At 37.8% G+C, this 140,583-nt stretch overlaps 7 protein-coding genes and 2 long non-coding RNA genes across 45 annotated transcripts; 2 read left to right on the top strand and 7 right to left on the bottom strand.

Annotated features, from left to right (window-relative positions):
• The first annotated feature begins 26,513 nt into the window (after positions 1 to 26,513).
• On the top strand, positions 26,514 to 33,330 carry LOC148919953 (uncharacterized). Of its 34 annotated transcripts, none has more exons than XR_016124582.1 (14): positions 27,469 to 27,548; positions 28,440 to 28,625; positions 28,834 to 28,986; positions 29,415 to 29,435; positions 29,634 to 29,689; positions 29,772 to 29,888; positions 30,049 to 30,118; positions 30,609 to 30,779; positions 30,876 to 30,935; positions 31,021 to 31,094; positions 31,182 to 31,258; positions 31,887 to 31,946; positions 32,111 to 32,275; positions 32,964 to 33,330. XR_016124582.1 is itself a non-coding variant. In XM_089047117.1 (10 exons), the coding sequence occupies exons 2-9, from the start codon at positions 29,424 to 29,426 to the stop codon at positions 31,925 to 31,927; spliced, it is 576 nt and encodes a 191-aa protein (XP_088903243.1). In that variant the 5' UTR covers positions 28,693 to 28,986; positions 29,415 to 29,423; the 3' UTR covers positions 31,928 to 31,946; positions 32,964 to 33,330. The 34 variants fall into 34 exon arrangements, 2 of the variants coding, with proteins under 2 accessions (XP_088903244.1, XP_088903243.1); XR_016124580.1 differs by having other exon boundaries at positions 27,472 to 27,548; positions 28,440 to 28,635; XR_016124583.1 differs by lacking the exons at positions 27,469 to 27,548; positions 28,440 to 28,625 and adding an exon at positions 26,514 to 26,634.
• Positions 33,331 to 33,662: 332 nt separating this feature from the next.
• Positions 33,663 to 38,317, top strand: LOC103342778 (uncharacterized). 4 transcript variants are annotated; one of them, XR_016124020.1, is made up of 8 exons: positions 33,663 to 33,894; positions 33,986 to 34,109; positions 34,658 to 34,709; positions 34,822 to 34,915; positions 35,054 to 35,114; positions 37,111 to 37,172; positions 37,565 to 37,644; positions 37,896 to 38,317. It is a non-coding gene; the product is annotated as an uncharacterized LOC103342778 (long non-coding RNA). The 4 variants fall into 4 exon arrangements; XR_016124019.1 differs by lacking the exon at positions 37,565 to 37,644 and having other exon boundaries at positions 33,663 to 33,847; XR_016124021.1 differs by lacking the exon at positions 37,565 to 37,644 and having other exon boundaries at positions 34,860 to 34,915.
• Positions 38,318 to 39,062: 745 nt separating this feature from the next.
• Positions 39,063 to 41,337, bottom strand: LOC148919952 (protein SIEVE ELEMENT OCCLUSION B-like). Its single transcript, XM_089044496.1, is given in 7 exon segments — positions 39,063 to 39,708; positions 39,818 to 40,075; positions 40,157 to 40,285; positions 40,387 to 40,520; positions 40,612 to 40,706; positions 40,872 to 41,144; positions 41,146 to 41,337. Coding segments are annotated over 7 exon segments (1,704 nt in total). The 5' UTR covers position 41,337; the 3' UTR covers positions 39,063 to 39,084.
• Positions 41,338 to 68,222: 26,885 nt separating this feature from the next.
• Positions 68,223 to 71,828, bottom strand: LOC103323836 (protein SIEVE ELEMENT OCCLUSION B-like). Its single transcript, XM_008225857.2, has 6 exons — positions 71,521 to 71,828; positions 70,709 to 71,160; positions 70,513 to 70,619; positions 70,248 to 70,393; positions 69,681 to 70,127; positions 68,223 to 69,399 (listed from the first exon to the last, which is right to left on the bottom strand). The coding sequence occupies exons 1-6, from the start codon at positions 71,779 to 71,781 to the stop codon at positions 68,791 to 68,793; spliced, it is 2,022 nt and encodes a 673-aa protein (XP_008224079.2). The 5' UTR covers positions 71,782 to 71,828; the 3' UTR covers positions 68,223 to 68,790.
• A 4,294-nt stretch (positions 71,829 to 76,122) lies between these two features.
• LOC103323835 (protein SIEVE ELEMENT OCCLUSION B-like) lies at positions 76,123 to 80,178 on the bottom strand. Its single transcript, XM_008225856.2, has 7 exons — positions 79,855 to 80,178; positions 78,717 to 78,809; positions 78,165 to 78,610; positions 77,868 to 77,962; positions 77,633 to 77,763; positions 77,079 to 77,537; positions 76,123 to 76,964 (listed from the first exon to the last, which is right to left on the bottom strand). The coding sequence occupies exons 1-7, from the start codon at positions 80,083 to 80,085 to the stop codon at positions 76,374 to 76,376; spliced, it is 2,046 nt and encodes a 681-aa protein (XP_008224078.1). The 5' UTR covers positions 80,086 to 80,178; the 3' UTR covers positions 76,123 to 76,373.
• Positions 80,179 to 91,885: 11,707 nt separating this feature from the next.
• Positions 91,886 to 94,957, bottom strand: LOC103323834 (protein SIEVE ELEMENT OCCLUSION B-like). The gene is made up of 7 exons (XM_008225855.3): positions 94,671 to 94,957; positions 94,465 to 94,557; positions 93,896 to 94,341; positions 93,708 to 93,802; positions 93,475 to 93,605; positions 92,861 to 93,325; positions 91,886 to 92,753 (listed from the first exon to the last, which is right to left on the bottom strand). Exons 1-7 carry the CDS (start codon positions 94,887 to 94,889, stop codon positions 92,166 to 92,168), a joined length of 2,037 nt encoding a protein of 678 aa, XP_008224077.2. The 5' UTR covers positions 94,890 to 94,957; the 3' UTR covers positions 91,886 to 92,165.
• An 8,572-nt stretch (positions 94,958 to 103,529) lies between these two features.
• LOC103323832 (protein SIEVE ELEMENT OCCLUSION B-like) lies at positions 103,530 to 106,702 on the bottom strand. The gene is made up of 7 exons (XM_008225854.2): positions 106,363 to 106,702; positions 106,136 to 106,228; positions 105,564 to 106,009; positions 105,362 to 105,456; positions 105,131 to 105,261; positions 104,574 to 105,038; positions 103,530 to 104,332 (listed from the first exon to the last, which is right to left on the bottom strand). Exons 1-7 carry the CDS (start codon positions 106,600 to 106,602, stop codon positions 103,745 to 103,747), a joined length of 2,058 nt encoding a protein of 685 aa, XP_008224076.2. The 5' UTR covers positions 106,603 to 106,702; the 3' UTR covers positions 103,530 to 103,744.
• Positions 106,703 to 109,261: 2,559 nt separating this feature from the next.
• Positions 109,262 to 110,399, bottom strand: LOC148919951 (uncharacterized). The gene is made up of 2 exons (XR_016124450.1): positions 109,926 to 110,399; positions 109,262 to 109,828 (listed from the first exon to the last, which is right to left on the bottom strand). It is a non-coding gene; the product is annotated as an uncharacterized LOC148919951 (long non-coding RNA).
• A 12,651-nt stretch (positions 110,400 to 123,050) lies between these two features.
• Positions 123,051 to 126,148, bottom strand: LOC103324189 (uncharacterized). The gene is made up of 2 exons (XM_089044677.1): positions 125,921 to 126,148; positions 123,051 to 125,494 (listed from the first exon to the last, which is right to left on the bottom strand). The coding sequence occupies exon 2, from the start codon at positions 125,485 to 125,487 to the stop codon at positions 123,109 to 123,111; it is 2,379 nt and encodes a 792-aa protein (XP_088900803.1). The 5' UTR covers positions 125,488 to 125,494; positions 125,921 to 126,148; the 3' UTR covers positions 123,051 to 123,108.
• Positions 126,149 to 140,583: the final 14,435 nt, after the last annotated feature.

Below are 140,583 nucleotides of genomic sequence, written 5' to 3'. Positions count from 1 at the left end.
GCGCTTGGAAGTATGGGCGAGCCTTGGTGAGACAACAAGGGCTAGCGCTTCATTGTTCCAAGCGGATACCAAAACTCCGCTCTGAAGGGCCTTGCCGACATAAAGATTGGTAGCTCCTCCTTCTCGGCTTCGTATCAATCCGAGCTAACGACAATGCTTGATACCGAAAGGTAGAGGAGGAGAACTTCTCCGGGAAGCGGTTTTGACAACAGTGGTGCCTTGCCCATGTAGTTCTTCAAGTCTTGAAATGCCTGGTCGCATTCGGGAGTCCATGCGATATGATGTTTGCCCCCTTTCAAGGCTTTGAAGAACGGTACACACTTATCGGTTGCTTTGAAGATGAAGCGCGTCAAGGCAGCGACACGTCCTGTAAGACTTTGAATGTCCTTCTGCGTCTTCGGCGTCTCCATGTCGATTATGGCTTTGATTTTCTTGGGATTGGCCTCGATTCCTCTTTGGCTGATCATGAATCCGAGAAATTTCCCCGAAGATACACCGAAGGCACATTTCGTTGGGTTCAACCTCATTCGATATTCCTTGAGTATACTGAACATGAGGGCCAAGTTTTCCAGATGCCCCCCTGCCGTTCGGCTTTTCACCAACATGTCGTCAACACACACCTTCATAATGCCGCCGATATGGTCAGCAAAAATCCGGTTGACCCGCATTCTTCAAGCGGAAAGGCATGACATTGTAACAGTACAACCTACGGTCGGTGATGAATGTCATATGCTCGCTATCGGCGGGTCCATGAAAATCTGGTTGTACCCGAATAGGCGTCCATGAAGTGGAGCGGCTCGTGTCGGCGATCGCGTCAGCGAGCTAGTCGATCCTCGGGGAAGTTGTCCTTGAGCGGTGTCTTATTCAGGTCGGTATAGTCTTGACACATTCGCCATCCTCCCTTGGCCTTAGAAACATGGCCGAGTTGGCAAGCGGGCGCAGTGCGTAGCTTCACTGATAAAGCGATGGCTTTGAGCTTGTCAACCGGTCCGCATAGCCTCGTGCCGTTCGGCATCATACGAGCGGCGCTTCTATCGATAGGTTTATAGGCGGGGAGATCTTGAGCTTGTGGTGATGATATCGGATGATATGCGGACATATCATCGTAAGACCAGCGAAGACCTCCGCCTATTGCCGCAAGAAGTCAATGAATTGTGCTCGCAGGTCGAGATCGAGGTGGTGCCGATCTTTACCCACCGATCGGGAATTCCTCATTCGGGATTACCGTTTGAGTTCTTGGCAGGTGGGCCACCGGCGTTAGCGTTTTCTCCTTGGATCGTCTATAGGCCCGCTACCATTCGGTAGTCTCTGCACGAACATGGCCTCCATTGGGGCTTACAAGCTATCGATTTAAGAGTAGTCGCATAGCACGTCCGTCTGGCTGGTCTCCTCGGATTGCGCCAGATGTCGTTCGGGTAGGGAACTTCATCGGCAACATGTGGGGATAAGTGGGCTTTGACTCGGTGAGTGTCGTCCGTCCCACGATGACGTTGTATGAGTAGAGGCATTATCTACGGATTGACCATGTTGTCGGTGATTCCCAGTCCTTTGAAGGCATCGGCAAAAATCACATTGACCGAACCCCCGGTGTCGATCAGCACCGACCTACATCGTAGTCGGCGTTCCCGGCCCAATTGATCATCGAGTCATCGTGGGGGTAAATGATCCCTTCTTCCTCTTCCTCGCAAAATGTGATGGGCTTCCAACCCACTTTTGGGACCTTGCGGTGCCGATCGGTTTCGATGCCGAAGACTTGAGGATGGTGAGCGGCTCGCACACATTGCTTCATTGATCGGTTGGAGGGTCCCGCCAGGGTGAGAACTCCGTTGTTGGTGCTGATCATGTTGATCTGCCGATTCGCGTTTGAGTGGTGCTGCGTGTGCAGCGATGTATTGGTCGCTTTCCCTCCCAAATCAGCCGTTCAACGATCTTCCTCGGACTAATGCGTCTTGGTGTTGTGGCTGTTCGCTGGTGGTACCGGAATTTACGATATCCCGATTGTCCTGCCGATTGGGCTTTGGTTGTTTGGTTACGGGATTTTTCATGCTCGTTCATCGACGGCCTCATATGTGGTATTCAGCAGGTGAAGACTTCTGAATCGCGGTCATGACTCGGCGATGGCGCTCGGTGGTCGTTGCGATCGTATTTCCCACGCCCCTTCTTTGAGCTACCGTGCGATGATCACGGTCGTCCTTTCGCTTGTGGCCTCCCAGAGTCGTCGATCCGCTCGGGATAGCTCTTTGGTGCGATTCCTCTTGCCGAGGGCTTGAGTTGAAATATTCGGCCTTGGCGTGGACTGCCGCTTGCTTCATCGATTCGTCATCGTGCGCCTTGCTCACGTACGAGATACCGAAGTGAGAGGACCGAAGGCTACTCTTGAAGGCGCCGTGAGCTGCCCTATCATCTGCTTTCGGACACCTCGAATACTCATGACTAAAGCGCGCAACGCGTACTCCGTAGGGTTCGTCTTCTCTTTGCCGAACCGTGTACGGATCGTCGGCAGAGTACAGACGGTCCGTCTGGATCATGAAGTGATTGAGAAAATCTGCTTCAGCCGTCGAACGAGTCTACCGTTCCTGGTTCAAGACGATAGAACCAGGTTCAAAGGCGACTCGGTAAGGGAGGATGGGAACAACGGGCATTGCCCTCATCGCCGAGACCCTTACATCCGACCGCCGATTGGAAGGAGTGAAGGTGCGTCATGGGGTCTTCCATGCGCTGTAAAACGGTATACGCAATGGCTACACCTCCATGTCCGGTCCGGACCTTTTGATGCGTTGGTAAAGGGTCTGGCTGAAGTTTTCCCAGTTCCCCGGGACCGGATTGATCGTCTTCCATCTTACGAATCCTCCGGAAGAGCAGGCGAATAAGCGGGGTCTCGGCTTGGGACCTCCTCGAATCTGTAGTCTTGGAAGTTCTCCTCGAACTTGGTGGCCTTGCCTAGGAATACTCCGTGGGAGTTTCCGAACGGTAGTGTGATTCGGTGCCCTTGGAGGGGGCATACTCATCGTCCGATTCTACCTCCGACTTCAACCCTCGGACCTTTTTAAGGGGTGACTTGTCTCCAAGGACCCTCATTCGTGAGTCCCGCAGCGAGCATTGATCCTGATGGGTGACCTCTGCCGTTCGGCCTCCTTGTCGTTTATCCGATGGCGGCGGTGTAGACCTTCTTCGATGCGTGAGGCTGGTCCGTAGGACCGAGATTACCAATCGCTTTAGAAGGCGCAGCGCGTTGCCTTTGCCCCCTTCTTCCCTTTCTTCGCCGGGAAGTCTGCGGACTGCAGAACGTTCGTAGATTGAATATTCTGCATTTCCTGGCGATTAAGCGACCGGGTTTCGTCTACTTTGGACGAGAGAAGGTTGTTATGTTCTTGGAGCTTGGCCATTTCCTTCCGAAGGAAAATCATTTGAGCGAAGCTCCGCTTCGACCGTAGTCCGAAGCACCGAAGGATTACCGAAGGGAGTGCTAGGTGCAGCGGGGCTTGCTCGCTTAGCATACCGTGGTAGTCCATCCTTCGATAAAAACATTGGTCCCGAAGTGGTTCCCATGTGTTTTTAAGGAATTATAGGTTGATTCTTATCGTTTCCCACAGACGGCGCCCAATCTGTTGACGCAAAAAAATGGTTCAGCACTTTCCCACGCAACTTAGTGATGTTGGGCCTTCGGTATGCTTTGGGCCTCGAAAGGGCGTTCAATCTGTAAGATGACAACCGCTCGGTAAGACCTAGGGCACCGGTATGGTACCGGCCGAAGGCTCTCCGATGCTTAAGTAAGTACGGATTTAGTAAGATTGAACTACAGATCAAGAGGCAGTATGCCGTAGGTTCTGATTGATTACCTCCAAGCTGGGATGGTTGTCCTATTTTATAGGCCTTGGGAGGTGTGCAATTTGTTTAGAGTTTCGATGTGGGGCTGTGGACTTCAATTGTGGGACTACCACGTGTCCCTAGGGGTGAAGTTGCCCTAATCGGGCGATCGGTAGGAACGATACTGAAGCTAGGTGCCGAGGGCTTCTATAGCTCTAGTTTGGTCCACGTGTCCGATGCTCATTGGCTGTTCATTTTGGTTAAACAATTGAGAATCTTGATGAGCACCTTTAAGCTATGCATAATTCAGCATGACCATATAGTGTCCTCAAAGATTAACAACATAGTCACAAAACATCTATGATGCCTCAGGTCTAAGGATTAGTTTGCACCATTGCAATTTATGAGTTCTAGCTTGACAGGTGAGTAAAGACTTCCATGCTGTAACTCATGTGTTGGATCGCGTTCAATGTACTTGTTCTTCTACAAGCACCTACACACATATTGATGTGTCTCCACACTTTATGACTTCAGACCTTGTCATTCCCTACATATAGAGACAATATTGTGTATACTGATCTTTGTGGAATATTGACGCCCAATCAATATTCCTATGACTATGAACATATTCAGGATTTAGGAATGATGAGAAGTCTCCATGTATGCAATCTCATTACATAGCTCTCATATCTACTTATGTATTCCTTAGACTATGGTTGTTCTACATATTGAAAGATAATATAGGATGATTTAATGTATAAAACAACCTTTCTTGGCCATTGATAACATAATATGTCTTTTATCAAAGATGTCCTTAACTCTAACTATTACATAATTAGTTGGTTTTAAAGGCATATTTCTAACATGTTTTATCATTCTATGTCTTTTACTTTATATATATATACGTATATTTTATTATGTGTTCTAGAGTCCTCGTACCATCACATTCTCACTTTTGGTATGGATACTGGATGAAAAAAAAAACGTATATATAATATATGTTATGTATATGCTAATGATATGTCATATAAACTACGGTTAGTGTGGGAATGCTTAACAAGAAAATAATAATAAGTTGAGGCGGACACAAACGGGTGCAGGATTTTTATTGTATTAATCTATATTCAAGAATCAAAACACGAGGCATTATTATTCTGAATATTATCAGTCAAAAGCGCTTTAATTTTTTTAAACAAGAAAAGCATTAATGTATATAATATATATCAGGTGCATAAGAAGAAGTTGGATCCAATCGGAAACATAGCATCTGGTAATTGGCAGTATAATAATGAGATGGATCCTGGTTATACGGTACTGTCCTAATTAAGGTGTCCCAAGAGTTGTTCTGTGTTCTGCCTTAAACCCAAGACAAGAGTTTCCAACCAACCAAACCATCATAGAGGCCGCTGATTTATATTATATATTTAACCCCATTCTTAGTATATTTTGGTTAATATTTTGGAAGAATTTTGATACTTTGAATTATATTTCCAATATAGGGTTTTCGACTTCCTCCGAAGCAAAACATAATCAAATGGACGAATTTTGGAGTAATTCCAGTTGGAGGACGTTCGTGAGTCACTTAACTTGATCGTATCAGAATTTCAGACTTTTCCACCAAGCGATGATTTCCTGACGAATAAATAAAGGAGCAGTGCGCTGTGCTGGAATAGTGACGTTTTGGGCTTTTATTGCGATTTTAGAGCCCAAGATGACCTCGGATGGGTTTGTGGCCTTCTGGAGAAGTGTTCGGAATATTTTTATCTTTAAAACGAGCTATCTTGGGCCAGATTTGGAGAAGATTTGAGGCCAAAACGTGGCTGGGCAGATTTGGGCTGATTCTCCTAATCTAATTTGGACTTTATTTCCTAGTCTTATTTTATTTTAACTTAGTTTCCTTGTGGGGATTGGGTAGCTAGGTTTTAGGAGGTATTTAAGCTTCTTTTCACAGCAATTTAGGGATCTCCTTTTAGAACTTTTTTTTGGCTTTTGGAGCAATTGCTAGGGTTTTGGATTTTCGCTACTTTCAGGTGTTTTCATTCTTATTCATTCGAATGATATTTTATTGGATTTCAATTATGATTATGTGTAACTAATTCTCTTTGCTAGGGCGAGGCCGTAAGCCTTAGCATGAATATGTAGTTTTATTAATTTGCTTATGATTGGATGCATGTTTGCTTTGAATTATTAATCACTGTGTTTAAAACTATCTATCTATTTTAATGACTGATCACCATTAGGATATGTAGACAAGTAATTTGATGCAATTTCTGTTGGAACATCACCCTGAAATTGAGGAGGGCTTCTTGTGATTAGTAATTGTAAGTTCACTTAAGGCGAACATCACGCTCTTAAGGGTTGCATGGTTTTTCAAAGGGTTTTCACAAAGCTTAATGAGTCTTGCATGTTTATATTTGATCTGAACATCACAGACGGATTGCATGTTAGATATACGTTTTCGCTTGAACATCACAAGGAAAATATGCATTAGGAAAACCTAACCTTCAAAGCATATATGTGGAAATTCATAAGTAATTGATAGAATTGCATAGGATTGCAATGGTGTTGGCTAAACCCTAGTTTTCTCTAAATTGTTAGTGTTTAAAAAGAAATCGTTTTTCTCCTTTGCTGTTATTATTTCCCAACTTTCAAATTTCTTTTACTGTTAGTTTAATCTTTTCAAATTCATAAACTTCAAATCTTTGATAAAATCTATTTTAGTTATTAATTAAGAGTTAGTTTAATTACAGATTAGTCAAACAATCTTTGGGGACAACGACCTTGCATGAGCATTTATACTACAATTACCTTGTATTCTTGCAAGTATTTTCAGTGATTTTAACCCTGTTTGCGCAGGTACTAAAAATCCTATCAGCCGCTAAGAAGAGCCTATTTGCCATGACTGACACCGACACTTCGGAAGGAATAGGTGGGGGGGTTACTTGTTGACGATTCACAAGGAAAACGTATATGTTGGCTCTTGCAATGCAATGAAATGCTGACAATTTCTTTTCTTGTTTCTGTCTCTCTTATTCCTTATTTAACACAGAGAAGTTACAGACCTACACGATGCTGAAGCAGCTCTTTCAAAGTCGTACCAAAATTGTGGAGGTTATCAAAACCCTGATTTTTTCCAAGGATGATGTGGAGAAGACCATATTTGATGGTTCTACTGAGAAACTGGTTTGCTCTCTCTCGTAAATGTTTAAACAATAGGTTACTCTGTAATTTGATTTTTGGCATGAACCTTAATTACTGTGTTCCTAATTATTTAAACAGGTTGAAGTTGACATCCTAACGAAGATGAATGTGTTATTGCTCCTTTCGGACCTAGACATCTCTGATAAGTGTTGGTGTATAAGTGTGTCTGCTGAAATGTAATTAGAATAGGAAGGTTCTATTCTTTAAAAGGCTGCGTTGGATCATAGTCCAAGTGTACAGCAGAGAATGTTTTAGCTCATGCCACTTGTCATTATCTCATAGGGTAGTGCATGAATGGCTAAGATTGAGTGATGTAATGAGGAATATTCTATTCCTAACGGTTTTGTCAGAATCACAATATATGCATGTTTTGGAGCTGAGCTAATTAAGATAGCCAGCTTCTTCTCCAAGCTCTCACTCTCTCTCAGAAATTCACTATTCTTTTTATCTGGAAATCTCTCTGCATTTTCTTTGAATCTTATTACATTTCTGATTGAATTAATATGCAAGATTATGGTCTGCATATACTAACATGGCCTCAGAGCCAGGTTTGATCAAGTAATACTGGGCGTTTTAGTGGTAAGCTATCGAAGCTGCAGCTGAGCTTGAGTTTTGCAGATCTAAGTCTAACATGGCTGGGTCAAGTGGTGGTGAATTGAGAGCACCAATTTTCAATGGTGAGAACTACGATTTATGGAGCATAAGGATGAAGACCATCTTCAAATCTCATGGACTGTGGGATTTGGTGATAAAGGGATTTGATAGTACAGATCTGAAGAAGTCAGATGAATCTGATACTAAGAAAAAGGAGAAAGAAGAATCAAGTGGTAGTGGGAAAGACATGGTTGCTGAGGTACTCATGAAGGATGCTAAGGCTCTTGGACTGATTCAAGGAGCAGTTTCAGATGAGATATTCCCACGAATCTCTCATGAGGAGACATCAAAAGGTGCCTGGAACATTCTGCAGCAAGAATTCCATGGAGATAAGCAGGTAAGAAGTGTTAAATTACAAAGTCTTAGAAGAGAATTTGAATATACAAGAATGAAAGATGATGAATCCTTAACTGCTTATGTTACTAAACTATTTGATTTGGTAAACCAAATGAGGAGTTATGGGGAGGAATTACCTAGGGAAAGGGTTGTTCAAAAATTGCTCATTAGTCTGCCATCTGCCTATGATTCTATCTGCTCTGTTATTGAGCATTCAAGAGATCTGAATGTCATTGAAGTACAGGAGGTAGTAGCCTCATTGAAGAGCTTTGAATTAAGGCTGGACAGACATTCTGAAAACAAAACTGAGAAGGCATTTGCTAGTCTCAGTGTGGATGCCAAATCAGTTAAAACTGGTGATCAATCTTCTAAGCAAAACAAGAGTTGGAAATCAAAAGGTAAGAAGTGGGAGAACAAAACAAATGATGGTGCTAAAAATCCTTGCAAGCACTGTGGCAAATTACACTTTGGAGAGTGCCGATTCAAAGGAAAACCAAAGTGTTTCAATTGTGACAAACTTGGTCACATAGCCAAGGATTGTTACAGTAAGAAACCAACACAGCAAGTCAACTATGCCAACCAAGTAGATGCTACTCCAACTATGTTTTATGCTAGCAATGCAACTAATGCTAGTATAAAAGGAGGTGATGAGGTATGGTACTTAGACAGCGGATGTAGCAATCATATGACAGGAAGGGAGGATCTACTTGTTGACATTGACAGAAATGTGACTTGCAAAAGTTGAAATGGGAACTGGACAGCTTGTAGAAGTCACTGGTAAGGGCAGTCTTGTGGTTGAAACCAAAATGGGGAAGAAGTACATCAAAGAAGTCATGCTAGTACCTGGTTTGAAAGAAAACTTACTTAGTGTGGGACAGATGATAGAACATGGTTATTACTTGGTGTTTGGAGATCACAAGGTGGAGATTTACAATGACAGTTCCTATTCCAACTTGATTGCGAGGATACAAATGAGAGGCAATCGAAGTTTCCCAATGAAATTGCAGGCTGAAATGCATCTTGCATACAAGGCTAGTGCTTGCCACTCTTCAGCAATGTGGCATAGAAGATTGGGGCATCTAAATATGAGCAGTCTGAAATTACTGCAAGAGCAAGAAATGGTTGTGGGATTGCCAGAGATTACAATGTTACAGAAGTTTGTGAAGGTTGTATTCTAGGCAAGCAGTGCAGAGAGTCATTTCCAAAGGAGGCCTATACTAGAGCATCAACCTCTCTAGAGCTTGTACACAGTGATATCTGTGGTCCAATGCAAACAACTACAAAAGCTGGAAATCGATATTTTCTCACTTTCATATATGACAGCACAAGAATGTGTTGGGTTTATTTCCTAAGACAAAAGTCTGAAACACTGAGTGTGTTCAAGATATTCAAAGCTACTGTGGAGTTGCAAAGTGGCAATAAATTAAAGAAGCTTAGAAGTGATCGAGGAGGAGAATACACCTCAGTGGAATTTGACAGGTTCTGTGCAGATATAGGCATAGAAAGGCAGCTAACAACTCCATATACACCACAGCAAAATGGTGTAGCAGAGAGGAAAAACAGAACTATTGTAGAAATGGCAAAGTGTTTGTTGCTAGAGAAGAAGATTCCTCTTGAATTTTGGGCTGAAGCGGTTAATACATCGGTTTACATCTTGAACAGGTGTCCAACCAAAGCTTTGAATAAGAAGACACCATTTGAAGCTTATAGTGGAAGGAAGCCTGGAGTTAAGCATCTGAAAGTGTTTGGATCATTGTGCTATGCTCATGTTCCAAGTCAACAAAGGCAGAAGCTGGATTTGACAAGCAAAAGGTGCATTTTCTTAGGCTATGGAAGCTGTGAAAAGGGGTACAGACTTTATAGTCTTGAAACTGGAAAGATAATTGTGTCTAGAGATGTTGTGTTCAATGAAAATGCAAGCTGGGATTGGGATACACAGAAGGAAAGAAGCGTGATGATTCCAATTGCTGAACCAACTTCAAGTAAGCAAGGCCAAGAAGGAAGCAGCAGTAACTCTGAAGTACAAGGTGAAGAAGGTGAAACATTTGACACTAGTACTGCTGAATCTAGTGATCAAGAAAGAATGCCAAGCTCCCAAGACTTTGATCACACACCTCGCAAGTACAAGAGTATTGCAGAAATCTATGAGAAATGCAATATATGCATTATAGAACCAGAGAGTTTTGAAGAGGCAGCAAAGGATGAGTCCTGGAAGAAAGCTATGGAAGATGAAATTCTGATGATAAACAAAAATAACACTTGGGAACTTGTGAATAGACCATCTGAAAAACCAATTATTGGTGTTAAATGGGTCTATAAGACAAAACTGAACTTGGATGGATCTGTGCAGAAGAACAAGGCACGGCTAGTGGCAAAGGGATATTCTCAGAAGCCTGGAATAGACTTCAATGAGACCTTTGCACCTGTGGCAAGATTGGATACTTGTGAGAACCTTGGTGGCTGTAGAAACTGAAACTGTTTCAGTTGGATGTAAAGTCGGCATTTCTTAATGGAGTGCTAAATGAAGAAGTGTATGTGGATCAACCATCTGGTTTTGTGAAACAAGGAAGTGAAGATAAGGTGTATAGGCTGAAAAAGGCTTTATATGGCTTGAAACAAGCTCCAAGAGCTTGGTATGAAGAGATAAATTCCTACTTCATCAAAACTGGTTTTTATAGGAGTCCAAGTGAAGCTACATTGTACACTAAGATGTCTACAAGTGGTATTCTCATTGTATCTCTATATGTGGATGATATCATCTACACAGGAAGTTCAAAAGAAATGATGGCTGAATTCAAGAATGATATGATGAGACAATATGAGATGACTGACCTAGGATTGCTTCATCACTTCCTTGGTCTTGGAGTCCTACAAACTAATACTTGCATCTTCTTACACCAGAAGAAGTATGCAAAGACCTTGCTTGACAAGTTTGGACTCAAAGATTGCAAGTCTGTTGCAACACCATTGGCTGTGAATGAAAAATTGTCAAAGGTGGATGGAAGTGAACTAGCAGATGAGACCTTGTATAGGCAAATGGTGGGGAGTTTGCTCTACCTGACTGCAACCAGACCAGATATCATGTTTGCAGCAAGCCTCTTGGCTAGATTCATGCATAATCCAACCAAGAAGCACATGGGAACAGCAAAGAGAGTGCTGAGATATATTCAAGGCACTATGAATTATGGAATTGCTTATGAGAAGGGAAAAGGGGCAGTGCTAATAGGTTACTGTGACAGTGATTGGAGTGGAAATGAAGATGACATGAGGAGCACATCCGGCTATGCATTTAACTTAGGGTCAGGTGTGTTTTCTTGGGCTTCAATCAAGCAAAGCAGTGTTGCTCTTTCAACAGCAGAGGCTGAGTACATGAGTGCAGCAGAAGCTACTGCACAAGCTATGTGGCTGAGGTTTGTCCTGTCAGACTTTGGGGAAGAGCAAGTAGAACCAACTAAATTGCTATGTGATAACACTTCAGCTATTGCTATATCAAAGAATCTAGTTCATCATCACAAGACCAGACATATTAATCGAAGGTTTCATTTCATTCGAGATGCACTTCAAGATGGTGAGATTGATCTACTATATTGCAAAACTGAAGAGCAGCTTGCTGATATTTTCACCAAGCCTTTGGCAAGAGATCGGTTTGAGTATTTGAGGAAAGCTCTAGGAGTCATTTCAGCACAACACTTAGAAGGGAGTGTTGGTGTATAAGTGTGTCTGCTGAAATGTAATTAGAATAGGAAGGTTCTATTCTTTAAAAGGCTGCGTTGGATCATAGTCCAAGTGTACAGCAGAGAATGTTTTAGCTCATGCCACTTGTCATTATCTCATAGGGTAGTGCATGAATGGCTAAGATTGAGTGATGTAATGAGGAATATTCTATTCCTAACGGTTTTGTCAGAATCACAATATATGCATGTTTTGGAGCTGAGCTAATTAAGATAGCCAGCTTCTTCTCCAAGCTCTCACTCTCTCTCAGAAATTCACTATTCTTTTTATCTGGAAATCTCTCTGCATTTTCTTTGAATCTTATTACATTTCTGATTGAATTAATATGCAAGATTATGGTCTGCATATACTAACAATAAGTACATTTCTCTTCTCACATCTATTTATGACTTTACAAAGAAAAAGGATGATTATAAGATTGTGTGGATCCCTATTGTGGAAGAGTGGACTTTGGAGCTGCAAGAGAAGTTTGAGACCCGGAGGGGTAAGATGTCGTGGTATATGGTAGCCAAGACTAGTGCGCTGACAGTAAGCATCAAGTACGTCAAGGAGGATTGGGAATTCGATGGGAAACCTATGCTGGTGGTGTTGAACTCACAAAGCCAGCTCCAACCTTCCCACGCTCTCCACGAGGCTTTAATGGGGCGGAACCATGAAAACTCGTCAACTTTCACACCGAAAAAAGAAGAAAAAAACTTACTTTCTCTCGGAGATACATGGTTTGCCTCCATAGTGAGCGACATTCATCCATCTGTATCCAAATGGGTAAACTCTTTTTAAAAGATCGTATCAACATGCAAATATAGAAATCTACATAGAATTCGTGGATATACATCGTCCATTCTACATTGATTTATAATTAATTGCATGCATGCCATTAACTAAAACCTATGATGCGCATATATTTTTAATGAATAGAAATTTTCCGTGCTTATATTTATCTTGGGGTCAAATATATATAACAAAGGAAGAAAGGTGTTTGGGTGTGTGGTTTATGGCCGTTGGGTTATTTCGACGGTTTGGGGTATTTCGACGGTTTATTCAATAGTAGGTGTATTGTACAATTTTTCATATGGAATGGGGTCCTTCAGATAGGGTAAAACAAATTTCTGAGGTTTTATTATTGCATCTTGTTTCATAATTAGATCAAAGAGGAGAAGTACATTTTCTTCTACGGAGGAGATTTAATGTGGGTGAATCACTTCAAGAAGGAAGCAACGGACGTAAAGATCGCAAAGAGTTCAATTGAGTTATATCACGTGAAGCAGAACGCTAGTAATGATGGAGAGGATGACATCTTTAGCAGCTTCTGGTCGGCCATAGAAACCATGTCACATATCAAGGTTATCAGTAAGCAGATTGGTCATGATGAGCTTGTGGTAAAACAAGTTAAAAAACTTATGTCCTTCAAAAATAGTAATATTGGATGGACTGTGCTTATCCAAGGTCGTAGGGTGATCATCATTGCTGATGGTTGGACAATGCCTCGCGTCCTGGGGACCTATAACTGGTGGAGAACTCGGCTGCTAAGGGCATCATCAGAATCCTCCGGAAACTGTATTGACAGGGATTTTGGTGATGACATGGTGGATTTAATGAGAGGTAAGGTTACTGGTGGACGATTCACAGATACCATAGATTTTTTAGTGTCACCATGTCGTAATGATTGATATAAAGAGGTGTAGACAGGTAACATAATTTGAAAATCGGAATCCCACAGGACAATGTTGCACTTGCCAAAGATCTGTCATATTTACTATTTTGAATTGTTTTTCTTGCGACAGCTAAAGCTCTCCAAAATTTGAGCTTTGTGGCTGACGCAAAGTCGAGCTTTGTCACGATATCTGAATCTTCGGCGAAGTTGGCACACTTCATTTTCAGAAGTTTTGATGTGCCGGTTGGATGGATCATTGACGCCTACACTCCCAATCCGGCTAGCATGTTACTAAAGTTTTGCATTGCTATTCTTATATTACTGATAAAGACTGGTTCCATTACTGTGCTTTTTTGTTTTGTTTTGTCCAAATAGAAATATCCCACGAATTTCGATACACTGAGCGGCAGTAAACTATTCTTGTTCATTTCGAGATTGGATATTTCTGAAGCTCATATTAAACTTATCAAGCACGTTAACGAGCGGATAGAAGAGGAGAAGGTGGATGTTTATAAGACTGTGTGGATCCCCATTGCTGGGGAAAAGAAGTGGAAGGCACACGAGGAGGAAGACAAGTACTTATTGCACATTGCGGAAAGACTTTCATGCTACACAGCTAGACCCAACCCAGAATGCATCAGAAACATCAAGGACATGTTCGAATTACACAAGAAGAAGAATTATTTGGCGCTGCTGGAGATGGACCAAAGGGGCCATGTGGAAGAATACAATCCTGCCAAGACAATTGTGAAGGAAAGAATGGCGCGGTTTGGTTTCAAACACTGACGGAAAGGTGGCAATTTAATTTTCTTTAAAAGTTAAGGGGAGTAATCATCCAAAAAAAAAAAAAAGAGAGGGTTAAGGGGAGTAATAAAAGGGTCTTCTGCTACAGTTCACAATCACCGCTGGAAACATTTCTAGATAAATTTGTGACAGCACATGAACCTTTGCAAGAATTACTGTCCAGAATAATGAAGATGAAAAGTTACTGTGCCTTTCCCGTCCAATTAGTCAATTTTTTTCATGCAAAAGATACATATTGACAGAATATTATAGTACAGTGAAGTAATAAAAAGGCCTTTTGCTACAGTTTATAACAAAGATAAATTATGGCGTTTATTTTCTCTTGTATGGAATATTAAAAGCATATTTCATCTTTTCAGAAATTTTAAAAAAAAAAGCATGTTTCATAAGGTGTGAGTCAAACAAGTAAAGGATGTTTTTTTAATACGAGCGAGAGGAGGGGGAATTTTCTAACACACATTGTCAAGGAGTCAGTTGTTTGGCAATACAAGGCATTCCGCCCAACATTATTCTAGGGTGTGTATGCCATGTGTCACGAGTTAATTTTTTGTTATTTTTTATTTTCAACTTCCATTTTCCAAAGTAAATTCTAGACAATGTATACCACTTGTGATAATAAATATTGAATTTACATTTTCACATATATAATTGAATAAATGTATAGCTTGAGTGTTTTCTGTTATTGAGTGATATAGTATTACAGATCACAAGTTTCTATATTTAGAGTTCACGTATTTATCTGCATTTCACTTTATTTTGACCTTTAAAATAATCTAAGGACTTAAAATATAACACATCAAAATTAACATAAAATTTATTTTTATTTTTATTTTCTAAACTGACGTATCTCAGTTATCTCACTATCTCTCTTCTCTCTCCTCCCTCCCTTCGACTCTCCCAATTATTTCCACTTCCCAGGATCTCACTATTCAAGCTAGTTCAAAGCCCAAATCAAAATTCCAAAATTCATATTATATCTAAACTTGGAAGAGTATTTCAATAACTCACTTACTAAGTTGGGCATTGGTGACATATATGCACCAACTTAATAAGGAGTATTAATGTGAGTCTTCTAATTAATCAAGGAGATTTATTTTCTTGATTAATTGAGGGATTTTATTTTCTTGATTAATTGAGGGATTTACTTTCTTATTTTATATAGTTGACAAATCATTGTATAATTAGGACATACTATCCTAATTGATTACTGTATATATTTCTTTGTAAAGCACTCATGTAAACTTCTATATATACCTCCTTATAGAAAAGAATAAAACTTAACCTAAAGTATTCAAACCATATTCATATTTTAGCATAGTATCAGAGCAATCGATCCTAGATTATCTCTAAACCTTCATATCAAATTTCTCACATTCAAATCCAAAACCCTAAATCAAATTCCTCATATTTAAATTCCTCAAAACCAAATCCCTAAACACATACCCTCAAATCTTATATACATACCTCTCAAATCAAATTCCTTATAGTCTCATATCACATCTTACTTCCACTGCAATGTCAGGACCCCCTAAGATTCTCTCCCTTATTGCAGACTCACAGAAGCATGCAGTCAATCTTGCTGACCCGACTACCCAAACTCGTTCTATTGCCACCACCAAATGTTCTGTTTTTCATACATCCTCTCAAAAATCCGTATGGATTATCGACTTGGGTGCTACGGATCACATGACATTTGATCCTAGCCAACTTATTAGTCGCAAATCATCCACTCCGTCAACGGTGTCTAATGCTAATGGTACCCCTTCCTTATGGTTGGGGAGGGCTCTCTATCTGTCACATCCCAACCCTCGGATTTACAAAACCTTGGGTTAAGACGTGATTCACACCTTAATTATAGAATTTAATAAAAACTATAACTAAAATGTGAAGAAAACATTTAAATAAATAAAATAAATATTTCACATAAAATATTCAGCAGAAACATGAAAACGATGACATCTGAAACCGTAAAAATTTTACATTATTTTACTAGTTAGAACTACTCAAGAGTTCACTAAAAAAGTAGCTCATTATTCATTCACAAGCTATAATACACTCTATAAACATGCCAAAAATCATCACAAGCTCTAGATTTCAGGTTCGATACCTGCAAAATCTATTAGGGGGTGAGCGAAATCACAGCTCAGTAAGGACATAAACCTTTTCATGATAAATTGATATAATTAAATTAAGTGATAAATAATCAAGCAGCCAAATTTCACATTATTAGTAACAATGCATGAATGCTCTTCATCTAATCCCGTTAATTCATATAACTGGACAAGCAGACCTACACGTCCCATACCATGCTTATACCACTTGATCCCGAATGTCCATTTATATGAACTAACACTCATTTTATAATCATCCCATAATTCCCCCTTTTGTTAGTCATCTTGTCTAACTCCCTTTCGCTAGTCTTGAATCACCCAATAAAAATCATGTGCACTGTGGGATCTTTGAGACCTGGTACCTGCCAAGAGTTAGGCCGAACTACACAAAAGACCATTCCCATTACCCTCTTTTCCACCATTATTTTCTCAACCCAAGAACTCCAAATAATTTCCATGACATTATATAGTTCTTCTGTTCACATACCTTATAAAAACAATGTATTTATTTAAATATCACAAATGTACATATAATCATGCCCACATTATTCAAGTAGTTAAGAGTATGTAAACACCTAATACAAGGAAGGTAAATCAAACAATACCATGCATAATATAATGCTCACGAAATTTAATTAGATCAATCCCCTTAAAGGCCCCCAGGAAACCCCTACCTTGATTCCAAAGCTTTTGCTAGAAATGTAATGTGTTTCCCAATTTTCTACTACCTTCACAAACTCAGTCTTCCACTCTATCTTCTTTTCTCTCTCACTTTCTCCTTTTTCGATTTCTTTTTCTCTTCTCATGCACAACTATGCATGACAACTAGTAATGAAGGGTCCTATTTATACTAAGAAGAGGCGACAACTATCCTATACTTTCATTGGCTGCATGTTGATTTGCTTCAAGTATGGATAACTATTTCTACAATTATAACAGCTCATGGTAATATTGCTTAGTCACAATGACACATGTGAGCCTTAGTGTGCTGCAAGTAAGTGTAAATATCTTCCACGTTGTTTATCTAGTATGCAAGGAAATGTAAATTTGCCAACCATAATAATTAAAGTCAAGAGGTGTTGCATGCAAGAGATGAAGTGATTAAGTTTCCTAGTGCCCAACTCTAACAAGACCATGAATAGTGAAAATTGCACATATATATATTTATATATATAATGAATATAACAATAGATATGATATATAAATTAAATGGCGAAATATTAAATCTTCAAATTATATAATTTTATAAATACGAGGTTTCACACTATCTCTTTCTACTTCCCTACATCTAGATTCTGTATTGCTTATTCCATCATTGGACCATAACTTGTTGTCTATTGCATAACTTACTACTACTCTGGGGTGTACTATAACATTTTGGCCGAATCATTGTGTTTTTCAGGACATCCTCATAGGAAAGACAATTGGTTGTGGTACTCGACGGGGCAAACTCTACTACTTGGACTGGGTACCAGATAATGAGACCAAGTTTGGTCAAGCTTTCACAACCAATGGAACTCGTTCTGAGGGGGAGAGAGACAAAGTTTGGTTATGGAATAAATGTCTTGGACATGCCTTGTTCGGTTATCTTATGAAGTTGTTTTCATCATTATTTTTCAGTCTTGATGTTTCCAGATTCCAGTGTGATACGTGTGAATTGGCTAAAAGTCATCGTGTCCCATTCCCATTAAGTTCAAATAAGAGTTTGGTTTCGTTTTTTCTTGTTCATTCTGATGTTTGGGGACTTGCTAAAATTGCCACTTCGGTAAGAGCTCGATAGTTTGTCAAGTTTATAGATTAATCCCTTCTCTAAATTAAAGGGGAAGTCAGTTCCAAGTTTCAATAGTTCCATCAAATGGTGGATACTCAGTTTCATGCCAGAATTCAGGTCCTTCGTTCTGACAATGATGGAAAATTTCTCAACCATGATCTTAACAAGTTCTTACACGATCATTGCATCATATATCAACGCTCATTCCCCTACACTCCCCAACAAAATAGAGTGGTTGAAAGAAAGAACAGACATGTATTGGAAGTAGTTCGTGCCTCTCTCTTTAGTGCCAATATGCCTCGATCTTTTTGGGGAGAAGCCATAATCTCTGCAGCATACCTCATAAATCGGATTCCTTCTAGTATCCTAAATTTCCAAATATCACTTCAAACACTTCACCACCATATCCAAATGCCTCCCACCGCAAACCTAGAACCCCGAATTTTCAGCAGTGTTGTATTTGTCCATGTACATGATTACCAACAAAGCAAATTGGATCCCCGAGCCGAAAAGTGTGTTTTCATTGGTTATGCACCTCATCAGAAAGGATATCGGTGTTATCATCTTCCTAGTCAGAAGGTCTATACCTCCATGGATCTTGTGTTCTAGGAACACGACTTATATTTTTCAGCATCACAAGAGGAGAATCGAGAATCCACCACTCCTCAAATTCTCAATTTTTTCCCCAAGATGTCACTCTGCTTCAAAACGACCAATCGCTTGCCCTTAGTTCTTCGAACATAGAGAATGTGCTTCAAAACGAACGGTCGCCAAAGGAAAACGATCAGTTGTCTCCTCGCTGTCAAACTCAGGAAGAGGAAATTGAACCGTTTTATGAGATTTTGCCCACTCTAGAGAATTCTTCAACTCCAGTACCACACTAATCACTTGCTAAGGAAGTCATTCAGGTACCATCTTTCCTAAAACTGATAACACTAATGAAATATCCCATGATGATTTGATTTCAAAAGTTACAGAACCTACATATCAACTTCTAGAATGGAAGAACCGTGTCAAACCTCGAGTACAATATGAAGTAGATCTGAAAGCCAAAAGGAAATACCTCATCAATAATTATATATCTCTCAGCAGAAACGTGTGCACTTTGTGAAATAGTTGGCTGACATATCTATCCCCAACAATGTGACTGAAGCCTTAGAAGTCCCAAAATAGGAAGAAGCCATGAATGAAGAAATGCGAGCCCTTCCAAAAGAATGTCACATAGAAACTCGTGCCCTTACCTCATGGAAAGAAGACATCAGGATGCAAGTGGATTTATACTATGAAACTGAAAGAAAATGGATCCATTGAAAGATATAAAGCTAGATTAGTGGCGAAGGGGTACACACAGAGATATGGGATGGACTACCAAGAGACCTTTGCCACAATAGTCAAGATTAATACTATCAGAGTCCTATTGTCTCTAGCAGCAAATCTCGATTGGCCATTACATCAGTTTGATGTCAAAAATGCATTCTTACATGGAGACTTGGAAGAAGAAGTATATATGGACCTACCACCGGGATGTAATGAAGCTTGTGACAAGAAAAATCTTGTTTGCAAGCTCATAAAGTCATTATATAGATTATAGCAATCTCTTAGAGCATGGTTTGGTAGATTTACTAAATATGTGAAGAATTTTGGAGCGTGATGAAAGAAGACTTACTGTACTGATTGTTTATGTATATGATATAGTCATAACTGGAAACGACACTAGAGAGCAACTGAAGCTGCAAAACTATTTGTCTTAGGAATTTGAGATGAAGGATTTAGGTGATCTGAAGTACTTTCTCGAAATTGAGGTAGCAAGGTCAAAAACTGGTATCTCAAAGGAAGTATGTAATGGATCTACTCATTGAAACAGGAATGTTTGGGTGTAAGCCGGCTGACACACCCATTGAGATGAATCACAAGTTGTGTGAAGACATGGACCAAGAACCAACCAATAAAGAACAGTATCAATGCCTTATTGGAAGGATGATATACCTGGCACACACAAGACCAGATATTGCATATGATGTGAGTGTGGTTAGTTAGTTTATGCATTCACCTAGTGTTTCTCATAGGAATGCAGTTGATTGGATCTTAAGATACTTAAAGTCAGCCTATGGAAAAAGATTAATGTTCTCAAAAAATGGAGATCTTGAAGTTGTTGGATATACATATGCTGATTGGGCTGGTTCCATTACAGAGAGATGCTCTGCTTCTGGTTACTTTACATTAGTGGGAGGTAACCTAGTCACTTGGCGGAGTAAAAAATAAAATGTGGTTTCTCGATCTAGTGCAGAAGCAGAGTATCAAGGAATGGCTCATGGAGTTTGTGAATTATTGTAGATCAAAATACTCTTAACAGAATTGGGCTTCAAGCCAAAAAAGTCAATGCAGTTGCATTGTGACAATAAGTCAACTATCGATATTGCAAACGACTGACCCAATTTACACTTTGGAAAGCGGGTGAAACACATTTAAAATTGACACAGTAGCGTGGGTCGTAAAGACCCAAAATGCCCTGAAAAACAATAACACAACTCTAGGGGCCTAACTCGTGGCTGCGCCGATAATCGTAGGCTGCCTCATTACCCTTCGAGGATCAAGCCACACGTAGTTCTCTCCTCGATTCCTGACACATCGGTTTGTTTATTTTGTAACTGGTTTACTTATCCGTAGAACATACTCTAGGGCTGACATTTCTGGAGTATCCGGGACTCCGTTTTACGATCCGTCAAATACTACACGATCCTGGAAATACCTAGATTAACATACTTGGAATTAACTATGATCCAATGGTTCAAACGTGTTGAACCCGGAAATCGCATACTAGGCGAGATCCGTTCAGGGTTCAAACGATATCCGAATTAAGTTCCGCGAAATCCTACGTGCTCGTGAGGACTAGGAGATCATTCTAGGACTGACTGTGGTCCCCACCTTATTGCCCACGCGCTGGCAGCGCGTGGTGCCTAAAGCGATAACGCATCGCCGGAAAATCTCAACATCTCGGCTCAAGACTCCTAGCCTAGGTAAAACACCCTATTTGGAACCACTTTTGTTCTTGGACATACCCCAAAAAGTGGCCGGAAGTGGCTGAAACCGTGATCTCAAAACCGGCCGAACCCTAGGTTCGAAATTAACCCTTTCACGCTAGAAATTCCTCAAATCCTACTCAACCATCAGCTAGAGCATGATAAATAGCTAGAAATCCATACCTTACTCGACTGGTTTGGTGGTCGGAGGAGGGAGAACGGAGGCTCGAAAATTCTGCTAAAACTGACTTTTCTGGGCTAATTCAGCGGTTCCGTCGGTTTCGACGGTGATGGGTTCGACCGGAAAAGGAAGGGGAAGCTGCCGGTCCGTTTGGGTCGGTCCCATGGCTGCCGTGGCTGTGGTGGCGACGGTGGCTCTTGGAAGCCACCGGAGGGAAAATCTCGCGGGGGACTCGGGTGCTACAGAGAGAGAGAAGATGAAGGTTTTAAAAAAAACTGACCTTCCAAAATTACTATTTTGCCCTCCAACTTATTTTGACTGTCTCTTCTTCAATACAACTCGGATTTGAGCCCACTACGTGTCTACGAATTCATCTCGCTGCGCTTTACGCAACGGTATAACTGAAATTCTCAAATTCCTTCTTGGTCAAAAAGTCAACCTTTGACCTAATAAAAATTCTAAGGGCATTTTAGTCTTTTCCTCCAATAAATTAATAATTAAATATTAATTTTAGGTTTGGGTTGTTACATTGCTCATAATCCAATTCAACATGATCGAACCAAACATGTTGAGGTGGATAGACATTTCATCAAAGAAACAATTGAGAATAAGATCATCTGTCTACCATTTGTAAAATCAGAAGATCAACTAATAGATTGTAACGACCCGGTCCTAAACAAATAGGTAAATATTAATTTATTCAGATAAAAGACCATTTTGCCCAAAGAATATTTTATTAGGTTTAAAGTTGACTTTTTTACCGGGAAGGAATTTGGGAATTTCAACTGTGCCATTGCGTAGAGCACGGCGAGATGAGTCCGTAGACACGTGAGTGGGCTCGAATCGGAGTTATAACGAAGAAGTTACGAGCAAAACATCATCAGTGGCATAATCGTAATTTTTGCAAAAAGGGTTTGATAAAAATTTGATTTCTCTCTCTCTCTCTCTCTCTCTCTCTCTCTCTCTCTCTCTCTCTCTCTCCCTCTCTCGCGCACACACACACACACACACACTCTCTCTCTCCCCGATAATGTCCCGCTCTCTCTCTTGATTCACTACCGTCCGGCCACGGCGGACGTGAGACCGATCACGTTCGAACCGGCTCAACGTCCATCACGTCGCACCCAAAATCCCGCCGAAACCCTGAATTTCGGCCACGATTTCAATGGTTTGAACCGGGTTTTTCCCGTCGTTGCTCCACCGCCTCCGCCACCCAATCTCGGTGAAACAGGTATGGTTCCTCACTTATTTTCCGAGTTCTAGCTGCCTGTTAGGTAGGATTGGATTGATTTTTCGTCTAGGATCCCGATTTTGCAACCTACGTTTTGGCCGGATTTCAAGGTGAAATTCCGACCGGTTGCCATCCAAATTGGACCTCCTCGTAGTTAAATAAAATGCTCTACTCTTCGGGTAAGGCCTAGAGCCGGGAGGGTGGCCTGTGATTTTGAAATTTTCTAGCGATGCGTAATCGCGTTGGACACCCACGCACCGCCGGCGTGCTGGCATCAGTAGAAAAGGGGCATTGTGCCCGATGTGATCCCTAGGTTCTCACGAGCGTGTAGGGGTGCTCGGATTTCAATTTGGATACCATTCGAACCCCGAACGGATTTCGCCTATTGGGTGTTATCCGGGTTCAATAGGTTTGAACTGTTGGATCATCTTGAATTTAATATATTTTGATCTAGGAATTTTTAGGATCATGTAGGATTTGACGGATCGTGAAACGGAGTTCCAGATACTCCGAAAATGCCAACCCTAGTGCTAAGTTTACAATAACAATTCAATCGCGTGATTGTGAGCAATCTGACCATCCGATCCGGACCAAACCTGTAAGACATGTATCTTAAACCTTGTAGAGCCTATAGAAACTTTCGAATTGAAATTTGGAGGTCGTGGGCCCCGTGGGCCCGTTTGACCAAAGTTGGGTAGTTTGACCCTTGGTTGACCGTGAGTCTTCTGAGGTAGTTTTACCTTCCTAGGAGGATTATAATGACCCTAGTGATAGGTCTTGAGCGTCGTTGAGTTATGTTGATTTTGTAGGATTAGGATATTAATTTATTGTTTTAAATTGGGGGATTATTGGATGCTATATTGTGGTTGAGGTTTATGCTATTTTGGAAATTAATATATATATATATATTATAAAGATATAAAGATGTTTGATTTCACTGTAAGTACCATTCTGTGATTGTGAGGTCTCACGTGGCGTAGGATTTTACGACGTTGAGATAGACCCATACGTGGCATTAGATTTTTCGGTGTATGGGGAGATATTATGATTGTTAAGTCACTGTGGCGTAGGATTTTCCGGTGTGTTGACAGACCCCATACGTGGCGTTGGATTTTTCGGCATATAGGGAGATTATGTGATTGTTAGGTCCCACGTGACGTAGGATTTTCCAGCGTGAGGACATACCCCATACGTGGCGTTGGATTTTCCAGCGTATGGGGAGATATTTTGATGGTTAGGTCGCACGTGGCATAGGATTTTTCAGCGTGTTGACAGACTCCATACGTGGTGTTGGATTTTCCGGCGTATGGGGAGATTATGTGACTAATAGGTATCACGTGGCGTAGGATTTTTCGACGTTGAGACAGACCCCATACATGGCGTTGGATTTTCCGGCGTATGGGGAGATATTATGATTGTTAGGTCACACGTGATGTAGGATTTTCCGGCATGTTGACAGACCCTATACGTGGCGTGGATGTTCCGGCATATGGGGAGATTATGTGATTGTTAAGTCCCACGTGGCGTAAGATTTTCCGGCGTTGAGATAGACCCCATCGTGGTGTTGGATTTTCCAGCGTATGGGGAGATATTATGATTGTTAGGTCACACGTGGCTAAGGATTTTCCAGTGTGTTGACAGACCCCATACGTGGCGTTGGATTTTTCGGCATATGAGGAGATTATGTGATTGTTAGATCTCATATGGCGTAGGATTTTCCGGCGTGTTGACAGACCCCATACGTGGCGTTGGATTTTCCGACGTATGGGGAGATTATGTGATTATTAGGGAGATGAATAAAGGATTGTTATGTTATACTAAGTTGAGAAAGAAAGATGTTTGAAAAAGATTGTGTTTGGTGAGTTGTGAATTTAAAGAAAAGGGAATGGGATAAATTCTAAAGTCTATCATTTCGTATTACTGTAATTGATTGGATGTTATTGGGACTAGGATGTTTGTAGGAAGAACCACGTGTGGCTTGATCCCTTAGTAAGGCTACGTAGGTAGCTTGGGGTCCCACCCAGGTGCAGCTGCGGGCTAAACTTTACTCATGTTGTTTTATTGAGATTGGTTTGGACCTTGTTGTTGGTCCTGAAATTTGGGTGAAAATGAGATGCAGTCGTGTTAGGAGGTTAAAACTCCGTATGTTGGATATTTGGGAAGTTAGATGATGGAATTGCATTTGGCATTGATAAGTGTGTTTGAGTTTAGATTTGCCTTGTTTAAGGTACTAGTTGGCTTAAGGACCTTGTTGGTAGTTGGTTACAGATTATTTGAAAGTCAGAGGCCAAGTTTGTGAATTGCATGAAATTATCTTGTGCATGCTGTCAATTGGTGACATTAAATGTGTTTAATGCAGGTTGAAATTTTTGGGAAATGTTCAATTTATAGGGGAGACTCTGTCGAAACTTCGGTAGAAAGTCTCGTGCCCTTATTCCTGTTTGGAAAAAATAGAATATAGTTTCAGAAGTGGGCCTGACTCAAGGTGACGTCGGGAATTCCACAAGATTCGTCTCGGGTTCCGAGGAATTCGGGGCGGGTCCTGTCATAGATATATTAACAAAAGCTGTTTGTGAAAGAGTATTTCAGGATTCACTCACCAAGTTGGGCATTGGTGACATATATGCACCAACTTGAGGAGGAGTGTTGACGTGAGTCTCCTAATTAATCAAGGAGACTTATTTCCTTGATTAATTGAGAGATTTACTTTCTTATTTTATATAATTGACAAATCATTGTATAATTTGGAGATACTATCCTAATTGATTACTGTATATATTTCCTCGTAAAGTACTCATGTAAACTCCTATATATACCACCTTATGGAGAAGAATAAAACTTAACCTAAAGTATTCAAACCATATTCATATTTTAGCAATAGGTACCTCTTTCAATTGAAATTTGATTCAACATTTTCATCATTAAATTTATGGCATAATTACTGATGAATACAAGAACCCATTGAGTTTCTGACCAAAAAAAAAAAAAAAACCCCCATTAAGTGAACCAAGAACTCAACGGGCCCAAGCTAGAGTCTCAAGTAAGGTCCCATGTTGTAGCTTAGGCTTGGACGCATCATGAGTAAGAGAAAAGCTCCAACACTTTTACTGTGAATCGTTGAAGCTCTGCAAGAAAAATAGGAAATTCAATTGAGGGTGTGGGTGTTGTTTATGCCTTAGCAGAGCAATAGTGGGTTTTCTAAAATTTCATTGATGTTTATGCAAGGCAAACGTCAGTTCAAACTAAATTATATATATACTAAAACTGAGTTCACTAAAACTGAGTTCACGAATTCACTGTTCCTAGACTGTAGCTTAGGAATAGTGAATTGTCGATTTTGCCCTTTATTAAATTTTCCCTACGTTCCCTTTTTGCCCCTTCTCATTCGCGTCTCTTTCGATTGAACGCGTTCGTTTGCTCTCGCTTTCGATCCGTTTGAACCGGTTGGTTGGGCTGGTTGGGGGCAGCCATGGAAGATCGAGTTCAGCTCGCATGCGTGGGGCCGTCGATTTTCGTTTGGGGAGGCGCGCTGCAAATCCAGCCGCCCTTTTGGTCTTTATCTTATCGGTTCTCCTCTCAGATGTTGTGTTCGTGTGTTGCTTTGTTCCAGATGCGCTTCATCCTTCTTCTCATCGCACGGGTTTAGCTCAAAGGATTTCTGGTTTTCTAGGTTGGTTTATTCATTTGTCATGTCGAAAAATTGAGAAGTAAATCAGAAATTGTGTTTGGTTTGTTTTTACAGGGAAGAAGATCTAAGGAAAAAGAACTGGAGTAATCAATCGAGAACCCGATCGACTCATCAATCTGTAATTGATGTCTGCGTGGTGATATTCTGCTTTGCGTGTGGTTATAGACTCCTTTTTTAAAAAAATATTTTTTATTTTTATGACTCCAGATCAGAATTATAATTCTAATAGATGTTATAGATTTTCTGTTTGCGTGTGGTTATAGATTTTCTGTGTGGCTGATTTTTTTATTTTTTATTTCTTTCTGTTTGTACTTATCTTGATTGTTTTCCGATGAATTGTTTCAGCAAAGATCAGTTCAACAGACTCTGATATGTATATTTTGATGTTCAACTACGAGTTTGTCATACATATGTGTGTTTAATGTCATGAAGAGGTCTTTGCAAGTAAGACTTTGTACTTATTTGTTGAATGTTATGTTTCTTTTCTCGCTTGGCCTCTCCGATATCACTCTTTCCTCCATCACATCATTTCCTTTAGTTGTTAAATTTTCTGCTTTTAGTGAATTTGAGGGGTATAAAAGGAAGTGGAGGGAATTGGGTTCGGTTGTGTGAGTGAAATTATGCATCTTTGTGTGTTATTTCAGTCCAAGTTTGTACCTTTGTATATATGAGTGTGTTGTTCTGTTTTGATAAATGGGAAGGCAGCTGTGATTGGGTTTCTATTGTTAGATTTTGAAATTTTGACTGGTAAAGGCATTCTCAAGGGAACTGACTTTTTGGACTATATTTGCTCTGTTTCAAATGCTTTGCAGTAAATCTTTCTCTGAAATGAACCAAAAATTCTATACACTACTTAACCCAAGCAAACAAAAGTGGGTGTTTTCATGAGTCATAATATATATATATATAATTAATTAATTTGATGTTAAAGCTCCTTCAATTTGTCATTTTGGATATCTATATAAGTGCATATGTTTGTAAATCTTTTGAGAAGTAGATCATTTTAGATCCTTCTTAGGTTTTGCACTTCCTCTGTCTAAAGCACCTGTAATTTATAATACAATTTACATCAGAGCATATGCTTTGTAATTGAATCATGAGAGCATTGTTGAATGAGGGGATCCGTACAGAGTGGTTTCTTTCCGTACAGATTTTGCTGTAGCTAATTTTTTTCGTTTAATGAAAAGATTGTGCATGTATAAAATACTCAAACTAATTTCATCTCCGATTTTTCTGTTTTTTTCTTCCTTTTTCTTCTTTTTTTTTAAACCATGTTTTCTTTTGATATTTTGCGGGTGGTCTTTTGTTGCTTTGGATAGAGCAGCTTGGTTGGTGTTTTCAATTCTGTTAAGCAAGGGGTGAGTTTCTAGGCTGAAATTCCAATTAATTGTTTTAAGGTTTGTGAATAGAGCATAGGAATTAGCTAATGGCATCAATTGACAATTGGTTGGTGTTAATTTGTTGTTGTAATGATGGGTTTAGATGATTACAGTATCTGAACATGTTGGTAAATCCTTTGAGTGTTTTGGCAATTGGGTACTTGAGAACTCCCAACATGAGGAGAGAGTGACAATGCGTAATTGATTGGAGGGAAAAACATGGTGTCTCTCTTTGTGTGTAGGTGGCTCAGTGGGGAATCAATCACTGGCCCTGTATTCTGAAGCAGCGTTTATGCGACGCTCTCATTTTTTTGCTTGCAAATTGCAATTTGTTGGTATTTAAAGTAGTGGAAAATTTTCAAAACATTTCAAAGTGGTCCTAACTCTGATTTTCTGTTGTTTTTTGGTTTTTGAATTTGTTTGTTTCTTTTGTTTTTGTGGAATTTTTTATTCAATACTCTCTCTCTCTCTCTCTCTCTCTCTCTCTCTCTCTCAAGGAAAGCAAAACTTGAAAAAGCTTTTCTGATCAGTAGAGTGAAAATAATACTTAGAAGTGAAGAATCACTTTATCTCTTAATTACTAGGACAACAAAACTTGAAAACGCTCTTTTAATCCAATAATATACTTACAAAGGTTAGAACCAAAGAATCACTTTATAATACTTCAATTGATCTGCTACATTTATTGGATTCCTGAGTATTTCTTTTTTCTTTTTTTTATCAACTTTCATATCATATTAGTACATCCACCAAACAGACACATCTTTCATGCTCTATTTTTCGTTTGTCTTGCTTCTAAAAAGTTAATTATTAATTTTCCTTGAACATGGTTTTCTTTTGTTTGTTGTAAAAAAAAAAAAAAAAAAACAGAACAAGAAAAAAAAAAGGAGAGAAAACTCTATGATGAGAAAAGTCCAACCAGCTGGTTTTGCCTTTTGTTGGAATTGTTGGGGGATGGGAGATATTTTTTTATTGGCTCTTTCTCCCATGAGAGCTTCACTGTTGAAGCTTGATCTGGCTTTCTTGCGGCCGTTGATTTCGTTTGTGGCTGCTATGGTGCGAATTGGTTCGTCCATTTGGTCCTCTTCTTCATCAGATAATCTTCTTTTTATTTGTTCGCCTTTTTGTCTCATATCGTCTTCTTCCTCTTTCTTTCGTTTGTGCCTGTGCTGTTATTTGTTGAGTTTTCTTCTTCAATTTTTCAGATATGTCTTTCTTTTTCTCTTCTTCTTTTTTAAGCACGTCTTCTTTTGATGTTTTGTAGGTAGTCTTTCGACTGACGGTTCGAATGCCTCACCCGTTGTATCTCCCGATCGCTCCTCCTCGAGATTCAACGACAGCCATCCGACGATGACATGATCAATCGTCTGGGACCTGCGGTCTTTCCGAGGATCTCAATCAAAATATTATTAAGCAGGCAAGATCTCTCTCTCTCTACTTGAGCATGTGGATAATGAACCCTAGGAGCTTAATATCTGTTTGCATCTAAAAGGAAATATGATTTAACACTGTATAAAATATGTAGAAACCTACTTATCCTCTGTTTGCTAAGAAAATGCAAGAAAAAAACAGAAAATTTCGTCTTTTTAAACATTTTACTGTTGTTTTGTGGGTAGGAGTTCAATAATTATGCTTATAAGAGCGTTTGAGGTCACCCACTTAATAACATTATACTTTTTATTGAAACGACTTGGGTTTCTATGGAAACTCAAGGACATAAGGGCAAAAGTTTGAGTCTTTGTTCTATAATTATCTTGAATTGAAAATTTGGTGCTTTTCTTCTTTCTTGCATTTGCTTGGAATTACAATGAAAATTTCCTTTCATTGTTTTTTTGGTTGTTGAAGGGTTTGAGCATGAGGAAAAAGGTGATTTTGCAACCTCACCAAAGCATTTCAGGTAAGAACCATATCCTTGAATTGCCCTTTTGGACCAAAAGTAAGCCTTTTGTGTCACGGTTTATCATATGATTGGGTTCTATGTTTGAGCTTATGGATTGGTTCATGGTGGATTTGAATTGGCACGCAGAGTTGCTTGGGTGAAGCTGATGACTTTGTGCATTGCAGGACTACAACAAAATGGTGCAACTACATCTATTCGTGGACTTTGAAATAGAAACAAGGTTGGCATCTTTTAATCACCTCCACTGTATTTCAATTTCTTTCCCTTTTATTAATTTTGATTGTATTTCTCCCTTGTGATAGGATTGAACATGCTTTTGAACTGGTAATGGCAGGTGACTGTTTGTGCGTGAATAAAGGCTTGCCATTGCCCTTGGTGCTGATGTGGGACAGAGCCAGTGTATATGTACAGAAGTTGCGGTATACAATGTTCTCTCTCCCTCTCTTTAATTTCAGCTTTTTTTTTCTTTTAATAGAATTTTGTCAAATATTTTGGTTCTGGATTTTTTGTGTTGAAGAAATTTACAATAAAGGTATTTTATGACGTTCTGTGTTTGTAAATATCTTTTGTAGAACACAGAATGTTGACCGAATTTGAAGGTGTTACAAGAAAAAACGAAGTAGGGTTCTGCGTTTGGACTAGCAAAGAGGTTTGTCAATTGTCCTCTCATCCTCAATTTTTTTTTTCAATTAGTCGATTACATCTCAGCCTTAAATTCACTGTTTTTTTTTTATTTCTGTTTAATTTAATGAGATAATTTCTGTTACAGAATTCTAAATTATGCACTTCTTTTTCCATGTTAGGGTACTGGGATGCTAGGGGTTTCTTTTTATTCTCTTTTCCACTGCATATTATAACTTAGATGGGTATGCTTCAAGAAGGTTAGTTTTATTCTTGAAGAATACCCATTTGGTTTTAGACGTAGTTTATTTAGTTAAATATATGGCTACTGGTGAAATGGATTAGCCAAATATTGCATATGTAATATGCAAACAAATTCTTAGTATTGTTGCAAACAGTCAGTTTAAGTGAAGGATTGTTGTATGAAATTTGGTAAACAAATATCTAGAAATTATCTTCACAGTTTCTTAGGTTCCATTTAATTTGGTATTTGTTTTTGTGTGATATATTTCTCTTAGGGCGTGTCAAATGGTAAAGCTGCAATTAACGGCGCCTTTTTTGTGTTGCAGTTCCACCAGTACCAGGTTGTTGGGAGGAAGCTCCCTACGGCATCTATTGAGCACCCTAAGATTTACCGAATGAAGCTCTGGGCCACCAATGAGGTTCGCGCCAAGTCCAAATTCTGGTATAATCCTTAAGCCTAGCTCAGCTTTTGTGATCCCAAATGTTCATTGGTGAATTTGGTTAAACTTAATATAGTTGATTGATTTGTTTGGATTGGGTATTTCCTTAGGAAGCTGAAGAAGGTCAAGAAGAGAAATGGCCAAGTGCTTGCCATTAATGAGGTTTGTTCTCTCTGCCGTTTATACTCTATTTTTTCTTATTAATAAATTTATACCCATTTTGATTATTTGTCAGTGTCTGATGTAGTCAATGTTGTTTTGTGGTGGGGAAGTGGTTCCTCCTCAACTCTCCTCCTGGCTTAATCCAATTTGTTGCCAAAGGTCTCCGCCTTTGACCCACTCTTTTATCACATTTATTTCGCTTTTTTCTAATTTTGCTTCGATCATTTGAATCGTATTTTGTATTTGATGTTTGGCTTTGGTGGCAAATGTGAAGGAGGCTGCGTCAGAGGCATCCCCTTGAAATGACCAGTTGATTTGGAGACGTATGTTTTCTTTTCTTTTTTTCCTTCATAATTGAAGCCTCCACTTTGCTGAATAAAGGCTCCTCTTGGCTTTAGTGTTTCGTTTCAATGAATTTTGGGCTCTCACATGTCTGCGAAATTGCTAACCTCTTTTTCTATAGAGATGTTCAAAGTTTGAACACTACGTCCATTATTTGAGTTATAATACTGAATTTTAATTCTTTTCTCTTTTTAAGAACACTACCTCTATTATTTGGAATTGATTAAGATTATTTTTTGCGCCTGTATTTTGGCTAATTTTTTCTTTGGGAGTATTATGAAAACCTATCAGCATATCCACACCTTCTTCTACACCCTATTTCTCTGCACATTCCTCTCGAAAACTTAAATGCTTTATGCTCCACTGTAGCCTTTTGTAGTTTTCTCTGCTTTCACTTGGTTCCATTTTAAGTTTTTATTTTTATTTTTTTATTTTTATTTTTTAAAATCTTTATTGTAGATTTGTTATTTTAAATCCTTAATTTTAGGATTAGTTATGGTTTATTTTTATACCTTATAATGAATTGAGATGTGGACAACGAATGTGTTTCTTCCTTCATAGTTGTGCTTAAAATAATATTTCTCTTGATATCTTTTCTTTCGTATATAGGTGACATGAAGAAGAAACAGGGAAGGAAATCTCATATGTAATGGGTATTTTATGTTGGAGGTTAGGTTTATTTTATGATTTTTATGTTAGATTTCATACTGAATCAATTGGAAAGGTTCCCCTGAAGACTATATGAATTTCTTTTAAGTTTTTATGGTTATAAGTTATAACACATTAAATTTATTTTTCTTATCAGTTCTTTCAACTTTATTTTGCTAATTCAGTGAGAGTAGTTGTCAAAGATGGCATCAAAGCTTAGCAAATCTATGCTTGATGGGGTGAACTTACGATTTGATCAGTGATAGGACTTTTGGTTAAATCCCAAGCAGGAAATGCATTCTTTGCCATAGTTCCCGGACAGGTCCTCTTGGCTTCCCTTGATGCTATCAGTAAGTTAATTAGGGTTCTATAACCTATAGGTGTTTATAGGTTATTTCTGCTTTTATAGCTTACTTCTCTATTAGATCAACATAGCCTATAAATGGCAATACATGTATCAGTTTTGACCTTAGGTGTCTATAGATCATCTATTCTTTTGTACAACAAACTTGCACATGGTTTGATTTTGTTATGGGTATTTGGTTTGATTCTATTAAAGTCTGGGTCTTTTGGTTTCATTGTGGCAATGACAGGTTATACTTTTGTCTACCACATTTGTAGAATGCTTGGCGTATTTAAATTGTGGTTTGTGCAGTCGATTTTTTGGCCTTAATTCTGTAATAATAGCCATTGTCTTCACTAAATTTTCCCATTTGTCTACACCAACACCTCTACCAGTTTCCAAATTTGTAGCAACAGATTAAACACCCATTGATATTAAAGCTCGAGTGTTTTGGCTTAATTCTCTCATACCTATTTAATAAATTGTCACAATTATTCTAAGTTTGTTATCAATTGATTAAATAGACTGCAGTTATACTTTTGTCCATCATATTAATAGAATGGTTGATGTACCTAAACTGTTGTTTGTCCTGTTGGATTTTGTAACTTAATTTTGTGATATGGTAGTTGGTCTTCGCTTAAATTTTTCAATTTATCTACACTAACACCTGCCATTTTCCAAATTTGTACCAACAGAGTTAAAACCCCTGCAAAGGACAAGAAAGAACAGAAGCCACCTCTATAGCAAAGCCATCAAGAGAAAGATCCCCTTCCAACATACATCAAGGCAGAAAATCCCCTTCCACCACCCAGTAGCATATATATGTAAAGACCTGTCCAAACTCTTTTGAACAATGAACATCTTAAAACTGCTGATATTTTGATGCTATTTTGATGTTTTAATTGCTGCTTGGTTTATTAAAATATGGTCAATATTTTAACATGACAAGCTGCATATAAAACGTGTTATTAGTCTATTTTTTGTAACATAAACTTGCCAAATAAAGCATGATGCCACTATTTAGATCTCCATGTCTATATAAATATTTCCATCTTTCATATATATTTTCACGATTTTGTATACATTTCACACGGTTTTAAATCCCGCAGCATCGCGCAGGTACCTTTGCTAGTATATACTAAAACTGAGTTCAGAATTCACTGTTAATAGACTGTAGCTCGGGAATAGTGAAGTGACGGTTTTGCCCCACTTAAGTGATGGTTTGCTTCCTTGAGCTGACTTATGAACAGTGGATTGGCCGTTATGCCCTCCAGCCCTGTTTTCTTTTCTTCGTTGGAGTCACTGAGTGAGAGAAGGAAAACCTCCTCTCCTTCATCGCAGCCCTGTTCTTTTCTCTTCGTGGAACCGAAGTTCCCGGTCGATTCTTTCGACTTCGTTGGCGTAGCGAGGGAAGGAAAACTCTATGATGAGAGAAGTCCAACCATCTGGTTTTGCCTTTCGTTGGAATTGTTGGGGGATGGGAGATATTTTTTGATTGGCTCTTTCTCCCATGAGAGCTTCACTGTTGAAGCTTGATCTGGCTTTCTTGCGGCCGTTTATTTCGTTTGTGGCTGCTATGGTGCGAATATCGTCTTCTTCCTCTTTCCTTCGTTTGTGCCTGTGCTGGTATTTGTTGGGTTTCCTTGTTCAATTTTCAGATATGTCTTTCTTTTACTCTTCTTCTTTTTTAATCACGTCTTCTTTTGATGTTTTGTAGGTAGTCTTTCGACCGACGGTTCTGATGCCTCACCCGTTGATTCAATGACAGCCATCCGACGATGACATGATCAATCGTCTGGGACCAGCGGTCTCTCCGAGGATTTCAAACAAAAAATTATTAAGTAGGCAACATCTCTCTCTCTCTCTCTCTCTCTCTCTCTCTACTTGAGCATGTGGATAATGAACCCTAGGAGCTTAATATCTGTATGCATCTAAAAGGAAATATGATTGGGAGTTGATATTCTGAACAAATCGACCAGTCTCTCAGCTGGAAGGTAAAGATGGTTGGTTCACTATAAGATCATTCAAACAAAAAATCTGATTTAACACTCTATAAAATATGTAGAAACCTACTTACCCTCTATTTGTTTGCTAAGAAAATGCAAGAAAAAAATAGAAAATTTCATCTTTTTAAACATTTCACTGTTGTTTTGTGGGTAGGAGTTCAATAATTATGCTTATAAGAGCGTTTGAGGTCACCCACTTAATAACATTAGTACTTTTTATTGAAATCACTTGGGTTTCTGTGGAAACTCAAGGACATAAAGACAAAAGTTTGAGTCTTTGTTCTATAATTATGTCGGATTGAAAATTTGGTGCCTTTTTTCTTTCTTGCATGTGCTTGGAATTACAATGAAAATTTCCTTTCATTGTTTTTTGGTTGTTGAAGGGTTTGAGCATGAGGAAAAAGGTGATTTTGCAACCTCACCAAAGCATTTCAGGTAAGAACCATTTGGACCAAAATTAAGCCTTTTGTTTTGTGGTTTATCATATGATTGGGTTCTATGTTTGAGCTTATGGATTGGTTCATGGTGGATTTGAATTGGCACGCAGAGTTGCTTGGGTGAAGCTGATGACTGTGTGCATTGCAGGACTATAACAAAATGGTACAACTACATCTATTCGTGGACTTTGAAATAGAAACAAGGTTTGCATCTTTTAATCGCCTCCGCTGTATTTCAATTTCTTTCCCTTTTATTAATTTTGATTGTATTTCTCCCCTGTGGTGGAATTGATCATGCTTTTGAATTGGTAATGGCTGGGGACTGTTTGTGCATGAATAAAGGCTTGCCATTGCCCTCGCTGATGTTGTGGGACTGAGCCAGTGTATGTGTACAGAAGTTACGGTATACAATGTTCTCTCTCCCTCTCTTTAATTTCAGTTTTTTTTTTCTTTTAATAGAATTTCGTCAAATATTTTGGTTTAGGGTGACTTTTGATTGCTTACGCAGGTTTATAAATAAATAAAAAATAAAAAAAAAGATTAAAATTGATGAATATTTCAATTGTTGGTTGTATTTATTATTTGGTTTCTCTTTTGATCTTCCTTTTTAATCGTTTTTGTTGATTGATAGTGATTGTTTTTTTTTTTTTTATAATAATTGTTTTGGGTTTTGTTTGATTTATGCTCAAAAGAATTGCCCCCAGTAGAGAGATAAATTAGACAAATTTGGGGGAGAGAGAGATTTGATGAACCAAGATAAAGATATTCTGTATAACTATGAACGGCATGTAAGATATAATTTAAGACCTGCATTTAGTGTAGGGCATTATCAGACAAACATTTCAAATATTAAGATTTCAAGAAGATTAAGAAGAAAAAAGAGAGTAAAGATGATGATCCTTTATAGTTTTTATAATCTACTGAAGCATTGGAGTCACCTTCTTGCTTAATGTCAGTGCAGTTTTCTGACTGGTGGCTTTTCCCTAGCCTGTATTTCTGCACAAGAAAACAAAACAGTTTTACAGTTATGCTTTTCCATAATAGTCTGAAAAAAGACTGGATGTGATTAACCAAGAAAGGGAGAAAAATGCCTGTAAGTGGTTCTTTAGGTGGTACAGAGTGAGTCCATGAATTCCCATCACCCTCATCAAACTCTTTGGTGTGGCCTCTGCCCATATGTGAAACAAAGACATTAGAACTTTGTATAGAAATAGAAAGAAACTAAAAAGGGATTTGAAGAAGAATATCAATCACGCTTATATACTCAACTGTCTGCCCCACCAAGCTGATTGACTGCTTCAACAAATCTTTGATGAAGTTCTGCAGTCCATTTTAGCCCGGGCTTTGCATCAGTGGACAAAACCAAATTCATATTCTGATTTTGCATATTCTGCAGCAGACCCATTTTTGTATTGTGGATGAGAGAGAGAAGAAAGGCAACATAAATGTTGGTTAGGAGCCTTAAAAGCTTTGATCCAATCTGTGGCAGCTATAGAGCTCTCTTTATAATTTGGAGTAGTTGGCCTGTCCTGTGTTCTCACTCCATATCTGGAAACATAAGTGGGGTTATGTTGGGGGAATATATGCCATGAGCTGTAGTTCCTCCTTTCCTTCCATCTCTCATTTCATACCATTTTTTTTTTTTTGTAAATTTTTTTTATTCTCTCACTTCTTTGACTTGAAAGAGGTGGAGAGAATCTCTGATGCAGCAAAAACAGATAAAGCAACACAGTTCAATTTGAGTCTTAAAAGGAGAGAAAAGAGGAAAAGTGTATGGGATTTTGTTGTTTTCCCACTCTCTCTCTCTCTCTCTGTCCAGAAATCCAAATTCAAAAGGGCATTCTGGGATTTTGTTGCTTGCAGAGTTTATTTTCTATGTTTTCCGTTTTGATTCATTGCAACTGAGGTATTCTAGCTATCTCAGCCTTTGATTGAACTGGTTGATGATTTTACTTTAGATTTGGATTGTTTGGAGTCTTTTTGTCATATTTTGTTTTAAATATAAAACTTTTGTTCTCCAAGCAAGGAATTGATTTTTAATACATGAGGTTGATCAACAAAACCTGAGGGTACATCTCTCTCTCTCTCTCTCTCTCTCTCTCTCTCTCTGTAAAAGACTTATTTACAATCTTTTCTCTCTCTCTAACCCAAAAGAGTACAGCTGGACCCATGGGCAGCCCCAACTGCTGATTCTGTACTCTAATTTCTAATTATTAAGTTCTGTGTGTATAGAGTATAGATTGAAAAATTAAAAATTAAATGTAGAAGTGGATTTGATTCTCTTTCTCCAACCTTTAACATAGTTTAATGCACACTTTTAAATGTGTATTTGTGGGATTTTAATTTCAGCGCATACTAGAGGACAAGAACCTTTAATGTCTGCTTTTGATGTTTTGTAGGTGGTGTTCTGCTGCTTTAGATGAGCTGTTTGGTGGTTGTTTTTTGTTCTGTTAATTAAGAGGTACGTTTCTATGTTGAAATTCCCATGTATTGTTTCGGTTTTGCTTTTCATATTTGATTTTCAAGTCTATTGGTGTGTCAAAATAGTTAGGTTTAATGTATGCTAGGAATATCTCATCAGTTAAGTATCAATAAAAAATTTATTTTTGTTCTCAGTTACTGTTTATACCATGCTTGAATCCGAAGTATAAGATGTGATGATAATTGAAATGCCTAGAGACCAATCTTGCTTATGATATTTTATTTTCAACTGATTTGCTTAGGAAAAATAGAGAACGAGTTTTATTTTTTGCAATCTCTGTTGATAAATGAGTAATTGTTGATGACCCTTCTTTTCTTTTTCTTTCTTTTGGCCTTTTTGGGTTGTTTCTATGTTTTGTCTGTTTGGGACAGTGTCTTACTACCGGACAAGAAGTCTTATAAGGGATGGAGTAGCACGTGCTAGCTCGCAGCTTATATATATGCCCCAATATGTCAGAATTCAGTCATGTGTTTGCTTTGCATTATTTCTCTTTATTTTACTTCAGAATATTGAATTGTAAATGTGTTCCTGTTGTTATCTATATAGTAGCTCCTTTTTTTATTCATTTCCTTTTGAAAATCATTGTTTATTGTAAATCATGTGCTTTTAGATCATTACCACAAACAGAATCTATGTGTTTTTATTTTTCGCTCTTTTGATTATTGCTTTATTTCATTTTTTGGTTTTTGCATTTTTCTATAGGTGCTGTGTAACTGCTTTTTGGACTGCTTGATAGCTCTTCTCATTGTTGCTAGGCAACAGGTCAGTTTTCTATTCATCTTTTGAAGAGGTGCTACAAGAAAAAACAAAGTAGGGTTCTGCATTTGGACTAGCAAAGAGGTTTGGAAAATCTCCTTCCATCACCCAGTAGCATATATATATAAAGACCGGTCCAAACTCTTTTGAACAATGAACATTCTAAAACTGCTGATATTTTGATGCTATTTCGATGTTTTGATTGCTGCTTGATTTATTAAAATATAGTCAATATTTTAACATGACAAGCAGCATATAAAACATGTCATTAGTCTATTTTTTGTAACATAAACTTGCCAAATAAAGCGTGATGCCACTATTTAGATCTCCATGTCTATAAATAGTACCATCTTTCATATTTTTTTTCACGATTTTGTATACAATTCACATGGTTTTAAAACCCGCAGCATCGCGCGGGCACATTTGCTAGTTTTATTCTATAGCTATGTCATGTATCAAAACGTTGGATTGTTATAACAGCCTAGAGGAAGCGAAATGTGAAAAATGCGTGACTCTAAATGTAGAGGCTCGGGATCCTTGGAAAAGAAACAAAAAGACCCAACAACCTAGCTAGTCCTCCTACCCAGCACTACCCGCCACAAACATACTACAAACTATCAGCACTTTCACTTCCTCTTTCTACTGCGTCACACGCATACTGCAAACTATCAGCACTTTCACTTCCTCTTTCTATTGCTAATTCTTGAGGAGATGAGATTAAGATTGGGTTCTTTTTCCACATATAATTGATTGATCGATAAGGTTTAACTCTAAAATTAATTGGCAATAAGTAAGTGATAAGCTTGTTTATAGTCCCTTAACTTTTCATTGTGATTTATAGATTAAAAAAAGAACATGAGTGAGCGACCATGAAAAATTTGCGGTGAAATATGTTTAAACATAACTTTATTAAAAAGATTAACATAATAGGATTGCAATTTTCCAACATGCAGTACTTGAAACAAAAACAAGCATTGTGGGCATCACAATCACATTACGAACGTAATGGATGCCCATTATTTTATCAAATAAAGACACGAACTCAAATGAAAACAACATGCATTCTTAACCCTTGCTGATCTCTCGGTGATCCTTTTGTTTCATGTTTCGTAGCGCGCAAGTAATTACCAAGTGATCAAAGGGTCTGCTTCTTGACATGGCAGCACTTATAGCTAAAGAATGTCTCCATGGGATTGCCACACTCGTAGCAGATCATGGCCGCTAGGGTGCTTCCTGTTGCACTTGGGATGCTAAAGCAGCTGCAGACGTGACCAATTTTTACAACCTCCTTATGCTGTTGCTCAAAAACTTGTCCGAAGTTTTCTATTGTTATTGTTACTTGCTGATTCCACGTGTAGTATTTCTCCAGGACCGTATAGATTGTCGAACCGGCAACAATGGTCACGATCCTACGGCCTTGGATGAGCACAGCCCATCCACTCTTGTCATCTTTGCAGGAAAGCAGCTTTTGAACTTGTCTTACCACGTCGTCAATCTGCTTGCTGCTAACCTTGATATGGAACATGGTTTCTATGGCGGACCAGAAGGTGTTAAAGTTGTCATCCCCTGCATCATTATTTGCATTCTTCTCCACATGATATAACTCAAGAGAAATCTTTGATCTCTTTAGGATGTCATCATTTTTAAGAGCAGTTGCTTTCTCCTTGAACTGATTCGTCCAAACTGAATCCCCTCCGTAGAAGAAATCTCCTGCTTGATCTATTGGTAACAAAAATGTAAATGTAGAGTCAGTCGATGTTTACATTTAAGAAATGTGCGACCTTCACCGCACGATTCAATGACCATAATACTAATTTATTAAAGTTCTCCTTTAAAGATATCCATATTTCAGAAAAGAATTAACATACCCATTCGGTTACAGATGTGTGAATCCCATCTATTACCGCGGTAAACCATGTATCTCGGAGAGAAAGTAAGAGTTCTTCTTCTTTTTTCTGGTCGAAAGGGAAGGCTTCTTTTCCCCATATCGAAATCATGCGCAGAGCGTTCGAATGTTGGAGCTCACTTTTTGAGTTCAAGACCACCAGCATAGGCTTGCCATTGAAGTTCCAATCTTCCTTGATGTACTTGATGCCTGCTATGTGGGCACCAGCCTGGCCAACTGTCTACCATGGCATCTTAACCCTCAGGGTCTCAAACTTGACTTGCAGCTCTGTAGTCCATTTCTCCACAACAGGAACCCAAACAATCTTATACTCGTTACTTTTCTTTGTAAAATCATAGATGGGTTTGAGAAGAGAAATATAATCTTCTGATATATCTAGGCTCGAAATGAACATTAACACATTTGTCGTCCTTAGGATGTCGATGTGAACCTGTTTAGATAATATTAATGAATTCAGGATCTTGATACATTCTATATATGGTTATTCATTCAAATTCAAAAGAAATATGTGCTATGATCGAGAAAGCAAACCGGTTTCTTAGTAGAACCATCCAAAATGGTCGTGTTGACATTATCCTTGAAAAAGATCAGGGTCTTCATAACCTCCATAATCTCAGTAGGAATTTGAAAGAGTTGCTTCAGCTTCATGTAGGTCTGTAGCTTCTCTGTATTAAATAAGACAAAAAGGGAATGTCAGCATTGCATTACAAGAGCAACATATAACCTTTCCTCGTGAGTTCTCATCAAGCAACCTACCTATTTCCTCTTTGCAGATCTTAAGATGTAGTTTGAGTTTATTGAGGATGATTATGATCTTATGAGCATACTGGACAAGTTCGGGTGTGTTCCCCCTGACATGAAGGAAGTAAAACAGTTATACTATGTACAAATCAGTTGCTTCATACGTATGCTGTTTTGGATGACGTACATGTTATATTGTTCAATTCGACTGTCAATCTAAACAATTGAGTAAGCGTACATGATGTATAAGCATGGAGAAGATGGATGAAACTTACTCATCACTAGTAAGGAGGCTGATATTAGTGGCGCAAGCTACAGTTGTAATGATACACCAGTAGACATTCACTGAGATATCTTTCCTTGCACTTGCCAAGATTTCTCTCAACTCCTTTACCTCATTATAAGTAATGGACAGCTTCTCCAACTCAAAGATGCAATCAATCACTTGCAAGGTGGACATTATCACATTGTTGAGCTGAGCAACTGCTTGGCCTCTTTGCTTGAGGTTTTCAGGCTTCAGAAGGACTGGTACTCCCTTGAGGAATGCCAGACTTGGCAAGTTGGTCAGATTGTTGATGCTGGGCAGTGAGCCAGAACTCACCATATTCCAAAGAAAAAGCAGCCAGGGCCAGCACAGCCTTCGCTTCCCATGAATACTTTGACACCTTGTTAAGTATTTTCAGCGTAGCATCGTGGGCATTCTCTTCACCTGGAGCCTTACATGGCACCTGAAATGTCATATTTAATTACTATGATTATTAGTTAAATATGTATTAATATGTAGATTTAGGGCTTGGTTTAGTGGTATTTATTTTCTCGTTGTTAGAAAGTAATTAAAGAATCAAAACCAATAAGGAAATTATAATGCCATGAAATTACCTCGCGAATTATGGACTTTAGAAGGCACAATGGCGTGCTGAAGCTGGATGCAATAGTTATTCCATCCCTAGTGTCAGCATGCACTTGGGTGGCCTGCAAAAGAAGTCACAAGCAATAAATTACAACCCCTTCTACTTGTTGAACTTTGAATCCTAGTCCGATTGGTATACGATCCTAGATGAAAGGAAACCCTAACCCACTACTTCCGGAATCTTCACACCCCACCCACTGAAGTTATTTTTGGGAAAGCATGGTCCTCGTTCACGTTCACAGAACCGGAAATTCTTGGTTCTTCTATTTGATTACGGATTTGATCCATGGAAAATGTAGCATAATTGGTTCTTTTTCTTTTGTTGCATTTGAATTGTTTGATGAAATTTTATTGTGTTTGTAGATGCATTCGATTGATAAAATGAAAGGGTATGTTATGTTGGAAAAGAAAGTACCATTGGTCTGAGGTGGAGCAGTAAATAATCAAATACTCCAATGGGTTCCGTGACATTTATAGTCTATACACATTAAATCAAATGAAAGATGTACACATTGTAACGTGCAAATTGTAGAATATATATGTTCCTTAATGTGCCAAAAAAACAACTAAGAGCCATGCCAAACCACAACCAATATCAAAATCATGATACCAGCGTTGGTAATTTACACCGTGAGTAATTATAATTTTTATTTGTACGTACCCTGTGGTCAATATTATCGATGATCTGCTTTGAACACTTAATGATGCTCTGAGTGATGGAGAAAAGAGAATGGACGTCAAAGGAATCATGCACATGACTAACTACATGAGTGGCATAAATGCCTTCCAAAATTTCTGTGTCACTCATGGCAAACAGGCGCTTCTTCTTAGCAACCTCCATTGCTTCATCACTTGTAGTAGTACTACTCACTACTTGAGAGACCGAGATCGAGACGGAGACCATGGTGATGGCTTGGTTGGAATGGAAACTCTAGGTATTGGGGTTTAAGGCGCAGAACACAAAATAACTAGGATGGCTTGTCTTTGCAGTGAGTTCAGTGCTTGCCTACAGCCCTATTTATAGTCTTCTAAGCTGATTCCCGTCGGACACCTTAATTAGGTCAGCAGCGTATAACAAGGATCCACCGCGTTATTTTATTATGCTCCTGATTTGCCATATGATATGTTTCACATTGGATCTAACTTCTTATATATATATGTTAGCCTACAACCCAAACCACCAGATTGTAACTCATGATTCAATACCTTCTGTCACGTGTCTGTTAGTTTGGGATGAGCTGGCTGTTAGTTTCTGTTAACTTAATTTGCTATTTAGTTAGCTAAAATATATAAAAGCCTTGACCTGTAAGTTCTGTAATCATCTAATGAGAAAATCAGTTTCACAATATTTCTCTTTTTCTCTCTTTCTGTTTCTTTCTCTCGATACCTCTATTTCTCAAAGCTTGCTTGAGCTCGTCAATGGCTTCCATGAAGAAAGCTTTCAATATATACATATACATATATATATTAATGTGCTTTCTTGGTTCAAAAATTAAAGGGCTCTTGACAGATAATCAATCGGAAATAATTGACATATAAACTTAGTTTGGATCAAAGAAACAATAATTATATTGCTCGCATTCCAATATAATTATATCACTCGAAGAAACAATAAAATGAAATAAAAAAGACATACAAATCTCGTGTTTTGAGTATTGAAAAAAGAATACAGTATATCATGATCAAGTGCCAGTTTGTGTTTGCAACAAAATGTTATTATTATTTTCTCCGGTTGAGCATTCCCACTGCCTAACCATCCATGGCTGAGAAAGTATTTAATGGTTGTGTTCCTCTTATTTGAAAATAAGAACATGCTTGCATGATTGAATATAAGACACTTCATCAGCGTACCAAAACAATTTACTCTTTTTTTCTGTGCAGATCCGAAGATCGCGATATATATATTTGCACTTGTCGTCCATCGTCATCGATGTCGTTCCTGCTTTACGTCACCACTAATTTTTTGTTAAAATATCCATGCGAGTGTTCGTACTTACGTGTTAATTGGTGGCTTCTCAGAAGTAGAAATTACGATGCAACAAATGAAATAATAAAATAGCATTTGTCAACAATGGCGGGATCATGAATTTTTCAACGCGTGGGCTAGTTAAAGTTGTTAACTTAAAATCTAATGATCAAATTTTTTTTTTCACTTACCGTTTCTATAGTATTTTTATAAATAAAAGTATATATTAAATTATATAAATCACATTAGTTCATAACTTCATTAATTAATTTTCAATAAATTTTAACATAAAATAAATACATATTAAATGCGACCAAAAACACTTCAACAACATAATTAAATGTGTACCTATTTAAGTTTTGTCATGCAATCTTTGAGAGAATTGAATTTTTTTGTTATTGCATTTGAATCAATAAACAATTTTTTTAATTGTAGACAATCATATAGTCCACTAGAAACTCATTCTCCATTTTGTTGCTAAGAGTTGTTTTAACGAGTTGAAGAGTTAAGGCTAAGACTCTACCCTTTAGTCGAAGTCGAAGTCGAAGTGTTTTTGTTGGGATTTAGAAAACAAAAAGTCGTGGTCTCTGTAAGGGGGTGAGGGTTGTCAAATTGATAAGTTATTTTAAAACAAAAAGCCCTACAACTAAATTGATAAAGAATTGGTTTGAATTTTAATAGTTTAATAAATACGGGCTATACTTAAAGAATAATGCTACTTTTACCACATTTGTATACCACATCTTCATACCATCTTATGTGGCAGTTGAGGTGGACAGCCACATCAATTAAAATTATTTAATATTTTATTTTCTTTTATGATTTATTCAAATATTTGTTTTTCTAATTGTCTTAATTAAATTATACTTAATTAATTTAATTGATGTGGCATATAATATGGACATGTCACATTATGTGGTATAGAAATGTGGGATAAAAATGTCGTAAGTGTAGCATTACTCATATTTAAAACAACTTGTTTATAGGATTTTTTTTTTTCCCCCAAAAGCTTCACTATGCTACAGCCCACCTAAGCCATTGGAGTAGTTATGCCGGTGTTTGTGAATGCAGGGTCATAAGAACTGGTGGGCAGTTTGGCATGCACTTAAGCTCCATTTATCATGAGTGCTGGTATTTTCACCATCTGTCCTATTTTCTCATTAATTTTATCTTCTCATTCATCATGTAAAATTGAAAAAACACGGTCTTATCTTTCCACTCACCATTATTCCTCCATTTTATTATTAATTCAAATAAAACCCAAAAAGCAAGTTAAAAAATTTATAAAAAAACCCAAACAAACACATCAATCTCTTCCTATTCTTCTTATTCAATCACAGTTCCAAAAAAATCCCCAAAAGACACCCCTTTTTCCCAAGCCCCTACTGCATGCTCCTTGCTTTCATTGAAAGCATGCTTCAAGCCTTCAACCCCAGCCAATCCAAAATCCAATAACCCTTTGAGTTATTCAACCTAAAATCATACCAAATAACACAGGAAAAAAAGAAGAATCAATTAAAAGAATCAATTCATTCATAGGGGGTGGCTGTCGAGAGGAGGGAGGAGAGAAATAGGGAGAAAAAAGGAGGAGGGAGAGGGTGGATGGGTGCGTGGGGAAGGTGAGACAGATGGTTAGGTGGGCCCTGGCTATTAAAGAGAGAGGCGGGAAGAGAGGAGGTGGGGTCCGAATGTGTGGCTGGGTGGTAGGGCTGTTGGGGTTTCGTCGAGATGAGGGAGAAGGGAGTCTTAGAAGTCATTTTACAAAGGGTAAATTTATCTTTAAAATTTTGAAAATAAGGTGAGTGAAAAAATAGAACAAAAAGATGAAAATAGCAACACTCGATAATTTCTCCATGCTACATGTTCCTAGAAAGAACACAGACAACACATATATTTATTGATCCATAACTAACCATTGCTATGGCTATAATAAATGGATACAGGTTGAATTTACTTAGGATTCCAATGAATTTCAAAAGAGTTATAAACACTTGTGAACAATCATCATATATATTGTAAAACAGAAAAAGAAAGCTATCAAAGTGTATGTGAAGTGAGATTAATTTACAAGGTCCCATATACCCATTAAAAAGGATTGTTATATAGTCTATTAATATAACTGTTTGCCCGTTCTTGGTTTACTCCTATGATGGAAGGGCAAAGTTCCCCACTGCCTTGAGAACCATAAACTGGTCAACAAGTCAGCTTTCTTTGGTGTGCGAGCGTGCCACTGCTAGCAAAATTTCTAGCAGACTTGGTTTGGAATGGATAACTTGCGTCCCAAGTTACTGATTTCTGCAAACAAACGATTGTGAATTTGGGTGAGAAATATCTCCCAAGTAAGTTCTTTTCCTGCCTCAGACTGGTGAGGACTTTAACAATTTATCTCAGTATAAAGAGGTTGCCTTGGCCAGAATTGTTTGATGGGATTTAAATTGTTCTTTAGGCTGCCTTTTACAAAAATATAACAGTGAATGCTTATACTAGAGGAAGATGAAGGGACAGTAGGGACTTTATTTACATCGAGATAGAAGGTTACAGTGCAGGTGGGTGGAGATGCAGGGCTAGGCTGGGGCGCTTAAGGTGGACCGTTGACAACCTTGGCTGCTAGGCTTCAACTTGTAAATCGATACCAAAGGCTGATTCTGGCAGAGCTTTGATGTACCTCATGCTTTTGTGAAGCTTTTGAGTGGGCGAGCGCAATTTTCTCAATCTGCACGGCGGGAGTATTTTTGAGGGCTTGAGGCTGCTGTGAATTTTGTTGAGGTTTTCCATACTTGGAGGAGACTTGAACCCTGCCTGTTTTGATTTGCTGAACCAAATTTGTAACGAGAGAAATCTCGTTTTGAATGACTTGTTTCTTAAATCTGGATTTTTGTGGATTCTGATCTGGAGCTGGTTTCACTTGAAATTCAAGTGGGCTTGTTGGTTGATTTTGAACTTGTCCTTTGATGGTTTTCTTGTGTAGGATCTTTGTTTGATTGGGTGATGAGTTTTTTGTGTGTTTTTACCCTGTTCACTCCTTCTTGTATTTATAGTAAACTGTTTTTTTCTGGAGTAGGGTGATTGTGTTTATTTATTGGGCGGCAAAGATATCTCCCCCTTTTTCTTTTTTAATGGAAAGAAAGAAAATAGGATTTCTTCAGTTTTGGCAGATAGGCTCTCAAATAGGCAATCACTTCCCTGATTTTCTTGAAAAGGAACCTAATCTCTTTCCCAATTTCAACTGCCCCTTGTGAGATTTTACCCGTGATGGTTAGTTTGACTTCTTTTCTGGACAGCTCCCTGCTTTCCTGCTTATCCTTCTCTGAGATTGTAACTTGCTTATCTCCTTGGGAGAATTACCTTCTCTGTAAAGACAGAAGAAAAATCTCTGAATATACATATATATATGTAAGAGGGATTTGATCTTCAGTTTTTTCAGAATCAACTTGATGTCATGAACCCTTCAATCACTTCTTCTATGACAGTTGCCATTGCTGACTTTTCTTTATCCCAGAGATGTCACGTGGGATTGTTCCTATTTCTGGGCTCCTTCTTCCTATTATATTGGGCCTGTGAGGCCCAGATTAGCCTTGTTTGCTCTGATGAGCTTTGGGCTGGTCTCTTACAGTTTTGGGCTTCCATCTTTCTTTGATTTTTTGCAGCTTTATTACGGCCTAATTTTCCACAAATGGGCTAGGTGTGTCAATTTTTGGCCCAAACAATGCTATAAGTCTGAATCGTTTTGGAACGCAGTTTGAGACTTAAATGATTATGGCCATTAAATTGGCGCGTGGTAAATTCCCCCGTTACCTCACGTCTGCCACTCTTCCCACTAAGCTAGTGCCCGTGTGAAGCAGTTTTCAGTTACTAGCTCTTTATTAGCTAGTCAATATCAGGTGACGCCTTGTCTTCTCCACGTCGATGTCTTCTCTTTCCCACGTTTTCTGGCTTCTTTAAAAGAAATTTAAAAACCCCCCGTTTCTGTTCACCTGAAAAACCTAGTTCTTTCAAACTTGATTCCTCTTGAGCTTTCTTTCTTTCGATAACTTCCTTTCGCTCGATCCTGCCTTGCCCTTCCTGTGAACCTCCCTTTTAGAAAAAATAACTCCAAGAAATGTCTTCCCCGAAATCCCGTGCTCAGTCTTCCTCTGTTCCGGTTCTTCCAGACTACATTACTGGGGCTGGGATTGATAAGCATGCGATAGAGGTTAGGAGCAAGCTCCATCCTTTTGCCCAGAAAAACCTAGATGAAAATGTCCTCCATTTGTTCGAAAACACCTTGGTGCTGGGGCCTCACTGGTTTGGCCCGTTCCTCCCGAGATGGCAGAGTGATGAAGAAGGATCTTTGAGGCCCTCTATGTTTGAGAGCTCTTACGCTCTGGCTTCTCATTCTTGGGTTAGCAAGAATTTGAGTCGTTCGTTCCTATCCAGGTGAAGTGAGAAATAGTCCAGTCAAGTGGGCTGATTGGATTGACAGACTTCTTCCTCGATTTGGGGCTCACTGAAGCGGGCTGGAATTTATGACGCCATACTCCTATCCAGGCAATCTATCAACAGGGATGAGAACACGCTTGCTGCTGCTCTGTGTTTACGGAATTCGCGATAACACCTTCGATTTCGTATAGGCCCCATAGCTCCAACTCTGCTGGATATGGCTCAGATTTTTGGCTTTAGGCCTCATGGAAGACCTGTTGATGCTGTTGGTGATTATCACGGGAAGAAGGACCAGTGAAGCTAGCCAAGCCATTCACTATTTCCCGATACGATCAGCGTAATTGCTCCTTCTCCAATTATCTCGAAAATTTAGTGCTTTGAGAAGGACAAAGATCGGCGAGCAAAGATATGTTGTTCCTCTGTATTGGCTGAGCAGGTTTGTTACCTTGTCGCTCTTCTGATTCTGCTTGAGTATAGACATCTGCGAAGCTCGCATAATCATGCGATGTTGGACTCGGGCCTACAATTCGGCCCATCTATTCAAGAACACGCATACCGCCACCTGGAGTATCCGCTAAATCATGCTCTCTGGTGCCTTCAGATGATTCAAATCTGCTGCATGTCTATTTTCTGAGTTAAGGTTTCGGATATAGTTACGGTGAGGATCAGTTACGGCTCAACCATTGTTGTCGGAAGTCCCCAGCGATCAATCGATGAGTACGATGATCTTGGGCATTGTACCAAGAGGTCTGCGTAGCGATGGCAAGTGGTGATCGGGAGGACCTATCCGTGGTTTCAACCTGGACATCGTCTGTTTGAGAAGGAGCCGGAAGAAGAATCGCCAGAATGATTTTAGGAAGAAGTTCCTGAGTGTGACCTTACCCAGAGATCTGCCTCATGGAGGAGGAAAGCCTCCAAATTATCATTTAGGGGCGGAAGTCTACCATCCCAACTTCTGTGCAAGGCAACTTGGCTGCCCTCAGCTCATACCCCTCAAGTCATCAGAAGCTGTAATCGGGGTCTTCTTGGAGGGACGCGGATGACTTGGAGGTCCACAAAGATGCCAGGTGTGCGGTGAATAAGATCAACAATAGTGCAGATGCCCTTTATCCTTCATGGGAATTGAACTCCTGCAGTTCTGCGGAGTTTGATGCTTGGTGGAAAGCCAGATTCCGTGATCTGCTTCCGACCGCACTTCAGTCCTTTTTAAGGGCTGGGACAATTGGAATGTCCATTCAGACGAAGAGACTCACAAATTCATGGTGCAGACCATCAAAGACATCAACATGCAAGTTATAGAAGGTAATCTCTCAGTTCTGTCTGTTGTTGCCCATTCTGTTTTTAGTGATGATGCTAATCTTTTCTGTCTGTACTCAGATCCCTCTTTGACAAAGAATATAGGGAGCCAACCAGCCCAAAGTGGAGAGGTGTTTGGTAAGTTTGTGATGTTTATTCAGTTTCTCCTACTACTCTTCTACTGGATTGACCTTTGACTTTTGTCATCTGCATAGTTAATTCATTATTGCTGCTGGGATCTGGAGCTGCCCTCCGGGAATGGAGAAGAGGAAGAAGAAGAAGAAGAAGAAGATCAGGTAGAACAGACTCTGTTGAGGCCACTTCTCCGTTAAAAAAAGAGAAAAGAAACTGCCCGATCTATGACTCGGTATTCTTTGATTTCCTTTTGAATTCTTCATAATCTTGTTCAGTCAAACTTATTTTTTGTCTGTTGCAGTTGGAAGTCCTTCTCCTCCTCTTACTAAGTCAAAAAGACTTAGAAAGAAGATTGTAGAAGAATATGTGGCCCCGGAGGGAACTAGGGCAGTTCCTACCACCACTACAGCACGGATGATGATCGAGAGAGGCTTTGGTGTGGAGCAAGAAAGGGAGCTGGAAGAGCTGGAAGAGGTAGGAGAGGAGCCTCAAGAGAAGGCCAAAACAGTGGAAGAAGATGTGAGTTTTATATACTTGGCAGTATTTGTTTCTGCTGCACTCTTATTTCCCTGTTCGACTGCATCCATAGGAGGAAATTCTGCTGAGGTGATAGCGGAGAGCATTGCCTTGGCTCGGAAGGCGAGGAAGATATAGGGCAGGGCTAACCAACTCAGAGGTGGCCCTTTTTGATGATCGAGGCGAACATTCCACTTTGCGCTCCAGCGGTGAGGATCGGCGAGCAAATCGGATCGAGCACGGGAACAATCGAACAAGTGGTTCCTGCTCCTGAAACCATAGTAGAAGTGGCTGCTGCCGTTCCTGGCTTCATGGTGAGTTCTGTCCTTACTCTGTCTTTTCCTGTCTTATGTGGTTCTGTCCTGTTCCTCTATCTCTCTTTGACCCTCAAATCTTTATAGGCGAAACATCGAAAATTGCTGGGATCTTGGCAGTGAGGACCATCCTCGCAGACCTCCGATTGTTCTTTGTGAGTGCTTTTGTACTTTTTGTTTTCTTCTTTTCTGTTTCTGCCTTGTTTTGACTTATGCTTCCTTCTACAGATGCCTATACATTCCCTTGCAGGTTCATCGCCACGGCCTCTTTGCTGATCTAGAGTGGCGGAATTTGAAGCTATGGACCTAGATGCCCAGGATAAGTTGGAAAAGCTCGGCTCTCTGTTGGTAAGATAAAGTCGAGGCGTGGAAAAGCAATGGAGCGAAGATCTGGCGCATCTGAATTGGAGCTAGATGAGGACAGAGAGGCCTTTGATCAGCTGATGAAGGATCTGGATCTGCTGCATAGACAGAACATGGCCCCAAAACCCATACTTGAGATGAGCCTTGGCTTGGCAAGGGATGTGCTTAACCTTCACGACCGTTATGAAGATCTGAGGCCCACCTTCAAAACCTCTGAGTTACGCAAGACCACTCATGAAGCCAACTTGGCTGATTTACGCAAAGCGAGCTGGACGGATGGTTGCGGGTACAAAGAAGCCAAAGCTGCTGCAGATAATTTGGAGAAACAGTTGCGGATCTTCAAAGGCAGCTAGCGGAACGCCGGGAAGTACAACACAGGACTCGGGGCTGGATTGAGTTCTAAGACCAAAGCCACCTTCCTTGTACAGAGCATGGTTGCGCTTCTAGGCCAGGGAGATTGCAGAGGCTTCAATTCATCAGGGTGTGCTGCTCCAAAAGGAACTTTCTATCAAGAAGACTAACCTGCAAGAGACTCTTAGAAAATTAGGATTTTGATTTCGTTATATTTTGCTTTTTTCTGAACAGCTTGCCGTGGGGAAGGCCCCACGGCTTATTTATTTTTAAATAAAGTTTATTTTTGTTGTAACTTCTAGTTTTTTTTATTTCTATTGATGGAACGAACGGAAAACAGAAGTAGAAGTACAACAAAGGGACAAACTCAAAATAAATCTAAAACAAGGGTAATTTTGAAAGGAATCAAAAGATTTTTAGTGTAATCTTGTGTCTATCCCAGGGTCTGTTTGTACAGCCTGCGAATCCCACATGGTTGGATAAAACTTTTTTAACCATTTGCCATTGATTGGGGCCGTATGAATTTCTCCATCCCTATCCTGCAACCTGTATGCCCCCATTCCGAGGATCTGATTGATTATGAAAGGGCCTTCCCATGTAGGCGACCATTTTCATAACCAGCCACATGGGTTCAGGGCGAAGCTTTCGGACTATCTCCCCTTCTTCAAAACTCTTGTTCTTGACTCTCTTGTTATAGGCCCTTGATACAGCTGTTTTCCTGCCAGGAGTTTGTTGAGAGTGTCAGTGCTTGCATCAATCCTTCCAGTTCCAGCATGGCACGGGAGTAGTTTTCTCCTACTAAGTCATGTTGGTGAGCAATTCGAGGGACTGAACAGCTATCTCCATAGGCAGAATTGCATCATGACCGTAGGTTAACGCATAGGAGTCATGCGATCGCTTCTCTTTTTGAAGTTCTATATGCCTGAGTTTCTGACAGCTTCTCATGCCATTGTTTCGGATTCTTCTCAAGCATTTTCCTGATAATGTTGATGATCACTTTGTTGCTTGATTCCGCCTGTCCATTGGCTTGGGCATAATAAGGAGTGGGTGGAGCGATCGATTTTGAATGCCTCTGCCATGTCCAGGCATTTCTCCGGATATTAAGGAGGATCCTCTATCAGTTGTGATTGATTCTGGGATGCCAAATCTTTGTATAATCTGCTCTTCTATGAAAATGATGATCTCTTGAGATGTAGTAGATTTAACAGCCTTGGCTTCTACCCACTTAGTGAAATAGTGCTGTGGCAACAATGATAAAGCGATCTTTGCTGGCTGGATAGATCTTACCAATGAGATCCATTGCCCATCCTCTAAAGGGCCATGGTTTTACCACTGGATTCATGGGAACTGATGGAGCCTGCTGGACTGGGCCGTGTCTTTGACAAGATTCACACCCCTTGAAATAGTTAATGCAATCTTTCATCATGGTTGGTCAAAAGTAGCCATATCTCCTAATTAACCAGCACATTTTTCTCCCACCTTGATGCGCTCCACAGATTCCTTCATGGGTTTCCCCCATAACTTTCATGTATTCTTTCTTTTCGAGGCACCTTAAAAGCACCTCATCCTTACTCTTTCGGACCAAATCTTCATTCCACATAAGGTAGTTTAAAGCCATGATTCTGACTCTCTTCTCAGAGGGCAAAGTTGGATATCGTAGATAGGTCATGATAGGATTTCTCCAATCATCTTCAGATGGTGTGGCGAGTTGACATCTATCTCCATCCCCTGGCGGAGCGGATGGTAGGCTTTTCTTTCCTATCCTGATGATTCTTTGTACACAGTCTTCGGGCATTTGTACGTCCTGTTGCCACCTAGGCCAATTCATTGGCTGCAAAATTTTCTTCCCTTGGGATATGTTCCCAAGTGGCTTCTCTGAATTCTGTTAGATTCCTAGCTGCCACCAAGTAGACAGCCAAAGAAGGGCTTAGGCACTTGTATTCCCCAGCAATTTGTTTTAAAACCAGCATGGAATCTCCCAGAATTTTCACAGATTGGATTCCTAGTTCTACCAGTATTTCTAAGCCAATGATTAAGGCCTCATATTCTGCCCTGTTGTTGGTGCATTGGAAATCCAATTGGAAAGAGTAGCGGTGTCGATTCCAAGTGGTTCTTCCAAGACAATTCCTGCCCCTGAAGTTATATCAGTTTTTGATCCATCAAAGTATAACTTCCAAAGGTGCAAGATGAACTAAGTAGATAGGATTGTTGAGGCAGGTGTGAGCTCTGGTTAATAGATCTGCATTTGCTATGTCTAAAGAGTCCATATTTTCAATCTCCTCTCCGGGATGATCTGCTAGGAAGTCTGCACAGCTTGTCCTTTGACGGCTTTCGAGGAACATATCTGAAGGCAAATTCTGTCAAGGCCAAGGTCCATTTTCCAATTCTGCCTCTTAGCATTGGTCTTGTTAGCATGTATTTGATCAGATCTGTTTTGGCAATGATATAGATGGTGTAAGGCAGCATGTAATGTCTGAACTTTACAGCATGAAGTACAAGGCTAGGCAAAGTCTTTCAATTGCAGAATATTTTCTTTCCATACATTCTGTTAGAGTTCTGCTTAGGTAATAAACCATTGTTCCTTTCCTTCCTTGTTATCCTGAACCAATAAACTTCCAATGGATACTTGATGCGATATATAGAGCTTGAGTGGTCCGCCTCTCTTTGGTGGGACAGAGGTGGATTTGAGAGGTAATGCTTGATTTCCTCAAAAGCTTGTTGGTCTTTTCTTCCCACTTAAATGTTTGTTCTTGTTTCAATCTTAACAAAGAAGAGAAAGGTGGATCTTTTCTGCAGAATTGGATATAAATCTCCTTAAAAATTAATTTTTCCTAAGAGACTTTGCAATTCCTTCTTGTTCCTAGGTGGCAAAGCTTCTATGATGGATCTTGCTTTGTTTTTGTCGATCTCTATGCCTCTTTGGTGGACCAAGAATCCTAGGAATTTCTCGCTTGAACTCCAAAACGCACTTCTTTGGGTTCATTTTGTTTATGTTGCCTCATTCTTAGGAATGCTTTTTTAGATTTGTCATGTGGTTTCCCTCCTCTGGTGATTTAATCACAACATCATCAATATAAACTTCCAGGGAATGTCCAATCATATCGTGGAAAATGAATTCATTGCCCTTTGATAGGTAGCCTGCATTTCTCAAGCCAAAAGGCATTACAGTGTATTCAAAAGCACCTATATGCCCTGGACACATGAAGGCTGTCTTGTGGATGTCTTCTTCGCCATCATGATCTGATTGTAACCTGCGTTGCCATCCATAAAAGATAGCATCTGGTTGTGGGCAGCTCCATCTACTAGCATGTCTGCCATTGGCATAGGGTACTCATCCTTGGGAGAGGCTTCATTCAGGTTTCGTAATCCACGCAGATTCTGATTTTCCTTTTTAGAACTGGTACAATATTAGCTAGCCAATCAGCATAGATGGCAGGCCTGATGAATCCTGCCTTGAGCAGCCTTTCTATTTCTTCTTTGACTTTTAGTTCTGTGTCCATGGACATCCTTCTTCTGGCCTGTTTGACCGGAAGGTATCCCTCTTTGATTGGCAGCTTGTGTTCTACCAATTCCCTGTCTAATCCTGGCATCTCATGATAATGCCAAGCAAAACAATCTTTGAACTCTTGTAGAAGTGCAACGAGTTCATTCTTAAGTGGTTCTTTCAATAGTGCGCTGATAAAGGTAGGCCTTGGATCCTCCCCTGTTCCTAAGTTTATTTCCTGCAAAGGATCTTCTACCTCTGGCAGAGAGTCATCCAGTGCGGCTGGTGCAAAATCTAGCACTTCCTCCTGTAGTTCCTCTTCCTCCTGGCTTTCCGTGCTTTCATGAGTGAATTCTGCCATATTGATGGCTGGATTCTGCGCAAAAAACTTTCTTTCCTCCCAGTATATCAACAATCTTTTTGTAATGGACCGGATTGTTGCAGCTCGATCCTTTTCTTGTTGATTGGGACTAGACATTAGTGCTATGGAAATTTAGAACAAAAGGTCTGTTCCAATCCTCCAAGGAATTGGTTAGACCTTCTTCAATGAGCCTCTGGGCCGTGACACCATGGGGGCGGCCGTTCTGGTTGACTCCAAAGAAGGTGAAAGGACCAAGGTCATCATGATAATACCTTGCCTCACAACACATGGCAGAAGGTAGAAATGGCCGTGGATCGGCCTCTATTATCTCCATGTAGCCTTCTTCATTCCATAAAGCTAACTGTTAATGAAGAGTGGAAGGAACACATAGACTACAGTGAATCCAGTCTCTGCCAAGCAATGCATTGTAAGTGGTAGAGGTAGTATCTACCACAAAGAATGCAACCTTCAGACTTCTTGCTTCCTACTAAAACATCCACATCTAGGATCCCAAGGGTTTTGGTGATGCCTCCTGCGAAATTGGTGACGGTCGGTGGGTTGGAATTAAATCCTTTTACATTACGCCCATTTTGCTCGACGTGCAGTGAGAAGGTTGATGGCTGCACCTCCATCTACCATAGTTTTGGGAATAGAAACACCCCAAAGTTTGCTGTTATAAACAAAGGGTGCGAGGTGGTTTGCCATTTCTTTGGTTGGTTTGGAGAAGCAAAGCTGATCTGTAGCCAACTTGTGGGTTGTTCATACATCTGGGACTGCATTTCTTTGATACGGCATTTCTTCCGCTACGCCAACTTTGCATTCAAAACTTTCTTGGGAAAATCGTCTCAGTCAGTGCTCTTACGTCCCTCTACCGCCTTGAACTTTTCTGGCATAATGAACACCATATTGATGCCTAGGTTAGCACGTAACAAGTCCTCCAATTCTGCATCGAGTGCCTCGGTTTCCGCATCAATTCTCCCTCATAATCCATCTGTTCTCCATCATACTCCTCCGTCCATTCTCCTAGTTCTTACATTCAGAAGAGCGCATTACTCGTCATCTGTAGATGGTCCATAATCCATTGCTCCTCTTCATATTCCTCAACCCAGTCTCCTTGCCCTTCTCCTGGAATAGGATCGGTTTTTTCCTCTGGTCGGGAGTTTTAAGTAGATTTTCGAGGCGGAGGTAGGATGGATAGAAGGTTTCTTTGAGGATTACTCGCTTTTTCAACAGTGGTTGAGAGATTGCTTGTTCATGCAGGGAAGTATTTACGCTCTTTCCCTTTTTGGCGAGATTGGCCTCTGAAGCACACATGCGTTTTCGTTATTGAGGAATGTGCGATCTTGTCTCGAACCCTCCTCCTTTGGATTCTTATCGGCTCCATTGTTGGTGCCACTTTTCCCGACAGAATACCACACCTTCAATGATGGCCAAAGGTTTATCACTACAGGCACTTTTATTGATTTTTCTTCCTTGGGCTGCTTAGTCATTCTTCTTTGGATTGGACAGGCCTAGGGTAGTTTCTCTGTCTGGCCTTATCTGGGCGTGGTTCCAATCCGGTCAAAAACACTTGGAATGGGCAAATCCTGTTTTCGGGATTACCTCCACTCACCTCACACTTGCACCTGCTGCAGAGCACTATTCCAGCTGAAATGGTTGCTTTTGGTCTTTCCATAGTCTCCTTTGAAACTATTGCTTCTCTTGAGTCACCTCTATAGCTTCATCATTCTTTCGTTACGCCAATTTAGGTTGACCATATTAACTTGTGGCGGGAAAGGATCTGTGGTGACGGATGAAGGTTTTACTGCTAGCTTCACCTTCTGCTATTATCCTTCTGTATAACATCTCTGAAAACAACACAACTATTGGTAGAATGATTCCAAGAATTGTGCCATCTGCAATCTGTATGCCCTTGAGTTCTTCTGGTTTGGGCATTCTGTGAGGCGTCTCTATTGCTTTACTGTAGCAACATTTCATCAAACAAAGCATCTACTTTGGTCAGATCGAAGGAATATACTTTGTTCTGCATGGGTTTGTTTGGAACGAACCCTCCTGTGAATGGTGGCGGCTTTTGATCCCTTGGAGGCTTTGTAAGGGTTTTACAACTGATGGGATGCTTTAATTTTGCCATTTCCGCAACTGCAACCTCTCTCTCCTCCGATTCCTCTGCATCTTCTTCTGACTCCACTTCAATCATATGTATTGAGGAAGAAGGGGATTTGTAATACGTGCCTTTGGAAGAGTTTCTCTTCTTGTTCCTCTCTGAGCAATTCCTCGTACTTGGCGCTTTATCGCGATTCTGCGGATCTCCAAACAACATCCCATCAAATCTTTTCCTCAGAGAAATTTTGAGGGCAGCTTGAGGCATTTGGATGAAGTGTCTTTCTTCAATGGGGATTCGGCACTTCATTTTGAGCTTCCTGAACCTGTTTATAAAGTCTTGGGCAGGTTCATCTTCACTCTGTTTGAGAGCGGCAAGGTCACCGATGGTGACTTCTGGCTGAATCTGTAATAGTAATCATGGAAGACGCTCTCCATTTGCTCCCAAGTCTGAATAGAATTTGCTGGCAGGTTAGTGTACCAAGTGAAAGCTTGTCCAGAGAGAGAGTTCCCAAAAAGTCTTAGCTTTAACAGTGGGTTATTCTCTATGGCTATGCATTGGGTGGAAAATCTACCTACGTGCTCAACTGATGAAGCATGAGGATCCTCTCCGTTGAATAAAGTGAAGTTTGGTACTTTAAAACCTGGGGACAAGGGTATCTGATTAATGTAAGGTGGATATGGCTTCCTATAGGTGGGCTTTTCCCCCTCTTGGCCTCAGGCTCCATCATTTCCCTGATCATCCTCTGCAATGCCCCCACGTCATTTAGAGCATTAGGGAGGGGTTTTGTCCTGCAGGTGAGCAAATCGTGGTTACGCCTATATGGTCTAAGCGAACTTCTTCCTGTGCTCCTCGGCTCTTCAGTCTGGGTGGTTCCTCCATTTGCCCCATGCCTGTTTCATGCGTTATTAGCATAAGGATAGTTTCCCCCTCTGCCTCTCCTTCCTCTTGCGGTGGAGGAATGGATTGTCCATCCTTCTAGGCACTGTAGGGTAATATTGCTGTTGGGCAGAATTTCCATAGGGAGATCTTGTGGGGCCGCTTGCTGCGGAATAAGTGAGGCTCTGGCTGGTCTGCGGGACTTGTCTGGCGTAGGAGCCCGACCGTATTGGGGCGGACGTTCTTGGGCGGGAAAAACCACTTCCTGTGCCCACCTGGATTTCTCCCGTTACAGTATCCGGCTACCGTACGAGAGGATTCTCTTGATATGGCCACGCCAATCTGGTGGGGACCATAGGGAAGGTCTAGTTCTTTGGACCACCTCATCGGGATTAGAATTGCCATGGCGACCTCTCGATCCTTCCTGAATTGCTGTTGACTGCCATTGCATCATGGCTGTCATATTATTTAGGTATCTTGGCTCCTTTGTGTTGTGACCTCTTGTCGTAACACGATTCCTATGTCGAGTTCATCCTTCGGAGCCGGTCTGGACCTCCCGCTCCTGTCTGCCATGTCTTGAATGCCGGGCATCACTTCTTCGATTCAGTCCTTCCCGAGGGCCACTTGGTTTATTTCCATGTCGTGGTGTGGGTTCTGGCTAGAGCTTCCAGTATTCATGGACTGGCAAAGAACTCAATGAGAAAATGTATACTGAGAAGTCCCACTGGGCGTGCCAAATTGTTTGCCCGTTCTTGGTTTACTCCTATGATGGAAGGGCAAAGTTCCCCACTGCCTTGAGAACCATAAACTGGTCAACAAGTCAGCTTTCTTTGGTGTGCGAGCGTGCCACTGCTAGCAAAATTTCTAGAAGACTTGGTTTGGAATGGATAACTTGCGTCCCAAGTTACTGATTTCTGCAAACAAACGATTGTGAATTTGGGTGAGGAATATCTCCCAAGTAAGTTCTTTTCCTGCCTCAGACTGGTGAGGACTTTAACAATTTATCTCAGTATAAAGAGGTTGCCTTGGCCAGAATGGTTTGATGGGATTTAAATTGTTCTTTAGGCGGAACTGCCTTTTACAAAAATATAACAGTGAATGCTTATACTAGAGGAAGATGAAGGGACAGCCGGGACTTTATTTCATCGAGATAGAAGGTTACAGTCCGCAGGATTTGGAGATGCCCGGCCGGATCGGGACGCTGGGCTGGATGGACCGTTGACAACCTTGGCTGCTAGGCTTCAACTTGTAAATCGATACCAAAGGCTGATTCTGGCAGAGCTTTGATGTACCTCATGCTTTTGTGAAGCTTTTGAGTGGCGAATCGCAATTTTCTCAATCTGCAGGCGGAGTGTTTTTGAGGGCTTGATGGGCTAGAGACTGCACTGTGAATTTTGTTGAGGTTTTCCATACTTGGAGGAGACTCGAACCCTGCCTGTTTTGATTTGCTGAACCAAATTTGTAACGAGAGAAATCTCGTTTTGAATGACTTGTTTCTTAAATCTGGATTTTGTGGATTCTGATCTGGAGCTGGTTTCACTTGAAATTCAAGTGGGCTTGTTGGTTGATTTTGAACTTGTCCTTTGACGGTTTTCTTGTGTAGGATCTTTGTTTGATTGGGTGATGAGTTTTTGTGTGTTTTTACCCTGTTCACTCCTTCTTGTATTTATAGTAAACTGTTTTTTTCTGGAGTAGGGTGATTGTGTTTATTTATTGGGCGGCAAAGATATCTCCCCCTTTTTCTTTTTTAATGGAAAGAAAGAAAATAGGATTTCTTCAGTTTTGGCAGATAGGCTCTCAAATAGGCAATCACTTCCCTGATTTTCTTGAAAAGGAACCTAATCTCTTTCCCAATTTCAACTGCCCCTTGTGAGATTTTACCCGTGATGGTTAGTTTGACTTCTTTTCTGGACAGCTCCCTGCTTTCCTGCTTATCCTTCTCTGAGATTGTAACTTGCTTATCTCCTTGGGAGAATTACCTTCTCTGTAAAGACAGAAGAAAAATCTCTGAATATACATATATATATGTAAGAGGGATTTGATCTTCAGTTTTTTCATAATCAACTTGATGTCATGAACCCTTCAATCACTTCTTCTATGACAGTTGCCATTGCTGACTTTTCTTTATCCCAGAGATGTCACGTGGGATTGTTCCTATTCTGGGCTCCTCTTCCTATTATATTGGGCTGTGAGGCCCAGATTAGCCTTGTTTGCTCTGATGAGCTTTGGGCTGGTCTCTTACAGTTTTTGGGCTTCCATCTTTCTTTGATTTTTTGCAGCTTTATTAGGGCCTAATTTTATTTGGGCTGGGTGTGTCAATTTTTTGGCCCAAACAATAACATATAGTAATAAAGAAATTTTGTTTAGATCAAATAAAAGAAGTATTAATTAGTTAAGCATATAAAGAAGTATTTGATGTATATATGTGTGCTTATTTATGAATATGCCCCATGTGCTTTCAAAATAATCTCAGATTACCACATGTTCTTTGAAATGTCTCAATATACCACTTATACTTTCATAATTAAATGTGTTGGTGCAGCATCCTTGCACTATGCCCGCCCTATTTATAGCCATATTCAGTTTAGTCTAAAACTTGTCCCAAATAAAATATTAATCCCCATGTTATCTCCATGTGAAGCTACTCAAACTGAAAGAGAAAATAGTAGACAAAAGGCCATCACAAATATCACAGTGGACACGTATGTAAATGTACCTCAATATAATTATAAAAAGAGAAGATAGATTTTCAGACTATGATTTGTTTGTAAGGAATCAAGTATATATTTTCCTATTAAAATTCCAAATAGTAAGAACAAATATAGTGTTCGGATAAGGAGTTAAGTATTTTACTATCTGAACTCCGGAACAAGTATAGAACTTGAGTTTTAATTGTGTTAAAGAGTTTCAATTTCATTTTGAAGGTTAAAAACAGAACTCACATAATTACTTCACCACAAAGACAATATAATGATATGTCATCGGAAGGGCAACTACACTGATTGGGTGTTTTAAAGTATGATGCAAGAATGATGACAAGTATGATCCAATAACAAGGATCCACCTCATTTCACATTGGATCCAACTTCTTTTATATGTTAATCATTTCTTGTTTAAAAAAATTAAATGGCTTTGGACAGATAATCAATCAGAAATGATTGACATGGTCTAAAAGCGAAAAGCCCTACAATTCTACCAAATTTTAAACTACAGAAACAAATAGGTCAGTTTCGGGTGATAATTTAAAAAATCTGCGACGGACTGCTTATTTTTTTGAGAAAACAAAAAATAAAAGACATACAAATCTCGTGTTTTGCTACAAATTATTATTATTATTTTCTCCAGTTAAGCATTCCCACTAAACTAACCATATGGCTGACAAAGTGTGAATGTTTATGTTCCTCCTCGTATTTGAAAATTGAACATGCATGATTAAATATAAAACAATTTACTCTCTTTTTCTGTGCAGATCAGAAGATCATGAAATATATTTGTTCACGTCTTATTTATGTACACAACTCCACCACGTTTGTGCATATGTGGCGAGTCGTCCGACGTCATCCATTTCGTTGCTGCCTTACGTCATTTGTCTTGTTATCAATTTTTTATGTCACCGTTCATACTTACGTGTTAATTAGTGGCTTCCTTGAAAACAGAACAATAAAATATAGGATATGAATTGCGTGCATCAAATCATCCAACCGCAAAACCGAAATTAGGATGTGATAAGACTGTTAGAGTTAACAGTTTTATTATTCAGATTTTTTAGTTAATCAGTCTGTTAATAAGTCCTATCCTTTAGGGACTAGTTGTTTGTGTTTTTAACAAATTCCTATTCGTCTGTTACCACGTTTTAGGGTGTTGCAAACGTGGGCTGTTATTTTGATTTTATCTCTTTGTAAAAGGCTTTATAAGCCTGCAGTTTGTTATCAATGAATATAAGAACTTTTCATTCAAGGTTGTGTGCTATAGTTTCTTCTGAGTGTTCTCAACAATTGGTATCAGAGCCCCATCATAGGGGGCCTGATTGTGAGTGTGTGTGGAAAGAAACCGCAGTTTTCTTTCAGAGTAAGGGAGTCAAGCAGAATGGCGGAGAGCAATAGCAGTGGTTTTGTGCAGCCGGCCATTCCCAAATTTGACGGACATTACGATCATTGGGCGATGTTGATGGAGAACTTTCTTCGTTCCAAGGAATATTGGGATCTCGTAGAGAATGGGATTTCGGTGGTGGTGACACAATCTGTCTCTTCGGGGTGGAAACAGAGCAGAAGCACAACGCAAATTGGTCGAGGGGCAGAAGTTGAAGGACTTAAAGGTAAAGAATTACCTTTTTCAAGCTATAGATCGGAATATCATGGAGACTATACTCGACAGAGACACATCAAAGAGTATTTGGGACTCCATGAAACAGAAATACCAAGGCTCTACCAAGGTGAAGAGGGTCCAGTTGCAAGCACTTCGGAGGGACTTTGAGACTCTCCACATGAAGGAGGGAGAGACTGTTGATAATTTCTTTGCTCGTACTCTCACTATAGCCAACAAAATGAAGTCTCATGGTGAGACAATGAGCCAAACCATCATCAATGAGAAAGTTTTGAGGTCCATGACTTCAAAATTTGATTATGTGGTTTGCTCCATTGAAGAGTCCAATGATTTGAACACACTGACCATTGACGAGCTGCAGAGCAGTCTGCTAGTCCATGAACAAAGAATGAATGGCCATCGAGGAGAGGAGCAGGCTCTCAAGGTCACTCATGAAGACAACACTAGCAGAGGAAGAGGTCAAGGGACGTTCAGAGGAAGAGGAAGAGGAAGAGGTCGTGGCAGACAACCGTTCAACAAGGCCACTATCGAGTGCTTTAAGTGTCACAAATTAGGACACTTTCAGTACGAGTGTCCCAGTTGGGAGAAGGGAGCCAACTATGCAGAACTAGATGAAGGAGAAGAGCTGTTATTAATGTCCTATGTAGAGCTTAACCATGCTAAGAGAGAAGAGATCTGGTTCCTCGATTCAGGATGCAGTAATCATATGAGTGGGAATAAAGAATGGTTCTCGGATTTGGATGTTCAATTCAGGCAAACTGTGAAACTAGGCAACAACTCAAGGATGGCGGTTTTGGGAAAAGGAAATGTTCGAATGCAAGTGAATGGAATCACTCAGGTAATTTCTGAGGTCTATTACATTCCTGAGTTGAAAAATAACCTGTTAAGTATGGGGCAGCTTCAAGAAAAAGGTGTGGCAATTCTGATTCAACATGGGGAGTGCAAAGTGTTTCATCCTAGTAAGGGTCTAATCATTCAGTCCGAGATGAGCGCGAACAGGATGTTTGTTGTGCTCGCAGTGATGATGCCTAAAGCTACTACCTGTTTTCAAGCTGTGATAGAAGATGAGAGTTATTTATGGCATTGCAGATTCGGACACTTAAGCTTCAAAGGGTTGAGAACTCTTCAATACAAACAGATGGTCAGTGGTTTGCCTTCTCTTATAACTCCTGCAAAGTTATGCACAGCGTGTTTGGTTGGAAAGCAGCACAGGGAATCCATTCCAAAAAGAAGTCTATGGAGGGCGTCACAAAAGCTGGAGCTGGTACATGCCGATATATGTGGCCCTATAAAGCCTGTATCAAACAGCAACAAGAGGTATTTCTTAAGTTTTATCGATGACTTTAGTCGTAAAACTTGGATTTATTTTTTGCATGAAAAATCAGAGGCTTTTACCATGTTTAAAAGTTATAAGGCTTGTGTTGAAAAGGAATCAGGTGCCTACCTTAAATGTTTGAGGACTGACAGAGGTGGTGAGTTCACCTCAAATGAGTTTGGGGAATTTTGTAAGGCAAATGGCATAACCAGGCAATTAACCACAGCCTATACTCCTCAGCAAAACGGAGTTGCTGAGAGAAAGAATAGGCTGTGATGAATTTGGTGCGTTGTATGCTCACCGAGAAGCAGGTTCCAAAGGCTTCGGCCGTGTGAGATGGTGTGTGCATGTCCTCAACAGGTGCCCTACTTTAGCTGTGCAAAATAGAACTCCAGAGGAAACATGGAGTGGTATGAAGCCTACAGTAGAGTATTTCAGAGTTTTTGGGTGCTTGGCTCATGTGCACGTACCAGACCAGAAAAGAATCAAGTTGGATGACAAAAGCATTCAGTGTGTTTTATTGGGAGTTAGCGATGAGTCGAAAGCTTATAGGTTGTTTGATCCGGTCTCTAAGAAGATAATTGTTAGTAGGGACGTTGTTTTTGAGGAGAACAAGGGCTGGAATTGGGACATGAGCAGGGAAGAAATGGCTTTGGATATGTTAGAGTGGGGTGATAGTGAAAAAGAAAATGATGAAGCTGAGAATGAAGGGGAACTTGGAGCAGAAGTTAATGAGAATGAAGAAGCTGGCTCAAATGGCACAAATGGAGTTGGTTCAAGTGGTTCAAGTGGCACCAGCTCACCTTCCAGCACCAGCTCACCTTCTAGTGAGTCACATGATGGGAATTCCTCGGGTCCAGTTGAAGGGAGGGCAAGACGAGTTCCATTTTGGATGCAAGATTATGAAACTGGAAAGGGTTTGTCAGAAGAAGAAGATGTGAGTGCCATGATGATTCTCACAGAAGCTGATCCCATTACTTTCGAGGAAGCCGTGAAGAGCAAGAAATGGAGAAACGCCATGAATGCAGAGATTGAGGCTATTGAACGTAATAAAACATGGGATCTGACTATCCTACCTGCAGGAGTAAAGACCATTGGAGTTAAATGGGTTTTTAAAACAAAACTCAATGAAAGTGGTGAGATAGACAAGTGCAAGGCTAGACTTGTGGCAAAGGGATATGCACAACAATATGGGATTGATTACACAGAAGTTTATGCTCCAGTTGCAAGACTAGATACCATACGTTTGGTAATTGCCCTAGCAGCTCAACAAGGTTGGAGTATTTTTCAGCTTGATGTGAAGAGCGCATTTCTGCATGGTGAGCTTAGTGAGGAAGTGTTTGTCCAACAGCCTCAGGGATATGAGAAGAAGGGCGAGGAACACATGGTTTATAAGCTGAATAAGGCACTATATGGCCTCAAACAAGCTCCACGAGCTTGGTACAGCAAAATTGAGGCCTATTTTGCTAAAGAAGGCTTTGAAAAATGTTATTGTGAACACACGCTATTCACAAAGTCGAAGGAAGGAGGTAAGCTCTTAATTGTCAGTCTTTATGTTGATGATTTAATCTTTACTGGGAATGACATGAGCATGTGTGAAGAGTTTAAGAAGTCGATGATGTTAGAATTTGACATGTCTGACCTGGGAAAGATGAGATATTTTCTGGGGGTTGAAGTACTACAAAATTCTGATGGGATTTATGTGAGTCAAAGAAAGTATGCTTATGAAGTTTTAGAAAGATTTGGCATGAACAACAGCAACTTAGTGAAAAACCCCATAGTTCCAGGTTGCAAATTGTCAAAGGACGAGAAGGGAGCTAAGGTTGATGCATGTGTGTTTAAACAGGTGGTTGGCAGTCTTATGTACTTAACTGCAACTAGACCTGATTTGATGTATGGTGTGAGTCTTATCAGCAGGTTCATGTCGTGTCCTACAGAGCAACACTGGTTGGCAGCGAAAAGATTGCTTAGATATTTGAAGGGAACGACTGGTCTGGGGATTTTCTACAAGAAAGGAGACTGTAAGCAACTCACAGCCTATTCAGATAGTGATTTTGCTGGAGATGTAGATGATCGCAAGAGCACTTCGGGGAGTGTGTTCATGTTTAGTTCTGGAGCAGTGTCATGGTCATCCAAAAAACAGCCTGTGGTTAGCTTATCCACCACTGAAGCAGAGTACATCGCTGCTGCCTCATGCGCTTGTCAGTGTGTTTGGTTAAGAAGAGTTTTAGAGAAGCTTGGTTATGTACAGAAGAAATGCACTACAATTTTGTGTGATAACAGTTCAACTATAAAACTCTCCAAGAATCCTATTCTTCACGGCAGAAGCAAGCACATTGACATCAGGTTTCATTTCCTTCGTGACCTGGTAAAAGATGGTGTGATTGATTTGAGTCATTGTAATACTCAAGACCAGGTAGCTGACATTATGACGAAGCCGCTCAGGTTGGAGGTGTTTTTGAAGCTTCGTAGTTTGCTGGGCGTGTGTGAAGTTCCTAATATAAACTGAATGCATTCTGCATACGGTTTAAGGGAAGGAATGATAAGACTGTTAGAGTTAACAGTTTTATTATTCAGATTTTTTAGTTAATCAGTCTGTTAATAAGTCCTATCCTTTAGGGACTAGTTGTTTGTGTTTTTAACAAATTCCTATTAGTCTGTTACCACGTTTTAGGGTGTTGCAAACGTGGGCTGTTATTTTGATTTTATCTCTTTGTAAAAGGCTTTATAAGCCTGCAGTTTGTTATCAATGAATATAAGAACTTTTCATTCAAGGTTGTGTGCTATAGTTTCTTCTGAGTGTTCTCAACAGGATGCAACAAAATGAAACAATATATTAGGGCAATGTGAAAATAAAGAATTATATCTCTTTTTATTGCATTATAATTTTTTATATTAAATACATCTAAATTTCTATTGACTTGTAGAAAGTTCCGATTGACTACATATATGAACTTTTAAAAAACTTCATTAAAATCCCAAAAAATCGGGTATTGATTCTTCAACATAGAATACAATACATACCCACATTTTTTGGGAAGGTCTATGCCCAAGAACCCCAACAAATTATAAAGATTAATCTACAGTATTTTAAATGTCCAGATGTGTTGTGCATTCTCGTTGGCCACTAATTGTTATTATTATCTCCATTTAAGCATTCCCACTAACTAAACCATAATTTTCGTTTATGTCTTCATATTCACATGGTTTGGCTTGATTATGTTTCTCGTTTTGAAAATTGAACATGCTTAAATAATAAATATATGACGTATCAGTAATTAGCATACGTGGCGAAAATATATTGCTGCCGCAGAACATATCCCGACTCTTTCTGGGTAGATCCGAGCAAAAGATCGTGAAATATATATATCGTACATTTGTATTTTCTTTCATTCATCAATGTCCATGCCACTGTTGCAAGCAACATGTGAATATCATGGACATCGGCACTTGTTAAAGATAAGCTTAATTACCAGACCAAAAAGAAAAAAGATAAGATTAATTAGTGGAGTAGTAAGATTATTTGTTATACTTTCACACTGGTTATCAGTTTACCACAAACAATGTTATGAAATTTGTATGATGTCATGCCTTAATAGGGTTGAACTATAAATTTTTCAATGAGTGAGTGAGTTAAAGTTATTAACTTAAAATCTAATGATAATTTTCTTTTGGTACTTACATTTTCGATAGTTTTTCTAGAAATAAAAGTATACATTAATCATATAAATTATGCTAATTACAAACACAAGAAGAAAAAAAATGAAATTAGGGCCATATAATTCACAAAAAAGTGAATTTCATTTAGAAAAATGCTTCTCTTTTGGAGACAAATTAATGAAAAAAGATTAAAATTGATGTTGGGACAAATTTTGACACCAAATACAAATGTGAAAGACCTCTAACTATGCCTATCGGTGTCGGCACAGTATAAAATTGTATATATATATATATATATATATTGGTTTAAATATTAGGCTATATATATGTTTAAAATATTTTTTTTTCCCAAACCTTTCCTATGCTACAGTCAAGAGTAGCCCTTGCACTGGTTCTGCCCATTAATATGTAGCTAAGGGAAGATAATAATCAAATGAGTAATTGGTTGACTTAAAGAATATTCTTTTTTCACGTGTTATCTTTTTATTGGTCGTCAAAATATGTGTTCCCACAAACATCTAGGACCGAATCAATTGGGTTGTTATGCCACGTGCTATTAGTTTTAACTTTTACCACTTTTAACAGTTAGAGCTGAATCAGTTGGGTTGTTAGAATATCATTAGAGAGAATTAGCTGCTAAGTAATTCTATTAATAATACAAATATTTTTATATTTTTATTATGGGGTCTTTAGATCCAAGCCCAAATCGTTCAGTTTTCTTATTATGTTTAATCCATGGTTTTGTTTTTTTTTTTATGTCGTTGATTAGATCTAGTGGCATTTATATCTTATTTTTGGGATTTTTGTAGAAATATCAATTGCAAGGGTATTTTAGTCTTTCTATTTTTAGGGGAAAAAAAGAGAAAAATGAATTATTTTAAGGGTATTTTAGGCTTTTTATTCCTAATTATTTTTTTCATTTTTAATTGCTTAAAAGATATACAATTTTTTAATAATGTTTTTTTTTCATTTTAAAATACCTTGGAAAGTTATTTTTTTATTTTTAATTAAGTGACAAATTCAAACCAAGATATAAGTCCATGTGACATTTCTACAAAAATCCCGATATGCATTTTGCCCTTTGAAATTCATATAGTAAGAAACTTAAAATCCTGATTAAATGAATCTTTTACTACTAATTCAAATTTTTTAATTATGAAAACTTGGTAATTTTGGTCATATAATCCACCCTACAGAGTCTATAATAAGAAAACTAATACGGGCCTGACCATTTGTTTGGGTTTACTTACGAATTTGGGGCTGAATATTTTAGAGGAAAATCTTTTTGTTTTTTTGTTTTTTTGTTTTTTTGTTTTTTTTTGTTTTTGAAAATCCGTTGTACTTGAGAGGTAATTGTAAACTCAATAAATAATTTTGATAAGATTTAGTTGTAATTGTAAACTCAATAATTTTGATATGATATGATTTGGCTGACCTGACGAACCCAACTCGGATTTTATAATCTTCTGGAGGCGTAGAAATTTGAAAGACATTGCGAGGGAGGATGAAAAAGTTGTATCTGTGTGTAGCGAAACACGACATGTATGCACTGATATTCAAAACATGAACATAACTACTTGATCTTGTAGTTCTGGAAATCAAACCGACGAACATATACATCGGTGATTATCACATTCACAATCATATTATTAAAACGAGGACATTCGAAAATCCTCATATTATTAAGTACCAACGTTCACTGAAAAATTAAACACATGCAAATATGAACTACGAACTCTGAACCCTGGATGGAGTTGGTACCCTCCCTCGGTCGCATCTAGTACCAATTGCATGGTGACAATTAGTAGGGAGTGAGATTGCACATGCGACAGCACTTATAGCTGACCAATGTTGCCTCGATGGGAGTCTTACAGACTGGGCAACACTCCATGTTTCTAGCATTGCCAAAGCTGCAGCCGGCAAAGTGGGCACCAGAGGTTGTAGTCTGAGCTATAACCTTCTCGTGGTAAACTTGGAAACACGTTCCGAAGCTCCTTTCATGTGAAATCTGTTGCTTCCACTGGTCAAATTCATCCAAGACCTTGGCAATTGCCCAGCCATGACCACTGGTGACGACACTAGACCCTTTGCTAAGCACACACCATCCACTTTCATCGTTTTTGTAGGAAAGTAGCTTGTGGACTTGTTTTCTCAAGGCCGTGTGCTCCCCATGCAGCTTATAATCAGATAACGTAGACAACAAGCTTTGTATGCTTGACCAGAACCGCCCAGCATTTGACTCATCTGAAAAGCTTCTTCCTTTTTCCATTTTCCCCACACAAAATAACTTGATATGGATTTTTAATTCCTCCAGGATGGAAACCTTTGCGGAGTTTGCTTTCATTCTAAACTGCTCCATCGAGTAGTCATCTGTGCCTCCATAGAAGAAAATGTATTCTCCCTCTTTCATCTGTCGGCCGAACAATAAGTTATAAACACTAATTAGGGATTTGCGGATAAAACTCATACACATTTTATCTTTGTGAAACATTAGCTAATTTGGACATCATTTTAAGGCAACAAACTATCATCAAATAAATAGATGAACACTGTGTTTTTATGAACATTAAAATTTCATGATGATAATTAAATGGTTTCTGATTAGGATGATTTTTTGTTTTGTTTAAAGGTGATCTTCAAAAAAGACTTAAAAAATAGACGGTTGGTGTCGAACAACTATTACATACTTACCCAGGTATCTAATGCCGGGGTCATAAGTTCTTGCATTACGGACGCAATCCATGTCTTGACATTAATATTTCGGAAAGCAAAGAAATTGATTCCATGTATCCGAATCCAGTTGAGTGCATTCAGATTTTCAACGTCTCCATGTGGGTTCATCAGCACCGACAAAGGTTTATTCTGAAAGTACCACTCCTCCTTGATGTACTTGATTGTTGCAGGCGATAAATACTGCACTGCGTACCACGGCATCTTAGACCTCCATTCCATAAACTGCTCCTCTCTTCCATATTCAGTCCAGTCCTCCACAATAGGAATCCACACAATCTTACACTTGTTGTTTTCAGTTCCCTCATAAACTTCTTTAAGACTTACAATATCTTTTTGAGAAACATTGTCTAGTGTCGAAATGTAAAATGTTATGTACTTTCCGTCCAGCACGTCGATGTCAAAAACCTGTGTGGAAAAAAGAAAAAAGAAAGAGGAAACAAAAAAAAAACAATTGAATTGGTGAAGTGTCAAAATTAGTAACAGCATACTAAATATTACAAAAAGCAATGTGCTATGAGAGCAAACCTCCTTGTTGGTGTAACCGACACTAAGGGTTGCTGGCTTCGCATAAGCATTATCCTTGAAAAGAATCAGAGTATTGAAGACATGCGTAATTTTACGAGGAGCATGGGCTACATGTTTCAGGAGCTTGCAATAGATCTTTGGCTCATCTGTGTCAAATAAATTAGAAAGGAAAAAAAAAAAACAAAAGAAACAAAATATTCAGTGGTGCATGCACTGGATTAAATGTCAAGTTCAATGTCATATAATTCATCCACAAGCATCCCACCTATTTCTTTTTGACAGATTGTAAGCTGTCTCTTAAGCTTGGCTAGGATGTCGTTGATTCTTTTAGTAACAAAGTGGGATAGAATTGAAACAGCTTGTGGCTTCTCTCTGAAATGGAGGAAATCATGGTCTCAATGAGTTAATTATGTCTATATGGTTACGACATGAATAAAAGAAAGCATGCCCGAACTACTTACTCATCTCTAGTAAGATAGAAGACCTCCGTGGCGCAAGATACGATGGTTAAGATTGACCAATATGTATTTATTGGGACATCCTTTTTTGCACTCTTCAATGATGCATGGTTTGGATCAATATGTGCAGAAAGTTCGTCTAGCTTAAGGATGCACTTAATCACTTGCAGCGTCGCATTGATTGTTTTGTTGAGCTCAACCACTGTTCCCTGCTGTTTCTTAAAATTTGCAGTGGAATTGAGAAGGAGTGGAACGCGATTAAGGATTGCGAGTGCAGTGGTAAGCTGGTCAGACTGGGGGTAAAGCTGGGAAAGGAGCCAGGAATTTCCATATTCCATAGCAAAGGCTGCTAGGGCCAGCACTGCTTTCGCTTCCCATGAATACTTGGTTAGCTTTCCAAATATTCCTAGGGTTGTGGTTTGGGCACTATTTTCACGTACAGCCTTACATGACATCTGAAATTTCAAGAGCAAACAAAGACTTAGATGTGTAAGAAAGTAAATAATCATCAGGCATGTGCATATATCATTTTGGTCATGCAATTGAATTAAAAGAAAACAGAAAGGGAGTTTCATTAAAACACTCAAAATGGGGGTTGAAATTATAAAAAAACCCAAGCACTATTTAAACATATAAACACACCCAAAACCCATCATTACACACACTCAAAACCCATTTATAAACACACCTAAAAAGTTGACTTTGGGGTTTATTTTGGGTGTGTTTCTATGTTTAAATAGTGCTTGGGTTTTTTTATAAATACATGTCTAAGATTGGGTTTATTTATAAATTTGTAAAAAAGAAATTGGTATGACCTCGCATCCAATGGACTTGAGAGCGCACAGTGGGGAGATGAAGTTATCGAAGTTTTGGGGCTTGATCTCATCACTTTTCGATACGATTGAGGCATGTGTCGAATGCTTGATGATGTTTTCAGTGATGAAGAAAAGAGAACGGACATCAAACTTGGGATGGTTTTCAGGAGCATGGTTTTCACAAATGATCTCCAAGATTTCTTCTGGCTCGGTTAAGGTAAACCCATTATGGCTGTACTCATTTAGCTGGATGCTGTTCATGATTAAGAACTAGGGATGGGGTTTAAGCAGAGGCAGAAACAGCAAGAACTAGGGACGGCTTCTAAGTGTTGCAAGTGAGCTGAATGTGCCTTGTCCACTATGAAACTGTACCTTTTTATAGCCTTTGCTTCTTCATCTGACGGATGGACGGTAACATGTAAACTACGCAAAAAGCGGATCCTCCTCTAATTTACTATTTTGAAATGGCCAGTCTACCGTTTCACACATGGATCGCGACTTGATTTTTTATTTATATATGCAGCTCATGAATGTAAAGTCAGTGCTCTCTTCCTCGGCCTCAACTGTATGTTCAGTTTATCATTTGATTCTCCAATATTATTATTTTGAGTAACTCGATCATATTTAACGTTTGGGGCCCATTTGGTTGAACGCATTACACACAAAAATACATTAAATACTTCTTTTTCCTTTCACATTGCGATTGAACACATTGCACCTACCATACCAACTATTGGGATTTCTCTACGCATTTTCCTAGCTCAAAAATTGCGCAAAACAATTCAGAAAGCAATTGATCACACAACATACAAGATTTACAATGTTCGCTTGAAATTGAGTTTACACACAATATTTACAAGATTTACAAGGTTTGATCACACAGCCAAGATTACAATTTTACAACACCTAGGAAATAGCTTCTTTCAGCCCTCACTGTCTCATAAATCTCTCTCTCAATTCATCTCAATCAAAATTTCTTATACACCTTAAAAATCATACAGATAACATCACACATGGACCAACGTGCTCTATTATAATGAAGAAGTTGACGTTTCAATCTCAATACAATTTGCAATGAGAATTGCTTAACATTCAACTACTCTTCACATCTGTGCACCAATGTACATAATAACCGCATTCAAGTACACCCCCAGTTAGGCACTAATAAGATTATATGTTTCATTAAGTTGAGGATTGCCACCCCGCCATGGAAAGCCACAGGTAAGTTTTTGAGTTCTAATAAGGTATCATGAAATATGCTTTCTATGTGCCTATCGAAATTATTGAAACCCAATTGCCGGCTTCAATCCCAACAAGTTAATCTTTTCTGCCGTGCTGATCGGATCCGGAATCACAAAATATACTTTGTATGTGCACACAAGTCCACGGCAGTTCACAAGTGACAAAGTCATCCACCGTTAATGCCGACCTCATAGTAGTCTACGTCTTTATTTTGGGTCAGTGTCTACGTCACTTTATTTATTTATTTATTTTCTTCCTGTTTCAGAGAAGTATCTACCTCAGTATTATATAATTCATACAATTGTTTACTAAACACATTTTAAGTGGGGGTACAGGCGTGTTGGACAGGTTAGAGGTCGCAACTATGTTACGTTTGTGCAAGTTTTCACATCTACTTCTTTTTGACAAACATGAAAAACATGTATTATAGAATCAAGATATGAATAACTCTAATCTAAAACCAAAAATAGTTCAAAATAATACATATATGTACAAGAGTGTTCAAGCACTAAGCGCTAGGCACTTGTTTGAGCCTACTCCACAATGTAATTTTTATCGTTATTTAGTTTAGGTTCCTTTAAAAAATAAAGAGTAATGAAAGGAATTAGAAGGGAGGATAGAGGAGAAAAAAAGAAGAAGAAGAGTAGCAGATGAAGAGCAGTGTGTGTACACGAGAGAAAAGAGAAAACTGAAATGAGGGGAAAAGGAGGGAATGGATACTTAGAGCTTGTTGATAGGGATGATTAGAATAGACTAGACTAGAATCAAGACATATTATGAACATTGTTATCTAACTTGGAGCATTGGCGGAGCCAGTGCATGCCCAGGGTGGGCACTGGCCCCCTCTCAACTATTGTTCTACATACAATTTTATGTTAGTATAGTGTACAAATATTATAAAATTCCTCACAAATTCCTAAATGGCCTCTATTTTCTTTGTTTCTCTTTCATTTTTATGTCTAAATTTCTTTTGGATTGCATGTATTTTGTTATCATAAAAGAGTGATAGGTTATTCATACAAAAAGTAAAGAAAAAAAAAATAGAGAAAAGTGATAAAATTAGGGATTTCTTAAAAACTAGGTTGATTTGTCATACAACAAAGTGTTTGAATTTTTAAAGGTGCCCCCTCTTACTTAAATTTCTGGCTCCACCACTGACTTGGAGGATGAAGAAGGACTATTCAAAAGAGGTTGATGACTGAAATTTATCCCTCATGATCCCCTATTTTCAAGGAGATTAGATGGGATAAGTTTTAGCCATCAACCTCTTATAGTCCCCATTTATCCATCAAGTTAGACAACAATGTCCATATTATACTATAAATGCACATGAAATATAGGCATTTTCCAATCTAATCTAGTGCTCCTTATAAATAAATAAAAAAGTGTTAATGCTGCAGTGGGTATACGGGAAAAGCAAAATGTTTAAAAAGAGATAGAGTTTGAGTTCTCGGTGAATAGCAAACCACAACACGGCTAAACATATAAATTTGAGATATCAAACCAAATTTATTGAACCAAAAGTTTTGGGGTTTGCACCCTTTTGGGATTTCAATCAAATTTGTTGGACCAAAAGTTCAGTTTAAGTTGTTTTAGGGAGATTTACTATTATACCCAATACAATGGCCTTTTTTATATTAAAAAAATTAAAATTAAAATTAAAATCCCACATGAAATGGACTTTAAAAATACATCCAAAACTCATTTACAACATAACAAAGAGGCTTCGAACTCCCTATAAATTACAAAATTACCATCGATTTCTTAAAACAAACTCAACCTTAAAACCTCATAAAAAATAAAAAATAAACAAAACACTTAATAGGGCATTAAAGTAATTTAATAATTAAAATTAAATTCAATAGGTCCATCTGTCATTTTTTGGAATGGTGTAGGGCAATGATGGAGCCACAATGAGGTCGCACGACCTCTTGGAACCCATGAAAATAGGCTTGGAGGTCCCTTGGAGCTGCTGATGTGACCTCTTGGAGCTGCACACCAAGGCTATGAGGGATTGAGAGAGAGGGTGCAGCACCTTATAGGGTTTTAGAAATAGGGTATCTTACACACACAATATCAATGTGTCATAGAGGTTTGAACCTGAGATCATTGGTTTGCAAGTCAATGCCCTTTTCCACTGAGCTAGAACTCATTGAAGTTCAGTTTAAGTTTCCTCATTCCTTGTGAAACAGTCAATTTGGGAAACACTAAACCACATGTACCTCCCTCAGTTTAGATGAGAAGTGTTGAGTAAACTGTTGCCACAGTTTCACCTCCATAGGCTGGCTACCTTGCGATCAAGGGCGTTGGAATTAGGAGTTCCTGTGCAAAATAAAAGGTTGAGGCCCCCTTTATGTACTAATAAAAAGTTGAACTAAAACCAATAAAACTACTACCAACATCAATAATGTCCCAAATGTAACCGTCTGCACAGTTGGATATTTGTGTAGTGTTATACAAAAAGTCTTGATGTTATTAATCGTGATATCATTCATTATCTGTACTTATTTTATCAAATATTTGGTGTGGGACTTCACATAACTCAACAAAATAGACCTATCTTTTCACAAAATTTAAGGAGTCTCCTTGTAATAGAAAAGAGGTAGAAAGCCCAAACTATCAACCAAATACTTGCGAAAAGGCCATTTTTGTTCTCTTATTTACTGGGCTTACTCATCTCTAAGAGCCCTTCTATGTTTGGACGCTATGTGAGTGCAGAGACCGCATGGGAGCTTCAATAATAAGAGGCTATGTTGAGGGTTTACAATGAGGGGTTCAATCCAACAGTCCAATAATAACTTTGCACTAAATCGAACAATTATTAAGGGCCCTCTCATTATAACCCCTCACAATAACAACTCATTCTAGCATCCATGCAAACCGCACAGGCTTTGGGCCAGACTTGCTTGTGATATTGATGTCATGAAACTCCTATTTAATACTAGCCATGACATACTGAAGTGATTGTTGGATGACTTCAACTTTGTTAATATTTTGTTGAGTATGAGAGCATAACTTGACGGGTCCATAGGATGTAACATTATTCATCCTAATCTGTTTCTGTGATTTACTGTGTTTACAGTTTTTCTAGGTAGTTGTCTAGTCGTAGCAGCTACTCATCTAGTGGTCTTTTTTGAACAATTGTTGTAACAGTCATTTGGTTTTAGTCTTAGTGGTCTTGTCACCTACTACCAATTTTTTTCCTATTGGCATCATATAAATCATAGTCTCAAGAGAAACAACCATTTCGAATGGCTTCTGATGCTAAAATATTCATTTCTCCATGCCTAGAGCACATATAAGAAGCAACAACAAATCTTGAAGCGGCTACTAATTCGAGGAAAATACATATGATAGCGATGATGAAAAAGTTGTGGCCGATCACATAACATGACAATATCCAACAACAAAGATGAACATTACATTTGCAATACTGGACGCACACACAACACTCAGACTCAGACTCATACTCACATTGGTGGACGTCACATTACCAAAGTAATGAAATGCCCATGATTATTGTAGAAACCAAAACAAGAAAGCATAATACTTATTCCAATATTACTACTATGGCATCTGATGCCCTCATAAACTCAGCAGAAACAAGAGCTTTAGTGATGTGCGTTAATGGGACCATCAGTGTGGCAACACTTGTAGCTCACATATGTCTCCATGGTGCGAGGACACTCGGGGCATTTCATGGTCTCAGGCACCTTCCCAGCAACAGTTGGGATATCCAGGCGGCTGCAGTGCTTCATAGTCTGAATAACCTTCTCATAGTGTGCTTTGAACGCAAGTTCAAATCCCTTTTCCTTTATGAAGGTCTTCCATGTGTCGAAGTCATCAAGCACTTTCAAGATTGTGAAGCCATGACCGCTCACCACCACGGTAGACCCTTTGCTAAGCACGGCCCATCCACTCTCGTTTTTGTAGGAAAGCAGCTTTTGGATTTCTTTGGTCACAGTGTCAGTTTGCTTGTTGACATTGGTGAAGAACAAGCTCTCTATGCCGTTCCAAAAGCGCCCAAGAACGCCAAGGTCTTCCCCTCCTTTGGGGCTCTTCCCAACACAGAACAGCTCAATGTTGATCTTTAAGTCCTTTATTAAGGGATCATTTGCAATGATGGTTGCTTTCTTTGTGAACTGCTGGATCCAGTCATTGTCTTTGCCTCCATAGAAGAAAATGAACTTCTCCTCTTTGATCTGTCAATGGATCAAATCAAATATGTTACAAGTTAAATCGAACCATGAATTTATTTGTGCACATTGTAAAACTTGAGTTAAAATGCATGCAGTTGTGAAAATTAATTTAATTACCCAGGTCTGTATGCTTGGGTGAATATCATTCACAATGGGGGTGATCCATTCTCTGTCATTTGTGATTTTATCTTCTATCCCTTTGTGGAAAGGAAAGGCCTTCATTCCATGAACCCGAATCAAGTGGAGGGCATTGGTGTTTTCCACCTTGCCCTGTGGGTTCATCACCACCACTGCAGGCTTACCCTTGAAGTGCCACTCCTCCTTGATGAACCTGATGCCGGCTACAGGTGCAAAATACTGCACCGTGTACCACGGCATCTTGGCCCGCAAGAGCTCGAACTTCTTTCGTAGCTCATCAGTCCATTGCTCCACAATGGGGATCCACACAATCTTATATTTATCCTCTTTCTTTGTTCCCTCATAAACCGGTTTGAGTATCGAAATGTCATCATCAGAAATGTCCAGGGTGGAGATGAACAACAGCACATACTTCCTCCTCAGCACATCAATGTTAACCTGTTTGAACAGTTAGGAAGAACGGCAAATTAAGTGCCAAACTGCAAAGAGCAATGGTTAAATTAATTTATAAGAAATGTGCTATGAGAGCAAACCGTTTTGTTAGTAGAACCATCAATGATTGGCTGCACAGTATCCTTGGTGAAAATCAGGGCCTTGAAAACCTCCATAACTTCGGCAGGGGTCTGAAAAAGTTTCCTCAACTTTCGATAGGTCTCTGCCTCCTCTGTTTCAAATAGAAAACAGAGAACAGACTTTAGCATTCAACAACGCCGCATATATAGTGCAACATATACAAGTAGTGAGTGATATGAATAAACTAGTACCCACCAATTTGTTTTTTGCAGATCAACAATTGTATCTTAAGCTTGTTAAGGATGTAGTGGATTTTTTGAGCAAATTGGGATAGGTCATAGTGTTTCTCCCTGCATCAAAGTAAACCAAAGTCATATACATAAAGTAGTACCAATAAATTCTCTTGCATATTGTTCAAAGAACTCATCTTGCACTTCTCCAAGGGCAATTTCTTTCTTGTGTTTTAAAAAGGCGGAGTGCAGGATGATCTTTTTGGAGTACCCATATGAGTTCCTTAAACAAAGACTATAACTTGTATAGACATGAACTTACTCATCACTAGTGAGAAGGGTGATCTTAGTGGCACAAGCTACAATAGTTATGATAGACCAATAGACATCCACAGGGATATGATCCATTGCAACTGCCAGTGCTGGCACATCCTTCGGATCATAAGTAGAAAGCTTCTCCAGCTGAAAGATACACTCAATCACTTGCAATGTGGTCTTGATCAGAACGTTGAGCTCCATAACCGCTTGCCTGCGCTTCTGGAGATCCGCAGGCTTCAGAAGCACCGGCACTCGCTTAAGGATTGCCAGAGACTTGGCAAGGAGGTCCGATTGATGAATCTTGGCAAGCAGCCAGAACTCTCCATATTCCAAAGCAAAGGCTGCAAGGGCCAGCACTGCCTTGGATTCCCATGAATAGTTTGAAACCTTGTTAAGTATTGCTAGTGTTGATTTGTGGGAAATCTCTTCACCTGGAGGCTTGCATGACATCTGAATTAACAAATATAGCAGATTAGTTAAAGGAATTATGCGGAAGAGTTAAAAAAAAAAAAAGAGAATTAAGAATTAATTACTAGGCTATGTGATATTTAATGACCTCGCAGCCAATGGACTTAAGAGTGCACAATGGGGAGCTGAAGCTGGCTTTGGGGGGCTTCTCATCTATGGTGTCAACGTGAACTTGGGTGCCCTGCAACAAATTCACAAGTAATCAACAATGGCAGTGTTCTAATAATCAAAAAGCTCAACAAAGTGATAGTCCAGATTACTTCTAATTCTTCTAATCAGGTTACTTTCAAAATTAAATTGACACTAATGGAGACTGGAGAGGCTGATCATATTATCCACAAATTATTCAGGTAAATCATATCTAATTTTTTTTTACTACAAGTGATGGTCTAAACTTCAAGCAATAGTCAAACCAAGTTGTCCAGCTCAGTAATATCTACATTAAGGCACTAAAACTGAACTCATTTTGTTTTGGAAATAAGTTTATATATAGATATGAGATAGAGCATTTACAAATGGTTCTGTCTAACACAGTTTTTATTTTGAAGTCCCAAAATAAAATTTTAACAATATTCTCCATATCCCACTTGAGAGAGAAAAAAAAAATCTTGAAGAAAAAGTTAGAGACATTTCTGTCAAAATAGTTTCCCAAAACAGTATAAAATATTCTGACCTCAGAGAAAAGAAAAAAGAAAATTTATCTTTGCTTTTTTTTTTTCTTTTTTTTTTTTCGGTTTTGTTTCCTGGCTTTGCAAAAATGTAGACCCCATTCCCCTCATCTTGAAGACCAAAAAGCTGTTAGTTTAGAAAACCAAATTACATCGATGGACCATGCAATAATGCAGCATGATATGATTAGGGTGACTTTGGGTTAAATTTGGTGCGATAACTCAACTTTTAGAAACAATTACGAAAAAAGCTGTCATGTTGGGGACAGGGGCCCCTATGAGATTGGTGCCTCAAACGACTTAATTGTCCCATTTACTTGTCCTGTATTTAAAGAAATTGTCCTATCCTCATTTCTTCTCGTGCCATTAAAGTAGGACAACGCCAACTTATAACTCAACCATATGAAGAATCAAAGTACTTGTAAGAAATAAAAATAAATCAACATCACCACTAAGACAAATGCAAGATATGGCCTTAGATATCAACACGCGTCTTAATGTCTGTAGCTAGCATTTCTCTTATAATAAAAATACAAGACAAGACGAGTAGCAGCATACCTGCACAATGCTATCAACGTTCTGAGTTGAACGCTTGATGATGTTTTCAGTGACCAAGAAAAGAGAGTCAACATCAAACGAGTCATCCTCATGAACATGGGTTGCATAAATGAGCTCCAAAATTTTGTTGTCAGACATGGTAAAGAGGCTCAGCTCACCCTCAATGTGGTGAGCAGTGTTGGTGATTGCTGAAGTCACCTTGCTCCCCGCATTTTGTGCTATGCCTAGCATGGTGAATGGAAATGGCTTACAGGTTTAACAACTCTTGGAAAAACGCTTAATGGTAAAAGAAAACAGAAAGATGGTATGAACCTATGGCTATGCAGTTTAGTGCTTCCCAGTGCCGCTATTTATAGCCATGTTTACTTTGGACTGTAGCATATAAGTGTGGTCCAGCTCAATAAAATATTTCCACGTGTAGAATTTGGATTGAGATATTTCCCGATGAGGACCTGTAGAAGCATCTAGAGAGATGATATGCAATATTATCTTCCATACTTTTTTATGAATATTAAAATGAAGAAATAAATTATCAGCTAGGTTTATGTCTTGTTAAGAGAGGGCAATTCCACTTTCTTGAAAACAAATTAAACAATAACCTCTTTTTTTTTCTTTTTTTTTTTTTGGTTTTGCAGAAAGGATACTTGGATCTTTCCTGTTTGAAAGTTGGCTAAACACGCTTATAATTTCATCATATTCTGAATGACAAAATACCCTTTTTTTGGCCTCCTTCAGAAAGTCCCTTTGTATGATATTGAAGAGCATCCTTGTTTGCAATTAAGAAGTAAATTCTTCAAGTTTCTCAAAGAAAAAAAAAAGGTGCCCCTCTCTTGGTCTCTGTTGAGGAAGGAACTGCAGCCCTCCAATGAGGTCATGAACATGTTACATGCTGACCTTCTTCCCTTTAATTCTTTTAGTTGTTTTGCTTCTATTTTAAGTCTGTGTTGGATATGTGAAAAGCATGTAGGTGTGTGGATCCCTCTCTTGGATGCAAATATCTCGACATTTGTCTACTTTCAGTTAGATAAAGAAAAACGGGAACGCGTAGTAATGATAATCTTATTTAGTGATTCACATGTGATGTTTACATAGTTTGATTTACCAAGTGTCACAAATACCACAAATGTCTCTATGTGAATGGGACCATCTTCTACCAAACCTGCTAAGTATCATAATATGAAAAGTACTAAGAATATCACATTTATAAACCACATTGTGTATCAATTCTTTAATAAATGCCGAATCGATTATATTGGTGGACTCCACCATATTTTAAAAAATTAGTAAAGTGGTATATATCATAATAAGCATTGCCTAGGCTAAAAGTAGATTCCAAAGGATAATGCTCTTGAAGATAAGGAAAAGAGAAACTAATTTCGAACATGACAGGAAGCAAAGCAGGGCAATAATTTGATGAGTGAAAACCAAAGAGATGATGTAAAACTTAGAAGCACATGGAATGATTTTCTTCAACAAAATGTGGCGCAGATTAAGTGTCTTCTTTTTTCTTTTTTTTTTTGTTGTTGTAACATAGACTCGTATTTTTTTTCTTTTGTTGGGTATAGCTCAGTCGGTTGAGCTCTTCCATCTTCACCCATGTGAGGTAGAAATTCGAAACTCCTAAACACCCAATGAATCTCCTCCTCCCCTCCAAAAAACATTCTTCACCTCAAAACTCAACTCATCATTTTATTTTTGTTTATTCCAATTAATTTTTTGTTGATTATAAATAATCTAATACAAAAATTATGTTTTATATAAGATCATCCACAATGGGCTCCCTAAATTGCCTTTTTGAACAAATTTTAAGGAAGAATTGGAAAAATACAACTACAATCATGCTCTCTATACACCTCATAAAATATGAGGAGTGAGAAAGAACTCATAGTGTCTCTCTATAATTTAATGTTGCTTTGTTTAAGGCATATTTTAAACTTTTAATTAATATTAAATATTTTTTTTATAGAGATTGACCAATTATATTAAATTAAAAAATAATTAAGTATTTAGGACTCCCTAAACTAGGGAGTATGATCGGAGTTCAAATTTTTTAGAAAATTCCAAAAATAATTTTTATATGTTTTTGGCTAAATTTTAGTTAAAAAATAAGAAACATAATTGTAAATCCTCTAGTATTTCATATACATAATAAAAAGGGGCATCCAAAATCAATTGGGTGAGACAAATAATAACTTTTTAACATTCCTTCTCTCAACATAATAAATTTGTTTGGAAATCACAAATTAGAAATTTTAAAAATTTTAAAAAGAAAAAAGAAAAAAGAGAGAGATCTCTCTCTAGAGAGGGAGAGGACCTTTTGCTTTTAAAAAGGAGACATGGAGTGGAATAGTCTAAAGAAAAGCAATTATGGTAAATTCAATTTCATCCACATGTGCAAAGAAAAGAAGATCAACCCTCGTGTTGCGCATGCCTCTCTAAAAAAGTTTTTTTTTTTTTTTTCTTTTTATCGGAATGAGGACCAAACAGAAAACATCTGCTTCACAGATTTTGAAGTTTGCTCTCAAAGCCATGAACCCATAGCTGCTTAATTAAAAGATTAATTAACATGGAGAATGCATAATGTTCAGACAAAGAAAAAAAATCATGATTTACAGATAACAAGAAGTAAGAAATTTCTCACATATTTTGTATTATATTTTGACGACCTAAATTGTCTGTTTTTTAGATATTTTCTAAAAAATTATGCGTGTAAAAAAAAACACTGCAAATTTTTTATTTATCTCTACACCTGCCACCAGAATTCGTTTTGGTTTCCCAACCACCACCTTATATGCAAGCCACAATAATTTTCTTGATTTATTTGTTGTCATGGGAGGAGGGGGTTTCTCACACACACATTACCAAAGTATCATGAGAATTCGAACATGATACTATTCATTTACATAGTTCGCTGACTCATACGGTTGATGGTACTAAGATCGTGGTGGCGATTTTTCTCTCGTGAGCTTGAATCAATTGTGACCAGTATCGAGTTCAATATAAGGAGAGTTAGAAGTCATCCTGTAACAGAAGTTGAGTTACGAAGAAGTCGGTAAACATTATCTAGATTAATGTTTCTAAGATACGTGTATGAGTACTTCTTGTAATCATCATTCTATAGTGAATTTGTTTTGAACTGAGGAGTCTCGTGGATTTTCTTTAGAGGTGGGATTCTACTATGTAAAATAACTCTTTGTGTGTTCCGTTATTTTATGCTCTGCAAGTTTCATGATTGATAAACTATATCAATCCTGCTATCAAAGTTTATTTTTATTTATTAATTATAATTTTAAATTACCCTATTCATTAATTATAACGGTTCCATGAAAAGATATGCATAAAACATAGAGACCCTACCACTACTATCTAGCGACATCATAACAATTTCTAGACTCGATAGTCGAAGCCCTACCTAACTATATGGTACCAGCTAGGCCTGTAGATAAATTTAAAAAAACTTCAACCATAAAAAGGATGAATGGAAATGAAATCAAATTAATGAAAAAAATTTAACAAAAAATATGAAATAAGATGTATGTTGAAAGTTGGATGATCAATGCCACTGTTCAATTACTGTTCAACTGACCACGTGCTGCAAAACCAAGAAGAGATATTTAGGTCATGGCGTGACACCGGACAAAGACACTCTCATAAACAAAATCACAACCACAAAAATCTCACTAGCTTTCTATCCAGAATTTCGGTTCACTATAAAGGAATTCATGAAAAACCAGTTTTCATGTCTTTTCTAATTAGATGAGAAATTAATGTAGTATTGTTTTCAATGAAACCACATAGATTGGATTAGACTTTGGGGATCCAATTTATGAACGTAGATAAACACCTATCGAACGACAAGAAACTTATTATAGCTCCAATAATTAAGAGCATTCTCCTAAATATTTTTTATAAAAGAAAACATGCATATGAAAAAGATTAAGAACACAAAATTATATATAAAGAAAACAAAAATGTCTGGTTATAATTAAACCGCGTAGCAGATAGGATAAGACTTTGTTGATCCAATCCAAGTCCCTGCACAACTGATATGCCAACGAACTCGTAAGATTTTTTTTTTTTCAGTTGACTGGAAGATAAAAGTTGCTATTGCCATGGGAGCCCCTCTCGACGACAACTGAACACGTAGCAATTTTCACACAGAGAGCATGGTTTTCGTTTTTCGGTCTACAAATAATAAGCAAGTACGTGGAACAAAACAAGTGAGTAATTTGAGAAAAGAAAAAGGTTACAACTTTTGGACGTACCTATGGAAGGGATTCTCATGGTGCGTGCTTAATATTAGTATTGAAACTCGAGGGGCTTAAATAAAATCCAAGGAAAATATATATATATATAGGCGATGACGAAAAAGTTTAGCGCATAGCATACCATAAGTTTTGTTTATTTATTATACATTCATTATTTTTTATTTATATGAACGCAAAGATACACACATTGGTGGGCATCACATTCGTATTTCTCCATGGTGCGTGGACAGAAGGGGCATTTCAGAGTCTCATGGACCTCTCCACTCCAGCAGCACTTGGAATGTGCATGTGGCTGGAAGGCATCACAGATGGAATCACCTTCTCGAAGTGAGCTTTGAATTCGAGTTCGAATTCCTTTTCCTCAAGTTTTTCCATGTGTTGAAGTTGTTGAGTAACTTCAACATTGTGGATCCGTGGCCACTCACCACCATAGTGGACCTACTTATTGGTGGATGCATGAATTTTTTAGCGGATATGCAATTTTGAAAGACTAAAAGCTCTATATATAAAAAATATTGACAATCAAAATATCCTTATAATTTGAACAATACCAATATCATTCATAAGTCATAGAAAAAAAAATAGAATATACAAATTGTAGCTCTTTTGGACATTCTCCCTTCTCTTAATGACATGTGTCATTTTCTCTACACTTAAAACATTGACATTAATGCATTAGACAATATATCTCTTATTCCCAAATTTACCCTTATTAAATGTATTAACTTTATATTTCCTTCAATTTACAACTTATTTCCAAAAATAAGTTTTTTGATAAAACTGTTAAAATTTATGGAATTAAAAAAAACAGATATGTATTTTTTTTAAAAATTAATGAACATTCTAATTGATTGAAAAAGTTAAAAGATAAAAAGAAACTATAAAAATATATAAAATATATATAAAAAAACCCAAACCCATTACACCATCTCTCTCTCTCTCTAACCCAAAACCCAGTCCCCTCCCTTGGCCAAAACAACGCCCCCAACCTTACCCAATCATCATCAGTTCTCTCCAATCCAAAACTCCACCGTGCATTGTGCTTCTCACTCTCTCTCCTCTTTCGATTCCATACCTAAAAACCCATCTCCCCTTCACTCACCAAAAACAAGAGCTGACAGAATTTTTTTATTTAAAAAAAAAACTAAAGTTAATTTTGTGGAAGATGTTAAAATTCTCTTAATTTTTTAACAAAGTGGATATAAAAGCTAGTTTGTCCAATGCATTTAATAAGGGTAAATTTGGGAAACAAAAGATGATTTGTCAAATGTATTAATGACATTGTTCTAAATGTAAATAAAGTAACACATGTCATGAAGAGAAGAGAGAATGTTCAAAAGAGAAGGTTAGAGAGAAGGTTGCTAGTTATAAAATAAAAAGAAAGTCTTGTTGTTAAAAGCCCTAGAGTTAAAAGTCTTTTGTCCTTTCATACGTAGGCCCTAAATATAAATAGGTTAAAGCCCATGAAATGGCAGCCTAGGTTCCCCTTTTTTTTTTTTTTTTTTTTTAATTTATTTAAATCCTGGTTGGCCAGGATTTTTTTATTTAAAAAATATATATAAAAAAAATATATATAAAAATACAAAAATATAAAAAAGGTTCGCTGCTGCGCGCAACAGCGCAGTGCAACACATACTTCATTTAGGCTTCTCGTCAAACATCTAAAATGCATCTTCTAGACTGAATAGAGATGCAATATGCAGTACATATAATGATTTTTTAATTTTTTTTAAAATAATAATAATATCCTAGTTTAATGAAAATTGTACTTTCTTTAGTTGTCAATTTATTTGGATCATTATAATTAATTACTGTACTTTAGATATTTTTGGTTTTCTATAAAGTTGTTCCACTTACAGTGTTTTCTTATCCATGTTATTTTCTACTCGGGGGCTGTGTATGTTTTGTTCTCATTAATTCATTTGTCGTCCATGTTCAACTTTTTAGGTTACATGTCTTTTTCTACTTTTACTTTGATTATTTGATTAATTTGAACCAAGAGTGCTGTTATTTTCACCACTTTTTTATTTTCTCCATTCATTTTGTCTTACCACCCATTAAGTAAATTTGAAATAACACAATTTATTTTTTTCGCACACTATTATCCTTAAATTACCCTTTAATTATTAATTCACGAAAATTCTCTTTGCTAACTATTAGTAGTTGAGATATAGAGAGGATTAAGTTATTTATGAATGGGTAAATTTGTCTTAAATTTTTGAAAATAAGGTGGGTGAGAATATATGACAGGAAGTGAAAATAGCAACACTTCGTACAAATTAGATACCATTACCGATCTTTAATCACAATGAATAAAATGTTGGGTTTTACTTTCCAAATCATAGAGACTAGAGAGATTTGTTTTTCAAACACAAGTTCATAGGATCAGAACTTAAGATAATTTAAAATATTATGGGTAATATGATGGCGCAAATTACGTAACACATAAAGTAGACTGTATGATGGGGTCAAGGGTGGTGATGTGAATAGAATCTGGACAATTTTCCCTTTGATCCTGGAGATTAGATGAGCAAGTGCTTTTTTTCAACAATCTTGAGTGGAGTTGGATCTGCAAAGTTGGGCCAACAGGCCACCTCCATCTTTACTGCGTGTCTAGGTTTCTCACGGCCTACTTTCCCCACCAAGTTAACGTATGGCTTTTGTCCGTTATAGAACCTGATTCTAGCCTCGCCTTTGAGGTCTAGTGGTTCTGTATCGGTTATTATGGTCTTATTGTTTCTCTTTATGACTGTACTGTGTCTTTCTACACCTATTTTGGGGCTCCTAATGAAATCAGTTTGTGTCCAAAAAGTAGACTCTAGATTTTGACAGTCTTTAGTGAGTCACGCATTTGATGTTTTGGCTGTCATCTTCTACCAAAGCTGCTAAATCGTAGTAGGCATTGCCAAAAAGCAGTATAGATTCCCGAGAGCACAGCCTAAATCGTACATGACAAAGCTCTTTGTTTTTTGGCAGTAGATAAAGGACAAAGCTCTTGAAGATAAGAAAGGATCGGAGAAGCGTTACTTTGGACACACATGACAGAAGACATCAATAATGGAAGGGAATGCCAAAGAGATCGATAATGAAATGAAAGGGAACTGGTGTTCATTGTGTTTGTTTTCATTTCGGTTGGTTTTTGGTTGTATATTCTGTGCTTCTTAGCGCGAATTTCTGAGTTGTGGGATGGGATGAAGTTTTTTTTTAACGATCCATAAAAGAAAATATTGCACGTTACAATAAATATTTGCATTTAGCATCTGTGCATTAATACGCTTTTAAAAAGCTTTATAATTAGTATTTGAAGCTAAACCAGTTCAAGTCATAATTTGTTGGGAATACACTAATTTAAAAATGGAAAATAAAATAAAATAAAGGAAAGGGGAAAACAGAGAGAAATCTAGAGAGAGACTTTGCGTTGAAAAAGGAGACAGAGATTAGAAAAGGGTAACTATAAAATGATGTGGTTGTTCGATTTTGCTCCCTCGTGCTGCACATGCCTGTAACGGGAAAGACTAATTGCACTGGACCATTGACCAAAAAAATATTTTTAGTGTGGTCCAAAAATGAAAATATCAGCTTTGCATTTTTGCCCTAATCATGAACCCGTAACAGCATTTATTATTATTAGGTGGCATGGTCACATGGCTTTAAAAAAATCCAGCAGTAGATTGAGTTGTTAAAGAGGTAAATTTAACGTTACCTGGTTTAGGGTTTGATTTTGTTTTTTTAAGTTTCTGTTTTTTTACGTTTGAAGCAAATTATTGTTTAGTTATGTGTGAACTCTCAAGCCCCTTGGATAAAAATAATTTAGGCACCATCTTTTCTCTCTCCTATTTGAATGCAATCAAGTAAAGTTGGGAGATACTCAATAAATAACTCATCATCATGCATGGAGATGGAGAGGAGTGCTGGAGACATCTTCCCCTACCTGTGCCAGCAGAGTAGCAAGCAATCCATTTGTCTTCTTCTCTTTTGGAAGATGAATACGCTAAAAGAAGTTGGATTTTCTTTATCCATAAAAAGAGGAAAAAGGGTAAACCTACAGAAGCATACCAAGTGATGTATATTGACTCTTGCACTCTCGTGAAGACAGTAGATGGTCCTACTGAACGAGACCAGAAGAAATTTGAGAACAAATAAAGCCATCTTCACTTTAATTGTTGATAGATGGGATTCGGGCTCACGTGCTACACATTTAGAAAACTCTTTTTTTTTTTTTTTGGGAGAAATTCTGAAATTGTATTAATAATTCAGTCAAAAAAGTCATCAATCAAAAAAGGCCAATATAAACTAGCCACAAAGGGCCATTACAATAATTGAGGGATATAACATCAAAATTAAGACAATTTAGGGCTCTTCTACTAACGATCACGCATGATCAAAAAGTTCTGGAATAGGTATTCCAACTAAGAGAGTAAAACCAAGCCAGAACAATACAAATAAAACTCTTATAAAGGATAAGTGAAAATCTCTCATAGAAGATAACTAAAAAACTCTCACAAAAAGAGATGTGAAAACAACACAGAAATTCTAAAGAGTCTAGGGTTTATAATTGACTTGATTCCGTTCCATCTTTATTCCCATTCTTATTTCCATTTCAACAATCAAACATATATTTAAGAATGATGGCCTGTCAGTTTTAAAAAATAAAATATAAGAATGGTTTATAATTTTATATATTATAATTCCATTGTGAGACATGGAGGCAATGACCCGAGTGGGAAGACTTTCCTTGCAACTTTGTTCACAATGGGTGTGATTAGAGAATGTATTTTTGCAGATTACTATTTCTAAATTCCATCGTACGACTGACTGGAGCAGGAGCACGACTATCAGTTTCAAATATATGTCTCTATTTCTTCACCTTCATGCTTTTACCGCTCTTGAAAAATTAAAAAGAAAAACAATCGAAAACGTGTCCTCAATATTGTGAATGAGGACTGATGTATATTCCACAAATCTATCACCTCTCTTGTGCTTGTGCCACATGGCTCTGGCCTCTGCCAAAACTGGACCGACCTCACGTCAACGTGATTAAAGTTTTGTTTTTTTGAGCCCTATATGACAAAAAAATAAAATCAATCAATCACTTTAATGGCGTGCTGTACGTAAAACTGAAATGAAAATTCATCATGATCATTCACACCACTCACCTAAAAGCTTGGAATGAGGATATAGGATAAGGTTTCGATAATAATATATGAAGTTTGGAAATGAGAGGTTGCTTATACCACACATTTGTTGGGAGGTTTTTTTTTTTTTTTTTTTGGGGGGGGTGGGGAAATTGATGGGAGTTTATGCAAAATAAAAAACAACATTAAATTGTTATGCCAAGTTTTCAATTTTCAACATGAGATAAGTACTCTCAACAAATTTGTTATAAAAACATATAAGGATGACAATTTACTATTTTTCAACTTCAACTCATCAACAAATTTGAAGAGCAAGTCATCGTATTTCTTCAAGATAAACTTAATTTTCATATCTTCACTATCATCATCTTCATTTGATTCATCTAATCTAACTGTGGTTATGAGTGCAACCGTCTTTTCATCATTCTCGAATTCCGATTCACTATCATTCCAAGTTGTATTCGATGCTTTGTTCTTCCCATCATTTTGCTTCTTCAAAGTGTTAGCACATTCAGAAGATATGTGACCATAATCTCCACATTTGAAGCATTTGACTTTTCCTTTTGAATTTTTCTTGTCATTTGACCTGCAAGATTTAGAAACAATGTCAATATTATAAATATTTCTAATTTTCTCAAAATTTATACCTGAGTTATTTTGCGAGTCTTGATCCTTAGAGTTTTGATTCTTAAGAAAACTCTTGAATTGTCTCAACGTAGCACAATCCATCCCACAATATTCTGGATCTCGCTAAGTGTGTCTAGTGATCGGCTCTGAGGCTAATTGAAAATACCTGTAGGATGGCTTAAAACACTAAAAGAGTAAAGTCTATGTTTTGAGTAGTCAAGAGTAATACGGTAATACAAATAAAACATGCCTAATGGATTGATACGATGTATCAATCCTCTATAGTGCAGAACGTAAAAACAGAAAGTACACAGAAAATATTTTACGTGGTAAAACCCCACCTCTGTGGAGAATCCACTAGACCTGATAGTCTAAGGCAAATCCACTATAGAATAATGATTACAAGAAGTACTCATACACTTATCTTATACACATTCTAGATAATGTTTACGTCGTAACTCAACTTTTATCACGAGATGATCTTCAACACTCCTTATGTTGAACGCAATACTGGTCACGATTACTTCAAGCTCGCCAGAGTTCTTCCAACTCTCTTTATGTTGAATCTGATACTGGTCACGATTGATTCAAGCTCACCAGAGAAAAACCGCCACAACAGTCTTGGTGCCCTCAACCACACGAGTCACCGTACATGCAAATGAATGCAATATGAATGATAAAAGTGTGTGATAAATCACCAAGTAAACATGGAACACTTGATGATTTATCTCAAATAAAAACGCAACTTTCTTAAACGTTTAAGCACACAAAATTATTATTCGAAAGCTATCTAAAAGAAAACCCAAAACCTTGTTTTTATAGAAGTTTTCTTCACAGGAAGGAACTTATATTTTAAACCAAATCTCTACTTTTCAAGGCTTGGCAAAAATCACAATAGAATATTTCCTATTCTAAATGCAAATCATGTGTAAACCAAGCACTCAGGAAAGATGCTTAACAAAGAAGATTTTGACCAATCACAATATCAAATGAATCCTTCTATATTTAGGTAAACTATTAATAGCATCTTGTCTTCTTGATATTATGATATAATTAATGAGTAGATTTCTAAGCAACCAAAACAAGTTAGAAAATCAAGGGAATGTTAAAACATGAAAGTAGGAAAATCAAATTGATTTGGGTCAAAACTTTCCCTAAAAGAAAAACTCCTAAATGAATTCTAATTGATCTAGAATCAAGGATGATCATGAATTAAAATCATATCAGACATTAAAAAAAACGTTCATAGCATGAATGCATGAAAAATGACATGTCTTACCCTTCAGATCAAATGGCCCATACGTGTTAAGTCACAATTCTGGAATTCAGGGATTGCTGAGCTGTTTCAATTCTGTAGTTTTTGGAAATCAAATACAGCAATTTTGCTTCAACCGTACAACTAATTGACACTTCCAATCTAATACTAAGTTCTAGGAAATACCAACACAACATTAAAATGTTATGCCAAGTTTTCAATTTTCAACACGGGATAAATACTCTCAACAAATTTGCTATAAAAACTAAAAGGATGAAAATTTGCTTCTCATGTTTTCTTAGCTTTGTTGAGTTAATATTACAACAGATTCTGTTTTTTCATATGAGAGCGCTTAACTCTCTTACAAAACAGTAGTTAGGAGAATCTTTATTTCTAACAAACTATTTAAGTTTCTACTTCAACGATTCAAACCATATGTATTTCAAGTCTTCATTCAAATATCATTCTTACAAAAAAGTTGGACAAATTAGAAATCATTAAAGCATCTCGTTTTGAGGGACTACCTAAAAAATATACATTGGAATCATTAAAATACAATGAGAAGTGGGTAAATTAATTTGGAAAAAAGTTTGACAGCTTCATAAAATCGGTGAATGCTTAGGGAATGGCTTCAAATTAGTCTTGTTTATTTAAAAAAAATTGTTGAAATTTGGTTTCAAGTGCCTTTTCTTCATATTTAATTATGAACAAGAGTTACCCAAGTACATGAATATATGCAATGGGTGTGTGTAAACACTCTAAAACAGTACATTGAAATTATTCAAACATTGAACAATAAAACATTAACATCACATAGAGTAGACTACCATGACTCTGACCAAAAGAAACACGACCAGTTTTCAACATTACAGGCATGGAAACTACCATGCATCACAATGCATGAGTTACCCATTTATTCTAGCAATAATAATATCTAATGCCTAGTAGTGGTACTAGACACTTGGAACTTATTTGATTAACAACCCATTATATAGTAGTGGTACTAAACGGAGAGAGACCCAGAACTCAATGGTGTGCATTAGGACCATCAACGTGGCAGCACTTGTAACTGATAAAAGTCTCCATACCACGGTGGCAATCGGGACATTTCATTGTTTCCGGGACCTTCCCGGTAGAGCCTGGAATGTCAAGGCGGCAGCAAGGACGATTTACAACACGAATCTTCTCATGGTATGTTGTGAAGCAAAACTCAAAGCCCTTCTCTTTCACATGGTCCTTCCATTTGTCAAAGTCCTCTATGACCTTCAAGATTGCGACACCATGACCAGTGACCACCAAAGAATGCCCTTTGCTTAGCACCGCCCATCCACTTTCGTTCTTGTAAGAAAGCAGCTTCTGGATTTCTTGTGAGACTGAGTCGGGCTCCTTGTGAATCTTGGTGTGAAACAAGCTTTCTATGCCAGTCCAGAAGCGCCCGAGGATGCCATGGTCATCTTCTCCCTTGCTGCCTTTCCCCACGCAAAACAGCTCAATGTGAATCTTTGCTTCCTTGAAGATGGGGTCGTTTATGAAGGCAGTTGCTTTCTTTGTGAATTGGTTAATCCACTCATTGTCTTTGCCTCCATAGAAGAAAACGTACTTATCGTCCTTCATCTGTTTCATCAAAATAATTCAACCACAAAAGCGTGCTTTATCATCAAATGCACATCATAGATTCAAATAATATATGCACTTTGGTTTATTAGTTAAAAGGAACTTACCATGTTGGGTAGAGTCGGGTGAATCTCTTTGACTACATTGGCAACCCATTTGTGTCCATGAGAATTTGAGAGTTCTTTTTCGGTTGTTTCTGTGAAAGGGAAGGCCTGAGCTCCCCAAACCCGAATCATGTGGAATGCGTTGGAATGTTCGACCTTTCCTTGTGGGTTCATCACCACCAATGTAGGCTTACCCTTGAAGTTCCACTCCTCCTTGATGAACCTGATGCCGGCAATGGTTGCAGGGTTCTGCACTGTGTACCATGGCATCTTCAGCCTCAGGGTCTCAAACTTCTTTCTCAGGTCATCGGTCCACTGCTCCACAATTGGAACCCACACAATCTTATGCTGATTGTCTTTCTTAGTTAACTCGTAAATCGGTTTGAGGATAGAAATATCATCATCGGAGATTTCAAGGCTTGAAATGAACAGTAGTATATTCTTCTTCCTCAGGATGTCGATCTCAACCTGGTGTAATAATTAGGAATGGTGTAACTAACTTGTCATACTTCAAACTAAATTAAAAATCATGGCCCGCCACCACAATTTCACTCTATAAAAGATGTGGTGTATAATTATAAAATGTCATGACTCAGAATAAGGTCAGTAGCGCAAACCGTTTGTTTAGTGGAACCATCAATCAGTGGCTGAACATTGTCCTTGGTAAAGATCAGCGCCTTGAAAACCTCCTTTACTTCAGTAGGGGTTCGAAAGGTTTTCTTGAGCTTCCGGTAAGTCTCCGCCTCCTCTGGATTACACAATAAATACTTTCTTCAGCATTTCATTAATCGCAAAGTACAACATATAGTTAATATGATTCCTAATGAAATATCTGCAAGTAATTACACACCAATCTGTGTTCTGCAAATTTTCAGCTGTATCTTAAGCTTGTTCAAGACGAAGTGGATTTTTTGAGCATATGGGGCTAGGTCATGTTCCTTCTCCCTGAAACAAAGGCAACCATGGTCATATTATAAAGTATACTAAACATATATGCAAATAATTATTTTTCAAAGTCATTGAGAATGAAGAACGTACACATCACTGGTAAGAATAGTGACCTTAGTTGCACAAGCAACAACAGTAACAATAGCCCAATACACATCCACTGGAATATGGTCCATTGCTGATGCCAACTCCGGCACATCTTTTGGGTCATAACTAGAAAGCTTATCGAACTGATCGAAGATCTCGATAACTTGCAATGTAGTCTTGATCAAGTTGTTAAGCTCAAGCACTGCTTGCCTTCTTTTTTGCAGGTTTGATGGCTTGAGGAGGAAAGGGACTCTCTTCAGAATTGAAATTGATTTGGCAAGTCGGTGCGATTCCTGAAGCTGGGCAAGGAGCCAGAACTCCCCATATTCCATAGCAAAAGCTGCCAGAGTCAACACTGCCTTTGCTTCCCATGAATAGCTTGACAGCTTGTTCAGTATTGCCAGGGTAGTTTTGTGGGCGACTTCCTCACTAGGAGGTTTGCATTGCATCTGGAAAAAACCAAGTATATCGTAGTGTTAATTTGCAACACAAAAAAGCTTACTAATGTATTATGTACATACATGAAAAATGTTACAAGGAATATACAAAAATCATTTATTTTTTGAAGTTACCTCGCTGGCTATTGACTTAAGTGTGCACAACGGTGTACTGAAGCTGGCTTTGGGAGTGTGCTCCTCTATGTTTTCCACATGCACTTGGGTACCCTGCAACAACCCACAAGTTTATGTAACACATTAAAATCACAACATAACTAATAATAATCAAGAATCGACAATTTAATAACATAACAGATCCCATACTACGAAAATAAACATACCTGCACAATTTTGTCAACAGTTTGGGTTGCATGCTTGAGGATGTCTTCAACAATGCCGAAAAGAGAATCGTCATCAAAGGAAGTATCAACATTGACATGATGAGTTGCATAAATTTCGTCCAAGATTTTCTTGTCAGACATGGAAAACAGGCTAAGCTCATGGTGACCAGTGACGACTGAGGCCACCTTGCTAACCACATTGTTTGCTAAGCCTAGCATGGTGATGGTTGGCTGAGGAAATAGGTAGAATTGGCTTTCGTAGCTTGCTGTGTTGGTGCAGCATACTTGCAATACGCCTGCCCTATTTATAGCCATTTTCAGTTTGTACGGTAGTAACACGTGAATCACGTTCTACTAACTTACTTTCCATATTATCTCCGCATCAAATCACTCACAGAAACAGGCAATTTATTTTTTGGTCGGACACTGAAACAGACAAATATCACAGGAGCCTCGAGTAGTGGGAGCAGAGAAATGACCCTTTTTTTTTTTACAAATTTATAAATAAACCCAACCCTAAACATGTATTTATAAAAAAACTCAAGCACTATTTAAACATAGAAACACACCCAAAATTAACCCCAAAGTCAACTTTTTGGGTGTGTTTATAAATGGGTTTTGAGTGTGTGTAATGATGGATTTTGGGTGTGTTTATATGTTTAAATAGTGCTTGGGTTTTTTTTATAATTTCAACTCCTATTTTGGGTGTTTTAGTGAAACTCCCATTTTTTTTTGAGAGAGAGAGAGAGGGGAGGTGCAAGGCCAGTTTTCAATCCTTTCGATTTTGAATTTGATCAGGTGCAAGCCGCGTAGCCGATTATCTTGTTCTCTTTTATCCCCAAATACTTTTGTTCGTGGAATGCTAGCAATCTTCTCTCTAATCTTCTTTTTTGGACATTTTCTTTTTTTCTCATGACATGTGTTACTCTCTTTACACTTGAAGCAATGCCATTAATTACAATAATTATTATTATTATTATATTTCCATATTTGCCCTTGGTAGAAGCTGAAGCGTCTTCTCCTAGCTTTGTTGCTCAGAAGAATTCTCCGTGCCTTTTCAACTCTCAACCACAAAATGCCTCTTTTTCTGCTTCTCAAGCCTATGTTGTTAGGGGATATTTTGGTTTATTTAGTAGTATAAAAAATGCAATCAAGCAATTTCCTTTAAAAATAAAAAAAAGTTAGCCTATAAACTCTGTAACATTGGGGTGCTTACAAATGTGAATGACGTCTTTTTTATTTTTATTTTTATATAATAGAAACTTGACATTTCTTTTGGGTTAAAAAAAAAAAAACGTTCCTCTGTTTTAAAAAAACTGACATTTTCTTTCAAAAAAACAATTGACGTTAAAATTTTTTTTTTATTAAGATGGTAAGAAAATTGTCAAAAAGGGTAAACTTGGAAAAAAAATTTGCTTGTATAATGCATTAATGACATTGTTTTAAGTGTTAGGAGAATGACACATATCATGAAGAAAATGGGGAAGGTCCAAAGAAGAAAGTTAGAGAGAAAGTTGCTAGCATTCCCCTTTACAAATTCAAGCTCCCAAAAAGAATTCCAAAAATCAGTCTGTGTGTCTTCTTAAACAAAACCCAAATCTTGAGCTTCAAGAATAAAGTTAATATTTGACTAAACTTTGGGTTGGCAGTAGGTTTTGGTTACGGTTGTTATTAGAATCTAATTAATCTAACACATGGGTTTAGTAATAAATAAATAAAAATCTTGTTACCAAAAGATACAATTCTAAATACTCGTCGTCTTTGTGTCCTCGAAGATAAGATAATCGCAGCAGGCCTTGGCTTCTGGCACTTATATCATAGTCAAGAAACTCGGACAAAAAAATTGAAACCAATGAAGTGGAGACATTTGTTCTGGATTGTCAGATGTCGATGGCAAAAACCAAAGCAAGAATCATGTGATGTGCATAATGATAAACTATATAAGCTTGGTGATAATGATAAATGAACCAAGAGTAGTCATGACCAGAAAAAATAATAATAATAATAATAATAATAAGGCAAAGGGTAGATATCAATCAATTTACTTCTTTTCTTAAATTAACTACATCTATTTGCATCATTATAAGGGGCTTGTAGTTTAGATTTGTGCCAAGGTTTAAGACTAAAAGGAAATAGGATCTTGATATGAATACCGTTTGTTAACCAGTGTTTTGGAAATTCTTTTTTTGATAATTGAACGTCATTATAGGTATATTTAATATGCATTTCTCTATTCCAATCCTTTAAATCCTCAGACCATTCAGAAAATTGAAATAATAGTATACGGACTATATTTTTAGCTATTATCAATGAAGATAATATAATATATTTTCTAAGAATTGATTGGGTTACTAACAAAAAACCTCTTAGTACTTGAAAAATCCTTAAAATCTGAATATTTTGATTAAGGTTTGTTAAACGCTCTTCTTTTTTATTGTTTTCTCTCCACCTATGGTTTGTTTAGATTTGTTAAATTTTTATTTATTCTCTCTATTAAATTTAATGAGTTTTGACATGTATTATGAGTTCGAATTTTAGTATGTATTATGAATTTTACAATCCTGACTCCGTCTCACCTGTTCGCGTTATATTATCTGCATGTGTGAATGGGGACACGAAATATTGAACAATCGAGGAGATGGAAATATTTACAGCACGTTCGGAATCTGCATGTGTGAATGCCAATGGGGACCTAATTAATTTGTTTGTATGTACGTCCATTACAGAATTTAAAAAAAAAAAAAAATTCAAGGGCAGCTGCATGCATATCTTCCACAAAACCATAATCGCCCTTGTGCTTCTGCCACATGGCTCTGTCGACAGACATGTCTCTGCCATAACTGGATGGATATATTTACAGCACGTTCGGATTCTGCACGTGTGAATGCCAATGGGGACCTAATTAAATAATTAATTTGTTTATTTCTACTTACGTCAATGTCACTTTAATCAAAGACATGTCTCTGCCGTACCTGGAAGGAAATAATTTTACCCTTTTTTGGACCATCTTGAACCCTGGCATGCGCCAGTGATGCCATTGTCACTTCAATCAAACGTCCAAAAGGGTACCGGAAACTTATCCATTAAGTTATATGAAAGTGATACAACAGGCTATAGGAAAACTTCAAAGATATGAAGATATCGGTGAGCTGTAAAATGAAAAGACAACTGAAGAACGATGACAAGATCCAATAACTCACCACGATTGGACCCAAACAAAACAAAGATATGGGATTTGGATCGTATATGGTTTTTAGAAATGAGTGGAGGAAGTGTTGAGGTCCAAAACTAGCTAGGTTTATTCATTTGGTGATGTGTGCTTCTTCAAGATTTGCTAGATGGGTGTGGACAGCAAAATTATTAAAATTTTAAAGTCCTGTTGGGTGTCGAAAGTTTGCTGTAGGCAGGTGGGAAGAGTTAATAACCAGCAGGAAATAGGTAAAAAAAACGTTTGCAAATAAGGTGTCTCAAATTCGAACTTTCATAACATCATTTGTGTATGAGAAATTCTCTTTCACTTTATATCACTTGTACTAAAAATAAAAAATAAAATAAAAAGAAGAAGAGGAATTAAATTTGAGAGCAAAACTTTTTGGTCGAGAAACAAAGCCATATCTAGACAACAATTAACGTCAGAGGAAATTCGAGCTCTCATGTCACACATGTACAATCTTGACAATTTTACGTCCTCTGAGAATGATGGTTGTTAGAGGAACCAAACGAAACAATGAAAATGGAAATTATATTCAAGGCTTAATTGGTTCCCTTCCGTTCTTATTTTCATTCTCGTTTCTATGCTCATTTCAATTGATTCCAGCAATCAAGCATTAACAAAAGAATCAAGGATATTGGTCTGAAAGGCAAATATGCTTCCAATTGATGTGGTTTGGTGAAATTCACTCAATCATGCATCTCTAAAAGTTCAAAAATTTAATTTTTTTAAAATCTAAAAGTTTTTGGGTGTGACAATTATAAACCGTCAAATAGGGTTACTGATTCAGATAACATAATATGAGTATAGTACGAGTTGATATTCTATTTTTTAAAATGTGAGCATCCAATCCAAAATTAATTGACAATAAATGAAGAAGCCCAAGATTTTTTAAGCACTTAAAAACTTTCATTTTCTAAACACACTCAATTCCATGAACCTAGAGCCTATAATATTTAACAAATAAGTACATGTACTTATAGTATAAATGGTTTTAGTAAAAAATGTTGGTTAACGATAGAAGCCCCACCAAAGAATTTCTCATCTAATTTCCTCTTCGGATAAGGAAAAGTTGGACGTGTGATCACAAGCTTTGGATAGGACTTTACAAACTTTGCATATTTGAATCGAAGTTGGAATGCCAATGGGGACCTAATTAATTTGTTTGTATGTACGTCCATTACAGAATTTAAAAAAATACATAAAAAAATTCAAGGGCAGATGCATGCATTCTTCCACAAAAGCATAATCGTCCTTGTGCTTCTGCCACATGGCTCTGGCTACAGAAATATCTATGCCATAACTGGAAGGAAATAATATTAGCTTTTCTGGCCGATCTTGAACGATGTGCATGTGACATCAATGGCATTATCATCACTTTAACCAAAGGCGCAAGAGATTTCGTACTCTTTGTTCCACGCGTTCACTTCAGATTTCAGACTCCACAGAGATTAAATTATTAAAGTGATACAGCATGCTATACTTTACCTTCTTTTAATGGATATGAAGCCAAAAAGATTGGTGAGGCGTAAAATGAAATAAGAACAACCTCCACGATTAGAGAGGATATGGATCATGTTACATGAAGAGGTTTAGAAATGAGTGGAGGAAATGTTGAATGTAAAACTAGGTTTATTTGGTGATGCGTTGTCCTTGAAGATTTGCTGGGTGTTGAGATTAAATTATTAAGTTTTTAAAATCTGTTGGGTGTATAAAGTTAGTTTGCTAGGTGAGAAGAGTTAATAATAACCGGAAGGAAATAGGGAAATTAAAGTATAGTATTAAGATACCAGTAATCTCAGGTTCGAATTCTAATAATAAACAAAACCATATATATAATGTAGGATGGAATTCGAGCTCTCGTGCTACACATGTACTTGTCTTGGCAATTTGCACGCATTAGTCTCTGAGAATGGTAGGTTGTTAGTGGAAGCAAACAAAACAATGGTTGTGCATGATACATTTATACATGTTATGTGCAAACAAATTCTTGGAATGGTTGTGCATGATACATGTGTACATGTGGTGCTTTGCTAGATTTTTCTTGACTATGAAGTTTTTGTGGATCGATGACGTTGAACCCTTGTCGGTAGGGAGTGTTAGGGGTTATTGCATTCAAATTCCTTCATACTTATCGTTTCATTTTTCTTCTACCAGCAACATACAGTTATAGTGTTAATTTAAGCTTTATATATATATATCTCAGCAGCTAGTCAGCAGCAGCCCAACAGATTCTTCAAGACAGCTGTTATAGCCGTTAGCAGTATGTTAGAATTTGTTAATAGCTTTTATAACTAATCTTTGGTTAGTTAGCCTCTAATGTAATCATCTTAGCATAGGTGAGATGTATATAAACCTCAGTGTAATTATTTCATTGTAATTAATATTGAAGATCATTCTCTGCCAATGCACAATTAATCAACTAAATAGTTAATTGATTATCTCATCCAACTAACTAAAAACAATCTAACAGAATTATGAACTTAGAAAGTTAAGAACTCTTGTATGGATTTCTAAAGAGTTAAACTACTCCTTTCATAGTCAATATTTAATTTTGAAGTGGATTCTCAACTTTCTTATTGGTATCAAAGTCAGGTTAAATTTGCCCATGTGACTGTCTAGTTAAATTGTTCACATATTAAACTTAAAATGTGTGAGAATGCGTGCGTGTGGAAATAATTTTTTTTAGGTTAAATCAAGAGGTGTCCTCGTCACATGTGTGAATGGAAACATGAAATCTTAGGCAATTGAGGGCATATAATTATAGCATGTTGAGATTCCACTCTAAAATCAACAAGAGGAGTAACCTAACTCTTTATAAGTCTTTTCAAAATTTATTAATTTTCAATATAGGACATTTTTATTTTGACATTCTCACATATTTCGGATTTACATGTGTGAATGCCAATGAGGACCAAATTAATTTGTTTGAATGTACGTCCATTACTGAATTACACAAAAAAAAAAAAAAAAAAATTCAAGGGCAGCTGCATGCATATCTTCCACACAACCATAATCGTCCTTGTGCTTCTGCCACATGGCTCTGGCGACAGACATCAATGGCATTATCACTTTAACCAAAGGGTCAAAAGATTTCAGACCCCACAGAGATTAAATGATGGAAGTAATATGAAGAAGGAAAAAGATGAGGTGTCAAATGAAAAGCCAATTGAAATAAGAACAACCTCCACGATTAGAGTGAAATATTCAGTTATGCTTAAATATGCTTATATTATTATTTTTCTTTAATATAGAGGTATCTATATAAGTATAAAGATGTGTTGACCTTAAATAAAATATGAAATACAACTAAATTACAATAGAAAATAAATTTCTATTACAATATGACTAAATAATAATTGTTAAATAACCAAAATCCTAACTAAATAAGGACTTGTCAACACTCTCCCTCAAATTGGGGCAAAGATCTTTCGCATGCCCAACTTGACAAGCGAGTATAGAACACCATACTTCAGACAAACAAATTGTAAGAAAATGTCTTTTTGTCAACCACGAGTAGAACAATTGACAAATCAAAGCAAAGATCACAGCGGAAATACAAGAGAAAACCCAAACCCTATGAGTACGGTAATAGATAAGGCAGAACACAAACTCTGTGAGCATGACAGTAGATAAAGAAGAACACAGAAACTCTGTGAGCACGGCAGTAGATAAGGCAGAACACAGAAACTCCACGAGTACGGCAGTAATTAAGACAAAACACAAAAACTCTGTGAGCATGACAGTAGGTAAGGCAGACCGCAGAAACCTTATGAGTATAGCAGTAGATAAGGAAGAGTGCCAGGGGAAATAAGATTACTTTTTAGTGTTGGTACATGACTTACATCACTAAGGCTAACAACACTATCATGCTTATTGATCTTCACTGTTCTCACAACCAAAACAACACAACTTGTTTTGTTTCCCAACAGAATCTTATTACCCTTCATTTCTTCATATGTATCAAATACACTCTTATTTGAACACACATGATAAGAGTATTTGGAATCTAAAATCCAAACTAAAGTAGAATTCTTACCCAAAGAATTTGCAATGACTTTCCCTTTACACTCCTCATCCGTAATCGTCAAAAGTTCATCATTGGTTGCGCTTGAACTTTCGAAATTCTTCATCTTGTTATACTTCTCCTTCTATACTAGAAAAATCTGCTTCCAATGGTCCGTAAACTCACACTTGAAGCACCCTTCATTGTCATTGAATTTAGGATTCCTTCCATTGCTTTTCTTGCATTTTTGCTTGCTTGAACGGCTTCGCTCTCCCATCCATGTTAATATACAAGCACCTTGAGAGCTATCTCTAGAACTTTGAGCCAACTTGTGATGCGCCATGTCTTGCACCACTTCCTCAAAATTTAGAGTACTCTTTTTGATAATCAGCGTCGTCCCGAAGTGTTCATATGATAGAGGCAAAGATGCCAACAACATCAATGCCTCATCATCCGTGCTATAAACCACGTTCACCTTTTGCAAGTCCGCAATACTCCTATTACAGATGCTAAGATGCTCCATGAGATTTCCACTCTCCTTCATCCGAAGATTTCGGAGTTCTTCCTTCATGAAGCATTTGTTTGATAAATACTTGCCTTCAAACATCCTTTTGAGCATTTCCTGTGTTTTCTTTGCGGTGTCTTCCATCACCTTGATGGACCCCCTAGCCAACTCTCTGAGCAAACCCTTTCCTCCTTTGTCATGTTTTCAGGCCTTTTCTCCTCGCCTACCAAGATAATGGTTGGACTTTTTTGGGCTAGGTCATGTTTCATTCTTCTTTGTCATAGCGTGAATTTCTCATTCCTTGTGAATGTCTTCACCTCGAGCTTCACGCTATCTATTTGTGGTTGCATTGGCTTCTCTTCTGCCTTCTTATTGCCCGTCATCGTCAACACTTGTAGACACTCTTAAAACTATAAGAGCATGTCGCGAACAGGCTCTGATACCACTTGTTGTGTGAAAACACTCCAAAACCTTGTCGTTGATGGACTATGCAACAACACAGAGATTAAAACATGCACACACCATGAAAAGAGTAAAGCAAACACACAAGAATAGAGGTTCGGCCTCGTGCCTACGTCCTCTTTGGTGATCCCCTTGAGAAATTTCACTAGAAGAATATGAAGAACTTTGGTTACAACAAGAACCCCTTTAGCTCTATATCATCTCAAACCCTAGGTCTTAATTTCTCTTTCACCCTCTTTGATATCCTTCTAAACACTCAATAATTCACCATTTTGAATTTTGTCTTATATTTCTCTCTTGAAAATTCATTCTTGAATTCTCCTATTTTCTAAACTATCAGTTTCTGCTTCAAAAAATAATGGGACTGACTGTCCTAATTGGGACTATTTTTTGTAGTGTTTTGTGTCTACTGCGTGAGAGGTACACTGTTGGGACCAAGTTGGTTATTCGGTTTTAATGGAATTTCTCTTTCGTTTGACAAAAAAAAAAAAAAAAAGCAGCCCCTATTATAGTAACATATATATCAAGAAAAACAATAAAGGCGGATTTACAAACGAAAGAGCAGACCCTTTGGAGGCACTTTTTTAAGGTCGCTTCTTTAATCCGCCCCTCCTTTGTTTTACGGCGGAAATTTACTCTGCCCCAAGTAAATTAGTATACAACCAAAAACAGTACTTTGAAATTATTCAAATATTATTATTAGCCAACAAATCATGCATCACATACCACGACTCTGACCACAAGAAAACATAGTAGGACGAAATTACAATCACGACTCCACACATTATAGGCATCAAAGTATGTAACCATGCACATCAAAATGCATGAGCTAGCTAGATGCCCTTTATTCTAGCCATTAAAATTTAACTGATTAGCCACATAAACTTAATTTAATGATGTGCATTAGGGCCATCAATGTGGCAGCACTTGTAACTGATAAAAGTCTCCATGCTACGGTGGCAATCCGGGCATTTCATTGTGTCTGGGACCTTCCCGGTAGAGCCTGGAATATCTAGGCGGCAGCAAGGTCGAGTCGCAAGACGAACCTTCTCATGGTATGCTTTGAAACAAAACTCAAAGCCTTTCTCTTTCACATTGTCCTTCCATTTGTCAAAGTCCTCTATGACCCTTAAGATTGAGACTCCATGGCCAGTGAGCAACACAGAAGACCCTTTGCTGAGCACAGCCCATCCACTTTCGTTTTTGTAGGAAAGCAGCTTCTGGATTTCTTGAGTGACTGGGTCGACTTGCTTGTGGCCCTTGGTGAAGAAGAGGCTTTCTATGCCGGACCAGAAGTGTCCTAGAATGCCATGGTCATCTTCACCTTTGCTTCCCTTCCCCACACAAAACAACTCGATGTGAATCTTTGCTTCCTTGAAAACGGGGTCGTTTGCGAGGGCACTTGCTTTCTTGGTGAATTGCTGAATCCAGTCGTTGTCTTTGCCTCCATAGAAGAAGATGTACTTTTCCTCCTTGATCTGTTTGTCCATGATAATTAAATTAATTAACCAAATTTACGAGCATTTTATATTGAAGTAAGAGTAATGCTAGAGAGAACGTAAAATTTGTGGACCACATCTATGGATCACATTAATTATGTGGTAAGCGAGATTCACTTGTTACATCAATAAATTGTCATCTGTCAAGTAATGTGATGAACTAATGCGGTCTAAGAATGTAATTTATGCAACATAAGCTCTACTTTTATAAGGAAATTACCCAATTGGGAAGAGATGGGTGAATGTCTTGGACTACATTGCCAACCCATCTATCTCCGTGAGAATGTGAGAGTTCTTCTTCAGTTGCCTTTGTGAAAGGGAAGGCCTTAACTCCCCATATCCGAATCATGTGGAGAGCGTTGGAATGCTCGACCTTTCCTTGTGGGTTCATCACCACCAGTGCAGGCTTACCCTTGAAGTTCCACTCCTCCTTGATGAACCTGATTCCGGCTATGGGTGCAGGGTTCTGCACTGTGTACCATGGCATCTTCAACCTCAGGGTCTCAAACTTCTTTCGCAGGTCATCGGTCCAGTGCTCGACAACTGGAACCCAGACAATCTTATGCTGGTTCTCTTTCTTGGTGAACTCATAGATGGGTTTGAGGATAGAAATGTCATCATCGGAGATGTCCAGGCTTGAAATGAACAACAGCACATTCTTCCTCCTTAGTATATCGATTTTAACCTGTTTAACCAATTAGGGACGTTGTTGTAATTAAGTAACTTACTTCAAACCAAATTAATAGAAATAATACAAGTAATGTCAGTAGAGCTAACCATTTGTTTAGTAGAACCATCAATGAGTGGCTGGACATTGTCCTTGGTAAAGATGAGGGCCTTGAAAACCTCCATAATCTCAGTAGGAGTTTGGAAGGTTTTCCTTATCCTCCGGTAAGCCTCTGCCTCCTCTGCACCAAACAACAAGCTTAATTTCTTCAGCATTTCATTTCAAGCAAATACAACACAGAATATCTTATTTTACTGAAAAATTTGCAAGTAATAACCCACCAATTTGTTTTCTGCAAACTATTAGCTGGATCTTAAGCTTGTTTAGGACATAGTGGATTTTTTGAGCAAACGGGGCTAGATCATGGTCCTTGACCCTGAAACAAATATACTTATGTTACTGAACAAAAAAAAATTTGAGCACAAATTCATCAAGATCCAGTCTACTATATTTTTGGTCAAACATTAAAGGAGAAAAACTTACTCATCACTGGTGAGAATAGTGACCTTAGTTGCACAAGCAACAACAGTCATAATAGCCCAATACACATCCACTGGAATATGGTCCATTGCAATTGCTAATCCTGGCACATCTTTCGGGTCGTAGCTAGAAAGCTTATCGAACTGATCGATGCACTCAATCACTTGCAATGTAGCCTTGATCAGATTGTTAAGCTCAAGCACTGCTTGTCTTCTTTTGTGCAGGTCTGAGTGCTTGAGGAGGACAGGGACTCGCTTCAGGATTGCAATTGATTTGGCAAGTCGGTCCGATTCGTGAAGCTGGGCAAGGAGCCAGAACTCCCCATATTCCATTGCAAAAGCTGCTAGAGTCAGCACTGCCTTTGCTTCCCATGAATAGCTTGATAGCTTGTTCAGTATTGCCAGGGTTGTGCGGTGCGCAACTTCCTCACCTGGAGGCTTGCATTGCATCTGAAAATTTCAAATTAACTATGATAGTGTGAATTAATATGCAAAAGAAAAAGATAAGTGTGATGACAAGAAAAAATTACAATCAATATCGTAATGAAAATAAAGAAAATTTCCTAGGTAAATGACCTCGGAGGCTATTGACTTAAGTGTGCACAATGGTGTACTGAAGCCTGGTTTGGGGGTCTTCTCTTCTATGTTTTCAACATGCACTTGGGTACCCTGAAACAAGCAGTACGTAGCAGTGAGATAAGTGCACAACTATTTTCTTATGAAATAATTTCACGTGCTATGTAATTAGAGTGTCAATTAAAATTATAGTGATTGACAGTCTGATAGCATAATAATTTATATACCTGCACGATTTTGTCAACAATTTGGGTTGCACGCTTGAGGATGTTCTCAACGATGACAAAAAGAGAATCATCGTCAAAGGATTCATCAGCATGAACATGAGTTCCATAAATTTGCTCTAAGATTTTTTGGTCAGACATGGCAAACAGGCTAACCTCATGACCAGCAATGTGGTTCTGAGCAGTAGTAACTACTGAGGCCACCTTGGTAGCCACATTGTGTGTTATGCCATTGCCTACCATGATGATGGGCTTAGTGACTCTTGGGGTTTTGAAGGGAAGGATAGAGAATAAGGAAGGCTTATGGCTAATGCTTGTGTTGGTTGGTGGTGCAGCACTTGCAACATATGCCTGCCCTATTTATAGCCCAATTGAGCTTGTACGGTAGCCTCTAAATGGACCCCATTTCTACATGGAGTTGTCACGTGAAGCGTCTGGATTGAAGAGAGCCCGATTAATATGATATGAATATACCTCATGCATTCACTTGTGTAATTAACTAGCTTTTGAGGGTTGATTTCACGCGTGGAGAAAGAAAAGGCTCAAGAGATTTCACACGGTGCGTGGTTTGCCTCAAACACAATAATGTGTCCGAGTTGAAAAAGACTACTGATTTGCAACATCTCTAAACTATTTTTTGCACTCGTTCTTTCATGTTTCTTGTCTTTTTTAATACAATTACATTCTTTTACCAGGCTTCATTGCTAATATTTTATTTTTATTTAAATAGAGAGGGAATAATGGAAGAAAATATAGAAATACAAAGTTTTTTTTTTAAAAGACATTTTTTATTAAGATTGGTGATGGTATACTAAACTCACACACACTATACGAATACTAGGACTCGACTCCAATATCTTTTCTAAGAAAACAATTGTTCTAAATCACTACACTAGCTAGTGTGTACTTCGGTAAAGAGCTTTTTTAAATCTTTAATTCCATATCTAATTAATAGCTTGTAAGTTGTACGTACAACAACTGCATGCGTGCATGGACAGTGACAAGGACAAATGAAAATGAATAGCTTTATCGTCTTCCTTTTTCAAAGGTGCATGTGATGCGAAATATGAATGCAGCAAAGGTCAGGCAAAGTAAAGGGTGAGTTTCCCCTTCCTAACGACCCCCCAAAAAAAATGGAGATGCCATGCATTACCCAGAGCTTTGTTGGGATGACACCTGTACCCCCATGCGGACGTATAATAATTGTCTGAAGTCAGGGAAGCATCAAACAATGTTTGTCTTTATGTCATCGATGATAATCCCAAGAGAGCTTTGGCTTCTTGCACGTGAATATTGAACAAGACGTCCTATTCTCTCGCCAGTTTTTGGGGAAAAACACTCCCATGTGTTACACATTCTGTTCTGGATCCTTCTGATTTCAATTCAAACCCAAAATAATATAAGCATAGAAGATTCTTAATTATTTAAAACACACATCGTTTTTTACAGTTAATATGAAAGAATAAATTTTTATAATTATTTTCCTTTACCGTTAATATGCCCTAAGAGCTTACATTTCGTGTATTATTCGTATTAGAGTTGTCTTATATCTTTCATAATTTTAACACAAGCGATATTAAAAAAGAGGAGAATCAAACACAGCATCTCAAGTGCATAAATAACTGTTTTTAATCATTTCAGCTACAAACTCTTTAACTCCCTAGTGTAATTTAAGAAGACATCACCTTAAACTTCTTGCTTCCTAGTGTTAGTTGGGATTTGATAAAGGATTTATTTCTTTTTAATAAAAGTAATGATTTTCCAAGGCATTATCCTTTGTGAATAATGCTCAACGTGGGAATGCTTTATCCTTTTCAGCTTTGGGTCAGTCTCCACTCTCCTCCACTTAATCCTTTGTATTTGCAGATTGTCTATCTATCTCTGACTTCCTTTGGCCCACTGCCTTTACCTTTTACAAATCCATAAACGGCCTTTTTGCTTGTGCTTGTGCCACATGGCTCGGCCTCTGACAAAACTGGAAGCAATTATATATGAGTGGTGATTTTCCCACTCATTTTTCTCTATTTTATCCACTTACACTCTTTTATAACTAAAAAGGTGTAAGTGATAAAATAAAGTAAATCATCGCTTATATATATATATAGATATACGTGTAACGTGTCCTCCTTTTTTGGCCATTCTTTCATGTGAAATTATTGTTGTGACACTCAGGACTCAGCCAAGCCAACAGTCCAAAGGCGTCGCTGATCGTTCAGACTCCACATTTGAGAAAAAAAAAAAACAGGGTGAAAGTGACACAACAGAACAAGCATGCAGGTAAGGCCCACACATTGCAGGATGATTCGAGTTTCCACACATTTGCTTTTTTTGTTTTTTAATAAAGTAAAAACAATATTGTTGTATTCTAATTGATTTTTCAAATGTGTTATCACAAAATTGATGTAGGCGTATTATTAGGCTCTTTACCCTTACATTCAAACTCTGAGTTCGAAAATCAAACAAAAAATAAGTGTCCATTAAATAAGTGTCCCCCCCTCCTCCCCCTTAATGCCTAATGCTTGCTTAGGGTCCCCCAATTGAGTACTATATAATTCCGCCATTTCTCAAATTCCTCTTGGCACTCATGACTGAAATTTTTTCAAGTACGTACAATAGTAAGGTATTGAACCCATAGAGCTTATTAAGTGCTTATGATGAGAACCTTAATGGGTTCAAAAGAGCGGGTTAGAGCAGTGAGAGCAATTTAATACTGCATTCTTCAAAAAAGTGGGTTAGAATAGTGAGCAATTTAGAATATTGCGTTGTTAAAAAACAAAAGTTAAGTAGTTAGGCGGAGAGATTTTAATGGACACTTAATAATAAGCAGTTAATGAGACACATACATTCATTAAACTGAGACGTTTGTAAGATAATTTTTCCGTCTCTCTTCTAATAATAATAATAATATAATAATGTTTATTTAAACTTGAAAACTCCAATACAAACAATTCGAAGCTAATTCCTCGCTTCATTTATTGTCTTTCGTCTTCCTACTATATTATATGTTAAGAAATCCACTTCATATGAAGCAAAACCTCTTAACTTTTAAGATTACAATATCCATATCAGATGATCGATCCGTTTAATTGCGAGCAGCGTAGAAAGGAAAGGCCGTGAAACCCTTTTCCCCAAACATTCGGAGAGCATTCCTGTTTTTCACTTGGCCGTCTGAGTCCATCACAACCAAGATAGGCTTGCCCTCGTAATCCCACTTATTCTTAATGTCTGATATACGTAAGCAGGAACACTTGGCTGTGTACCACGGCATCTGAGACCTCAACTTGTCAAATTCCTTCTTTTCTTTTTCATTCCATTCCTCCACAACGGGGATCCATACAAGCTTATAATCCTCTGTTTTACTTACCTCAGCATTAACTGACCCCAGAATTGAAAGATGTTCACGGTCACAAGTGTCCAGGCTTGAAAAGAACAAAAACAGATTCTTCCACCTTAGCATACAGAGCTCAACCTGTTTCAAACGAGAGAAAAAAACACGAGTGAAAGAGTGTTTTATTACATTATCCAAACTAATAAAGAATTAAAAAGAAATTATTGTGCGATTAAACCTGCTTATGGTTTTTAGAACCATCGGTAAGTTGGGTATGCTTTTCATAATCGGAACCAATCAGGTCCTGGAAAGTCTTCAGAGGACCAATAGGAGGTACGAACATATCTGCAAGCGTCCTGCTCCCTTGAAAACCTCGTCGGCTCGTCGCCGCTGAGGTCATAGAAGGAATAATACCCTTGTTGTCGAAGTAGTCTTCCCACTCCCTGTTGTTGGGGTAGCTGGTGGTGGCTGGGCGTGAAACATTAAAAAGCCCCACTCTGCACGCCACATTAAACCTAGCAAACAGGCTTCGACTACATCCCATGAGTTGCATGATGATCGATCAACACTAGTAATTAACAAATTAATTAACTTTGGGGCTTAATTTAATGGTGGCTTGTAAGACTTGCATGCAGATACAGTGCGATGCCCTGCTCCCCCATGCCCTATTTATAGATGTTGTACAATAGCATATGCCGTGGGAAAAAAATGGTTGGATTAGTATGAATGGATGTGTTTTCTGTAGTGTGATTAAAATTTTGACTTCTTCCGATATAGACCCTTACAACTACTTTATCCTAGTCATTTATCCACCCATTTTAAATCTATTTTTAAATCTTTACTGAAAGCTCAAATTTAACCATGTGAGAGATTTGTCACCTACTTTCATATTTTATTAACTAAATTACATTATTTACCACCTACTTTCATATTTTATTTATAATTTATTTTCAAGCACGTCATTTACTACCTTAATTATAATTAATAGTCCCTATCAATAGCATATCAACCACTCCATTTATTTTGGTTGGCATTCCCTCTATACATCGCCAATCCCTAGAATTTCAAACAAACAAAAAATCCTAAATTACATATCCAATAAATAATGTACCTATAAAAAAATATAAATATGTATATAATATAGGTACTTTATTTACAAATTTTTTAAAAAAGGATCCATTACTTTGTAATTGAAATTTCTGTAAATTTTTTTATAAATTAAAAATAGGTACATTATCTATATATATAAAGCAAAAGACAGAGAATGATGAAACATGTAACACCCCGACTTCAAATTTAATTACCCATTTAAATTATTTAAGTGAAATTACGAAATTTCCCTTTAGGTAGGGGTAATTTGGTCATTTATTATCCGGAAGGACTTTGGGACAACGAGTGGTATGGTTACGTAGGTCATATTGAGATGAGTTCGTAGACACATAGTGGGCTCGAATCGGAGTTGTAACGAGAGAGATATGATCAAAATACCCTCAGTGGCATAATCGTAAATATTGCGAAAGGGGTTTGATAAAGTCGAAAAGCCCTCACCCCTCTCTCTCTCCTCGCGACGGCAGCCCTCTCTCTCTTGAAACTCCGCCACCGCCACGGTTGCAAACGGGATCCGTGCTAAAAGGACCTCGGCCACGACCCGACCCTTCCCGACATCGGCCGCCGCTAGCCGCCGTAAAGTGTGGTTTTAGGCCGGTTTTCGCTTGAAACTTCGCGGCTTTGATCTCTCTCTCCGCCGCCATTTTTTGTGATAAAGGTATGGAAATTCATCATTTCTTCATAATCTAGCTGATGGGTTATCGCTTTGGACACCCATGCGGGGCGTGGTGGCGTGGGCACCGTGAGAAAAGGGCTTTGGGTCCCGATGTGATCTCCTGGTCCTCACGAGTGCTTAGGTGTGCTCGGATTTCAATTTGAATACCGTTTGAGTCTCGAACGGATATCGCCTATTATGCGTTATCCGGGTTCGATAGGTTCGGACCATTGGATTGACTCCAATTTAATATATGTTGATCTAGGTATTCCTAGGATCATGTGGGATTCGACGGATTGTAAAACGGAGTCCCGGATACTCCCGAAATGCCAAGCCTAGGGTTAGGTTTATAGTAACTGTCCGATCGTGCGATCGTGAGCGATCCGACCGTCCAATTTGGACCAAACTTGCAGGACGTGTATCCTAGACCTTGTATAACCTATAGGAACTTTCAGATCGAAATTTGGAGGTTGTGGACCTCGTGGGCCCGTTTGACCAAGGTTGGTTAGTTTGACGTTGGGTTGACCGTGAGACTTCCTAGGTAGTTTTACCTTCGTAGGAAGATTAAAATGACCCTACTGACAGGTCTTGAGCGTTGTTTAGTTATGTTGACTATGTGGGTTTAGGATATTAATTTATTGTTTTTAATTGGGAAATTATCGGATGTTATATTGTGGTTGAGGTTTATGCTATTTTGGGAATTATAGTATATATATATTATCTTATAAAGATGTTTGATTACCCCGTATAAGTACCACCCTACGATTGTGAGGTCCCACGTGTCGTAAGATTATTCGGCGTGCGGACAGACCCTATATGTGGCGTTGGTTAGTACCGGCATGTAAGGAGATTATGTGATATGATGATGAGGTCACACGTGTCGTAGGAGTAGCCGACATGTTGATAGACCCCATATGTGGCGTTGGTAGTACCAGCATATGGGGAGATATTGTGATATTCTTGTGAGGTCACACGTGTCGTAGGAGTAGCCGGCGTGTTGACAGACCCCATATGCAATGTTGGTAGTACCGGCATATGGGGAGATATTGTGATATGTTTGTGAGGTCCAGGGCGGAACTGACACTAAGGGCTACAGTAGGCTGTAGCCCGTGTTTTTTAAGAAAAAAATATAAAACTTATATATATATTTAACTTATTTTCAGTATTAGCAGTTGTACAGATTACCTTATTTCCATTTTCAACATTTAAGTAAATGTCTTTGTCATTTTACTTTTATTTATTTTTATATTACTCCATTTACTTAAGTTTACAATGTAAATAAGGAAGTACCCCCCATTTGGATTCAAATAAAAATACTAGAAAATCAAATTCCCACTAAATCAAAATATGAAAAATCGGTTTTAGTGCAAAATACGATTTAGGCTAAAAATAATGGCTCATTAAGTCAATATATACTTCATACTAAAATCCCATAAAATCAAGTTTTCTTATTTGATGTGTAAGGAATAAAAGCCGCCAAAAATTATCTTAAGAAAATGATTATTTCGAAAACCCATTTTTCATACTTAGTCAATATTTTTACATAAAATAACTTTTCATCTATAATATGAATGCATGAAAGAACCTAAGATCAATCTAGGTAAAAAAATCTTAGATGTTCAATCCACTATGGTGTTAAACCCTATTTGGTTTATGTTAAAACTTATTGAAAATTAGTCTATGGAGCTATGAACTAGCTTGGTTTATATGATTTAATGTTTACTTTTATTTCTAGAAAGACTATAGAAATTGTAAGTACCAAAAAAAAAATAATCACTAAATTTTAAAGCTAATAACTTTAGCTAGCCCACCCGTTGAAAAATTTCTGGTTCCGCCCTTGGTGAGGTCGCACTTGTCGTAGGAGTAGTCGACGTGTTGACAGACCCTATATGTGGCGTTGGTAGTACCGGCATATGGGGAGATATTGTGATATGATGATGAGGTCACACGTGTCGTAGGATTATCCGGAGTGCAGACAGGCCCCTTAAAGATTCATCTGGAATCCACCAGAAAAGTGAGAGAATTCTCACAGACTATATTGATTATTCTGGAATAAAAAATGATGCCTAAGGCAACGCTTACATTGCCTATTTATTCTACTTGTAATTTGCACTATTAATTATACATATTGAATGTTATTTAAATCATGGCGTTTAATACTCATGGCCTATTCGTCTTCACCTTGCGCCCATCAAGCTGTGCTTCAAATTCCTCTGCTAAACGCTCTACGCCAGCTCCTCCACTTTCAAGAACTCGCCCCTGAGTTATCATCAGAATAGAGGGCTTCATCTTCATGGTACTCATACAAATCTGTAACATTAAAGGTGCTTGAAATTCTCATAGATGCTGGCAGGTCAATAACATAAGCACTATCATTTATCTTCTTCAAAATCTTATACGGTCCATACTTGCGCGGCTTCAGCTTGCTATAGGTTCCAACAGGGAATCGCTCTTTTCTGAGATACACCATCACATAATCTCCCTCTTCAAAAACTTTGGCACGCCTATGCTTATCTGCAGCAGCTTTGTACCTAGCATTGGTTTTTTCCAGCTTATCACGCACTTCTTCTTTAACCTCCACAATGTTTTTAGCCATATGTTGAGCGCCTACGCTGACTCCATGAGCTTTGGGAAGTTTTACCAAGTCAACGACGTGGTTAGGAACTGAAGTATAGACCAAAGAGAAAGGAGACTTTCCTATGGCACTATGAACTGCGTTGTTGTAAGCAAACTCTACCTGAGGCAAGGCATTATCCCACTTCTTTGAATTATCAGCACAAACACTTCGAACCATGTTGCCAAGCGTTCAATTAGTCACCTCCGTTTGGCCATCAGTTTGTGGATGCGCTGTACTGCTACGTTTCAAGGTAATACCAAATAGCTTCCATAGGGTAATCCAGAAGTGACTCAAAAATTTGGTGTCACGATCAGATGTAATGGTTTTGGGTACACCATGCAAACGCACAACCTCCCTGAAAAATAGTTTTGCTATGTGAGTAGCGTCTGAAGTCTTTCTACAAGCTATAAAGTGTGCCATTTTAGAGAACCTATCAACCACAACAAACACAAAATCGACCCCACTTTGGGTTCGAGGAAGTCCCAAGACAAAGTCCATAGACAAGTCTTGCCAAATGTCATTAGGAACTGGTAAAGGCATATAAAGACCAGTATTTTGTGCTTGACCCTTTGGTACCTGACATACATAACACCTTTTCACAATTTTGCCAACATCCTTCTTCAACTGAGGCCAAAAATAACGTTCCTCAATTCCTGCAATGGTTTTGTCTCTGCCAAGGTGTCCAATCAAACCACCCCCATGAATATCTCGAATAAGCTTCTCTCGTAAGGATGAGCTAGGAATGCACAACCTGTTACCTTTAAACAAATACTCTTCTCTGATGTAGTAATCTGAAACAGGTTGATTTTGATCACACTTTGCCCAAACTTCTTTGAAATCAAAATCAGCTTCATATAACTCCTTTAGAAACTCAAACCCCACAATCTCTTGTGCTAAAGTAATCAACAAGTTTGCTCTCCGACTCAAAGCATCAGCAACACGATTGAGAGATCCAGATTTATGCTTAATCACAAAAGGAAATTTTTGAAGGAAAGTGGCCCATGTTACATGCATTTTACTCACACTCTTCTGGTTGTTGATGAACTTCAAAGCTTCATGATCAGTATAAAGAACGAATTCTCTTTGCACTAAATAATGCTCCCATTGCTTCAAAGCACGCACAACTGCATAAAATTCATGATCATAAGTACTCCATTTTTTTCGGGCTTCACTCAATTTTTCACTGAAGAATGCCACTGGCCTTTTTCTTGAGACAACACAGCTCCCACACCCAATGCGCTTGCATCACATTCGACCTCGAATATCTTCTCAAAGTTGGGAAGGGCTAAAACCGGTGCAGTGCTAAGCTTCTCTTTAATCAATGCAAAGCTTTTGTCTTGTGCTTCACCCCACTGAAACTTTCCTTGCTTGAGACACTCAGTCATAGGGGCTGTAATGGTACTAAAGTTTCGTACAAAACGCCTGTAAAAAGTAGCAAGGCCATGGAAACTACGTAACTCACTTACAGTCTTCGGAGTAGGCCATTCTCGGATTGCACGTACTTTGTCTTGATCCACATGAATTCCATCTTCGCTAACAATATACCCCAAAAATAGTAGCTTATTTGTAAAGAATGTGCACTTCTTCAAATTAATATAAAGTTTATTATTTTTCAAAACATCCAGAACTTGTCTCAAGTGCACTAAATGTTCTCCTTTGGTTTTACTGTAAATCAGAATATCATCAAAATACACAACAACAAATGACCCAGTAAAAGGACGCAAAACCTGGTTCATAAGTCGCATGAAAGTACTTGGTGCATTTGATAATCCGAATGACATTACCAGCCATTCATACAGTCCATCCTTACTCTTAAATGTCGTCTTCCATTCATCCCCTGGTTTAATTCGAATATGATGATAGCCACTGCGCAAATCAATTTTCGAAAACACCTTAGAACCCTCAAGAACATCCAACATATCCTCCAACCGCGGGATTGGAAATCTATACTTGATGGTGATTTTATTAATGGCTCTACTGTCAACACACATAGGTCAAGTACTATCCTTTTTTGGCACTAGCAAGACTGGAACTGCACAAGGACTCATACTCTCACGAATGAATCCTTTTTTCAGCAGCTCTTCCAAGAAGATACACAGAGGGATCCTCACGTTCACCCTTAAAGATTCATCTAGAATCCACCAGAAAAGTGAGAGAATTCTCACAGACTATATTGATTATTCTGGAATAAAAAATGATGCCTAAGGCAACGCTTACATTGCCTATTTATTCTACTTGTAATTTGCATTATTAATTATACATATTGAATGCTATTTAAATCATGGCGTTTAATACTCATGGCCTATTCGTCTTTACCTTGCGCCCATCAAGCTGTGCTTCAAATTCCTCTGCTAAACGTTCTAAGTCAATTAAGAATTGAAATTATTAATTAGATAAGGAAAATATGGTAAATTAAAAAAAAATCATATTAAAAAAATGAAAATTAAAAACAAAATTAGATACTAGGTCCTACTTTTATGGAACATAACTACCCATATTATCTTTTCTTAATTCTAAAAATAAAATAAAAGATAAAAAATAAAACCAATTGGCACATACGTGCTAGTTAATAAATTAAAAAAAAAGGTTTTTTTTTTTGGCCATAAAATAGGTATGTTTTGTAATTGAAATTTTTTCACATTTTTCATAAATTAAAAATAGGTACATTCTTTATTTTTTTTTTTAATGTTTGTACCATATCCGACTGTCCACTCACGTCGTGACACGTGGGACACCCTCAAAGCCGAGACTAGCTCACCGGCCACACCGAATGTTCGTTCGCACGCTCTACCGATTCAGGGGTCGGTTATGCAGATCGGTCCCTTGGCTAACCTTCGCATGGTCTCCGAGCAGCCAACCATCACGTTAATCTATTTATGTCGACATTACCTCGTAATTTATGCCGAACTCGCCGAGCACGTGTCGATCTCCAAGACACTCCCGAGTCCTACAACGAAACTATGCTAAGAGCATCACAAATGCTCTTTATAAATAGAGCCCATTGGCCCACCAAGTGGTAAGACTTTCCTGACTTGACTAGTGCTTCCATTGTCAATAGAATCGCTCTTAGTTACTAACTTTGGCATCGGAGCCTTCGGCGTAAACCACACCGATCCTCCTCGCGCCGATCCAGCCGCCAAACCTTCGGACATCACGGAAGAAGGTCACCCAATCCTTAACCACCAAGACACTTGTAAGATAGCCTAAACTCTTATCTGCTCAGATTTAGCGAACAGATTGGCGCCCGTCAGGAAGCCGATTGACAATCAGCCCATATCTCCTTTTACTCAAACTATGAACCCGCCGCTTCGCGGCCGAGGGTCCCATCCTCACCTCGCCGAGAGAACCTTACTGTGCCAACCGCACACCCGAGTAAAACGCATGGTCGGCGATACTCGAAGATAGGATGAAATCCTGCAACGGGAAATGATCAGATGCAGAGCACAACAATATACTCTCTCCAAATCGGACGACATCCGTAAACAGCTTTACGAGCCACAATCACGCTTCAGCCTAATCGCAAGACGGTTTGGAACAAACCACACGGCTCGGCGAGAACGATCACTAAAGAGCATACGAAGGCCTAACGATCGGCAGCGAGCGGCTAGCTCGAGGCGAATCGTCTCGCCTCCGAAGGCTGTTCGTGCCAACTTCGGCAGAACACCCCGGAATACCAAGTCTACTTCGATCGCCGCGAGGAATCAACGATCGACGACGGAACGGCAGATCACCGATTCCCGCCCAAGCAAAACTCAACAATCGCATCCGACGATCGGGACCAAAATCTCCCTTCGACGGTACGACGTGATCGGGCCTAGAGAAGACAGACGAATCGACTACATTCCGACCTCCCTCGCACAACATTCTCACGCCAATCGATGACATCCCGATCGCCAGGAGGAATGATCGGCGGCAAGAGCGCCCGACGGCGGGCCACAAGGCACAAGGACACGAGGGTCGCCTCCCAACCGCCCCCAAGCAACCGAACCCTTCGGATCGAACTCCCTCCTACCGATCCTACAATTTGCCTCTCATTCAATTTATAGGACGAGCCTAGCCTCAGGAACCGAAACATCCCAAGTCTTCGCCGCCTTGCCGACACGTGGCATCCATGCACAGGAGCCCAACCGCCTCACCTCCCCACTTGCGCTACACTTCAACGCTCGCCTTCTCCTTTCTTCCTTTTTTTGGCAGAGCACAACTTTCACAAAGATACGGCAGCACGCACAGTCGAAGTTTTCACTCACCTCTCGTGCAGAACAAAGTAGTGGTCGAAGTTTTCACTCACCTCTCGTGCGAGCAGCACGCACGGGTCGAGTTTTCACTCACCTCTTACCGCTTGTACCATATCTGACCGCCCACTCACGTCGTGACACGTGAAACACCCTCAAAGCCGAGACTAGCTCAACTAGGCCATACCAAATGTTGCGTTCGCACGCCTACCGATTCAGGGGGTCGGTTATGCACCATCGGTCCCTTCGCTAACCTTCGGCATGGTTTGTCGAGCAACCAACCATCACGTCAATCCATTTCTGTTAGATTACCTCAGTAATTTCTGCTGGAACATATCGAGCACGTGTCAATCTCCGAAGACACTCCCCCGAGTCCCACATCGAAACTAAGTGTTAAGAGCATCACAAATGCTATATATAAATAGAGCCCCTTGGCCCAGCCAAGTGGTAAGACTTTCTGACTTGACTAGTGCTTCCACTGTCAATAGAATCGCTCTTAGTTACTAACTTTGGCATCGGAGTGCCTTCGCAGTACCACACCGGTATCCTCCTCCGCCTTCGGATCCACCCCTGCTCAAACCTTCGGACATCACGGAAGAAGGTCACTCCAATCCTCAACCACAAGCACACTTGTAAGTTAGCCTAAACTCTTATCTGTTCAGATTTAGCGCGAACAAAAAAAACAATTGGTATGTTATTTATAGGTACACAAAGTAGGTATATTTACAAGAGATATGTAAAAAATAGGTACAAAAAATAGGTATATTATTCATAATAATAATAAATACAAAAGGGTGGAAAAAATAGGTACAAATAATAGGTACATTATTTTATTCTAAAACATGATAGGTACATTAAATGTTCCTTCGTAAATTCAATAGGCCATAAACGTGACTTTTTTAGATACTGAATATTATTATATTTTGAAGAGAAAAAACTTACCCTAAAAATTCCTAAATTTAAGCCAATTTAAAACACCATTTTCCTATCTTAAAAAAAACACCATTTGAATAGAGTGCTGCTATTTCCACCCACCTGTCTTATTTTCCCACTCACTTTATTTTTAAAATTTTAAAGACAAATTTATCCCTTTATAAAATTACTTCTAAGAACTTGAAAAAAAACATATTTAAAAATTCATATAAAGTAAATTTATTTTCTTTCACAACACAATATATTAGTTTTAAAAAAAAGGAAAAAAAAAAAAAGACAGCACGCTCAGTTAACTTGCAAGCTAGGAGAAAACAATCACATATGCAAACCTGCACAACTGCAACATCAAGGAAGCAATGCGATGGACTCATCATTCATCAATTCCCCTTTAGAATAAAATTTTAAAAAGAAAAAGAAAAAAAGGAACCCTCCCACCCCAACCCCGATGGCAAATTCCCCTTCATGGCAGCTGTTGCCGCCTCCCTCTTTGTTTCTATTCCTTCCTCCATCTCTCTTTCATGTACAAAGAACAATCTTATTTAACATTTGTTGTTCGTTTTCAAATTTTTCCCTTTTCTTCCTTAACATCAACAACGTAATCTTAATCTCAATCCTTCAATATTTTCATATGGGTCGTCTCCATCTTCCTCAAAATTAAAAGAATAAAAAAAATCGAAAAAATAAAAGATTGTATAGAAACCACCAGCCATCACGAACCCAGCAATACCTCCCCTAGTCGACGCCTCCCACCACGAATCCGTCAATTATATGAGGGGATGGGATTTGTAAATAAGCCTTGCTGGTGAGATATGGATTGTAGGTCTAACTGAACCCCAGTCAACTTATGGTAGACCCACAATCGATCCACAATCAACTTATATATTCCTTGTTTTCTAAACACTACGTGAAAATTGACCTTTAGCTTCGGATAATATCCGTTGCTAAAGGTACCCCAGAACCGAAGTATTGGGAACCGATGCATATACTATACTAATACACTTCGGATATTATCCGTTGCTAAAGATTATTTACGACTTCAGTATCTTATAATCACCGATGCGTAAGTTGTTACCATGTGCCAGAAAAGCGTTGACTTCCGATGCCTTAAACGTTGAATAACATCAAGGAATATATTAAATCTGATGCTAAATACTAATTATAGCATCACTGGTTTTATTTTTACTGAAGTGTGTTCTGACTAACCACTTCAGAAAATACGCCACTACTGTTGCAAATTATGGTTTACACATTAGTTTTTTGTGTTGCTGAAGTGAAAAGCCAACAAATGGTTTTACTTTCTACAAATATTATTGACCCCTCTAATTATAGGCTTCGGTTCTCATGGACTGCTGATGTTGATTTTAGAAATTACACTTTACTTTATTACTCTTAGAATATCAATCCAAATCATGAATTGTTGCCCATTGCACATAAAAAAAAAAAATAGAGCAATACAATTGGAATTCAATCATTTACAACGCAAAAAACAAAAGTCGAGAAATTGCAATGTATTTGTATTTCATTATAGACGGAAAAGACAAAAATAGTCTCCCTTTTACAGTTAAAAATATGAAACACTAGATAGTAGGTACCAACAACAACATGAAGCCTAGTAAACCTTGTACTGTAACCATCAACAAGCAGCCGAAACAACTCCCACCCCCAATATTCTGACTGTATTATTACCTGCAAACAACAAAGGCGCCAATTTATAGTTTAAAATATGTGAAATAAGAACAATGACACTTACACGAATCAAGAAGAGAAGAGGAACAATGACACTTACTGCATGCAGCCTAAGAAAAATTGAATTAAAAAAACCTCAAGTAAAAGGAGAGAGAGAAATCAAAACAAATCTTTGTTGATAATGCCCCAATCCAACAAAATGTAAACATATATCTGATTATAGCATATTCTTATGCATTGTTCTGTATTTAAATGTACACAAGACAATCAACAAGCATTTTCCTCACCTGAAATCCAAATCACGAACAGACTTGTGAACAATTGGTTCATCTAAAATTATTCGCAGGCTTGGACACTCCAAATGGTTCACCACATGTTATGGAATTCAACTAGAAAACAATAACACTTAGTTAGCAATGACACTTGCCAATGGTTCAACCAAAATATCAAACAAAGCAAAAGAAAACCAGTATAACATCAAAAATTGCCGAGACCAAAGGGAAATTAAAGAAACTAACAGAGGCTTTTATAGTTTGGTTGTTAAGTAGCATAAAAAAAAAAAAATAGAGCAATACAATTGGAATTCAATCATTAAACCCCCAAAAAAGAGGCAACCTTCACAAGCAACAGAAAGCAGCAGCCATCCGGTTAACAACAAACCAGAAAGACAATGACACAGTAAAAGCTCTTCCAAATTATTAGGAAACATACCCAAACCAATAAAATAACCAGCAACTTCAAAGAGAACAATTGAGAACAATTAAAAGGAGACTAAAAACTTCTTTTTCACGGCCATATTTTCCACCATATGATAAAAACAAAAAAATTGGTTAAGTTAGCCACAAGGATAGCAGGATGAGAAGCATTAAGGATATGAATCACAATGAATGTTGTCTTGAAGATTGTAAAAACAACAAACTTGAAATGTAAATAGTCAACAAGGATAATTGATGCAGAAATGAATAGCAAATGAAGCAGGAACTATTAATTGAAGCAACGCAAGAATTACTTTTAAAGGATCATTGAGCTTGGACCATGGTGAATTAATGGAGCAACACCATGAAGAGTGATTCTGACAGAATGGCATGTAAAACGGAGCTACAGCATTAAAGATACTTGTTCAAGCTTGACCTAAAACAGGTTATGCGAAAACAATTAAAACCCTATACCAATGGTTGAAAAAAGTCAACGAGTATTGAGTAGACCAATTCCAGTATAATGCATGAGCAGAAAACAATATAGAATTGATAAAGGTGCAGATTCTTTTGGGATGGACGTCAATTTAATTTTCTTATATGAACCTACATTCTAAAATCAAGCACTTTATTTATGTGAAAATTGTTTATTCAAACATGAAATGATAATAGTAATAAAAGCAAGCAAAACTTCAGAAGCTGAGTAAAATTTACCTAAGTTGATGCCCCGATTTTTCACAGCTTGACCTCCACATCAACTCCAGCAGGAAGGTCCAGTTGCATCAAGGAATCTATTGTTTGTGCAGTTGGGTATAGAATATGATGTAGAACAGCCCGTGGGTTTAGAGTAAATAGCCTTTAGATTTAGAGCAAACACTGGAGCAAGAGAGCAGGGAAGAATTAAGGGATCGAAGAGAAGAATTAGAGATCAAAGAGACGAAGGGAAAGGGAAGGAATCAGAGAGTTTAAAGTAAGGAAGTTTATCATTAATCAAGTCTGCCTTTAATTTTGAAAAATAGGGGGAACAATTAATTTATAAAAAACATGCTCAAATAAGACCTTTCTCCTTTAATTTTGACAATCTACAGTACAAGTAGACAAAAAAAAATAAATAAACTCTCAACAGTCATCTAGCTGGTCCTCAACCACTTAGTTACTTTCTGCCATTCCAAACTGTCCCAGATACATAAATCATTATAGCCAAATAGCCCCATCCCTACATGGAATCCATGTTCATCAAATCTGTAAGGAATCGACTATGAAGATCCGCTTGCCACAAGCCAAAACACTTACCATGCTGGATGAAAATGTCGCTCAACAATCCTTCTGTATTTTAGTAAGATTGAACAGCAGAACCTACCAGTGGCGGAGCCAGGAATCATACCACAAGGGGTCATAGTGTAAAAGTCCAAATAAAAATTTAGGATTGAAAAACATATTGAAAATGAAATCATAGTACTTTCATTCATAATTCATAACGGAAATAATATTACAAGCTATAATTGTCCACGACGAGGTTTCATATTTTGAAAACGAAGCATTATAGCTTCATTTTCAATACAAGCAAAAATATCTCTCTCAATATAAACAAGCAAGCTATCACTCAACCATTGATCTCCCATTTTGTTCCTAAGTGGACCCTTAACAATATTCATGACAGAAAATGCCCTCTCCACTGAAGCAGTTGCAACCGGTAAAACTAAAGACAATGTAATGAGCAAATATACATAATTGAATACTTGATGCATCCTTGTCTCCACCATTTTTTTTGCAAGATCACCAATCCCTTGCAATTGAGAGAAATCACCCATGGAACGCACATAATGAATATAAATCTCAAGTTGATCTTCAAGTGCCAAACGATCCTCATCCGAAAAGTCTTGAGGATAAAATTGAGCAAGACGAAGTAACTTTGATTTATCAAAAGCTACAAATGAATCTTTCGGACTCAAACATGCCAAACAAATAAGCAACTCGGTATTTACCTCATTAAAGCGATCCTCTAACTCCGTAATTTGCTCATCAATGACATAAATAAATAGCTCCACACGATAATGATGTCGATTTGTCTTTATTGGAGCATTACGCCTTGACCTCCCTGGAAGTATAAATGCATCTTCCATGTTAGGAACATAAATATGATGTTTTTCACAAAAAGAAGATACTTCATCAACCAATGCATCGAACCCATTATTCCTCATCCAATGTAGCTTTTCCTTGCATGATTTCACTAAAGCCATTGCATTAACAATTTCTTGATCTTTCCTTTGCAATGCTTGTGACAAATCATTTGTGAGTCCCAATATGACCTTCATCAAGAAAAGGTGAAACACAAACTCAAAACTCCGTATTTCTCTCATTAACTTATTTGCTTCACCCGCACTTTCATTGGGATTATCATCAATAACCATTTGAAGCACATGAACCACAGATGAAAACATAGAAATGATGCTAATCAAGGTACCATAGTGTGAGTTCCATCGTGTGTCACCGGCACGTTTGAGACTTGTTTCTTGATTTAAGCCTTGCCCCGTTATAAGACAATCATTTTCAAAAGCTATCACAAGCTCTTCTTGAAGTTGCCCTCTAAGTAAATCACGCCGCTTACAAGATGCTCCAACATGATTAACCACACTATTAGCCGTTGCAAAAAAAGAGGCAATGTCTATATTCTTCTTTGCTACGGCAACAAGAGCTAGTTGAAGTTGATGAGCAAAGCAATGAACATAATATGCACAAGGTTGTTCTCTCAATATCTTTGTTTTAAGGCCATTCAACTCACCTCTCATATTGCTAGCACCATCATAACCTTGTCCTCGTAGCTTGGAAATGCTCAAACCGTTGTGAGAAAAGAATGTGTCAATAGCATCCTTTAGTGAACTTGAAGTAGTGTCGGTAACATGTTGGATACCCACAAATCTTTCAATTACATGCCCGGAGTCATCCACATAACGCAACACCATAGCCATTTGCTCTTTCACCGATACATCACGTGCTTCATCCACCAATATTGAAAAGAATCTATCTTTTAGACCATCCATGATAGCATCAAGTGTTTCAAGGGCACATGAATTCACAATTTCTTTTTGAATGCAAGGAGCTAGTAATTTGAGATTCCCCGGAGCATTTTCCATCACAACTTCTTTAACTTTATCATCATTATCTGCAAGGAATTGTAATAGCTCCAAGTAATTTCCCCTATTACTTGAAGTGGCACTTTCATCATGGCCACGAAAAGCAAGACCTTGTCGCAATAAAAACTTAGTGCACTTGATTGATGCTATCAAACATGTGCGATAAGCCTTACGAGCTTGGTCAGAGTGTTTGCTCACTGCCGTTTCAATATGTGTAGCTTGATTCATCAAATTTGTAGCAGCTTCTCTAGCCTTATTATGAACACTCCCAACCGGTCCAACATGCATCTTAAATCTTTCTCTCCCTTTCTTCCAATTCTTAAATCCATCTCCAGTGAAAGCTTCACTACCCACTTGTTCAAAATTGGTTTTAAAGAGATAGCAATAGAGACAAAATGCCGCATCTTTAGATATACTATACTCCAACCAATCAAACTCATCAAACCATTGGGGAATGAAGCGTCGATTAATTCCCGACATATTAGTTATCGGGAAATTATGACCTCTAGGTTGACAAGGTCCTTTTTGTAGATATGATCTTCGGACCTCATCTCTCATATTAGCATCATAATCTATCATTCGAGTTCTTAATCCAGGATCCGCTTGAAGATTACCCAAAACACCATCTGACTGACTTTGTCTTGAACTTGGAGTTCTTGAACTACCAACAGTATTTGAACTATCAACATTATTCGAACTACCGGAACCCGATGATGACTTTCTCTTAAAAAACCGTTCCATAATACTTCTACATATACAAAATATTCAAAATAAATACTCACAATTTAAACAAACCATCAACATAATAAAAATAAACATGAATTGGATATTCAATTAAATTAAATATATTCTACATATACAAAAACTTGCAAAATAAAACTCACAATTTAAACTAACCATCAACATAATCAAAATAAACATGAATTGGATTTCAATTAAATTAAATATATTCTACATATACAAAAACTTGCAAAATAAAACTCACAATATAAACAAACCATCAATATAATCAAATAAATATGAATTGAATTTCAATTAAATTAAATATATTCTACATATACAAAATAATGAAAATAAAAACTCACAATATAATCAAACTACCAATATAATCAAAATAAACATGAATTATGTTTCAATTAAATTAAATATATCATATATAGGGTTTAGAACTTACTTGAATTGTGAAATTTCACAATGACAATTAGCAAATATAAAGAGAGAAGCTGGCGGCACCACCACCACAGCGACGACGACGGCAGCAGAAAGACACCTCAATGGCGGCAGCAAGGGAGGAGATGGAGTTGAAGGCTTGGGGGGGATTGAGTTTGGAACTTAGGGTTGGAGGAGGAGAAAACAAAAGAAATTTGGGGTTTTTTGAATGAAAGAATCGATTCTGAGTCTGTGGAGAAGGAGAGGTGATAGGGATACTGTGGGCATTCTTTTTTTGTTCGGACACGGCCAAAACGTCGTTTTGGCTGTGTCATTTAAAACATTCCACGGCCAAAACGCGTCGTTTGCCCAGTTGTTTTAAAAAAGACGGCCAGAGCAGCCTCGCCTCCTTCTTCTTCATTTCTTCCTTCTTCTTTCAAGCATTCCGTCGACCACGTGGTGTGCAGCTCCAAGAGGTCGCGCGACTCCAAGAGACCTCCAAGGCTATTTCCATGGCTTCCAAGAGGTCGTCCGACCGACGACCTTGTGGCTCCGCCTCTGGGTGGAGTTTGAAGATGAGAAGATAGGGTGTTCTGTGGGTATCGAGACAGAGAAGAGGGAAATTTGTTTAGAGAAAGGGGGGAAGCTGAAATTTTCACCAAGGACCGAAAATTTTTTGGGGGAAAAACACTGTGGCGGTCAACTATAGGCTTTTAGCATCGGACCTAAATTGGCGCTTAAATTTATTTTTCGCCCAATAATTTTACGCATCAGTATATTTGAGTCATCGATGCTAAATATAATCAATGGCATCGGTAGGAAAAACCAAATATTTGTGATGATGCCTTTATGTACTTAGTCCTATTATTTATAAAACTGATGCCTAATATACAAACAGCATCGGGTTTCAGTTTCACTTATGCCTATGTGGTGTTGCGTAAAGTGAAATTTGACATAGTGAGAGAGAGAGAGAGAAAAGAAGAGAAACAAAGAGGAAGAGGGAGGGGTGGTGAGCAGTGGTTGATGGGTCTTTTTCTTTTCGATTTTTTAATTTTTAATTGTCTAAATTAATAATTAAATGGTATTATAGGAATAATAGTGGGTGAGATGATAGGATTATGTTTTTTCAAATTTATATGGTGGGTGGAAAAATAAGACAAGGGGATGGAAATAACATCACTCTTTAAATATTACTGATATTGAATAGCAGTAAACATGTTCAAAGTATATTCAGCACAATCAATGGAGAAAACAACAATTGCAAATATGTAGGGGCATTTTGGGAATCTAAACATTACAATAAATAAGATCTTAAGCTTGATAAGGTAACTTAATGAGGTGGATAATAGTCTTGGGCTTTTATTTATAAAAAATGGATTTTAATAATAGGAACAAATTGACGCCAAGAGACTGGAGCAAGTCAGCAAGCTCGAGATGGGTGAGGCTGTCGTCGGAGTCCATGTTGAATCGCATGAAGATGATTTTCAGCTGCTTCTGCTGATTGGAGCCGTGCAGCCATCGTTCTGGTAATGGCCAAAGAAGAAGAAAGGGATGAGATAAGATCCCAATTGTGTTCTGGGCACTTGGGCCTTTTTTTTTGTAAAAAAAAAATTAATTTTGTGGTGTGGTAATTGGTTTGTGAAAAGTTATGGTGTGGGGCTAAATGATTTCTTTTTTTTGTTTTTTCCTTTGAAAATTTGGAAAGAAAGACAGACAGCCAGGAAGAAGATGGGAAAGGCGGAGGTAGGAAAAGAATATAATTTTTTTTTATAAATTATAAATTATTTTTTTCACACATCAGCCCCAATTAAATATTTCTAATTAAATTTAAATATTTTTCAAGTCAAAATTATTAATTAAATTTAAATATTATAATAATAAATTTTTAGTCCGACACAACACCAAACATAGGTCTTCACTATTTTTACAATCCAGCTTCTTAGTCCGATGAAGTACCAAACGTAGGTCAGTACTTAATCCAGCTTAGTCCAATCCAAGCTAATTCAAGACAGTCCTAAGATTTAGTCCAGTCTATGATAGTCCGCCGTACCAAACGACCCCATAAAGAGTTGGGCATGGTTAATAAATAGAGTTGGTACTAGTGAGATGGTTAAGAAATGGAGTTGGGCCTATTTATTTATTTGACTTTTGGAGTTGGGTTTGGTGTGGAGATGTCTAATAATATATAATTATATATTAAAATTATATATATTTTAATTTGACCGGTCCAGTTCAGCCCAATTCGGTTTTTTGACCGGTTGTTGACTTTTTGGTCAACTCAATTTTTTCTCGATGTTTTCGGTGCGGTTCGGCTCGAATTTCCGGTTTGCCGCTTTGAATGCCCACCCCTAGCTGTTGATGTTGTCATTACCGCTACTGTTGCTGTTAACGTTGCCTTTGCTTGCTTCGCTTTCTATTGATGTGGTCATTTTCGTTGCTATTGATATGGATAAGCGGTCAAATTGCCACATAAGCTATCAAATTCAAATTTAACATTTTGCATTTGACATCTCTCTTGGAGACGCTCTAAGGTGGGTTGTAGGTCAGGGATGTTTTTGGGTGTTAAAAAATCAAACCTATATATTTTGCATGTTTTAAATAAAACTCAATATGTATTAATCTAATAAAGTCCAAAAAAGTTCAATTATTTATGAATTTAGTTGCATTGCAACAATAAAAATACATATTGAAATAGGTACACTTTCAATTTTGTTGTTGAACATTTCCATTTTGATAATATCTTTTTCTTTTTTTTCTTTTTTTTTTGTGTATTTAATATGTATTGGTTTTATGTTAAATTTTTTGTTGCATTTAATATCTGTTTCTTTCCCTACCTCTTCATGCATAACATGATCCAATTTAACCTCTTCTAATCTAAAAGGCTCTTCTATAATGATGGTGAGTGATTTGGTTTTTTATTTATCATCGTTTGTTGCATTGTCTGTTCACTTACGCCTCACCTACCTTTGTCCTTCATATCCATTAAAGCTTTCCCATAAGCAAAGAGTATGAATCTCGAGATAAAATGTGGGGTCTGAATCCGAAGTCTGAACGAGTGGAACAAAGCAGAATGCCATTAATGTCGCATGAGATAAAGTTTGAAATGAAAATCTGTTAGAAAACTTGTTGTGAATTTTCAATTTTCAAGAGAAGTGAAAATGAAAACCGAAAATGAAATGATTTTGAAACAACATTTAAAATTTTAATAATTTACTGTACACACCCAGCAGATCTTCAAGAACTACACATCACCAAATAAACCTAGTTTTACATTCAACATTTCCTCACTCATTTCTAAACCTCTTCATGTAAAGTGATCTGAATCCCATACGGATATTGGGTGGGACTCTTGATCGTCTTTGCTTTCTATCAGCCCTCTTGGCCTCTAATCATGGAAATAAAACTTTCATGTAACCAGAGTAACATTTTTTTGCTATTCTCGGCCATTAACATAATGACATGTGGAAAAGTTATCCCATGCATGTGTCATTGTGTTATTGGCCGGAAATAGCAAAAAGTGTTATCCACATTGCATAAAAGTTTCTCTCCTAATCATGGTGAGTTGGTTCTTATCATCGTTGTTCAGTTCGTCTTTTCATTTTATGCCTCACCTATATTTGTCCTTCTTCACCTGTATCCATTAACTTCTTTAGAAGCAAACAACTGAAAGAATGTAAGATCTATTTTATCTTTTTCGTTATTTAAGACTGTCGCTTGTACTAAAAAAATTAATAATAAAAAAAGAAAAAAGAAAAGAAAAGATAGAATGCACTTAATATCACATGGAAGATTATTGATTTGTGGATGATTTGCATGCTGCTGGCCTCTGCATTTTGTAATTCATTAATTGATCGTACATTCAACAAATTAATTACGTCCCCATACATAGTATAAATTAATTGTCCCATATATTAATATAATGAGGATCTTTAACTTTTCAATATGGGAAAAATACTCTCAACACATCCTTGTGTGTGGCATCACTCAAGTGAGTTTTTATCAAAAGCCAAAATTTATCCCATACTTTCTTAAATGTCAGTGTTCAAAGAAATTCAAAAATAGCCAAAAATCCACATAAATAGACTCAATGCCCTCAAAACTAAAACCACAAAAATCTAAAAACTCTATTAGATATATATATATATATATATAAAAGAAAAGAATTTAGTAGGCACATTTGCAGCACTAGTCGAACTCCTTGTAAGTGTTGTTCTTTTATTTATTTATTGTGTTTCCCTTGCTTCTTTGTTCGGTCTACCATTTTTCTGAATAAACATTGCATATTAAGGCAAGGGCGGAACCAAGTTAAAGGCTAACTTTTGCTGTAGCCCAGGGATGCTTTTGGGTGGAAAAGAAATCATACCTATATTTTGACTTGTTTTAAATATGGCCCAATAGGTACTAATATATTAAAGTCCCAAAAAGACTAATTCTTTAAGAATTTAGTTGCATGGAAGTAATAAAAATGCATAGTAAAATAGGTATACTTTCAATTTCGTTGTTAAAATACCTTTTCATTAGATAATGTCAGTTTTCTTGTTGCATTTAATATGTAAAACATTTATGTTAAAATTTATTAGAAATTAGTCAATGGAGCTATGAATTAGTGTGGTTTATATGATTTAATATATATACTTTCATTTCTAGAAAGGCTTTGAAAATTGTAAGTACAAAAAAAAGTTAATTAGATTTTACCCTAAACACTTTAAGTAGCCCATACTATTAAAAAATTCCTAGTTTCGCCCTTTCCAGGGCCAAGCATGGTCGTGCTCATGGGATCTTAACAATCCACAACATATTTATGTTTTACAAGTGCTGATCCATAACTATCTAATTATACTATAATCATTTGGGCCTGTTTATGAAATGGGTTATACATACATGATATGACACTGCATAGTATCCTCTTAAATATTGTAGTATCAGATCTGTATATGTTCGTCCCTTTACTAGACCAGCATGGTTATTTTTCTTCTTTTACTAGAATCCAGCATGCTTCTTTCATGTTCATGATGGAAGAATTTTAATTAAAAAAAACACAATTTATATGGTATCCTCTCAGAAACTTTGTACAACCAAGATGGACTTGAGGAATCAGTTACTTTGACTTGAATATAAAAGTGTGTATAGTATTGTATGTTATGAGTGCTCTACATGGAGATGGAGGAGGAGGTTGCCTCTGGGCTGAGGACGTGAGTAATGGAATGGATAATTAGAAGATGGAAGTGGGATCCACAAGTGCGATTTCCTTTTCCTAATGTTTCCCGAATTCATCCCAAAAAAAAATATATATATATATATATATAATCAAATAGTAGCAATTTTAACTTTTATGTGGGTTTTAGTTTTGAGGGAATTTAAGTCTATTAAGGTGGGTTTTTGGCTATTTTTGAATTTTTTTTTAAAACTGACATCTATGAAAATATGGGGTAAAAATTGGCTATTTTTGAAAAAAAAACTCGATTAGCTTACATATTGGGTGACGTGGAACATACCATCATCTCGTATCATGAAGGAAGTTGAGGTTCTCACACAAAACTAACTGAGAATGTGGGAGTAGCCCAAAACTAATTCATAAAAATAAAACACAAAAAACTAATTAATGCAATGCAATCATGAATGATTTTCCTTTAATGCAGCACCTTGCCATGCCAAATCTTGATCTCAGCTGAAAGAGTGATCCTAACCTAGCTTGTTTATGTTCATAAGAGATTACAATCAAGATTATAAGTTTGTCAAGAGAAGCTGAAAACATAGCTAAACAAAATCCTATAACAGATGTTCTAATAACACATTTGAAAAATCACTTGCAATACTAGCATATTATTTTTTTAAAAAAAAATTAAAAAAAAGAAAAAGCAAATGTGTGGAAACTTGAATCATGATGGGTTGGTGGGTACGTAACACCCACCATCACTAGATATGCACCAAAAGTCTTCGAATCTGAATATTCATGCTCACTTTTAATAGGATTTGTCCAATTGCGCAGAATGTGTAACATGACCAACTGTTTTTCCCTAAAGAACTTGCGACAGAATATGACATTTATCTACTTCATGTGCCAGAAGCCAAAATGGCTTTTGGCATTGCTGTGTTATGAAAATAATTCTTACTTCATACAATTAGTACATGTCCCCATTTAGAGCCAATTTGGCATTGCTGTGTTATGAAAATAATCACAGTCTGATTTGTTTTAAGAGAAATCGGTTGTGAAAAAAATCAGTTTGACGTTTGGTAAACTTTTTGTCAAAAGTGTTGTTGGTACAATAATCAGTTTTGAGTGTTTGGTAAATTTTTGGGTCAAAGTGCTGTAAACTACGTATAATGACTAAAAATAGCATTATGTTTAAATAGCTTTTCTATTCAAGTGTTTGGTACAAAGAAAAAGAATTTCACTTTTTGGTTTGGTATGGAATGGTGGCAAAGTGTGCAACCACTCCAAGCCGGGACTGGTTATGGTAAAACTCTCCCCAGGGGGTATTTTCACAAGCTGAGTTTCGAATAATTGCCTTAACCACTCTAACTACAAACCTCTTGTTGATAAATCCTAAATTTATACATAGTTGGATGCAATCCTCGTGACAACAAGCTACACCCATGTCATTAACTGTTCTTTACCACTTAAGCTACAAGCCCCTTAATTATAGATAAATTCTAAAGTTATATATAGTTGGATGCAAACGTGTGGTGTCCTAAAGCTACAAGCCCCTGTTGCCAATTGGTTTTGAGATGGAACCTCAACTTCCTTCAAAACCAACGAGATCGAGTCCAGTGGAAAAATGGCATTGACTTGCAGACCAGAGGTCTCAGGTTCGAACCCCCATGGCATGTGAGAAACCCCCCTATATTGTAGTTTAGACTATCACTTGTACTAATATATATATATATATTTATTTATATATATACATAAACTCTCCTATGCGGATGTCTGTATCTTATTATTGTGTGATGTCATGTATTTTCTACTATCCCTTCCTACTTTCCTTTCTATTATAATGGCATCCGCATGATAATATTGTGCAGACATCTGAATGAGAGAATAACTATATATATATATATATATATAGTTTTTCTCTAATGCGGACGTCCGCATTTTATTATACTACGGTTGTACACTTTGCAACTTGTTTTTTTCCAGAAGAGGTGGATTTGATTCCTGCAATTCCAATTAGCACTAGAAAGCTATTGGATTCATTGATTTAAAATGACAATCTAGTACAAAGTGCTTAACACGTTGTAAGAGCCTTGAGAGCAACCAATGGTACTGCTTCTTCTTTTGCATCTCCATATTCCCACATTTGGGATACTTTTTGGAGGGCCCACACCACTGCCAAGGTGAAAGTAATCTGGCAGCATCTAAGCTTTTACTTGTATGCACACATATATTGGCAAATCTGAGGACAATTGTAGTTTAACAAAATGCGGACGTCTGCATAAGAGCAAAACTCTCTCTCTCTCTCTCTCTCTATATATATATATATATATCTCTCTCTCTAACACTTGAGGGATCCCTCAAATAAGCTTATTTGAGAGACACTCTTGTATTTAACTACAAAAAACACATTTATTCATTGATTCACACTTAATAATCCAACCATTTTGTTTCCCCGGCATATGCTATTGCACAACTATTTACTGCTTCTCACATAGTTACTTACTTGTTAGCATCTACGGGGAAGGTTAAGTTTATAATATAAATAGGGGATGGGAGAGCAGCATCGCACTATCTGCATGCAAGACTTACATGCCATTAACTAGCGGAAGTAAGCTGTAAGGTTGTCCCCAAATCCCCAAGCCCCAAGCCCCAAGTCTTGATCGATCATCATGCAACTTATGGGATGTAATCGAAGCCTGTTTGCTAGGTTTAATGTGGCGTGCAGAGTCCCGCGATTTAATGTTTCACGCCCTGCCGCCACCAGCTACCCTAAGAACAAGGAGTGGGACTACTTCAAGGGTATTATTCCTATGTCAGCGGTGGCGAGCCGACGATGATTTCAAGGGAGCAGGACGGTTGCAGAACAGTGGGTAGATCATCTGAAGACTTTCAAGCACCTGATGGATTCCAGTTATGAACTGGGTACCAAAGTTACCCAGGTTTAGTTTAATTGCACTCCTCTACTACAATATATATGAGCTTCAATTGAGGGATCCCTTAATTATATATATAATTACTTTTTAATTCAATTTTTGTTAGGTTTGCTCTTTTAGATGGCTTCTGGCTTTATTTCACGCGTACGTTATTACTAATAACACTTTTTCACTTGTGCTTTTAAACAGGATTACCCCAAACTTACCGATGGTTCTCATGCCCATAAGGAGGTTTAATTGCACTCCTCTAGCACAATATATAATTGCTTTGTAATCCAATTTTTATTAGTTTTGCTACTTTAGATTGCTGGGTCCTGGCTTTATTTTCACGTACATTATTAATAATGAAACACTTTTTCAGTTTGCTTTTCATTTTGGGAGATTCACTATTATATCTAATATAGGGACCTAAATTATAAAAAAAAACTTTACATGAAATGGACTTTAAAAACACATCCAAAGACCATTTACAACATAATAAAGAGGCTTTTAACTTTTTTTAAATTACAAAACTGTCATTAATTTCTTAAAACAAGCCAAACTCTAAAACCTCATAAACATATCCAAAACACTCAATAGGGCATCAAAGTAATTTAATAATCAAAATTAAATTCAATAAGGTCAGCTGTCATTTTTTGGTTTTTTTTTTAAGTTTGTTTATAGAAATTAAATGGTGTAGAGTTTATCTATATTACTAATGACTAAATATCTCTTTCTTGTTTTTTTTTTTTTTGGTCTGAAAAATCTCTCTTTCTTGTTCCTTTCTTTTAAAACAGGTTGATGTCGAGGTGCTAGAAGGGAAGAATCTGTTTTTGTTCTTTTCAAGCCTGGACATTTCTAACGGTGATTATATTCCACTTATGAAGTCAGTTAATGATGTGGTAAGAAACAGAGACCTTGGGTATAAATTTAAGATTGTATGGATCCCTGTTGTGGAGCAGTGGAACGAACAAGCACAGGATGATTTTGTCATGTTGAGGTCTAATATGCCGTGGTACACTACGTCACCCAAATTAGAAGGCGACATCAAGAATGAGTGGGGTTACAAGGGTACGCCTATCTTAGTTGTGAGGAACCTATTTGGCAAAGTGGAAATCACCGATGCTTTCCCCTTGATTCGGGACAAGGGAGTGCAGAACTTTCCTTTTGACAGTTATCCCATTTTAAAAAGGGATCGATCATTTGGTATGGATATTGTAATCTTAAAAGTTATGCAGTTTGTTTTTGTTGGGGCTTTTGTCCCCATTCATATGAAGACGAAAGACAATAAATGAAGCAAGGAATTAGCTTCGAATTGTTTGTTGTGTAACTGATTATTGGAGTTTTCAGGTTTAAATAAATATTATTATTATTATTATTATTATTATTATTAGCCGGAATGGAATTTAAAAACTGTTCGAAAATTTGAGAGAACACACCACTACACATTTGGTTATCCCAATGTACTGAGAACTATCAAAATGCATCCTCAGCTAAAGATATTCAGTATGTAAAATCTTGTCCATCCCAAAATCTCCTGCTATTTTGGAAGTACGAACTTCCAAAGTTTTGATCACGGATTTGCTTTGACGGGTTTTTACGGGTCACTCATAGTTTGTTCAAAGAAAGTATAGAAGAGAGATGGAAAACACCAAACATCTATTGGGGCTGGGCTTAAGTCTGAAGAAGAAGTATGAAGGGAATTGCTACAGTGTTGAAAGAAAGTATAGAAGAGAGAAAGAAAAATCATCCTACAAACGACTTAGTTGGGTTAATCGTTTTATTAATTCTTAAACTTAGACCCAATTTGCATTTGAGTACCTCAATTTCCAAAATGATTCCCGTGATCCTTTAACTTCACTTTCGTGAGGACAACCGATCATGCCTTTAATTTTGTTAACTTTTCTGTTAAATGCAGGGGCAAAATGGTATTTTTGTATCAAAATTGATTAAAATATGAACAAAAAATTAAAAAATTAAAAAATTAAAAAATTAAAATTAAACTCCCCCTCTATCCTGATTTCTGCGCCCCCCAAACTTTTTTTTTTGTTGGTTTTTTATTTGATTTTCTTTTATTGTTATTTTAAAGATATGATTTTTTATTCATTTTTTTGTTTTTATATAAAAATACCATTTTGCCCCCACATTTAACAGAAAAAGTAAACAAAATTGACAGCATGACCATTTGTCCTAACGAAAGTGAAGTTAAAGGACCACGAGAACCATTTTGGAAATTGAGCTACTCAAATGCAAATCGGGTCTAAGTTTAGGGACTAATAAAATGATTAACCCGGCTCAGTTTAATGAATGTATGTGTCTCATTAACTGCTTATTATTAAGTGTCCATTAAAATATCTCCGCCTAACTGCTTAACTTTTGTTTTTAACAATGCAATATTCTAAAACCGGCTCTTTTGGAGAATGCGATATTCTAAATTGCTTACTGTTCTAACCCGTTCTTTTGAACTCATTAAGGTTCTCATCATAAGCACTTAAGCTCTATGGGTTGGATACTTTACTATGGTACGTACTTGAAAAAATTTCATTCATGAGTGCCAAGAGGAATTTGATATATGGCGGAATTATATGGCACTCATATGCGCTTATCAATGGAAGTTTAGTTTGAATGGAAAAATATTCAGATGCTCTCGAACACAATACTTGGGCTTAACATAATATTTATATTTATTTAAAAAGAATTAACATAAACATGTATATATAGGAGTTTCTGCAAATTGGAGGACCTCTCAATTCGGGGACCCTGGGTGGGCCTTACCTGCTTGTGCCCAGGGTCTACCCTGGTCCTCACTGCGCTGGTTTAATAATTTAATCATTAATTTGATGAATTTACATATTCATGTGCAACACGTGAGGAGAAACAGACATATGTATAGTCGATTTCTTCAAGCAAGCGGACCACAATTCCGTTTTCAATTCCATGTCCTTTTTTATAAGCAAAATCATTTTCATTTTTGTCCTCTGTATCTTTTTATCACATATTTGTTCTTTGTTTCACATATCTTTTCTTCTATTAAAAAGACGGAGGGAGAGAGAGAGGGGTTGGATACTTTACTATTGTATGTCAAAACAAAGTTGGGTAAATATTTAGTAATGCTCATATATGCTCATCTTATTATTCTTCTCCAATATGGAGGTATTTATAAAGAAATACAACCCCAAATAAAATAAGAAATAAATTCAAATTACAATAGAAAATAAATATAAATTACATTAGGAAATAAATATAAATTATAACAGGACTAAATAAATGGGTAAGAAATTAAAATCCTAACATAGTAAGGAACCAAAATCCTAACTAAGGACTCGCCAACATGGTACAGACTTGAAAAAATTTCGGTCACGAGTGCGAAGAGGAATTTGATATATGGTGGAATTATATGGTACTTAGATGCGCTTATCAATGGAAGTTTAGTTTGAATATGCTCTCGGACATAATACTTGGACTTAACATAATATTTATATACATGAAAAAATAATAATAACATAAATATGTATATATGAGTTTCTACAAATTGGAGGACCTCTCAATTCGGGAACCCTAGGTGGGCCTTACCTGCTTATGCCCAGGGTCTACCCTGGTCCACATTGCCATGGTTTAACAATTCAACCATCAATTTGATGAATTTACAGATTCATGTGCAACACGGGAGGGGAAACAGACATATATATAGTCGATTTCTTCAAGCAAGTAGACCACAATTTCGTTTTCAATTCCATGCCCTGTTTTATAGGCAAAATCATTTTCATTTGTTCTCCCTTGTATCTTTGTGTCACATACTTGTTCTTTGTTTCACATATCTTTTCTTCTATTAAAAAGGAGGGAGGGAGAGAGAGGGGTTGGATACTTTACTATAGTATGTCAAAACAAAGTAGGGCAAATATTCACTTATGCTCATATTATTATTCTTCTCCAATACGGAGGTATTTATAAAGAAGTACAAACCTAAATAAATAAATAAATCCAAATTACAATAGAAAATAAATATAAATTACAATAGGAAATAAATCTAAATTATAATAGGACTAGATAAATGGGTAAGAAATCAAAATCCAAACATAGTAAGGAACCAAAATCCTAACTAAGTAAGGACTCGCCAACATGGTACGTACTTGAAAAAAATTCAGTCATGAGGGCCAAGAGGAATTCGATATATGGCGGAAGTATATGGTACTCAGATACACTTATCAATGGAAGTTTAGTTTGAATGGAAAAATACTTAGATGCTCTTGGACACAATACTTGGACTTAACATAATATTTATATATATTTAAAAAAAAATAACATAAATATGTGTATATGAGTTTCTACAAATTGGATGACCTCTCAATTCGAGGACCCTACGTGGGCCTTACCTGCTTGGGCCCCGGGTCTACCCTGATCCTCACTGCCCTGGTTTAACAATTTAACCAATATTTCGTTGAATTTAAAAATTCATGTGCAACACGAGAGGGGAAACAGACATATATATATATATATAGTCGATTTCTTCAAGCAAGCGGACCACAATTCCGTTGTCAATTCCATGTCCTTTTTTGTAAGCAAAATCGTTTTCATTTTTTGTCCTTCGTATCTTTGTCTAACATACTTGTTCTTTGTTTCACATATCTTTTCTTCTATTAAAAAGGAGGAAGGGACGGAGGGAGAGAGAGAGAGGGGTTGAATACTTTACTATGGCATGTGAAAACAAAGTAGGGCAAATATTCACTTATGCTCATGTATGCTCATATTATTATTCTTCTCCAATATGGAGGTATTTATAAAGAAGTACAACCCTAAATAAAATAAGAAATAAATCCAAATTACAATAGAAAATAAATATAAATTACAATTAGAAATAAATTTAAATTATAATAGGACAAGATAAATGGGTAAGAAATCAAAATACTAACACAGTAAGGAACCAAAATCCTAACTAAGTAAGGACTCGCCAACACTCCCCCTCAAGTTAAGGCTAAAATATTTCGCATACCCAACTTGACAAGGAGTCATTAAACACCATACTCGACATTGACCAATAGAACAATTGTAGAGCAAATAGGGCACATAAAAGCATAACACAAAAACCATGTGAGCACGGCAATAGATAAGGCTAGACACATAAACCCTGTGAGCAAGGATTGAAATATCGGCCGATACACCGATATATCGGCCGATATATCGATATTTTGAACTGTCGACACCGATATTGGGGGGTAAGGCCATATCTTCCCCGATATCGACGATATATCCCCGATAAGTGCGATATCCCCGATATTCCCGATATTTCCCGATAAATTCAAAAGTTTTGAAGCAAATTGAAATTGAAAAGATTTTTTGGAGGTATATGTGCAGTGATTAGATATATGTGTGAAGGCTTTTGGCAATATTCAATTCAAAAGATGTTTTGGAGTATGCATGTTTTAGAGTACGCATCAAAAGAATCTAGACCTAGTACTAACTCAAATGAATCTTATGATGGCTATGGTTATGTCATGTCTGATTATAGTGGAACTAGATATGGAGCTCAAGATGATGAAACAGATTATGGACCTACTAATTGAGTTAATCCTAACTATCCCATATATGGGAGGACAATAGGGAGCTCAATAGAGACATATGTGCACCATGTTCAAACATGGCTTACAAACTACTCGGGTTACATGACTTGGTATGATTATTGTATGAATCTAGATGGTTGTTCCACATTGTTTGAACCTCATAGGAGCTCTTCATTTATGTAGTTGGACACTAATCTAAATTGTAAACCAATGTTCAAATAAACTATGGATTTATGCATGGTTTATTCATTCTAATCAACTTTTTATTTTCAAACTTTTCATTAACGCGTATTACATACCACTTATATTTCATCATATATATATATATATATATCTTATTATTAGTAAATTTTGAGTTTTATTTGTTCAATACATTCATTGACAAGGTACATAACATCTATGAAAGTTTTACACCAAAATTATGTGTTTCAATGCCTATATCTGTCATTTTTGTTGATTTTTTCCCGATACCCAAAACGATAATGATATATCCCTTCAAATATCCGTAAATTGGAGGCCCGATATTATCTGCACGGCCGATATTTTAATTCTTGCCTGTGAGCATGGCAGTAGATAAGACAGAACACAAAAATCCTGTGAGCACGGTAGTAGGAAAGGCATTACATAGAAACCCTGTGAGCATGGCAGTTGATAAAGTAGAACGCAGAAACCCTGTGAGCACGACAGTAGATATGGTAGAACACAGAAACCCTGTGAACACGGCAAAGGCAAGGCAAAACAAATCAAGGCACGACAAAGGCAAAACCAAACCCAAAAAATACGGTAAGGCAAGGCAAGACAAATCAAGGTAAGGCAAGGCAAAGACAAGGCAAGGTCAAAGGCAAAGCAAGGGCAAATAAAGGCAAAGCAAAGGCAAAGGGCACATCCACATCAATAGCAACGAAATTGACCACATCAACAGAAAGCGAAGCAAGCAAAGGCAACGTTAACGGCAGCAGTAGCTGTAACGGCAATATCAACAGCAGCAGTAGCGACAACGGCAACAACAACGGAAAACGACAACCACAAATTCTTCCATATCAACTTTAGCTAATTCACTAGC

The sequence above is a fragment of the Prunus mume genome, linkage group LG2 (genome assembly GCF_029339155.1).
Source record: "Prunus mume cultivar Tortuosa linkage group LG2, ASM2933915v1, whole genome shotgun sequence".
Classification (NCBI taxonomy): Eukaryota; Viridiplantae; Streptophyta; class Magnoliopsida; order Rosales; family Rosaceae; genus Prunus; species Prunus mume.
The sequence above is the reverse complement of the archived record's forward strand: the minus strand, read 5'-3'. Positions and strand labels throughout refer to the sequence as shown.

What these genes read in the sequence shown, in the direction of transcription:
- LOC103323836 (XM_008225857.2), bottom strand. Translation starts at nt 71,781, where the DNA reads ATGAACAGCATCCAGCTAAATGAGTACAGCCATAATGGGTTTACCTTA. An exon ending in TTCTATCTTACTAGAGATGA is followed by an intron (nt 70,620 to 70,708) that starts GTAAGTAGTTCG and finishes CCTCCATTTCAG; the next exon opens with AGAGAAGCCACAAGCTGTTT. An exon ending in TCGGTTACACCAACAAGGAG is followed by an intron (nt 70,128 to 70,247) that starts GTTTGCTCTCAT and finishes TTTTCCACACAG; the next exon opens with GTTTTTGACATCGACGTGCT.
- LOC103324189 (XM_089044677.1), bottom strand. Translation starts at nt 125,487, where the DNA reads ATGGAACGGTTTTTTAAGAGAAAGTCATCATCGGGTTCCGGTAGTTCG.
- LOC103323834 (XM_008225855.3), bottom strand. Translation starts at nt 94,889, where the DNA reads ATGCTAGGCTTAGCAAACAATGTGGTTAGCAAGGTGGCCTCAGTCGTC. An exon ending in ACTATTCTTACCAGTGATGT is followed by an intron (nt 93,803 to 93,895) that starts GTACGTTCTTCA and finishes CCTTTGTTTCAG; the next exon opens with GGAGAAGGAACATGACCTAG. An exon ending in AATTTGCAGAACACAGATTG is followed by an intron (nt 93,606 to 93,707) that starts GTGTGTAATTAC and finishes TGTGTAATCCAG; the next exon opens with AGGAGGCGGAGACTTACCGG.
- LOC103323832 (XM_008225854.2), bottom strand. Translation starts at nt 106,602, where the DNA reads ATGGTAGGCAATGGCATAACACACAATGTGGCTACCAAGGTGGCCTCA. An exon ending in TTAAGTCAATAGCCTCCGAG is followed by an intron (nt 106,010 to 106,135) that starts GTCATTTACCTA and finishes TGAAATTTTCAG; the next exon opens with ATGCAATGCAAGCCTCCAGG. An exon ending in ACTATTCTCACCAGTGATGA is followed by an intron (nt 105,457 to 105,563) that starts GTAAGTTTTTCT and finishes TATTTGTTTCAG; the next exon opens with GGTCAAGGACCATGATCTAG.
- LOC148919953 (XM_089047117.1), top strand. An exon ending in GTATATGTACAGAAGTTGCG is followed by an intron (nt 29,889 to 30,048) that starts GTATACAATGTT and finishes TGTAGAACACAG; the next exon opens with AATGTTGACCGAATTTGAAG. An exon ending in CCAAGTCCAAATTCTGGTAT is followed by an intron (nt 30,780 to 30,875) that starts AATCCTTAAGCC and finishes TGGATTGGGTAT; the next exon opens with TTCCTTAGGAAGCTGAAGAA.
- LOC103323835 (XM_008225856.2), bottom strand. Translation starts at nt 80,085, where the DNA reads ATGCTAGGCATAGCACAAAATGCGGGGAGCAAGGTGACTTCAGCAATC. An exon ending in ACGTTGATAGCATTGTGCAG is followed by an intron (nt 78,810 to 79,854) that starts GTATGCTGCTAC and finishes AATTTGTTGCAG; the next exon opens with GGCACCCAAGTTCACGTTGA. An exon ending in TTAAGTCCATTGGCTGCGAG is followed by an intron (nt 78,611 to 78,716) that starts GTCATTAAATAT and finishes TTGTTAATTCAG; the next exon opens with ATGTCATGCAAGCCTCCAGG.